Here is a 144,179-nt window from a genome sequence, read left to right as displayed (position 1 = left end):
CTCTCTCAGGCAAATTGTACACTTTATTTCTCTAAGCTGGAGAGTTTTTCCTAAAAGGCCAACACATTTAAAGCATAAGGTCCCTGGCATTATTTCTTAAACTTCTTTGCACTCTGGGGCGTCTTTGAGATTTTTTTATCTTATTCATTTATGTTCTTGTAACTTCTAGAAACCATCAAAATTGGAACTGTATTGAATTTGAAAGATTTTCCAACTGCATTTGCTGACTCTGGAGAAATAGGCTATCCTGGTGACTCTGTGTGCATTTCTGTCCTTTCAGGGAGCTGTATTAAGGATGTAATTAGTCCACACATCTGGTACAGCATGGATTGGCTAGTATTGTAGGTCTTACAGATTAATACAAACTTTTTTTTGAAAGGCTCTTAATTGGTTTAAAAATATCTCCCAACTTTTTAAAAATTATGATATGTTAGTCACCATACAGTACATCATTAGTTTTTGATGTAGTGTTCCATGATTCATTGTTTGCATATAACAACCAGTGCTCCATGCAATACGTGCCCTCCTTAATACCCATCACCGGGCTAACCCATCCCCCCACCCCTTCCCTCTCTAAAACCCTCAGTTTGTTTCCCAGAGTCCACAGTCTCTCATGGTTGATCTCCCCCTCTCTTTACCCTCCCTTCATTTTTCCCTTCCTTCTCCTAACGATCTCCCTGCTATTCCTTATGTTCCACAAATGAGTGAAACTATATGATAATTGTCTTTCTCTTCTTGACTTATTTCACTTAGCATAATCTCCTCCAGTCCCATCCATGTTGATGCAAATGTTGGGTAATCATGTTTTCTTATGGCTGAGTAATATTCCATTGTATATATGGACCACATCTTCTTTATCCATTTGTTTGTTGAAGGGCATCTCGGCGCCTTCTACAGTTTGACTATTGTGGACACTGCTGCTATGAACATTGGGGTGCATATGGCCTTTCTTTTCACTACATTGTAACTTTGGGGTAAAGACCCAGTAGTGCAATTGCTGGGTTATAGGGTAGCTCTATTTTTAATTTTTTAAGGAACCCCCACACTGTTTCCAAAGTGGCTGTACCAACTTGCATTCCCACCAACAGTGTAAGAGAGTTCCCCTTTCTCCACATCCTCGCCAACATTTATTGTTTCTTGCCTTGTCAATTTTTGCCATTCTAACTGATGTAAAGTGGTGTCTCAATATGGTTTTGATTTGAATTTCCCTGATGGCTAATGATGTTGAACATTTTTTCATGTGTCTGTTAGCCATTCATAAGTCTTCATTAGAAAAGTGTCTGTTCATATCTTCCACCCATTTTTTAATTTGATTATTTGTTTCTTGGGTATTGAGTTTGAGAAGTTCTTTAGAGATCTTGGATACCAGCCTTTTATCTGTAGTGTCATTTGCAAATATCTTTTCCCATTCCGTGGGTTGCCTCTTTGTTTTGTTGACTATTTCCTTTGCTGTGCAGAAGTTCTTTTTCTTGATGAAGTCCCAAAAGTTCATTTTTGCTTTTGTTTCCCTTGCCTTTGGAGACATGTCATGAAAGAAGTTGCTGTGGCCAATGTCTAAGAGGTTACAGCCTATGTTCTCCTCTATGATTTTGATGGATTCCTGTCTCACATTGAGGCAAATTTGCTCAGAACCAAGGCTTATGTCTTATAACTTGTTCTTTCACTAAAGGTGGGCTTCAGATGGGGAAGTGCTGATTGGGTGGGAAGAATTTCCTTCGGGTGGTATCTTAGTCCTTTGGGACTGCTATAACAAAATACCACAATGGGGTTTCTTATAAACAGATGTTTACTGCTCACAGTTCTGGAAGCTGGAAGTCCAAGATTAGGGTACCAGTCTGAGTGGGTGAGAGCCCTCTTCCTAGTTCACAACTGTTGCCTTTTCACTGTGTCCTAACATAGTGGAAGGAACTTGGGAGCTCTCAGGGATCTCCCTCTCTCTCTCTCTCTTTTTTTAAAAGAGTTTATTTATTTATTCATGAGAGAAACAGAGAGAGAGAGAGAGGCAGAAGCAGGCTCCCCGCGGAGCAGGGAGCCTGACATGGGACTTGATCCCAGGACCCTGGGATCACGACCTGAGCCAAAGGCAGACACTTAATGGACTGAGCCACCCAGGCGCCCCTGGGGTCTCTTTCATAAGAGCACTAATCAAATTCTTAATGGCTCCATCCTCATGACCTAACCACCTTCCAAAAGGCCCCACCTTCAAACACCATCACCATTGGGCATTAGGATGCAACATGTGAATTTTGGGGAGCACGTTCAGACCATAGCAGGTGACATGAAAAAAGGAGAAGGGGGGTAGCTATAGGTGAACAGAAGTTCCTAATGTGACTTAAGGTAACCACTGGACTTTTGAGCATTTTCACGACTTTAGATTTGAAAGCCTCTTGAAAATGAATTACTTTGGTTTTAATCAAGTGAGTCCTATGAAAACAAATGTGAGTTAACTAGTATATTAGTTCCATTTTTCTAGTTTGTTGCAATAATCTTTCCTCTAAGGCATGAACATATTAAATCAGGAGTTTCTTTGGTGAGAGATGTGTACCCTTAGAACAGAACACTCCATAATTCAAACACACACAGATTTAAAAATTCAGTTCCTTGGTCTCTCTGGACACATTTCAATTGCTCAGGAGCCACATGTGGCTAGTGGTTACCATATTGGGCAGCATGGAATATTGCCATCCTCACTGAAATTTCTACTAAGCAGTGCTGATTTAGAGCATGTTCTCTGAAACATGGCTTAATACAGTTTAAGCATTAACCCTACATTAATTTGTATGTCTGCCCTTATAATTTCCCCCCCTTCTCTCCCCTCTCCTTTTTAAAAAAGATTTATTTGTTTGTTTGAGAGAAAGAGTGGGGGGGGGAATGGTAGAGGGAGAGAATCTTCAAGCTGACTCCCCACTGAGTGTGTAGCCTAATACAGTGCTCAATCCCAAGACCCTGAGATCATGCCCTGAGCTGAAATCAAGAGTTGGATGCTCAACTGACTGAGCTACCCAGGGGCCCCTCCCCTCTCCTTATAACAGTTTTGTTGTGATATAATTCACATATCATACAGTTGGCCTATTGAAACTGTATAATTCAATGGTTTTTAGTATATTCATAGAGCTGTGCAACATTCACCACAGTAAAGTTTAGAACATTTTTATCACCACAAAAAGAAATTCCATTCCTTTAGCTATCATTCCTTTATCCCCCCATACCCTCCAGCTCTGAGCAACCACCAACCTATTTCCTGTCTCTATAGATTGATTTGCCTCTTCTAGACATTTCATATAAATGAATCATGTATGTGGTCTTTTGTGATTGGCTTCTCTCATTTAGCATAATCTGTTCAAGGTCCATCCATGCTGTAGCATGTATCAGCACTTCTTTTTATAGCTGAATACTACCCTATTGTATGGGTATACCACATTTTGTTTATCTATTCATCACTTGATGGACATTTGGGTTTCCACCTTTTGGTTATTATGAATAATGCTGCTATAAACATTCTTGTATAAGTTTTCGTGTAGATATATTTTCATTTCTTTAGGAGTGGATTTTTGGGTTAAATGGCAACTATGTTTAGCTTTTTGAGGAAAGACCAGAATGTTTTCCAAGGTGGTGCACCATTTTACATCCTATCCAGAAATGTATAAAGATCCTAATTTCTCCACATCTTCACATCTATTGCCTGACTTTTTTTTTCTTTTCAGAGAGGGAGAGAAAGACCATGAGCACAAGCAGGGGCGGGTGGGAGGCAGAGGGAGAAAGAGAATCTTTTTTTTTTAAGATTTTATTTATTTATTTGACAGAGAGATAGCCAGCGAGAGAGGGAACACAGCAGGGGAATGGGAGAGGAAGAAGCAGGCTCCCAGCGGAGGAGCCCGATGTGGGACTCGATCCCGGAACACGGGGATCACGCCCTGAGCCGAAGGCAGACGCTCAATGACTGAGCTACCCAGGCACCCCAGGAGAGAGAGAATCTTAAGTGGGCTCCACACCCAGCACAGAGCATGTCTTGGGGCTTGATCTCACAACTCTGAGATTATGACCTGAGCCAAAATCAAAAGTCGGCCACAACCCACGGGGCCATCCACGTGTCCTTTTTTTATTTTGGGTATCTTAAGTGGTACCTCCTTGTGGTTTTGATTTACATTTTTCTTTTCTTTTTTGGTTAAAGATTGTATGTATTTATTTGACAGAGAGACAGCCAGTGAGAGAGGGAACACAAGCAGGGGGAGTGGGAGAGGAAGAAGCAGGCTCCCAGTGGAGGTGCCCGATGTGGGACTCGATCCCAGAATGCTGGGATCACGCCCTGAGCCAAAGGCAGACACTTAACGACTGTGCTACTCAGGCGCCCCTGATTTACATTTTTCTGATTTCAAGCATCTTTTATGTGCTTATTGGCCATTTCTATATCTTCTCTGGAGATGTGTCTATTCAAACCTTGCTCATTTTTAAATTGGATTATTTGTCTTTTTATTTTTAATTATGAGAGTTTTTAAAAAATATATTCTAGATACAAATCCCTTATTAAATATATAATTTGCAAATATTTTCGTCCATTCTGCAGGTTGTTTTTTAAATTTCTTGATAATGTCCCCTTGAACCACAAAAGTTTTTAATTTTGATGAGGTCTAATTTATCCATTTTTTCTTTTTTGCTCATTCTTCGGTGAAATATCTAAGAATCTACTTGCAAATCCAGCATCATGAGGATTTGCCCCAATATTTTCTTCTAAGAATTTTATAGTTTTAATTAATACATTCAGGTCTGATTCATTTTGAGTTAATTTCTTGCAAATGGTGTGAGGTAGGTGTCCAACTTCATTCTTTAGCATTTGGCTATACAATCGTTGTGGCACCATTTGTTTAAAAGAATATTCTTCCCCATTGAATGGTCTTTGCACTCTTGTTGAAAATCAGTTCACTGTTGACACATGGGTTTATTTCTGGACACTCAACTCTATTCCATGATCTATGTATCTATTCTTATGCCAACATCACACTATCTAGATTACCACTGCATTAACTTGAATTCGGGAAGTGTGAGTCTTCTGACTTTTTCTTTTTCAAGATTGTTTTGGTTATTTTGTGTCTCTTGCATTTCCATATGAATTTTATAAGCAATTTATCAATTTCTAGAAAGAAGCTAGCTGGGATTTTAATAAAGATTTTGTTGAATCTGTAGATCACTTTGAGGAAGTATCACCTTTTTAAACAATGTTAAGGTTCTCAATCCATGAACATGGGATACTTCTCCAAAATTTCACTAAGCAATATTTTGCAGCTTTCTGAATATAAATTTTGTACTTCTTTTGTTCAATTTATTCCTAAGTATTTTATTCTTTTTGATGTTATTGTAAATGGAATTGCTTACCTTACCAGATTGGTCATTGCAAGCATCTAGAAATACAATAGATTTTTGTGTTGATCTTGCATCCTGCCACCCTGCTGAACTTGTTTATTTGTTCTAATAGTTTATTTTTAAGTGAATTCCCTAGGATTTCCTATATACAAGATTATGTTGACTGTGAATAGAGATAATTTTATTTCTTCCTTTCTAATGTGGATGCCTTTTATTTCATTTTATTGCCTAATTGCCTTACTGGAACCTTTAGTACAATATTGAATAGAAGTGGCAAGATCACTTTGTCTCATTCGTGATCTTAAGGCATGTTTAAGTATATCATTTATCATGGGTTTCTCATAGATGTCTTTTATCAGGTTGAGGAAGTTTGTATAGTTTTTGAGTGTTTTGTATAGTTTGTTGAGTGTTTTTAGTTTATTGAGTGTTTTTTTTTCGTCATGATAAGTGCCCTCTTTAATACCCATCACCCATCTAGCACATCCCCTACCCCCCTCCCTCCATCTACCCTCAGTTTGTTTTCTATCATTAAGAGTCACTTATGGTTTGTTTCCCTCTCTCCTTTTTTCTTTTCCCTGTTCCCCTGTATTCATCTATTTTCTTTCTTAAATTCCACGTATGAGTGAGATCATATGGTGTTTGTCTTTCTCTGACTGACTTATTTCACTTAGCACAATACACTCTAGCTCCATCCACATTGTTACAAATGACAAGATTTCTTTGGGTTTTTTTATCTTCTTTATCCATTTATCAGTTGATGGACATTTGGGCTCTCTCCACAGTTTGGCTACTGTTGATAATATTACTATAAACATCGGGGTGCATGTACCTCTTCAAATCTGTATTTTGTATCCTTTGGGTAAATACCTCTTAGTGCAATTGCTGGATCATAGGATAGTTCTATTTTTAACTTTTTGAGGGGCCTCCATACTGTTTTCAAGAGTGGCTGCACCAGTTTACATTCCCACCAACAGTGCAAGAGGAGTTCTCCTTTCTCCACATCCTCTCTAACACCTGTTGCTTCTTGTGTTGTTAATTTTAGCCATTCTAACAGCTGTGAGCTGATATCTCATTGTGGTTTTGATTTGTATTTCCCTGGTGATGAGTGATGTTGAGCACCTTTTTATGTTACCCATCTGGTTGTCTTCTTTGGAAAAGTGTCTATTCGTGTCTTCTGCCCATTTCTTAACTGGATGATTTGTTTTTTGGGTGTTGAATTTGGTAAGTTCTTTATAGACTTTTGGCTACTAACCTTTTATCAGACATGTAATTTGCAAATATCTTCTCCCATTCCATAGGCTGCCTTTTAGTTTTGTTGATTGTTTTCTTCACTGTGCAGAAGTTTTTGTCTTGATAAAGTCCCAATAGTTCATTTTTGCTTTTGTATCCCTTGCCTCCAGCAATATGTCTAGTAAGAAGGTGCTATGGCCCAGGTCATAGAGTTTTCTGCCTGTGTTCTCCTCTAGGATTTTGATGGGTTCCTGTCTCACATTTACGTCTTCCATCCATTTTGAATTTATTTTTTATATGGTGTGAGAAAGTGGTCCAGGTTCATTCTTCTGCATGTTACTGTCCAGTTTCCCCAACACCATTTGTTGATGAGGCTGTCTTTTTTTCCACTGGATATTCTTTCCTTCTTTGTCAAAGATTAATTGACCATACAGTTGTGGATCCATTTCTGGGTTCTCTGTTCCATTCCATTGATCTATGTGTCTGTTTTTGTGCCAGTATCATACTGTCTTGATGATTACAGTTTTGTAATATAGCCTGAAATCTGGAATCATGATGCCTCCAGTTTTGTTGTTCCTTTTCAGAATTGCTTTGGCTGTTTGGGTTTTTTTTTTTTTTTTTTTTTGTGGTTCCATACAAATTTTAGGATTGTTTGTTCTAGCTCTGTGAAAAATGCTGGTGGTATTTTGATTGGTATTACTAGTACATTGTTTCCTTTTTAATCAAGAAAGAGTGTTGGATTTTGTCAAATGCTTTTCCTGCATCTATTGAGATAATTATGTGCATTTTGTTTTTTATTCTATTGATACAGTGTATTACATTAATTGATTTTCAGGCATTAAACTAACCTGTATTCCTGGGATAATACCTACTTGGTCATGGTGAGTAATCTTTTTTATACACTACTAGATTTGGTTTGCTAGCATTTCGCTGAGGATTTTTGCATCCATATTCATAAGAGATATTGGTCTGTAGTTTTCTTGTGATGTCTTTGTCTGGACTGGGTATCAGGTAATACTGGCCTCATAGACTGAGTTGAGATGTATCTTCTCTATTTTCTGAAAGTTTGTAAAGAATTGGTGTTAATTCTTCCTTAAATGTTTGATAGAATTGACCATCTGGTCTTGAGCTTTTTTGTAAGTAGTTTTTTTATTTCAATTTAATGCCTTTATCTGATACAGGTCTAGTAAAATTTTCTATTTTGCTTTGAGTTGTTTTCAATAGTTTGTGTTTTCTAGGAACTTGTCCATTTCATATAAGTTATCTATAGATTGGCATACAATTGTACATAGTATTGCTTTATAATCTTTTTTATTTTTGTAAAGTTGGTAGTAATGTCCCCTCTTTCAGTCTCATTCTAGTAATTTGAGCCTTCTTTCCTTTATTCTTAGTCAATTTTTGTTGATTTTGTTGATCTTTTAAAATGATCTACTTTTGGTTTCATTGCTTTTCTCTATTTAGTATTCTCTATTTCATTAATTTCTGCTCTAATATCTATTCTTTTCTTCCTTCTGTTTGCTGTAGGTTTAGGTGCTCTTTCTCCAGTATCTTGGGATGGAAGATTAGGTTATTGATTTGAAATCTTTTCTTTTTTCATGTAGACATTTACAGCTATAAATTTTCCTCCAGGCACTGCCTTAGTTGCATAAGTTTTGGTGGATTGTATCTTCATTTTCATTCATCTTGAAATATTTTTTTATTTCCATTTTTATTTATACTTTGATCTATTGGTTATTTAGGATTGTGTTGTTTAGTTTTCACATATTTGTGAGTTTTCCAAAACACTTTCTGCTATTGATTTCTAATTGAATTCCATTGTGATCAGAGAACATACTTGTATTATTTCAATAATTTTAAATTTATTAATGCTTGTTTTATGGTCTAACATATATAGTCTATCCTAGACAATATTCCTTGTGCAGCACCTGGGTGGCTCAGCCGTTAAGCGTCTGCCTTCGGCTCGGGGTGTGATCCCAGCGTTCTGGGATCGAGCCCCACATCAGGCCCCTCTGCTGGAAGCCTGCTTCTTCCTCTCCCACTCCCTCTGCTTGTGTTCCCTCTCTCGCTGGCTGTCTCTATCTTTGTCATATAAATAAATAAAATCTTTTAAAAAATGTACATTTTGCTGTTATTGAGAGGAGTGTTCTACAGCAGATTCTATTTTTAAAGTCATTACGGAAAATTTCAAATGAATACAAAAGTAAAGACAGCATATGACGAACTCTTCATGTACTCACCACTCAGTTTCAACAACCTCATGGCAACTTTTAGTAGTTTTGACAGATAATACCTCAGTGGGTCTCAATCACTGCAACAACTTGGATTCTCTGACCAGTGATGGCTTTTCAAGGTGAGAAGGTCAAGAGGTATATGGACCTTTTGGCATATGGCCAAAATGTCCCCTGCTCAGAAGTTGAGGGGCAAGCTCTGAGTAGTAGGTGATCTCTGTTGGACTTCCAAAAACATTAAAGACAAAGGGACAATAGAATTGAGACTTGTCAAAATTTTATGGTATGTAAAGTAGATAGTCAAATAACAGATTCCCTGATGATCTTGGAGGAAAGATTTTTAATGCAGAACCAAGTTTTATATTAGGCTGTTTGCTAAACTAATTGCTTGTAAAGTGTTATCTTGTCTAAACAATAGTTAAGACTTTATGGCCATATCTTAGCATGTCTTTGTAGAGTGTTAAGCAGATACTCTGTAGTTTTTGTTTGCGTACTATCAGTTAAGTACGAATCTAGGCAGGTCTCAGTTACTGCTTATAAAGCTGGCAGAATGCTTTCTTATTTCCTCCAAGGTCATACTTCTAACGCCCCTTTTATTTCAATAAACATATTACAATATTTATTTTGCTTTATTTTCTAACATCTTCAGTCTTTTTTGAATGTTTCTATGGCTTCTTTTTTTCTCCTGACTCCTGCTCAAGTGACTTATTTCCTCATGTGTCTTATAATTTATCATTGTGAGATTGTGTTCCATGGACCCTATCTGTAATAGTTCTTTGACTTGGGTTTAAGGTATAATCCTCAAGTGAACATTTACATTTGCTTTTGCAGGCACCTAATATATTAGCAATGTAGGATGTCCTTACAGTAAATTATCAGTTTGGTGCTTCCAGGATTCTCAGACAGGATTCTGATCCTAAACCTGTGTGAGGGTAAAAATGCAAATTCTTTTTTTTATAATAATATTTTTTATTATATTATGTTAGTCACCATACAGTACATCCCTGGTTTTTGATGTAAAGTTCCATGATTCATTAGTTGCATATAACACCCAGTGCACCATGCAATACGTGCCCTCCTTAACACCCATCACCAGCCTATCCCATTCCCCCACCCCCTCCCCTCTGAAGCCCTCAGTTTGTTTCTCAGAGTCCATAGTTTCTCATGCTTCATTCCCCCTTCTGATTACCCCCCCTTTCTTTATCCCTTTCTTCTCCTACCGATCTTCCTACTTCTTATGTTCCATAGATGAGAGAAACCATATGATAATTGTCTTTCTCTGCTTGACTTATTTCACTTATCATTATCTCCTCCAGTGCCGTCCATGTTGCAGCAAATGTTGAGAAATCGTTCTTTCTGATAGCTGAGTAATATTCCATTGTATATATGGATCACAACTTCTTAATCCAGTCATCTGTTGAAGGGCATCTTGGTTCCTTCCACGATTGAGCTATTGTGGACAATGCTGCTATGAACATTGGGGTGCATATGGCCCTTCTCTTCACTACGTCTGTATCTTTGAGGTAAATAACCAGTAGTGCAATGGCTGGATCATAGGGTAGCTCAATTTTTAACTTTTTAAGGGACCTCCACACTGTTTTCCAGAGTGGCTGTACCAACTTGCATTCCCACCAACAGTGTAAGAGAGTTCCCCTTTCTCCACATCCTCTCCAACATTTGTTGTTTCCTGCCTTGTCAATTTTTGCCTTTCTCACTGGCGTAAGGTGGTATCTTAGTGTGGTTTTGTTTTGAATTTCCCTGATGGCTAATGATTTTGAACATTTTTTCATGTGTCTGTTAGCCATTTGTATGTCTTTATTGGAAAAGTGTCTGTTCATATCTTCTGCCCATTTTATGATTTGTTTATTTGTTTCTTGTGTATTGAGTTTGAGAAGTTCTTTGTAAATCTTGGATACTAGTCTTTTATCCTTAGTGTCATTTGCAAATATATTCTCCCATAAAAATGCAAATTCTTAAACGTATTTGTCTCGTCTTCACTCAGAGGAAAGGTCAAGAGAGACAAGTTTCCTTAACATCTCAGGAGAGAAAGGGTGTTTTTTCCCTGGATTACCCAATTAGGTGTGGCTTTCAGAGTCCCAGCCTTATATACAAAGGTCTCCAGGTAGACTTCTCACTTGTGTGGTCACTAGACTTTGCCTCCCTTTCCCCTCAACCAAACTACTTAAATGGAAACTCCAGGCCCCAGATAGGGGTTTATATTTTTGTTGTATTCCTAAGAATGGAAAACAATAGTCTTGGTTTTTTTACACTTAGAATTTTATTTCAGCTATGGGGTGCCTGGGTGTCTCAGTCCATTAAGTGTCTGCCTTTGGCTCAGGTCATGATCCCAGGACTCTGGGATCAAGTGCCGCATCACTCTCTCTGCTTAGTGGGGAGCCTGCTTCTTCCTCTGCCAGCCACTCCCACTGCTTGTTCTCTCTCTCTTTCTCTGACAAATAAATAAATAAAATCTTTTTTAAAAAATTTCATTTCAGCTAGAACTTATTTTTGTGATTAGTTCGAGTTAGGGCTAAATAGTACTTATGTAGACTCAAGCAGCATAAAAGGAAAAATACAATAGATAATTGGCACTGAATGAGTATACATTAGGAACTTTGATGAGTTCACCTTTAGGGACAAAAGCAAATATCAGGTAATACACAGATTGCCTTTATTCTTTGGTTCTGTCTGCTACCCACCCCAGTCCTCGTTCCTTTTGATGCAAAAGGTTGAAATGACAGTTGTTCTTTTTTTTTTTTATAGTGCTTTGCTCACTGCATTTCTTCTGTTCTCATACGCTAGCTTTTTCCTGATAAGCTGTCCTGTTAAGAAAAACTTCTACATGTTCTTCATTGTTTTACACCTGATTCCTCCAAGAAGGTGGGACCTGAATAAAAATGGGCAATTAGGATGGTGGATAGATCCAAAAATTTTAGACTGAGTTGGGTCCACATAAAAGTAATCTGAAGCTTCTGATAAGAGAGTAAATATTGAATATTCAACCCCATATAAATACAGAAACTTATTATAATTAAGTTATATCTCTGTGATAGAAGTTCTAATATTCTATTTTTATCTTTTCCTGCAGTGAAGCCTAGATATCCCCTTTCTTATTCTCTGCCTCTCTACTCAAAAGTTTCCTTGTTTACTTATCTCCACCTGGCTGGTTGTCAGAGAGCATTTGTCATTGTGTTTTCATAGTCCTAATTTACAGACATTCCAAGAACTACATACTCCTGATAGTTCTTACAGTTACTATTACAATAATTCTTAACTCTCTTTCCATGTCCTATATCTGTGCTTTGCTGGGCACCCCTGAATCATAGCAACTTCAGAGATGTTATCTAATAAGAAGATGACTTTCTCCCCTCCGGCTTTATGGAGTCATTAATGACATATAACATATGCAAGTTAAAGGTGTACAATACGATGACTTGATGCAAGTGTATATTGTAAAATGAGGACTGTAATAAGGTTGGTTAATCCCTCCCAGGTATGCCTTTTTAAGGCTGACTTTGAGATCTAGCCTAGATGTTTTTCCTACATAATCTTTTTTACTGAAATTGTGCAGAACTACAGTGAGGCCTCTAAATATAAGTTGCTGCTCTTATCTCAAGAATCGGCTTAGAGGGATGTTTGGCAATCACCTATGTCTTCTCAAGGTGTTCCAAGAATTTGGGAAGGACCTGACTTATCTCTGTCTATAGCCTGTCTTGTGATAACTCACTCAAATTCAGAAGCTGGACTTCTCACCTGTATCTGGGAAAGAAACTGAGAATGGCATCACGTTGGGACATTTTAATGGCCATCTCAGACATCTGAAAGACTGATAGGCTGTGACTAGTAGGATTCCTTTGGCAGGATTTATAGTTCAATCTGATGCAGAGCAAGGATCACAGGTCTTAAAACCAGATGGTCTTGGGTGCAAATCCTATTCCCTCTACCAGCAGTATGGTTTGCTACAAGTCCCCCAAAATATCCAGGTCCTAATCCCTGGAACCTGTGAATGTTACCTTATATAGCAAAAAAAGAGATTTAGCCGATGTGATTATTGGAGGGAATCCTTGAGAGGATGTGAGCCCATTAGCTGGACCCAGACAATCAGAGGGTCCTCACCCTCCCCCCACCCCGTGCTTGGAATATACATTCTGTCCCCATTTCCACAGTGGGAGCCATTTTCAAGGATGCAGCTTTGACAGAATAATGTGTTTTTGAGACCATCTGAATAATATATGTGATCAAACCCAGTTAAGGCCTCTGTATAAACTTTTTTTTTTTTAAGATTCTGGTAGGCAAGTATAGAGATCTATCCATCTTGCAGCTGCTTGAAACAAGTCTTGTAGGAAGTTCCCTTGTTTATTACACTGTCACCTACCAATCTGGAGCAGTCTGCCTTTTTCTTTGGTCTCTCCTTGCCCTCTACATATGGGGACAAATTTGCAAAGCAATGGTAATTAAGTCAAAGATCTTAAGATGGGGAGATTATCCTGGATTATGTGGGTGGGCCCTAAATTCAATTATTAGTATCCTTATGAGAGGGAGGCAGAGAGTCAACTACAGAGAAGGCAATGTGGTTACTGAAGCAAGATGCTTTGCAGATGGAGTCAGGAGCCACAAGCCAGGGAATGCAGCTCTAGAAGTATAAAAAAGGCAAGGAAACCATTCTCCCCAAGAACCTTTGGGAGAGTGTGGCTCTGCCCACAAATACTTTGATTTTAGCTTAATGAAAATGATTTCAGAGTTCTGACTTCCAGAACTCTTAGAGAATAAATGTGTGTTGTTTTAAGCCACTAAGTTTGTGGCAATATGTTACAGCATCCATAGGAAACATATGCATCATATTAGGTCCTGGAACATAGCAAATGTTTGATAACTATTGTTGCCTCCTCACCTTCCCTGTTACATACATATACTAGGCACCATTAGTTGAACACTCACTGTATCAAGGTAATAGCACCTGCAGCTTCAGAATCACCTAGGGAACTTGTGGAACAAGCTTAAGTTCCCAGAGGTTCTGATTCTGTAGGTTTGGGGAAGAGCCTGGGAATCTGCATGTTCCCCTATGAACCCCCACCCCCCGAAATTCTGATTAAATGTTTTGTACTCCACAGTTTAAGAAACACTGCCTATGGCCAAAAATGATCTGCAGTCACGGCCAAGGTAACCCCAAGGGGATGAAGACAAGCAGGAGGAGGCTCTCAAACAAAGGCAGGTTAAGAGCAAGCTGTAGAATCTGTCTTCTGTATGGGGATCCTCCTATATTCCAGACCTGCCTTTCTAGAGGACATATATGGGACACCTGGGAATGAAGTGGACCATCAAAATGCCCTTTCCTGGAATCTATAAAAATGGTCACAGGCAAGGCGTTGACAATCCTCCTAAGAACAGATGGAATCTACATTTCTTATAATCACAAACATAATTAAAATATATGAGAACAGTCCTAGGAGTCAGAGAAGGTGCCGAACTGAATTGCAAACACCAATGCCCTGTTTTCAACTTTATGACTTTATTCCTACTTGAGATTAGTTACATGGGGTGCCAAGAACATAACCTGTACTGGGCACTTTATGTACTTTAAATAATTATATAATTTCATTTAATCTTCTTGATAGCTGGGAGGTTGGTTATTTTTCATTTTATAGGTAGGAAAACTGAAGCTCAGAGAGGTTCAGTAAATTGCCTGAGGTTACACAGTTGATAAGTGCTGAGGCAGAGCTCCACATTTCTTCTATGAACTGACTGCCCATAGAAGAATTCTGGATCACCACAAGGTACAACCTGACCCACACAGTGGCATTTCTCTGCCGCTGGCACCTGGTGTCCCTGGGGAATGCCTTCTGGTAAAGTAGCATGGACCAAGGGTCCAACCTCTGCTAAGTCCGCAGTATTCCCCAGGTTCCTTTATAGATTTGCTTCTCCCCTAGGGGACAGACATGGAAGTTTGTGTCCAGGATAAGACTACTGCCAGGATGGGAAGCTGTGAGGACAAACTGATGAGCTATGGCCCAAACACAAGACAGATACGAGAATCATGTTGCATGGGGAACCATGATGGAGGAGTGAAGGACACCAGAGCCATCTGGGTTTGTCAATTATTTCTTAATCTTTGGTGTTATATAGTTTCTGTTTTCAAATAAAAAGATGACCATCTGTATTAGTTTGCTAGGGCTGCCACAATGAAATACCTGAGTGGTGGGCTTAAACAACAGAAGTTTGTTTTCTCATAGTTCTGGAGGCTGGAAGTCTGAGATCAAGGGGTCAGCAGGGTTGGTTTCTGCTAAGGCCGTTCTCCTTGGCTTGTAGATGGCCACCTTCTCCCTGTTTCAGCACATGGTCTTTCCTCTGAGTGTGTCTGTGCCCTAATGTCCTCTTCTTATAAAGACATTAGTTATATGGAATTAGAGCCCACCCAATGATCTCATTTAAATTGAATTATCTTTTAAAAGACCTATCTCCAAATACAGTCACATTCCTAGGCACTGGGGTTTGAACTTCAACATTTGAATTTAGGGAGGACACAATTCAGCTTGTACCTGCCTTTGGTCCTATTCAAGTTTCCTACCTCCCCCACCAGCCATTTCTCCTCCTTATCCCCCCATTGTCCCTCTGAAATGCCCAGTCACCTCTGAACAAACTGAACTTGAACTCCATTCATTCTGGACACTTCCCTACTGCAGTAGTGTATTACTGATAACAATCTGTCCTGACCACTTTAACTCATGTCTAGCTTTTTAAATCTTTGACACTGATGATGACAGAATGTCCTCTTAAGTCTTAGGATAGGGGATGTTCTCAAATTCAGTCATGAAAAATAGATTTTCATTGCTCCTTAGAAACAAAATCCTGAGGGATACACACACACACACACACACACACACACACACACACACACACTGAAACTTTGAAACAAGGGACCAGAGACTTTTCACTAGGGAGGAACTGATTAAAAATTCAGCAGAAAACCAGCAGAGGAGGGAATTACCCCATCTTTCCTGGTGTCTAGTCACACTTACCTCCATGCCCCTGGGGATGAGCAGGTGGAGGAAGTGGAGACCAGAAGCCAGACCAAGAGACATGCCCTGGGCCATTAGCCAGTATCTGTAGACAAACTGGCTTTTCATTCTTTCTCTGTTCCCCATCTATCCTACCTCAAAGATTAAAAACTAAACTAGGCTTAATAAATGATGGGGAAGGAAGCATTGGCAGTAGAAAGATCTCTTATCAGAAAGTGACAATGAAATGGATTTTCCTTCCCAGTCTGCCAGTCACCAACCATGTGATTTTAGGTAAGTTGTTTTGCATCTGAGCCTCAGTTTCCTCATCTGTAAAATGGGAGGGTTGGATTAGAAGATTCCGTTTCATTCAGATGTATTTATCAAATATTTATTATGCACCCATTACAGTGCTCAACTCTGGAGCTACAAAGATCAGTAGAACCCCTGCCTTCATGCAGGTGTGGGAGTGAGTGCTAGAGAGTCTCATGGAAGCTACTGGCCAGCGCATGGGGCCTGATCACAGAGGGAGGTGAGTTAAAGAAGGCAAGTAGGGACTCAGAGTCTACCCGAGCAGAGCAGAGTTAGCGTACATGAAGGTCAGGAAAAGGAAAATGTGATCAGAAGGGGGAATTTCAAGATTTGAAAATTTCAGGTGTAGAGAAATTCTGGCTGGTGACAAGATTACATTGCATGGACTTTAAATTTTGAATGTATGATTTAGCAACTCATATTTGAACTCCTACCAGTAACCCTTTATAATAAAACAAAGTTCACAGCAGTAGCCACTGGTGGCCAGTCTTTCGGTGGTGTTTGATGAACTTTCAGAATCTAAACTTTCTCGGAAGGGTCTGCAGTTATGCTTCTCTGTGTCAGAGCTGTATTAACATTGAATTGCCCATCCAGGCCACTCCAGACTGCATATGATGCTAAGCCACAATGGCTGATGTGTTTAGCTGCCAGAACTTGCATTGATGACCCTCATACTGCCGCAGGTCCTTTTTATTTTGATTCTTTCAATCCTAATTTTGAAAAAATATCCAAATATAGAAAAGTTGGAAGATTGGTGCACTACACATCCTAAACCCTTCACCCAAATTAACCAATTATCAATAATGTGCCACTTCCATGCTGTGTGTGTGTATTCTCTATGTATGTGTGTGTTCCATGTGTATACATATATATATACACACACACATATATATAATCAGTATATATTTTTCTGAAACATTTGAAAGCTGCAGACATTGTGACACTTCATCTTTAAATCTTTCAGCATGCGTCTCTTAAGAAAAAAGACGGTTTCCTTTTATACAACCACATTATTATTATCCCATCTGAAAAAATTAACTCAATAATATCATCTAGTATACAATCCATGTTCACACCTCCCCCAAAATGTCTTTCATAGTATTTTTCTTTCCTGATCAAGGAGTTAATCAAGTTTCTTGCCTTGTGTTTCGTTATTACATCCCTTTAGTTTCTTCGAATCTGGAATGGTCCTCTTGCCTTTTGCTTCTGTTTTGGTTTTCCATGGCACTGACATTGTAGGGGAGTCCAAGCCAATTGCCTTGTAGAATATCCCATTCTGTGGATGTGTCTGATGGTTTCCTCATGCTAAGCATGTCTGGCTAGTGCACACCCCAGGTGAGGTTGTGTATCTGTTATTGACTCACATCAGGAGGCACAGAATATCTGAATGTTGCATTGACAATCATTTGGTTATAGGGATGATCACCAGATCTCATCCATTGAAAAGATATGCTTTTCTTTCTGCAACTACTTAGTCATCTGGGGGGTGACACTTGTGGATCTGTCCTCTTCAGGTGGTCGTCTCTGAGAGAAACGGATGGGGGGTGAGAAGAGCAGAATAGGACCAGAAAGGAAAGGACAGTGGAGGAACGTCAAAGGAAGAAAAGTAAGGGAAGACGCAGGAGGGGAAATTGGAACAGTTGTCATAGTCTATTAAACAAATTAAAGGATTGAAAACAAAACTATTATGTCTCATTTAAAATTATATGTAAAGCTCCCTGTAAATAGTGTGGGGAAAGAAAATATGGAAGCTAGGGAGCTATGAATGAAAGAGCTGAGGGCAGACTGAGGTTGCTTCCCTACTTTATTGGACACTGACCCTGACTTAGGTTCAGTGATGATAAAATAACTCCAACAGCAATCACTGAATTAGCATTGTTGACATTCCCACCTAGTAAATTTTCCTACTTCTTAATCATGCCTTTATTTTAGATGTGACTCTTTATTTTAATTATATCCAATTATATGTAATTGCATATTCTTAGTTCATTTCATTATGGCTATGAGCAGAGAAGCACTTTGCCAAAAAGAATGTGTTGACTTTCTGAATATTCTCTTTATTCCTCCTTCCAGTTGCCAGTGTGTGCAGGGGTGGTTGCGTTCATACATATATGTTTCCCGCTATCAAATGCATCCCTGTGGAATACATTCTTTGACATTGCTCCTATTGAGAGGTGGGATCCATGTCCTCTCCCCTTGAAACTGAATGGGTTTTTGTGACTGTTTAAAATCAAGAGAGTACAGTGGAAGTGACATTATGTGACATCTGAGGTCAGAAAAGTTGATGCAGCTTCTGCTTTGCCCTTGGGAATATTCATTCTTGACATCTTCAGCTGCTTTGTATGCCGCCTGACTGCCCTGAGGCCACCGTACTAACAGGAATATCAAATAAACTCGTGAGGAGACCATGGGAGAGACCCTGAGATTGCAGAGAGGGGTGCCTAGGCAGCCCCCAAATGTTTCAGCCTCTCCCCCTCCTACTACTCCAGCGCTAGCTACCAACTGTTCGATGTTGTTTTAAGCAATTATGCTTGCGCTGATTTATTTTATGTGCAATAGCAACAGTCCCTTGCCTTCCAGTTTGTCACCTTCTGATTGGTTTCAAAAACTAAAGTGGCCCAGACATAGGCAATGTGGCTATTACAATATTTCTGAATACAGGTCCATTGATTAAATCATTGTCCCCAGAGCTCTCCTTCGTGTTGTGGCTGTGTCTTGAAACTTTACCTCCCCTTTGCTTACTTAGCAGTGGCTATCTTCTCCTAACACCCACGGGTCAGAATGTGAACAGACCGAAGTACTACAGACTAAGTCTAATTTAAATTAGTGTGATGGCAAGGGCCTGAATTTTGGGCTCAGAAGGTTTGCCTTTGGGTCTCTGCCTCTCTGCTTGGTTTTGCCATTGAAAGGACATCACCATCCCTTGAGCCTCAGCTCTTCCTCTCTGAACTGGGAACAATGCCTCTCCTATCTATTTCACCAGGTCATTGAGAAAGGCATATGTGATAATGTATTTGAAAATATTTTGCAAATTGTAACATAGTGACCAAACATAAGAGATGATCATCATTGCTGACAAGTTGTTCATCTGCTTTAATTTCCTCAGCTGCAAGGTGGGAGTAACATAGCATCACCTTCCTCCTCCTCTTATCATAACGCTGCTACAAACAGCTGCAATAATATCTAAAGTCAGTCAGATTGGGGTGGTGAGAGAGAGGCCTGGGTGAAATGTGTTCAGTAAAATACAGGGTGTCTTTCAACAAATGTACATTAAGTGGCTACTATGTTTAGGCACTAAGCTGGATGCTGGGCATACTACAATCAAGAAATGGTACTTTCTCTCAAGGAGGTCATTGTCTAGTGGAATGTTATGACCCATAAGGAGTCTATTTCAATATAGTTTATTAAGAGGTAAGATTAGAGAGAGCAACCAAGGAGGGCTCAGGTCTCATGGGTGGCAATGTAGCATGGCGGTGAAGAGCTCAGAGTCTGCACCCATCTGCTTGGGTCTGAATCCTGCTTCCACCACTTATTGCTCTCCAACCTTGGAAAAGCTATTAAGATCCTGTGCCTCCATGTCCTCATTGGTAAAAGGAGAATACTAGCTAATCTCAGAGAACTGTGCAAGGACTACATGGGCCAGTGCATGTAAAGCATTTAGCACAATGTCCAGAACACAGAGTAAACACTCAAAAGTGTGAACTATTATTATTTTTAAAAAAGATTTTATTTATTTATTTGAGGTGGGGGGAGGAGGAGCAGAGGGAGAGGGACAAGCAGACTCTGTGCTGAGTGCAGAGCTCAACACGGGGCTCGATCCCAGGACCCTGAGATCATGACCTGAGCCGAAATCAAGAGTTGGTCACTTAACAGACTGAGCACCCAGGCATCCCAGAACTATTATTGTTATTACATAGTGCTGTGGAGCCTATATAACGTGGAGCCCATGAGGTGTGGAATCAGGAGAGGCTTCCTAGAGGCAGTGACAGCTCAGAGAAGATCCGAAGGATGATAGAAATTAGGAGGTCAAGGGACAAGGTATTGGGAGTGAGATAGATGTATACCAGGCAGAAAGAACACCCAGATTCTTTAGAACAGTGCTTTCTCAAACTTTCATGTTCATAAAAATCATCTGGGAATCTTATTTAAGGGCAGATTCTGATTCAGTAGCTCTGGAGTGAAATATTTCAACAAAGTTCCCAGGGAATGCTAATGATGCTGGGCCCTGTTCTCCACTCAGTAGCAAGGTTCTAACTGGGTGCAAAATCTCAAAAGGAAACTGTGAGCTATTTAGGGAGAGCTGGTGTGCAAACTGCTGGAAATGGGAGTTGGGAGCTGTGGTGCCAGCTAGAGAGAGACAGCAGGAAAGATGAGATCTGTGATACTTATCACTGCCTAAGGGGCTAGATCACAAAGGGACTTACAAGAAAAGAAAAATGAAATTTAGAACAGTATAAAGGGCTTTAGCTGCCAGATGGAAAAAGTCTGGAGGGAAACCCTATTGGAAGAAATGAGACCAACTGAGAGGCTTTCCCCCTTAAGTACGGCGAGAGATGGTGGTGGCCTGAACTACGGCAATGGCCTTGGAGATGGAGAGAGGTGGGGGATTCAAGAACTATTAGAAGATGAGATCAACGACTTGGTGATTTATTTGCTTGGAGAATGAAGGGATGAAGAATACAAGGAAGACAGGCATGAGGTTATCAAGTTCGATGCGGCTGCTACAGTCAAGCACATGGAGAACACCTGCTCACCAATGGCACATACGGGCAATGTCTTCTCCATCTTAGATGCTCTTACTACTTTTGGCAATTGTTGACCTGCTTTCTTCAAACTACCTTCAAACTCAATTTCTACTAACTGCTCAAGACCTGGTAGAGAAACACAGAGCCAGGAAAGTAAAACTGCACTTCAAAATTTAGCACTTTCTAATTTTTTGTTCCTTAGTTGTGTAGGGTGTGTTGGCCTTCCCAAAGTAGCTATTACTTTTTAAGGGCAAGAGCTGTGTCAGATCTATTGTTTCTATTCCCCACGATGCTGATTTCCAAGTAGGCACTTAATACATGCTAGATGATTATTTGATAGAATAAGATGATTACACATTAATGCCATTTATTATCTCATAAAATAATGATGAAAATAATAATACCTGTAAGGTGTTGAGTGTTTTACATGCATTATAAATGCCATCATTGGGTTGCCTGGGTGGATCAGTCGGTTGGGTGGCCAACTCGTGATTTCAGCTCAGGTCATGATCTTGGGGGTCCTGGGATGGACCTCGAGCCTCACATTGGGCTCCATACTCGGTGGGAATCTACTTGAAGATTCTCTCTCTTCCCTTCCCTCCTTTTTGCACGCTCTCTCTCGCTCTAAAATAAATAAATAAATCTGTAAAAAGAAATAAATGCCATCATCTTCTTTTATTTACCTGAATCTTCTGAGACCCTTGCATCTAGGCAGTTTGGATAGTAAACTTGTTTGACTACGGTCTCATCGAATTAATTAATAGAATGGAAGCCTACCCTATTACTGTCAAGCTCTACTGCCATCTACTGTTCATGTACTTATTAAGTTCACATAATCTGCATCCCCTCTATTCTTTGCTATTGAATATTTGTTTTCTGCAGATCTCAGGGGCTTTCTTTGCTTTGAGCTTCAACTCAGAGTAGATATAATTTTCTGATAGTTCCCAGTGTTTCCTTATAGTAATCCAGCATGATATTGACAATTTTCTCTTGAGGGCAAAAAGTTTATGCCTTTATGGAATATTAAACGTTTTTAAATGTAATGACACAATGGTTTTTTCATAGGCTCTTTTGTTTGTTTGTTTTCAGTTAAACTAAAAGAAAAGGTCATGGAATTTTTGGAGAATTTATCCTTACCTCTATCAGACATCATTAAATTAAGACAAGACATCTTGGCTACATTCCATTCAGGGTATAAATCTTACTCATCCTTCAAGGTCATTGTTTCAAATGATACCTTCTCCATAAAACTTTCCCTGATTCTTTATTCTGGAAGTAAATTCTCAATTGGTAATTGTTATAATGAGCCACAAGATGGAAGGACAACAAAAATCCCAATTAAAAAAGTAGCTTTATAGACCAGTTCCCTCATCTCCCCTTTCTGTTGGTTCCTTTTTTCTTTTGCAGACAAATAAAGCTGGACTCTCCGCTGTAACAATTTTATAAAGTGTTTTTGTTTTGATAAGGGAACATTTTAGGAAGGGCAAGGGCAGAAGCAGGGACACTGTTGGTGGGTGATGTGGTGAGATTTTAGGCAATGAACTTTGTCTTTGATTGCTGTGAGACTTTAGCCTTCTAGCTGTCTTTAGATACTAGATGGTGGAGATTTCAAAGTTTAATGGACTGACAGCAGACCAGGACTCAAACCCTTGCATATTTCCCCTCTAATTCTCTATTTTATATTGAAAATAGTTTGGGGGAGGGCACTAAACGAAAAGAACTTATTTGAGTAAATTTCTGGCATAATTGGGGTATCTGGGAGTAGTTCAGTGCCAATGTATCTGATGGGCAGGCTGTGTGGTGGTGTCAATGCCCCAGTACCTTGATTTCATAGATCTAGATTGAAGTTCCATCTCTGCCACAGATTAACTGTTTTAGCAAGTCACTTGAGCTTCCTCACTGGATAGGATTAATCTTTCCCTCTTCTGTGCATTGTATGTAATTTGTACCCAGGTCCCTCTCATAGGTGTTTGCATGCTTTTCCTTTTTCTTGCTCAAGGTCACAGAACCTTGGAGTGCCGCTGTCTGGGAGTCTGCGGCGCTCGGCCCTGGGTTTCTCCCTTACACCTGGAGAATTCTCTACGGTCACAATCAGTCATTCGATCCAACACTTGCCATCTCACGGCGAATGGACGAAAATCATCACAATTTACGACAGTCCCACCCTATGAAGAGCTCTTGGAGGAGGGATTACGACTCAAGTGCGCGGAGGCGGACAAGACCTCTTCTCGTCGTCCCATCTTCCCCGGCCTTTTCTGATACGGATATTTGAAGCGGGTGGAAGGTACGGCAGTGAGCATGAAGGTAAAGAAGAGCCTTTTCCTAGTAGGAACACAAACCTTGGAGGTCTGTGTTTCCGGAAGCACCCTCTTCGGAGAGGGGACTGACTTCCGGCTCTGACTTCCCTGGCTTCCGAGTTTCGGGCTCCACCGCTTCCGCCCGGAGTTGCCCTAGGCTTCGGCTCCCAGCAGCTACTTCCGCCAGGAGTTCCTAGCAGCTGGGTGTTGGAAACTGGTCCTAAAGCGGCCTCCTCTTTCTCCCTTCAGCCTGTCCAGCCGAGGCCGGGTCCCCAGGTGGTGGTGGCTGCTGCTGGGCCTGCCGCGGAGCGTTCTCTCCACCCGAGACCCGGGCCTGGAAGGACCGGGAGTGCGAGAGAGACGCCCGGGCCTGGCCCAGCCCCAGCCCCAGCCCTTGTTTTCCCGCGGCCAGTGACGGTGACCGCAGGCCTCGCCGCGCCCACCGGAGCCTGGGGCGGGGCGCGGCCTCCCCGCCCCGTCCCCGCCCCTCCGGCCTGCCCGGAGCCGGGTCATTCTCCACCCCAGCCCTGCGGCGGTGTGACCGCCTCGGCCCTCCCGGACTCGGCAGTCCCGTGGCTGCGGCCGCGGGAGACCATGGAGTTTGCGGAGCTGATTAAGACCCCACGGGTGGACAATGTGGTGCTGCACCGGCCTTTCTATCCCGCCGTCGAAGGGACCTTGTGTCTGACTGGTCACCACCTGATCCTGTCCTCCCGGCAGGACAACACGGAGGAGCTGTGGCTCCTCCATTCAAACATCGACGCCATCGACAAGCGGTGAGTGCCCATTCTACCACCTTTCCGCAGGGAACCTGGGGGTCCTTAGGTGGACGTCTGAGGCCACGCGTCGCACTGTTTTCCTTGCGTCCCATCGCCTAACCCGCCAGCAAAATGAGCCTTCTCCGGCCTGGATTGAAGATGTGAATTTTAGAAAGTAGAAAACCATCCTGATGAGTTGCCTGATTTCCATTAAATCTGGATGGAATTCTCAGGGTTATCATATGGTGGTTATTATCAGCCTGATTATAACATCATTTCGGTGGATTTTTAACCTTTTTAAAAAAACATTTCTTCTTGCACCATCATATTCCTTGGATTATTAATTGCCCGCCACAGTTCCATGAAGTGGTTGAATGTGTTTAGGTACTTGCCTCTTTTGAGGAAAACTCAAAGAACTTAGTATGTAGTGTCTAAATGACACAAAATTTTTTTTTCTTTCCTTCAAAAATGTTTATCATGTTTCTCCTTTTTTCTTACCTTCTGAATCATCAATTGAATACTTCTACTATGGGAGATTATAATATCTTTTATTTTATTTTACTTTTTATTTATTTATTTATTTTGAGTACGTGTATTATTTTATTGCAGCACTTTTTTTAGGGACAAAAGATTGGAAACAAAATGTATGACCATCACTAAGGAAATAATTGACTAAGTGGTGCAATACTCACATCATAGAAGATTAAGCATATAATATCTTTTACTTATCCTTACTAAGGTCTGCTTTTGGGGAAAAAAAAATAAAAACAGAATTGCTCTTAAGCAAAGGTATTAAGTAGTTAGCCTCCTTTTTTTTTTTTCACCCCAGACTCTGTCTTTCCAAGGTGGTGTCTCAGAGTCAAAAATTTATACTTCTGGGGCGCCTGGGTGGCACAGCGGTTAAGCGCCTGCCTTCGGCTCAGGGCGTGATCCCGGCGTTATGGGATCGAGCCCCACATCAGGCTCCTCTGCTAGGAGCCTGCTTCTTCCTCTCCCACTCCCCCTGCTTGTGTTCCCTCTCTCGCTGGCTGTCTCTATCTCTGTCAAATAAATAAATAAAAATCTTTAAAAAAAAAAAATTTATACTTCTATCTGCAGTCAAAATTCTTATTGCCCCAATGGCTCTGTGTACTTAACTCTAGCCAGGAGAAGGTGAATTGATTATCCAGTTTACACTAAAGTATAAATGAATGACAACAGCTTTTTAAATTATCTCTCAGGAGAATTTGGATATTAAGATTCCTAGAGAGGTTATGCCTTAAAAGACGGTATTTACCAGTGGTAGAATTGGAAACAGTATTATGAATTGGTGACAGATTTATTTATTTTTTCAAGTAGAGGCCTCCTACTAGACTCCTCAGATCATCTTCTCCTGTGTAAAAGTTTTCAACGATCTCTCCTGGCCTGCGCAATAGAGTATAAACCTTCTACTCTGTCATTCATGGTACTCCATCTGGCCCTAACTTTTTTTTCCCACCTTAGTTCTTGCCATTCTCTTTCATGATCCCCCCCTTTTTTTAAAGATTTTATTTATTTATTTGAGAGAGAGAGCTTGTCCAATCAGGGGTGGGGAGCAGAGGGAGAGGTAGAGAGAGGCTCCCCGCTAATCGAGGAGCCAGATGCCAGGCTCTATCCCAGGACCCTGGGATCATGATCCGAACCGAAGGCAGCTGCTCAACTGACTGAGCCCCCCCAGGTGCCCCTCATGAACTCTTTCCATTACCAGTCCTCACTCTTTTATTTTTGCTCACTATGTCCTGCATTCCCATGTCTGTATCTTACCGATGCTCTTCCTTCTGCCTGGAATGCTTTGTTCCTCCCAAGTTTGTTAAAGATTTATTTAATGTCATTATGTTCTTGGCATTTTGTGCGGCATGAAGAACACCAAGATGAATAAAGTGTAGTTCTTATCTTTCAGAAGTTCATAGGCTATCATCCAATTGCTACTCATTTATCAATATGTAGTATAACCATTTTAACCTCCCCCTCTTTTGTAGGTTCTTCTGTTAATTTCCACAACTAGAAGTAATTCTCCTCACCTTGAAATGTTATAACTCTTTAATTATGCCTCTTTGATAAGGATATATTTAATTTATATATTAAAATTTGTATTTTGATATTTACCCATATGTTAGATCCTTGAAGCCAGGACTTACATTTGGTTAATTTCTATCTCTTTCAAAACTCCTAACTTGGGCAGATAGGCACATAGGAAGTATAAGAAGGATTGACCCCCAAATGATCAGTGATGCCACAGAATACAAAATAGAATTTCTCCTTACCACCAACTCCCTTTTCTTTTTTCTTATTTTATGGATGCTTTTCATACTTGCATTTCATATTTACCCAGCATTTACTACATGCTAGGCCTGGCAGGGCTTTAAAAAGTATGTAAGACATGACCTTTTAATCTGTTAGGTGAGAAGTGACAAACTGTGTATATATTTATCTTTTTCCCAGAAGCAGCATGATGTGATGGAAAGAGCATGAGCTAGGTGGTCAGATTAGAGTTTAGTTATTGCTCTCAAGAAATACTTCCATGTGTCTTCTGTGTGCTGAGCACCGTCTGGGCTCTGCATGACTAAGAGGGTCGAAGAGCTTGTGTACTAGTGGAGGAGATAGACATTCAAATAAATCAACAAATAAGTAAATAACAGTGTCAGGTAATATGTGCCAAGAGGGAATGGGATAGGCTGGTGATGGGTGTTAAGGAGGGCACGTATTGCATGGTGCACTGGGTGTTACACGCAAGTAATGAGTCATGGAACTTTACATCAAAAACTAGGGATGTACTGTATGGTGACTCACATAATATAAAAAATTATTATTAAAAATATATATATGTGCCAGGAGGGAAAATAGAGGAAGAGGGGAGGATAGAGAATGCTAGGAAGCAGTGTTCTTAGAAGGAATTTCAGAAAAGACAAGTATCATTTAAATGAATGACATCTGGGACGCCTGGGTGGCTCAGTTGGTTAAGTGTCTCTTTTAGGCTCAGTGCGATTGAGCCCCACATCGGGCTCCCCGCAGAGGAGCCTGCTTCTCCCTCTGCCTGCCGCTCCCTCTGCTTGTGCTCTCTCTCATTCACTCTCTCTCTTTCTCTGTCAAATAAATAAAATCTTTAAAAATAAATGAATGACATCTGAAGGAAGAGAGGAAGCTAGCAATGTGTATATTAGAAGAAAGAATATTCCAGCCAGAGGGAACAACCAATGCAGAGACAGGAATGGGCCTGCCATGTACTGGGAAGAACAAAGAGGCCAGTGTGTCTGGAGGGCAGTGAGTAGGGATAGAGGCTAGGGGTGTAGCAGAAATTGGTAGGAGGGATAAGCAGAGGGCAGATGGTCTAGGGCTTTCTTTGCCATTGTGATGGTTTTCAAAGGAAGCTCTTTGGAGAGTTGAAAGCAAGGAAGTAAGAGCCGATAAGACTTTTTTAGAAGCTGGTTCCAGCCATGGCAGAAGACGGATTGCAAAGGGGCACCAGTGGAAAGCAGCAGGCCTCGTTAGGAGACTGTTGAGTAGTTCAGGGAGAAGGTGACGGTGACTTAAGAGTGGAAGTGGTAGAAGTGAGCTCAGAAGCGGTTAGGTTTGGGAGGTATTTTGAAGGCTGAGCTGCCATGCCTTGTTAGTGAATTGTAAACGGTTGTGAGAGAAGTGCATTATTAAGGATGACTCCTTTCGTTCTGCCTCTTGTTACACAGGTGTCCTTGGGCAAGCCGCTTAACCTCTCTGAACCTCTCAGTTCTATGACGTAGAGGAAGACAGCCCTTCTCATATCTAGTAGTAACTTATATTTGAGTGATGCTTTACAAGCTCATCGCACTGCATATATAATTTTATAGATCCTTTCAGCACACAAGGTTTTACAAAAGTTTTACAATTACACATTTTTCTTTTCATGGACCCCAAGATGTAGAAAGCTGAGTTAATCCTACTCATTTGATAACTTGTCGTTTTCATGATTGATTCATTGCAAGGTTTTCTGGTTTTATTACATTTTATTCTTCTTCAAGTGCTAGCCTTCACCCCTATTTTCCACCTCATTCTCAATCCTTTCAGGCCAGTATGTTAAGTGTTGCTATTTGTCCTTAGATAAATGTATACTCTGTAAAATACATAGCACTATCATGTGCGAGTTTAATTTTCCCCAGTAGGATTATGTTGCAGATCTTGTTCTGTTTCCCAGCATTAACTCAGTCCTCTCCCTACTGCTGCGTGTATATCATTTCACTACTTCTGACTGCAGCATAGAATTCCAAATTGTCTACAACATTTTACTTTTCTGACCCTTTAGATAACTTCCAACTCCCTCCTATCACAACATACTGAAAAAATATACTTGTTTGGGTCCACTTATAGTTTTGTACAAAAATTTCTCTGAGATTATGTCTAGCATGGGATCGAGCCAGAAAGCAGATACATAAAATTAGTTCACTTCACCAAGTGATGCTAAGGACTCTCCAAAATGACTAGTCCCTTTGCCCCTCCCACTATGGTCCCTATTTCCGCCACATTCTTACCAACATTTGGAATTATTGTCTTTTTAAGTTTTGCTAGTCCGATGACTGTGAATAGTATCTCTTTGTTTTAGTTTGTATTTTTTTAATTACTGATGAGTCTCAGTATCTCTGTATAGACTTATTAGCAATTCAATAAATTTTTTTTCCTTTCTGTGAATTTTTTGACCCACTTTTAAAAATTGGGTTTGTTATCTTTCTAGCATTGATTTGTACCAGCTCCTTGTATACTTTCTAGGTTTTAATTCTTTACTTAGACATTGCAGATGTCTTCTCTTAGTCTCTCACCCATTTGTTGATTTTTCTGTGGTGGTCTTTGCTGAGCAGAAGGCCTTAATTTTAATTCAGAATTCATCGTTTTTTTACTTTATTGTTTGTGCTTTTTTTACTTTATTGTTTGTCCTTCCTCATCCCAAGATCACTAGGATATTGTCTACATTTTCTTTCGTATTAGCTTTATAGTTTTACCCTTCACTTTTAGGTCTTTAACTCATTTAGATTCTACCTTCGTTTCAAGTGTTTTTCTTCAGGTAACAAGCCAGTTTTCCTAATACCATTATCTAGCAACCCATTCTTGATTGATCCATCATTTATCAAGTGATTTCATATGTGTATAGCTTTCTCTGTGTCCCATAGGTTTTGTAATGTGTTTGTTTCCATTTGTCTGTGTTTTCTAATTTACTTGTGATTTCTTTGCTCCCTTGGTTGTTTAAAAGTGCATTGCTACTTTCCATAATTTTGTGAATTTTTCAGTTTTCCTTTTGTTGTAGATTTCTAACTTCATCCCATTCTGTTCAAATATCTATCTTTTTAAATCTACTGAGACTTTGATTTATGACCCAACATACGGTCTGTCCTGGAAAGTGTCCCATGTGCACTTGAGAAGAATGTGTATTCTGTTGTTGTTTGGTAGCTAGTGTGTATGTGTCTGTTACATCTGGTTGGTTTATTGTGTTAAGTGTCTATTTCCTTATTTATCTTCACTCTGATTGTTCTAGCTATTATCATGAATGCGGTATTAAAGTCTCCGAGTATTACTGTAGAACTATTTTTTCCTTCAGTTCTGTCAGTTTTTGCTTCATATATTTTGATTGCCTGTAGTTAAATGTGTAATTATTTATAATTGTTATATCTGCTTGCTGTGTTGAATATTTTATTAGTATATAATGTCCTTCCTTGTCTCTTTTAACCATTTTTGATTTAAAGTCTATTTTGTCTGGGGGCGCCTGGGTGGCGCAGTCGTTAAGCGTCTGCCTTTGGCTCAGGGCGTGATCCCAGAGCTCTGGGATCGAGCCCCACCTCAGGCTCCTCCGCTGAGAGCCTGCTTCTTCCTCTCCCACTCCCCCTGCTTGTGTTCCCTCTCTCCCTGGCTGTCTCTCTCTCTGTCAAATAAATAAATAACATCTTTTAAAAAGTCTGTTTTGTCTGATATTAGTATAACCTTACCTGCTGTCTTTTGGTTACTGTTTGCATGGAATATTTTTTTCCTATCTTTTCACTTTTAGGTTACATTTGTGTCTTTGGATCTGGAGTCTCTTGTAAGATAGCATATAGTGGGATCATATGTTTTTATTCATTCTGCCAATCTCTGTCTTTTGATTGGACAGTTTTTTTTTAAATCAATTTGCATTTAAAATAATTATTGATAAGGAGGGACTTCTGTTACTGTGCTGTTTGTTTTCTCTATGCCTTATACCTTTTCTGTCCCTTAGTATTCTGTTTGTATGTAGTTGATATTTTAGTAGTGAAATGTTTAAATTCCTTTCTCATTTACCTTTATGTATATCCTATAGCTATTTTCTTTGTGATTACCATGGGAATTACATTAAACATCCTAAGGTTATAACACTCTAATTTGAATTTATGCCATTTAACTTCAATAACATACAAAAAATGTGCTCCTTTATAGCTCTGTCCCTACTGTTTTTCATTATTCATGTCACAAAGTTACATCTTAATACATTGTATGCCCCCAAACATAAACTAATAATTCTTATTAATGCATTAGTCTCTTAAATTATGTAGTAAACAAAATTTGGAGTTATAATCCAAAGTTATAGTAATACAGTTATAATAGCTTTTATAGTAATAATTTTTTCTTTGAATGTATTAATCTGTTAAATCATGTAGAAAACAAAAAGTACGTTTACAAACCATTGTTACAATAATATTAGCTTTTATAACCACCCATGTATTTACCTTCATTGAGATCTTTATTTCTTCATATAGCTTCAGATTACTGCCTAGTGTCCTTTCATTTAACCTTGTGGGACTCCCTTGAGCATTTCTTGTAGGGCAGCTCTAGTGGTCATAAGTCCCTCAACTTTTGTTTATCTGGGACTGTCTTAATTTCTCCTTTACTTTTGAAGGACACTTTGCTGGATAAAGGATTCTTAGTTGACAGCTTTTGCTTTTAGCACTTCGAATATATCAACTCACTGTTTTGTGGCCTCCAAAGTTTCTGATGTGAAATCAGTTCATTATTTTATTGTGGCTTCCTTGTTGTATGTGACAATTCTCTTCCTTCTTGCTGCTTTCAAGATTTTCTCTTTGTCTTTTGAAAGTTTAATTAAAATGTGATTTGGTGTGGTTCTCTGAGTTTATCTTACCTGGAGTTTGTTGAGCTTCTTGGATGTTTATGTTCATGTCTTTCATCAAATTGGGGAATTTTTCCACCATTATTTCTTCAAATATTCTCTCTGTTCCTTTTTCTTCTCTTTCTGGGACTCCCGCAATGTGTATGTTGGTTCTCTTGTTGGTATCCCACAGGTCCTTAGGTTCTATTCACTTTTTTCCAGTCTTTTCTCTTTCTGCTTCTCAGACCCAATAATTTCCATTTTTTCTTCAGGTTCACTGATTTTTCTTCTGCCTTCTCACATCTGCCTTTGAATCCCTCTAGTGAATTTTTTCATTTCACTTATTGCACTTTTCAGCTCCAATTTTTTCTTTTTCTTTTTCTTTTTGGTTTCTTGAGGTTTTCTCTATCGATATTTCCATTTTGTTCACACATCGCATTCTTGACTTTCTCCACATCTTTCTTAAGTTCTTTGAGCATCTTTAAAATGATTGTTTTAAAATCATTGTTGGGTATATCTGCCATCAGGTCTTTTTCAGGGAAAGTTTCTGTTGATGTATTTTTTTTCCTTTGAATGGTTCATACTTTCCTGTTTATTTGTATGCCTTGTGATTTTTTGTTTTTGTTTTTGTTGGAACACTGAACATTTGATCTAATGATGTGGTGACCAACTCTGGGAATCAGATTCTTCCCTTTCCCCAGGGTTTGCTGTTTTTGTTTGTTTGTTTTTAATAATTGTCATTTGCTTATTATAATTATTGTTGCTGTTGTTGTAAGTTTTCTCTATGCCAGAGATCAGCCTGAAGTGCAAATTTAAGGTCATCTAATAGCTCTTTTCTGAGCTGTTCCTTGGGCATTGATATAATATTCCTCATATATGTAATTGTTTTTGAGTGTCCTAGTCTTTAATGTCTGTCTCCTGAAAGGAGAAAAGGGAAAAATGAAATGAGGATTGGGAGGGGAAAGGGAACTGGCCTTTAAATTCCCTGGAAGTCACTTGTGGAGGAGGGGCTTGCAACAATAGGAAGAGATGCAACAACAGTGGCTGCTGGCCTTTGCATTTCTGTGATCAGAAGCAGCAATCAGCGATCAGAGCATAGATCCCTGATAGTTGGAGGACAGGATCTTTTTTCTCTGATACTTGGAGGACGGTGTCTTTGTCCAACTTGGCTTCCTCAGGCTGTGCACAAGCTGCTCCAGGAACATGTGCATAGCTGCCCATCACATGGCTAGGATGTGTAGCTGCTGTTTTGCTAAGGTCTGAATTTATCCAAAATTGATCATTCAAGTCTTCCCCCTGGAAGTTGCAAGCCAATAGATTCTAGAGTTACAGAATAGTCACATCAAACAAATCGTGCCAGTGAAATTGTTGTCTAGGTGGGGAGACAGATTCCTGGTCCTTCCTACTCCACCGTCTTCCCAGAATCCTTTCCTTTATTGAGTTTTGAGAGTTGTTTTTTTTTTTAATATTCTATATACAAGACTTTTATCAAATAAGATTTGTAAATATTTTCTCTCAGTCTGTGGTTTGCCTTTTCATTCTCTTTAACAGTGTCTTTCAGAGAGCAAATGATTTCAGTTTTGAAGAAGCCCAGTTTATCAGTTCTTTTATAGATTGGAGTTGTGGTATCTTATCTTAGAAATCTTTGCCTAACCCAAGGTCACAAAGATTTTTGCTCATATTTTCTTCCAGCAGTTTTATAGTTCTGGGTTTTATCTTCAGGTATATGATCCATTTTGAGTCAGTTTTTATATATAGTTTATGGTATACATATATGTGTGTGTGTATGTTGCATATGGATATCTGATTGTTTTACCCCTTCTTCAGTGAATTGTCTTTGCACCTTTGTCCATATATAAGTAAAACTATTTCTAGACTGTCTTTCTGTCCCTTTGATCTGTTTATCTTGATGCTGTTACATTACCACAGTCTTAATTACGGTAACTTTTTAAAAAAGATTTATTTATTTATTTATTTATTTAAGAAAGAGAGTGAGCATGTGAAGGGGGGAGGGATAGAGGGGAGAGGGAGAGAAGCAGACTCCCTGCTGAGCATGGAGCCCGACTTGGGGTTCAGTTTTACAAACCTGAGATCATGAATTGAGCCAAAATTAAGAATCAGGTGCTTAACTAACTGAGCTACCCAGGTGCCCCTACAGTAGCTTCATATTAAGTTGAAATTATGTAGCATTAGCTCTCCAGGTTTGTTCTTATTAAAAGTTGTTCTGTCTATTTAAGGTCATTTGCATTTCCATATGAATTTTAAAATCAGCTCGTTAATTTCTTAAAAAAAAAAAACCCTATGTGATTTTCATTGGAATTGTGTTGAAGCTGTTGATTAATGAATTTGGTGAGAGTTGACGTCTGATATCTTAATATTAAGTCTTCTGTCCCATGAACAAAGTACATCTCTCCAGTCATTTTATTTAGGTCTTCTTTAATTTCTCTCAACAATGTGTTATAGTTTTCACTTATAGATCTCAGACATTTTTTGACCGATCACCCCCATTTATTACACATTTTTTGATGCTCTTTCAAATGGTATTTTTAAAATTTCAATTTCTAATTGCTTTTGTATTAGTCCCGTTGTTTACTTTCTATATTTTATGGTACATTGACATCTTCAGGAGATTGACATCTTCAGGTACATTGACACCTTCTGGAGAGGGACTCCCCCTCTCAGAGTTAGCTATTTACTAGAAATAGCAGGAAACTTGCCTGCATGCACACCAACAGCTCTTAAGTCCATACCCTCATTTACTTCCTCATATCAGGCTTCTGCATTCAGGACTACTATTCTTCTCTCCTAAATTATTCCAGGGCCAGGTATAGACAACCAGGGATCACCTGTATAACCCAGTGGCCCTGCATGACATAGTGTGTCCCCTCCTTTTGAGAACTGTGAGTCACAAACTGTCTTTTCAGTGACAGCCATCTCCTGATCTATCAGCCTTTCCGTCCTGAATAAAAACCAAGGCCTGAATATTTTTAACAATTGTTGCAATAGTATATAGAAATACTATTGATTTTTGTGTATTGAATTTGTATCCGGCAGCCTTACTAACCTCACTTTTTAATTCTAATAGTTTGTTGTATTTTTCATTAGTTTTTCTAAGTAGGCAATCATGTCATCTGCCACTAAAGACAGTTTTATTTCTTCTTTTCCAATCTGGATGCCATTTATTTCTTGCCTCATTGCACTGGCTATTGACTATCAGTACAGTATTGAATAGAAGTGGTGACATTGAACAATCTCTGTTATTCCTGATACTAGTGAAAAAGTATTTAGTCTTTCATCATTAAGTCTGCGATTAGTGGTAGATTTGTTTTGTTGTTTTTGTTTTTTTGTTTTGTTTTGTTTTGTTTTGTTTTTGGTAAATGCTGTTATCGGGTCGAATATGTTTCCTTCTGTTCCTGGTTTGCTGAGAGTGGGGTTTTTTTGTTTTTGTTTTTTAAGATCAGGAATAGATGTTGAATTTTGTTAAATGCTTTTTCTATATCTATTGTGAGGATCATATGGTTTTACTTTTTCAGTTTGGCAATATGATAAATGGCTTTGCTTTCAAATGATAAACCCCAGTTGTTCATTATGTATTATCCTTTCTATATATTGTTGAATTTAATTTGCTAATATTTTGTTTAGAAATTTTGCATCTGGGTTCATGAGGGATATTTGTGTACAGTTTTCTTGTCGTGTTTTTGTTTGGTTTTTGTATTAGGGTAATGCTCACCTCATGGAATGAGATGATAAATAATTGCCTCTTCTTCATCTTTCTGGAAGAGTTTGTCCTGAATTGATAGTATATTTTCCTTAAATGTTTTATAGAATTCATCAGTGAAGCCACCTAGACCCAGAGGGGTTTTTGGTGGGGAAGATTTTCATGAATATTTCTGTTTATTTAATAGCTATAGAACTAATTATGTTCTTGAGTTTGTGTCTTCTGAGGAATTGGTCCATGTCATTTAGCTTGTTGAATTTATTGGCATAAAGTTATTCCTGGTATTTCCTTATCTTTTTAATGTTATACAGTCTGTAGTGATTCTCATTTCTCTTATTTCTGATATTGGTAAATTGAGACTCACTTTCTTTTTGCCTGATTACTTTGGCTAGCGGTTTATTGATTTTATTATTTTCAAGCAATCATCGTTGCTTTTATTATTCCCTATAGTTTTCTTTTTTCTGTTTCATTGATTTTGGCTCTGATCTTTATTTAATTTCTTCTGCTTTGAATTTGACTTGCTCTTCTTTTTTTATCTAAATCTGAAGTCACTGATATGAAGTCACTAACATGAAACTTTCTTTTTTAATGTAGATGCTCTCCTCAGACTATCAGCCCCACCCAGCTTCCCTCTTCTATAGCCTGGCATCTCTCAAAACCGTAAACTCAGGCAATTGTAGGATTCACTTGTTTCCCATCTCCCAGAGATCTCTGTTCTTTGTTGCTGGATGTCCAGTGTCTTGAAAACAGTTCTTTCTTTTATATTTTGGCCAATTATTTTGGTTTGTTTCAGGTGGGAGGGTAAATACAGTCCCTGTTATTCTACCTTTGCCAGAAGTAGAAGTGCGAAGAGTGTGAGTTTTCCAAATAAATTTTATAAGAGGCATTCCAATGTGTTGATAGGTTGTGGATTTTTGGTAGAATTATCTTTAGTAGGATTTGACCCGTGTTCACCTGTCCAAATTAACAAGGCAGTGATGTGAGGCATAGGGAGGATTAGCAATTGAGATGGAGCTCAGGAAGAGTAGCTGTAGGAGTGGTCTTTCTAAACTGGACAAAATGTAAGTAAAATGAACAGCATTTGGTCAATCTAAGAATTCCTAGTTTAGGGAATACTCAGAAGTATTAATGGAAAAGAAAGGGGCCAACCAGTGGCAAAGCAAAAGAAAACTCAGAGCTGTCAGAAAGTATAGACAAAACAAAACAACAGTAGTATAAGGAAGACAAAAATTCCAATTAAGGTTAAATTACATTTGTACAAAATTTATCGATACAAAACTTATGAGTAGATATGCCATTGATTTAGAATAGAAATTGTAAATTAATAGTGTTTGAAGACTGAAAGAAAGATACTTACATTTAAAATCAACTACAACAAGCTTGGAAGTAAATAAAATCTGAAATGAAGTGTTTTCCTATGCTATATAAACACTTAACATGTTAATTACAGATCTTTTTTTCTCTATTCTTTGAAGTAAGACCCCAAATAATCTTCATTAAATGAGTTGGCCTAGTACGAATTACTTTATGAATTTGAAAAATTTTAAGTATATGTATTTAAAATAATTTATGGCTCACATTTTAATAACACAGTCTTAACTCTTCCTTAATTAGACCATAGGGGAGAAGAAAGTTGACTATAGATGGTAATTACAACTACATTCTCTTTTCACGGAAATAATCGTATGTTTAAAGATAGAACTATGTATGTTCCTAAGCATAATTTGTAATTTTTTACAGATTTGTGGGACCACTGGGTACCATCATCATAAAATGTAAAGATTTTCGAATAATTCAGTTGGATATTCCTGGAATGGAAGAATGTTTGAATATAGCCAGTTCCATTGAGGTAAATATTTCAGAAGCAAAATCTGATGAAAATAAATAGTAACAAAAAACAACCTTATGTTCCGACTCAGTAGAGCTCATATGTTTTTTTAGTAGATAGTTGGTTATGTTTTGTGACTCACATATTGAAAATTGACAGGAAAAGCCTCACCCTGATTCATTGTTATAGGAGTGTAATAGGATTTTATTGACTTATAACAGTTTTTAGTGTTCCTTTTTCCTCTAGGTTCACCCGCTGTAGCATTTGACAGGATTTCCTTCTCTTTTAAGACTCAGTAATAGTCCGTTGTATGTATTATAGGGTAAGGCTTTTCTAAAAAGTTATTTCTTTTATAAAGTAAGTGATTATCACAAATAATTATAGTCTTTTGTTTGTCTTTAGTAAGTCTGAATTTTCCGTACATTAGGTTTGTTTAAGACAGGGGGGTGTTTGCATGAAAAAATGTTCAAAATCATTAGCCATCAAGGAAATTCAAATCAAAACCACACTGAGATACCACCTTACGCCAGTTAGAATGGCAAAAATAGACAAGGCAAGAAACAACAATTGTTGGAGAGAATGTGGAGAAAGGGGATCCCTCCTACATTGTTGGTGGGAATGCAAGTTGGTACAGCCACTCTGGAAAACAGTGTGGAGGTCCCTTAAAAAGTTAAAAATTGAGCTACCCTATGATCCAGCCATTGCACTACTGGGTGTTTACCCCAAAGATACAGACGTAGTAAAGAGAAGGGCCATATGCACCCCAATGTTCATAGCAGCAATGTCCACAATAGCTAAATCGTGGAAGGAGCCGAGATGCCCTTCAACAGATGACTGGATTAAGAAGTTGTGGTCCATATATAGAATGGAATATTACTCAGCTATCAGAAAGAACGAGTTCTCAACATTTGCTACAACATGGACGGCACTGGAGGAGATAATGCTAAGTGAAATAAGTCAAGCAGAGAAAGACAACTATCATATGATTTCTCTCATCTATGGAACATAAGAACTAGAATGATCAGTAGGGGAAGAAAGGGATAAAGAAAGGAGGGGTAATCAGAAGGGGGAATGAAACATGAGAGACTATGGACTATGAGAAACAAACTGAGGGCTACAGAGGGGCGGGGGGTGGGGGAATGGGATAGGCCGGTGATGGGTAGTAAGGAGGGCACATATTGCATGGTGCACTGGGTGTTATACACAACTAATGAACCATCGAGCCTTACATCGGAAACCGGGGATGTACTGTATGGTGACTAACATAATATAATAAAAAATCATTATAAAAAAAATAAATAAAGTGGAGATAAGAACTAAAAAAAAAAAAAAAAAAAAGACAGGGGGGTGTTTTATATTTGTATCAACGATATTGAATATCTGTTCAGATTACAAATAATAGACATTTTACTTGGATAATTTAATATTTAAATCGAGGCGCTCACACCATTTTCTTCCTCACTCAACCAAACTATTTTGATTTACACTCAAATTTTAAATTGCTTTGTTTTAAATCATTGCCACTAAATTATAGTAATTAACTTTATGTTTATAGTATTATCTAGATAATTATAGACACATTGATTTTTTTTCGTTGGTCTTTGAGTGACTAATCTGGTCTTTGTATCCAAAACAAATGCTATTGGCTTAACCATTAAGAGGAGGCAGGAAGGTTTAAAAATCTGTAATTAGGATCTTGTTTGGTTTTTAAACAAGAAAGAGAAACAAAACAACTGTTGTGATGAGAAAAAAGGCATAGAACTGGTTTACTTTCTGCCTTTGCTAAATTTTACTTAGAGGAAATGAGAAGATGAGTTGAACTATTTGTCTTACATATCTTGTCATTTGGAAGTGATGTAGTAACGTTGATTTGGCCAAATTTGCTAGCATGGCTAAGAAATGCACTGTGGTTTCTAGGCTGTTCAATTGAAACAGTGTCCTGCTCTTTGGGCAGGGGAATGCTACTGACCCATTTCATTTGATCATGGGTTTGTTTTTGTTTTTCCAGTTGTGGGTTTGGATTTTCACTGAACAGTCTGCATTTTTTTTCTTAGCCCTTTTATAACTTACAAGATAGCTGGTTGGTGGGTGTTAGTGAAGTTGCATACGGTGAGGGATAACAGTAAAGGAAATATAGGGCAAAACCTGTTACCCACGTTCTGATTGCATTTGCTTTGTTTCGTTAGCATCTGACACCAATCAGTTGTTTATTTGGCCGTATATAGTACCTAAAGTACTTTAGAAACTGAATATATGGAAACCCTTGACCTTAGGAAGCAAATGCTCTACTGATTGTTTTACAACATAGTAAATATACATCGTGAACTTGGCCTCTTGCCTTTTCCTGGTGTCCAGTTCCTTCCCCACTTCAGCTATACATCTTGACATAACTTGGGAATAGTAAGTGAATATCTTATATAAAACAGTTGAGCTATTCTTTCTAATCAAGAATCCACATACCCTAATATATTCTGCTGCCACAAATAGAATCCCTTTGGAAGAATACCTGGCAAGTGCTCAGTTTTCTAAAATGTAGCAGGAAGTCTGATGAAGCTTTTTTCAATATAGTTTCCACTGTCTTTTGGAATTAAAATGTTTTCAGTTCTTTCAGCATCAGTGTGTTTAAAGGAAAAGTCCTGTCTCTAGTGACATAGTATGTGATCACAAGTCAGAATATGAGTGCTTATTACCTTCTAAAGTGGCTGCTAACTTGCATTTAAAATCGTGGTTGTACCAGGCACTATGGAAAACAGTATGGAGGTTCCTCAAGAAATTAAAAATGGAACTGCCGTATGACCCAGCAGTCCCATTTCTGGATATATATCCAAAGAAAACAAAATCATCTCAAAGAGCTATCTTTACTTCCATGATCATTGCAGCATTACTCATAATAGTCAAAATGTGGAAATAGCCTAAGTATCTGTCAACAGATGAATGGATAAAGAAAATGTGATGTTTATCTGTACATACAATGGAATATTATTCAGCCTTTAAAAACAGTAATCCTGATATTTGTGACAACAGGGTGAAACTGGAGGGCATTATGCTAAGTGAAATAAACCAGAGAAAGACAAATATGGCATGTTACTGCTTATATGTGGAATCCTAAAAACCAAAAACAAAACTTAGAGAAACAGAGAGTGGAAAAGTGGTTGCTGGGGGCTGAGGGAGATAGGGAGAGGTTGGCAGAAGTTACAAACTTGCAGTTATACGATGAATAAAGTCTTAGGATCTAATGTAAAACACGGTAAACCATAGTTGATAACACTGTAATATTGTATAATAGAAATTTTCTAAGAGAGTAGAGCTTAAATGTTTTCAACAAAAGGCAAACATGTGAGGTGATGGATGTGTTAATTAACTCCCTGGGGCGTCCTTTCACAATGTTTCAAATCATCACTTGAAATATCTTAGTTTTATTTGTCAATTTTACCTCAGTAAAGATGAAAAAAATTTTAAATACTGCGAAGAATATCTTAAAAATAAACCAATTAAAAAAAAGTGAACCAATTAAGTAAAATAATGTTTGTACTGAACAATGACAGCTCGGGCCTAGGTCAGATGTGGACATTGGCCATTCTGCTTCTGTTTAGTGTGATTGGCAGCCAAAGACTATATAGAAGTGGATAATGGATTATACGGCCATGCATCTCCATATTTTCTGCTTTATGAGCTCTGGGGGAAAGGTGTCATGATTTATGGACAGATGGAAGAATAGCTTTGGATGAAGATGTTTTTGTTAAACTGCTAAACTACATATCTAATCTGTTTTTTAAATAAGTCTTGGGCCCATTCTTTTGCGAGCCTGGTCCTTCTGTGATCTAGAAAGGGGTAGCTTTATTCTGAGAGTTTTGGGGAACTAGCATGATGTTGGGCTCCCGCCCTCCTCCAGGTGAGTGTCTCCATGATTACTGAAATTTGAATTATGCTAATTGATTTTGGTACCTTTTTTCCTAGCCATAGAAGTGGTTTTTATAATTCCCCTGTCAGAAGGTTGAAACTGCCCAGTGATGGAGGATGTTCATCTGTCTGTTCCTCCCTTTTAGTCAGGTTTTCCTGGTGTTGTTATCCAGAATTCAAGTGTTCCAGATGATTATAGGCTCATTTGGGGACCACAGAGTTATTGCCCCAACTTGAGAATGGGTCATTGTAGCATAAAGGTAATACGATACCTGGCTACCAAGCTGTAACACCCTTATTTATGGTTACTAACAGACACTGATTTTAAATAATGTACATACGTTGATATAGTCGATAACTGAAATTGAGCCAAGACCTTGCTTTCTAACCAGAACCTGTTTGTTTTCTGATCCCCAGAAATATTTGGACCTTTTTATTAGGCTTTGTTAAGTGGTGTCAAAAGGAGTTATTTAATTTTTCTTCAAGAATAGGTGTGCATACTTTTTTTGTTCTTTTGTTCATTCAGCAAATGTTAATTTAGTATAAGCTATGTGCCAGGTACCTTGTTAGATGCTGAAAGCATGGAAATAAGCTTCAAGAAGCTGTAATTGTATCTAGTGGTAAATACAACGTTAGAGAAACATATTGAATGTGCATCATTATTAGACCATATTTATTTAATACCAATTTGGCAGTTAGAAAGTATTTCAAATTGTGGTATGTTCCTTTTTCTTTCTTTTGTTTCTTTTTTATGCCCTAGGCATTGTCTACCCTGGACTCTATCACTCTGATGTACCCTTTCTTTTACCGGCCCATGTTTGAAGTGGTAGAAGATGGCTGGCATTCTTTCCTCCCTGAGCAAGAGTTTGAACTCTACTCTTCAGCTGTGAGTAACATTTGAGACACTGAGTGTATCGAGAAATAACCCCATACCTTACTTGTTAAATGATCACTTCCTTCTGATGACTAATAAGGTGTTGTTGGCTTATCCATGCCTGAAAGAAATTTCTGTTAGCTGTTAATACTGTAGCTTCTGCCATTCAGAGATTTGCACAATTCGTTTTCAATGCTGTGGCTCAAGGGATTTTTCTTCTAGTGGATTTCAGCTGTATTCCAGATGTTACTCTTTTAAATTTTGAAAAGATCTTGATAAAGATAGTCCTGACCTGTTTTGAGTTCATTGTTGATTGTTTTAAAAGCGTCTCCATAGAAACAACTTTATATGTAGTAATTAGGTTCTGAGCCATCCCAAAAAAGTCTGTTGAACCCACTGTGTGCCTAAGACAGCATTAGAGAAACATAGATCGTATTTGTTTCTGTAGGATAATTTTTGTGTTTTTATAATTTGGGTTATTAAGACCAGGTTACTAGAACCAGGTTTTCTTTCTCATTCTTCACAATTTTACTTCATTCTTCTTCCATCACACCTATATAAATGGGCCCCAGTGAGGGGGGGGGTCAAGAAGTAGAGACCAGGGTACTATGTAATTTAAAGAATAAAGATGTCCATGTCAGCAAGGTGATAAAGGAACAGGAAGTTCACATTTTTATGTATGGGACATTGCTATGTAGTTTGTGAATAACTACCTGTATTTACACTTACATTTAGTGTTTTTATTGCATTAAAAACTGCATAGTAAACATTCTTAAATGCATGATACTTTTTTGTTGTCATCAACTACCACCAAGGGTACCTTAGAGGAATCCTTAATCATTTCCTAGGTGGAAAATGGCAGTCACATGGTGATCAGGAAGGACTGTCACGTGGACATCAGGACATCTCTGGTGATTTGTTTGGGTACCCAAAACTGTCTGTACAAATGACCTGCCTGTGACTTATCTTGGAGTTAGGTGCCATAAGTGAACCAGTCTAAGTCTACATTCTATAGGTTAATATTCAAATCAGTCTCCTATTCTGTGCAGAGATCCCCTGTGCTAAAAACATCCATGATGTGGTCATTTAGCCTCTGCTTGAAATCTTAGTGTGGGAGAATTTGCGAAAACACAGTGGTGTCCCATTTGGGGACAGCTCTAATTCTGAGCTGACCTCTGTTTCCCTGTACATAGAGCCAATGTTTCTGATGTTACCTTGTTATTCAGTTTATCTTATTCCTCTACCATGAACTGTTCTTCAAATTAGGAACTCTTATGTCCCCGTTAAGTTTTCTTTTCTGCAGATTAAATGTCAGTATTTACTTCAGCTTTTTCTAGTAGTGGTGACCTCAGGGCCGCACACTGTCCTGGTTGCTCTTCCCAGCAGGACGTTTGTTTTGTCATTTATTCTTTTAAAATATGGTACCCATAATACCACTTGGCATTGATTGGAACTATTACTGATACTTTAAGGCAGCTTAAAGTTGCATTAGCTTTTTTGAGAATTAAGTTACTAATGAAATAAACTAAAATTTATACATCTTCTCATATGTGTTACTAAGGGATCTGCCCTGTGTTTTTGTTATTGTATTTACGTACTAATTTTTATTTAGATTCAATACTTTTCCTAGTAGGCATTTTCTTTTTGGTTTAGCTAATTATTTAAGCAATTCGTATATTTGAAGTTCTGGTATTTTCCTGCAAATTCTGTAATCCGCAGATTTAATGAGAACATCTTTAATGCCTCGTTTGAGGTATTCAGGTACAATTACTAGATGATGGAAATTTAAGATGGGCAAAGCATGGTTCCTTCCTTCTACTTGTTCAAATTCTAACAGTTATTTAAGTAATCAAGCACAATGAAATAAATGCTGACAAAAGTATCCACAAGTCACAGGGAAAATGACATTATTAGATTTGTGTTATAGAAAATCAATTCTGATGCAAAATGCTAAGAAACTGCTTGAAGAAGCCACTGTCATAATATAAAGAAGATGGTTGGATATAATGCAGAAAGATTCAGAAAGTAGAATTAAGAGGCATTGGTGACCCACTCCCTGGATGTGAAAGGTAAAACAGACAGTGACATCTGGGATGATACCACTGAGATGGGAAGAACAGAAAGAGAAATGTGTTTAAAGGGAATGAGTTAAGTTCAGTTTGGGGGATGGCAATTCAAAGGGCCTGTACAGTACCTGTCATTGAATATCTACAAGAGGTAGTCTAGAGCTTATTTGAGAGGTCTGTGTTAAAAATGAAAAACTGAGGGTAATCAGCAAATACACTGTGGAAACCATGAGGAGAAACCGAGATTGCCTAAGGAAAGCATTTAAAGTAAAAAGGATGCCAAGGATTGAAGGTGAATTGAAGAAAAATCCAAGGGAAGAGTCAGTTTCAAGTAGGAGGGAGTCAACAGTGTGGAAGACTTCTTATTCATTATTCGTTGTCTCTTTCCTGGGCTAGAATATAAGCTGGAGGGCGGGAACCGTGTCGTTCTTGTTTCCTACTGTATTGCTAGCACATGATAGGCAAACGGTAAATATTTGTCGAGTGAATGAATGTAGGCGTGTATTTATTCAGGATAGGGCAAAAGGGTGGTAAAGCCTTCTATATACCATTAGAAATCCTCTGCCAGGCTACACCTCTGTCACTTAATATTCTTTGAGTAAGGTTTTGTTTTTTCTTTTTTTTTTTTTAACCATCTGAAAAGCTTTTTCATTATAATATTAGCCAGTCCCCACTTCATTATTATGTCCAAAAGAGATATGTGGTATTGAGAGGACAGTACTAAAACTAGCTATCAAGATATCTTGTGTTCCCAGATATGTTATTGGCTGCTTCACTTTTTGGGACTCCCGTTTCCATGTCTACAAAATGAAAGTGTTGAACAAAACTGGTCTCTATAGAGTTTCTCCTACTTTAAGCATTCTTTTTTTTTTTTTTTTTTTAAGATTTTATTTATTTATTTGACAGAGATAGAGACAGCCAACGAGAGAGGGAACACAAGCAGGGGGAGTGGGAGAGGAAGAAGCAGGCTCATAGCAGAGGAGCCTGATGTGGGGCTCGATCCCATAACGCCGGGATCACGCCCTGAGCCGAAGGCAGACGCTTAACCACTGTGCCACCCAGGCGCCCCTTTAAGCATTCTTTTATTCTAGGATATCATGAAAGATTATTTCAGGTACTTTGATTAAATATTCATACACAATATATCTGTACTTCCTCAATCTACCACTTTCGAAATTATATATAAAGAAGGTGATAAGGTTCTGCTTATGATTGAGTAGCTCCTATCTAAGACTTCTGCAGAGATCAGTGACGAACTATAAATAAAACAAAAAAAAAACTACCACCTGAAAGCTCTGGTAATTGAACAGAACGCATATTTTGGAGGGGATCAAAATGTAGAGAAAGTGAATGGCAGAATGAAATTCCTATTTGGAGGGCTTTGTCCTGAGGTCAGCATAGTTGTGGCATTGAGGAACGGCTAACATTGCAATTGAAAGCCCACTTTCTGTCTGGTGGGAGGAACCAGGTGAATGGGTTGGGGTAACCAGAGAGCTAGAGAAGGGGAACTTTGTGGTATACAACCTTGAACCTCTGGCTGATCCTGAATGTGCTTGCATGGAGCCAACTGAGATCAGTCAGAACCAAGAACTGAGCTGCCTTGCACCACAGGTGTTAACAGAGTTCGAAATTTAAAGCTAACAAAGTTAATTGCCTACTAAAACAAAAAACATTAGCTCTCTTCAAAAGAGTATAATGGAATGCAGAGTTTCCACAACACAACATTTGCAATGTCCAGGATACATCTAAAACTGAGCCAAGATATTGTGACCCATTCTGAAGGAAAAAGTTGGCAAGTATCAATCCCAAGATGACGCAAATGTTTATATAAAATTTTTTTTAAAAAGATGACAGTTATCTCCAAATTGATATATAGGTTCAATGCAAATCCCATCAAAATTCCAATAGCTGTTTTTTATAGAAATTGACAAAACTATCGTAAAATCTATGTGGATATGCAAAGTTACTATAATAGCCAAAACAACTTTAAAAAAAATAAACGATTTACTTTCCTTGATTTTAAAACTTAATATAAAGCTACAATAATCAAGAGAATGTGGTATGGTATAAGGAAGACCTATACATGGATGAAATAAGAGCTAATACCCTATTGGATGAACTAAGAGCTATACCTATTGGTATAAGGGTAGACATATACATGAATGAAATAAGAGCTAAAACTATAAAACTTCTTGAAGACAACATAGGAGAAAACTTTTATGACCTTGGATTAGGCAAAGATTTTTTTAGATAAACACCAAAAGTGACTGAAAGCAGATTAATGACTTCCTAGTTTGGGATGTGGAGGGGAAGATAAAGATTGCAAAAATACACGTGGCATTTTGTGGGAAACGATTGAAATGTTTATTATCTTGATTGTGGTGGTGGTTTCATGGGTGTATACAACTGTCAAGATATGTAATCATGCACTCTAAATGGATCTAGTTTATTTTTCATACAAATAATAAAATCTGAAAGTTGATTAAAAAAGAAGAGAAAAAACTTAAGGTTTAAGTAGCCGATTAGAAACAGAGAGAATTAATGATCTGAAATATAGATCTGAAGTAATTGCTCAGAGTGCAGAGCAGAGAAACAAGGAAGGTGGGAAAAATGATAGAGAAGTTAGATACATGCATGGATGATAAAGGAAGAAGATCCAACATTTATTAAATGGGAATTCAGGAAGAAGATAATAGAGAAAAAAGAGAGGCACGATTCAAAGCGGTAATGGTCGAGAGTTCTCCAGAATGAACGGAAGTCACAGGCTCTTAGAGTGTCTCGGCAAACACCATGCAAGACAATAAAAAAGAAATCTTTATTTAGTTGTGTTGTAATACAGCTATTAAATAGTAAGGCAAAGAGAATATCACAAAACTAGTCAGAAAAGACAAATTACATAAATGGTGTAATAAAAGTAAAATAGAAAAAACCCAATCGGTTAGAACTAAACATCTATTCTTGATAAGAGCTCTTAGCAGAATTGCATTTGAAGGGAATTTACATGATCTGATAAGTGCTACCTGATACATCTGATAAAGCTACCCAAAGTAAAAACAAACAGCAAATCTTTTATCATTCCCTTTGAGTTCAAGAGTGAGACAAGATGCCCACCACCACTGTTGCTTCCTTGTTCAGTAAGACAAGAAGGAAGAATAAAAGGTATAGGGATTGAAATGAAAGAAGCAAGATTGTCATTGTTGCTTATGTGCTTGAGATTGTAAGCATTTCTGTACACCAATCACAATTTTGAAAACATAACGAAAATGCAGCAAAAACATAAGGTTTCTAGGAATATATCAAAGAAAAGATATGCACGGCTGTTATTGAGAGAATTATACAGCTTTATTGAAAAAATTAAGAAGCTTTAAAAAGGTGAGAGACTATGCTCATGGACAGGGAGATTGAATATTTTAAAGATTTAACTGTCGGGGCACCTGGGTGGCTCAGATGTAACTGTCGGGGCACCTGGGTGGCTCAGCTGTTAAGTGTCTGCCTTCAGCTCAGGTCATGATCCCAGGTCCTAGGATCGAGCCCCACATCAGGCTCCCTGCTGGGCAGGAAGCCTGCTTCTCCCTCTCACACTCCCCTTGCTTGCGTTCTTTCCCTCTCTTGCTGTCTCTCTCTGTCAAAATACATAAATAAAATCTTAAAAAATAAATAAATAAAAATGTAATTGTCTTTAAATGAATCTATAGAGCAATCTTATTAAACTGCAGTGGGTTTTAGTGTGAAATTTGATAAAAGTTGCACAGAGGAGCAGAGGATTGAGAGGAGCCCAGGTACTCTTGAAGAGCAAAAAAAGGGAGAAGGAGACTTAGCCTACTAAGTATGAGGTCTATTCTAAAAGCTGTGAGACTTATTACAAATAAACCAGTGGGACAGAATAGAGAGCCCTCTATGTATGGAAACTTAATATATGCCAGAAAGTGGCATTGCAGGTCAGTGGACGATCAAACTATTTTCCAGAGTAGGAAATCAATAAGTGATGCCTAATAGTGAAATTCAAGAAATAACAGTATAATCATATTATTTAGAAATTTGGAGGTAAATGCCAGAGTTAAAGCCAAAAGAGTTGAAAATGGTTGCCTCTGGGGAAAAGGAATTACGAGATGGAGGTGCGCAGGAAACAGGTGAATTCCTTTTATTAAATAATAAATCTTTTGGAAACTGTCTTTAAAATTGGTAAAGAGAATAACTGAAAAGTGAAAATGGTTTAATTTAAAAATATATCATGTAAAAGGTTTTTTTTTTAAAAAAATTCTCTTTTTCTACAGTATGTTGAACATACTTTGATTTTATCTTCTTGGTACTGCAACCCATGACCAGCATGTTAGGCCAACTCTGATTTATTAGAACATACCAAAATTTGCGTATATGTAATTTTATTTTTTTGACTGTACAAAGCTTTTATAGTCTTCAAGTGGTTTTTATTTTTGATGTTTGAAATAAGTTGTCATTGGGTAATTTTATGTTGTATACTTTTAGTCCTTAGTGTAGTAGTGAGTTAGAAATTATGTCATTGGTTCCTAAGTATAACTTTTTTTTTAGAATTATGTCATTATTATTTTAAGAAATATATTACCAGTCTTTCTCCATTTTCCTTTTTTAATTTTAATTTAATTTAATTTTATTTTTTAAGATTTTATTTATTTATTCAACAGAGAGAGACAGCCAGTGAGAGAGGGAACACAAGCAGGGGGAGTGGGAGAGGGAGAAGCAGGCTGCCAGCGGAGGATCCTGATGTGGGGCTTGATCCCAGAACGCTGGGATCATGCCCTGAGCCGAAGGTAGACGCTTCACGACTGTGCCACCCAGGCGCTCCGATTTTCCTTATTTTTAAATAACAGAAAAGAACAACGGGTTTGATGTATGTAGTAGCTATATTCTCATCTGTTCTGGTTAAGCATTATCTAGAGTATTAATAGTCTTCCTGTTGCTATACTGAAGAGTACCAAAAAAAAAAAAGTAAATGGTACCCAAAAAGGATGAATGGGATGATGTCAGCTAATAGGATGCCATATGAAATAGGAACTTGTGCTGAAATCACAGTAAAAACAATAGAGGAAGTTACAAAGCCACATTTTGCTCAATAGAAGGAAGCACTTTCTAGGAACAGAGGGTCCCTAGCAGAGCAGAAAGCTGATTCTGAAGAATAGAACTCCTTCTAGTATAGGTTAGGTATCCGTATATTAAATTCCTGAGATGGCTTCTTCATTGTATGAAAGTTGATCTCTAAGTCCTTTAAAATTTTCCGATTATTTTGTGACATTGAGATACTTGCTTAGCTTTGAAGTATTTTGTGTTTTTCAGACCAGTGAATGGCGGTTAAGCTATGTCAATAAGGAATTTGCTGTCTGCCCTTCTTACCCGCCAATTGTCATAGTTCCCAAACCCATTGATGATGAAGCTCTTCGAAAGGTAGCTACATTTCGACACGGAGGGCGCTTCCCGGTACTCAGCTATTATCACAAAAAAAATGGAATGGTAAGTGTATGGTACTGCTGCTTGATCCACGGAAAGCCTTAGTTTATGGATCTTTTCTTAGAAATATTCCCTTGTCTGTGTACTTGTTCATAGATGTGACTAGTCTCTCGTGCTAAGACTTCCTTCTTTTAAACTTTAGGGAATCAGGAGTAGTATGTTTTGTGATTAGGATATGATTTTGAATTCTTTTCATAATGTTGCTCAAAATTAGAAAGGCCAGATAGGCTTATCTTCAGGACTCAGTACAAAGGGAGCTAATGTTCATTTGACACTTAAAATAATAGTGTTCAGTAGAAAAATAAATTTCTCCAACCGGAATAATGGTAGGATACTTTATTTTAATTATCTTTATGAAATTTCCCCATAAAAGGTTAATTGAGCAGACATTTTTATTTTCAAAAGGGAGAAGAGTGACACATGTTATTGTTACAACTTTAGTAAACCCAGGAGTCAGTAATTGAATAGGCAAGCATTTGCTGTATGTATGTTTCCTAAAAAAAAATTTTTTTTTTGAGAGAGTACACAAGTTGAGGGTGGGGGTGGAGTAGAGCAGAGGGAGAGGGAATCCTAAGCAAGAGCAAGGAGCCCAACTTGGGGCTCCATCCCATGACCCTAAGATCATGACCTGAGCTGAAATCAAGAGTTGGACGCCCAACCGTCTCAGCCACCTAACTGCCCCCTAAATATTTTCTAAATCTGTTTCTGTTCTCTTATTTTCTCAGTCAATAACTCTGCTTCTCATTTTGAAACCAATAGTAAATTAGTGGATAATTTATAGTCATATTACATTTCTCTTTTTTCCCTGCATAATAAGTCAAGTATGGATATTTAGGATAAAAAGATTTCTAAAGATTTGCTGCTTTGACATCAGGTCATCCTGTTTGCTCAGTAGTATTTCTGTTAATCAGGGTTCATTACAAAGAATTTTAAAAACTGATATTAAATATATTATGTGACCATTTACATGGTTAGCGCGGTCTGGCAGTAAGCTGTTGTCATCTTCTGGATGACTTTTCTTCATCATGTTAAATTTCAAGGTAGTTAAGATAACAGCATATATTATGGGGTGAAATGGAAATAACTAAAGTTCACCAAGGAAGAGACCAGTATAATACCAATTTCTTGAGAAAAGTTTCAAAATCAAACGTTTCTTTTTTTTTTTTTAATTTTATTTATTTATTTGACAGACAGCAGCCAGTGAGAGAGGGAACACAAGCAGGGGGAGTGGGAGAGGAAGAAGCAGGGTCCCAGCGGAGTAGGGAGCCCAATGCGGGGCTCAATCCCAGGTTTCCAGGATCACACCCTGAGCTGAAGGCAGACGCTTAATGACTGAGCCACCTAGGCGCCCCCAAAATCAAACCTTTCAAAATATATAGTTGATGGTCTTTGGAAACAAGTTTCTAAGTCTTGAAATACTGAAAAGGATGAAAGAGGTCCATAGGAGAATAAGTAACAGAAAAACAGCTTTCAAGATATTAAAAATGATTCCCACAAGAAGAAGAATAGTGCATAAACTTTCTTATCTTACCATTGGTCCCTTTTCTCTTTATAATTCTTTTTTTTTTTTTTAAGATTTTATTTATTTATTTGACAGAGACAGCCAGCGAGAGAGGGAACACAAGCAGGGGGAGTGGGAGAGGAAGAAGCAGGCTCCTAGCGGAGGAGCCTGATGTGGGGCTCGATCCCAGAACGCTGGGATCATGCCCTGAGCCGAAGGCAGATGCTTAACGACTGCGCCACCCAGGCGCCCCTATAATTCCTTTTTTTTAAAAAAGATTTATTTATTTGAGGGGAGGGAGAGAATCTCAGGCGTACTCCCCACGGAGCGTGGAGCCTGACGTGAGGCTCCCTCTCAAGACACTGAGATCACCACCTGAGCCGAAACCAAGAGTCAGACACTTAACTGACTGAGCTACCCAGCCTCCTTCATCATTGTATTTTCTATTTTCTTTTTTACTTTTTCTTGTTTTTTAAAGGTATCTTTCTATTTGTCAGAGAAAGAGAGAGCACAAGCAGGGGAAGTGGCAGGCAGAGGGACAAGCAGGCTCCCTGCTGAGCAAGGAGCCCGAAGCAGGACTCGATTCCAGGACCCCGGGATCATGACCTGAGCCAAAAGCAGACACTTAACCAACTGAGCCACCCAGACGCCCCTGTAATTCTTGATAACACCTGCCAGCCCTGTTTATGTAGTTGAAGTAGAAGTTTACCAGCACATAGGCCCTTATTCTTCTATTACAAGACCCTGTCCAGTAAACAATGTACTGACTAAATGAATTGTAATATTTGGTCTCTTCAGCAAATACAATGTATTACGTGGAAGTATTTTGAGATAGTAGGAAAAATAAAACTGTTAAAGTGCAGGGCTTATTTTTGTTTTACAGTTATGAACTATTTTTCTTTTTTTCAGGATCAAATTCATCTTCAAAGTGTCACACGATTATTTTTGAGATACTCTTAATCTAGCTAATTCATTGCTGTTTTCAGAAACTTTCAAAGCAGCTGCTCTTCAATTTTTATCTGCATTGTGCTTCTAGGTGATCATGCGAAGTGGTCAGCCCCTCACGGGCACAAATGGGAGAAGGTGCAAAGAAGATGAAAAGCTCATCAATGCTACCCTCAGGGCAGGCAAACGAGGCTACATCATTGACACCCGATCTCTAAATGTCGCTCAGCAAGCTAGAGCCAAAGGCGGTGGCTTTGAACAAGAAGCTCATTATCCCCAGTGGAGGCGGCTTCACAAGTCCATTGAGAGGTAAAAGACTCTGGAGACAGGAATGGACTCTTATTTGAAGTGAATTAGTGAGTGAGCCCTTAGATGTTCAAAGATCACAAGTTCTCAAATGAACCTACCCATTAACTTAAAGCCAGAAATTGGCTGGGTATCCTCTCATGTTTTATAAGATAAGCAGGAAACTTCATCCTGGATACCCAAAAGTGACTTTTAATTTCATCACCACAAGGTCTGGTCCTCTGCTTGTAGGTCACTGGTCACCACATTTAGTGAACAGATAGATACGCTACAGATAAGTATATTTTCCTAAGTCACAAGACTAGAGACTTCCTTTCCCCCGCCCCCCCCCTGTTCTCACAGCCTATTTCCTCCACCTAGATCTTTTGTTTATGCCTGCAGTGAGAGGTTTATAAGAGCTTCTGGATGGGTGGGTGGGTGGGGGTTGGAGCTAATAAAACAATGGGGTCTGAGCCGGCCTTGGCCACCCCTGCTGAAGGTACCCGGTGTCTACTGTTCGATCTATGGGAACAGGATTGCAGATATCCCAGTGGTGTGACCTCGTGACTTGTCACAAAATGCAGTGTTCTGGCCCACTCCCTAGTCAGATAATTCAGTTATGTGAACTGGTTTAATCTGTTCATCTGAGGAATGATTTACCGTGACAGGCATTTTAAGCTGCTTTGCAGCCATGTTTAAATATTAGATTTTCAGTGTTTAATTATCAAGTCACTGTATAGCAAGGTAAATATTTTTATACTATTTTGAACTACGTTGCCTCTTAGATATAGTGGAGGTTGGGGTTTTGGTTTGGTTTCTCCTTCATCATTGTATTTTCTATTTTCTTTTTTACTTTTTCTTGTTTTTAAAGGTATCCCATTCTTCAGGAGAGCTTAATCAAACTCGTGGAAGCTTGTAATGACCAAACACATAACATGGACCGGTGGCTCGGTAGATTGGAGGCTTCGAACTGGCTGACTCACATCAAAGAGATTCTTACAACTGCTTGTCTAGCAGCTCAGTGTATTGACAGGTAAAGTGTGTTTCAGTGTTCCAGATTGGGACACGTACTGCTAACTAGACTTTGCTTTTATCCAGACTATGCTTATATACTGTGGTAAAGTTTGCACCTAGTTTGTACCTTCTGTTCAGATCATTGTAGAAATTACTACGTAAGGGAGTCATTGCCATTCAGTTATTGATGAATTATGAGCATAGAGTCTGGTATTTAATTGATGATTAATGAGCCACATACGTACACACATCTTCAAAGACACAAATATTTTTTAAGTACTAAAGGAACTGTTTTTTTTTTTCTATAAAATCCTTGAATTGTGAATCTACCAATTTTCCTTTTCTTAAACCATGAAAAAGAATGAAAAAAAGATTTCTTATTTGCTCTCAGAAGGCCAAACCTGCCTTCTTTCCTTTGAAATATCAGTGAAAAGAAACATGTAATTCTGTTACACAGTAAAATGATTCTAATTTCTCAGGTATCTTATTACAAGCTACTTGATATGTATAGTTATATCATGATCTCAAATTGAGCAAACCTGAGGGCAGTGATGTGAAGTATGTGAAGTGATTTTAGTTTACTCACTCAGTTGAAGGTTGCTAATCCTTGAGACCTGAGACAGAAGACTTGGACACAGAGGCAGAAGCATTGGTATAAGTTGTTGCAGAAGCTTAGAATGCCCTTTGTAAGAAGGGAATGCCTCTGAAACAATAGGTATAAGTATCACCACCACATATTTGGATGGCACTTTTCCTTGAGACTATAATTTGTTTTATTGATGCTTCCAAACTAAGGAAATATGTGTGTAATGTTTTTATGGTTATTGAGAAATTGATCATAGAGAACAGGTTGCTTAAGATTATGTGGTGCGTTAATGACAAAACCAGTAAGGGGTGGAGATTCTTGGCATTGGGATTCACAGGCTGTCACTGTTCTTTGTTTTAGGCGTTACGGGATATGTAAGTTAAAGAAGAGGTTCTGTGACAGAGAAATCAATATTATGGAATGAGATGTTCATATGAAAGGTTTTGTTTCTTTTTAACCTAAGTTAAGATTTCCCCTTGCATGGTGAATACAGCGGCTGCTGTTTTCTTATGCACTGTAAATGATAATGAACACTTACCACCATGTTGTCTGAGTTTGCAGCCATAATAATGGGGTGCTGCAGGTCAAGGCAACCCGAGGTGCAGAGTGGTATTTAGCTCCACCTTTGTCTAGACTCAGCCGGCCACCGGAAACAAACAGGGACTTCCACATTCTTATAAGAGTTGAAGGTTTTGGTTTATTTTGTCATGTTTGGGTTCCCTCTCCTGAGATATACTGACTTATGATTTATACCTACATAAAAATCTGCCTGTGTAATTAATTGCTCAAAATGTAAAAATGGACCTTAAATGAATTGAATTAAATGTAAAATATACCACAGATTAACCAAGATATATCAATTCAGTGTATACATCAGAAGCCTTAAAATATTTGCTCATACCCTTCTATCTAGCCATGAGATTTCATCCTAAGAATGAGGTTGTTAACCTAACCATAGGTGAATGACAGGGAGTCTTATTTTCAAATTAAGAACTCTCAAATCCACAAAAGACAAAGAGCTAAGTACTGTGTAACAGAAATTGGCAATGACCTAAATAACTCAGACACTCGAGTAAATGTTGACCATCTAATAGAATCTAATAGCATATCATATAACCATTAATACAGTACTCCTAGAGGTGAGATGGAAACACGGGAAAATGTTTGTAATAAAAGCAGAAATAATAAGGAATTACCTTTTGTTAAAGCTGCATAAAGGATATAAGTACATGGGAAAAGAATTAATAGTAGTCACTAAACTTGAATTTCTTATGGGAAAGTGGTGAGGTTATTTTCCTTTTTCTTAAAAAATTCTTCGTTGTCATTTCAATATGAGAGTTGGAAGAAGGGGAGGGGAGATGTACTTAATTTAGTTTTTGGTGTTTCTTTCCACGGTCTTTAGAATAATGGGGTCCTAGATTCCTCCTAAGTATCATGGTATAGTAGTATCATTGCCACTGACTTTCTAGATTGACAGTTTGATGCTTGTTTTTTGTTTTTGGGGTTTTTTTTTAATGTTTCTTCTTGTTTTCATGTTTCTGAAAGAGGGGTTCATGTCTTGTTTCCTAGTTCTATTACATTACAGTTAAAAAGGCGTCCTTATAGTCTGCTAATGGTGAAAAGGTAGACTCAAGGTCAGAGAGATACAGAAAAATAACTTAAAGTGTATGTTTCTAGGTTTGATGAGAAAGGCTTTAATCAACTATTAAGGCAGGAAAACTAAGTGATAAGGACTGCTTTGGGATTTTGTTAAAGGAGAAAAAATTGAACTAAAATGTTTTGCGAAGGTTGTTGTAACTTAAAGAGGTTCTTGCCATGTGAAATTTGGAACTCATAGTTTTGTTTTGTTTTGTTTTGTTTTGTTTCCTAAGAGAAGCTCTCTTCGTGTGCCTTATTTCAACTCTAAACCCTACTGGACGGAGCAGAATGCATGAGTTTGAAATACTGTACTCAATAAATGTTTGTTGTAACAGAGTTGGTTGACCGTGTTGGGGGTATCCCATTTGTACTCTGGATTTTCCTATCAGGGAAGGGGCATCCATATTGATTCATGGAACAGAGGGAACTGATTCCACACTTCAGGTTACCTCCCTGGCCCAGATCATCTTGGAACCCAGAAGCAGGACCATCCGTGGTTTTGAGGCCCTGATAGAAAGAGAGTGGCTGCAGGTGAGAAAAGCTGCTTGGTGTGCACAGGAACTGCTAATAATTGATGTGATGCCAGTTTGCAGGAGTGGAGAGAATGTATGAAATTTTGATTGATTAAAATGCTTAAATTGTATGTTTAATTTTCTGGGAGCAGTTAATCTGTCCTCCTCACAGGAAACGTTTATGATCTTCACTGGCTCTCAATTTTTGTGCCTCTCCTTACTTATTTTGCTCATTTGGCATTTCATTCCCTTAACAAACTCATTAATTGTACTTTGTTACGCACAGGGGAAATAACAAAGAATGTAAAACAGTCTAGAGATAAAAAACACAAGGCAGGAAGGGGGCGTGAGGACTTGTTATTGTAAGGCACAGCCTCTAGCACTTTCTGCCTTTTGCTCATCAGGCTCCACCCTCTCCTCTTGCCCCGCCAGGTGAAATCCTTCTCATGCTTTAAGATATAGCTAAATGTCGCTGTTCTCTGGGACCTTAACCTTCTTCACAGCTAAAAATCCATCCATTGTCTTCAGGCCTTGTTCCCTAAACCAGACCCAAATAAAGTGACTCCTTTGAGGTCAGGGAACCATGCCCAATTTCTCTTTTATCCCTAGGACATAATGCAGTGCTATTACATAATGCTGAATGACAACTGAAAGGAAGGCCTCATAAAATAGATTGAAATCCTCCAAGTCAGAAGTTAACTTATAAATGTGTATATACTGTGTAACTTAGTAAATAATTGTGATTAAGAACAAATGTTTAGATATATCTTGAAAGTAGAATTATCTCTGGAGAAAAATCATTTCTGGCCCTTCTAGTTAAAATTCAGATTTATTATGTGTTAATGCTGTTACATTACCATGTCTGTCTACCCTGCCTGACGACTAACCTGTATCCCTGTTCAAGTCAGACCGTCCCAGATATTTGGTAAAAATCTCTTCAGCGACATTCCTCATGATGCATAGCAAACAAATAAATGAATGTGATTTATTTACTTATATATTACCATTTTAATGAGTATCAAAATACCATTAGCCAGTGGAAAATGTTCATGACATTTTCTTGGTCAGGTAAGGTAGTATAAGGACCCAAAGCTAAAGCAAGTGTGTGAAATCCCTAGAAGGGTGTGAATTGGGGTAAGTTCAGTAATCGGGTTCTGGGTGCGCCAGAGACCCAAGTGATTCTTAAATATCCTTTAGTCAGTAGAGGTCAGACTCTTCCAGTTCTTTTCGAGAGAAGAGGGGAACTAGGGACAGTTTTATCTGCAATATAAAAGTATGCATAAAGATTTCTTCATGACAATAACTTTTTTCCATATGTAATTACAAATTTAATATCAGGAGTGACCTTATAAAGTTTGTGTATGAGAGCCCCATATTTATTTCCATTAGTGATGAGGCTTGTGCAACTTATAATAATCTGCAACGCTTTGGATAGATAAAAGGTGGTAGCTGTGGTTTTTTGGTACCTAAAGACCTCATATTCTTTGACTTTGCTACAAATTACAGAGACCTAGAAAATTGTATTTTATAGAGTTCACCAAGGATAATTGCAGTTCTTATTGTTATGCCTTAACTGCATAGCCTTGTTAAATATTTGGAAGTCATGTTTTTTTCCTTAGTTGCTGAAAATTGTTTTAAATCAAGAAATCATTGAACAGCAGCCATCCAAATTATATGATGTTCCATTTAATAAGAGTTTTGTTGCAACTGTGTGAAATAATGTTAATAGAATGTGCTATAATGTGCTCTTACTAGGCTATAACTGTCACATTTCTATCTTCTGTCTTAGGCTGGCCACCCGTTCCAACAGCGCTGCGCACAGTCAGCCTATTGTAATAGTAAGCAGAAGTGGGAGTCGCCTGTATTTCTTCTCTTCTTGGACTGTGTGTGGCAGATACTTCGTCAGTTTCCTTGTTCTTTTGAATTTAATGAGAATTTCCTCATCATGCTCTTTGAGCACGCATATGCCTCACAGTTTGGAACATTTCTGGGCAACAATGAAAGTGAAAGGTGGGTATACATGGGATGGGGGCCACTTTGTCTGTAATTTTGGTCACTTCCTAAAAGAGACTGGGATTTGGTTCTACATTAATGTTATTTATAAGATGGTAGAGGTTAACAGTTAGTATAAATTAAATTACATGAAGTGTGTTCTTATTATGAGCCTACCGCATGCTACGTGAGAGCATGTCCTAGACTTTGTTCTGTTAGATTAAAATTAGTCCATACACTGATTTAAAAGCTTTGAGTAAATTGGGCAACCATTTTAAATGTTAATTTTCTTATATAAGATCATGGTAATCTTACATCTAGAAGAAGCCTTAACATATAATCCAACTCCACCCTCCATCCAGTTTTATAGATTGGGAAGGGAATATTCAGAAAGTTAAATGACTTCACCAGCGACACACAGCCAGTTGGTTACCAGCAGTAGGGCTGTAATACAGGTCTTCCTACTCCTGCTCCAGACTTTATCTGTTACCCCTGGTAACTGTCCTCAGGCCCAGAGTGATGCCATCAAGTTTATAGGTTTATTTAGAAGATTCCTATCAGAATGATCTTTAAAAGTGCTTAACTGGTAATCTCAGTTGGGTACAGTCAGAAGGCTTCCTCTGCTGTTTTTTCCTTTGTCATTCCAGCTAAAGAACAGTTTTGTTGGTCTTTTCAGAGAACCAACTTTTGGTTTCACTGGTGCTCTCTGTTGTCTATTTTCTATTTCATATACTCTCTCCTTTTATTTTTTCCTTCTTTCTGCTAGCACTGGTTTAGTTTACCCTTCTTTTTCCAGTTCCTTAAGGTATAAAGTTACTGATTTAAAAGTTACTAATGTGAGATCTTTTTTTTTTTTAAGATTTTATTTATTTATTTATTTATTTATTTATTAGAGAGAGACAGTGAGAGAGAGCACAAGTGGGGGTGGGGCAGGGGAGAAGAGAGAGAAGCAGACCCCCAGCTGAGCAGGGAGCCCGATGCAGGGCTTGATCCTAGGACCCCCAGATCATGACCTGAGCCAAAGGCAGACATTTACTCGACTGAGCCACCCAGGCGTCCTGATCTTTGTTCTTTTTTAATGTAGGTTTTTACTGCTATAAATTTCCATCTGAGCACTGTTTTCACTGAATCTCCATGTGTTGTATTAGCATGTCGTGTATTTGTTTTCATTCATCTGTGTTTTTTCTTCTGTTATTGATTTCTAACTGCATACTGTTGTAGTTGGAGAAGATACTTGTATGACTTCAGTCTTTTAAAGTTTATTGAGATTTGTTTTGTGGTGTAACCTGTGATCTATCCTGAAGAATGTTTCATGTACACTTAAGAAGAATGTGTACTCTGATGTCGTTGAGCGGAATATTCTATATTTGTTTTACATTTTGCTCAAGTCCTGTATTTCTTTATTGGTCTTTTGTCTAGTTTGATACATTATCAAAAGTGGGACATTGAAGTCCTCAACTACATTGAAGAATTGTCTATTTCTCTATTTCGTTATGTTGGTTTTTGCTTCCTATATGTTGTGGCTCTGGTGCAAAGTATATATATGTTTATAATTATTATATCTTCGTGATGGATTGACTCTTTTTCCAGTTTATAATAGCCTTCTTTGTCTCTTGTAAGAGTTTTTGTCCTAAAGTGTATTTCATCTGACATAATATGTCCATTCCAGCTCTCTCTTGGTTACTACCTGTATGGAAAATCATTTTTCATCCTTTTATTTTCAGTCTGTTTGCATCTTTGAATCAGAAGTGAATCTTTTGTAGGGGCGCCTGGGTTGCACAGCAGTTAAGTGTCTGCCTTCGGCTCAGGGCGTGATCCCGGCGTTATGGGATCGAGCCCCACATCAGGCTCCTCCGCTATGAGCCTGCTTCTTCCTCTCCCACTCCCCCTGCTTGTGTTCCCTCTCTCGCTGGCTGTCTCTATCTCTGTCAAATAAATAAATAAAATCTTAAAAAAAAAAAAGAAGTGAATCTTTTGTAGACAGTATATAGTTGGATCCTGTTTTTTAGTCCATTCTGTCAGTCTCTGCATTTTGATTGGAGAGTTTACTTCATTTATATTTAAAGTGATTGCTGGAAAGGAATAGCTTATTTCTGCCAGTTTGAGATTTATGTTGTTTGTCTTATACCTCTTTTGTTCTTCATTTCATCCATTATTTGTCTTCCTTTGTGTTTGGTACCTCATAGTGTACTATCATGATTCTCTTCTTACTTCGTTTTGTGTTATGTTAAAATTTTTTTACTGGTACCAGGTGGATTCCAACTAACATCCCAAATTTATAACAATCTACTTTGAATACAAACTCAGCTTCAGTGTCATACAAACTTTGCTCTTCCATAGCTCCACTCCCCTATATGTTGTTATCACAGATTACATTCTTATATACAATTATATTCTTATATGCCCATTGACACGGACTTATTATTATTTTTATCCATTTGTCTCTTAAATTATGTAGGAAATAAAAAGAGGAGTTGCAAAAATACAATAATAACTTACATTCATACCTTCGTATATAGTTAATCTTTTCTGAGTTATTCCTTCATATGGCTTTGAGTTACCATCTAGTGCCCCTCAGTTTAGATTGAAGGATTCCTTTTTGCATTTCTCTTGTAAAGCAAGTCTTCTAACAAAACTCCCTCGGTTTTTATTTATCAGGAATGTCTTAATTTCTCCTTCATTTTTAAAGAATAGTGTTCCCAGATGTAGAGTTCTTTGTAGGTAGTTTTTGGGTTTGTTTTTTGCTTTTGTTTTTTTCCTTTTAGCACTGCAGAAATATCATTGCTGTCCCTTCTGGCCTCCATGGTTTCTGATGAGAAATCTGTTGTAGAGGGATGATGTAGGATCCCTCTACAGGATGAGTTGCTTTTCTCTTGCTGCTTTCAAGATTCTCTCTCTCTGCCTTTTGTCAGTTCGATTATAGTGTGGCTCAGTATGGATCTCTTTGCTTTTATCTTTCTTGGAGCCTGTTGAACTTTTAAATGTGTAGACTCATGTCTTTAATCAAGTTTGGGGAGTTGTTAGCCCTTAATATTTGTGCGTGTGTGGTTCTTTTTGTGATCACTTTTTTCTATTTGTATTGAGGTATAATTGACCAATTGGCCATTAATTCTTTATATATTCTTTTGTTCCCTTGCTTTCTGTCTTCTCTATCTGGGAGTCCCATTATGCATATGTTGGTACCCACAGGTTGCTTAGGCTCTGTTCATTTTTCTTTATTCTTTTTTTGTTCTTCTCAGAATGGGGAATTTAAGTTGACCTGTCTTCAAATTTGCTTATTCTTGCGCCTGCTCAGATCTGTTATTAAAACCATCTATTCGGTTGTTTTTGTTTTTGTTTTTGTTTATTTCAGATATTGTACTTTTCAGTTCCAGAATTTCTATTTGGCACTATTTTATAATTTTGTCTCTTTATTGATATAGTTTAGGTTTTGAGACTTGTTCTCCTGGTTTCCTTTAGTTCTTTGTCCTTAGTTTTTTGTCTTGTTTTTGTTTTTGTTTTAGCTCTTTGAACATATTTAAGACTGTTGATTTAAAGTCTTCATCTAGTAAAAGCAAAGTCAGTACTTTCGTAGGGACAATTTCTGTTAATTTTTTTCTATGAATGGGCCATACTTTCTAAGGGTTTTTTGCATCATTTGTAATTTTGAATCTGGACATTTAAAATATTATAACGTGGCTCTCTGGAAATCAGATTCTTCCCACTCTTCTTGTATTTATTGCTTGCCATAAGCTGTAACTGTTAATGTATTTAGACCTTTTTAAAACTATTTTGTAAAGTGTATTTTTTTCTCATGTATAGTTTCTGAAGTATCTGTTCTTTTAGTTTGTGTTCAGCTAGTGTTTGACAGTGATTTCCTTGAATGCCTGGAGCCGAAAGAGAGAGAGGAAAAGGGGGAGGGAAAAGTGAAAGGGAAAACCACTCAAGACAAAGGAAAAAAATCCTTTTGCAGTCTTTGCAGATGGGCTTTATGCTGGAATATCCCCTCAGTGCTTAATCAGGCCTCAGCCTTCACTTCTGGCCTTCACTGAGCCTAGAGATCAGCCAAAACCAAAATCTTGGGATCTTCTCAGGCCTTTTCTGAGCCTGTTTCCTGCCTTAGGCGTGCACATAGCCTTTCTCAATTTCTCAGTATACATGGGTAACTTTGAGTACACTGATTTTCCACAGAATCTTTTTCCTTGGGCTTTTAGTGCTCTGTTGTACCCCTCAGTCATAATCTTTTCCCCCAGATGGCTACAGGTTGTCCATTCACCTTATGTTTTCTAGGAATGCCCACTACTTTTCTGCCCATGGTGATTTCCAAGTTAGGCATAACAAAGACAAATGCTTCAGGTAGCCCTTGGACAAGTTAGAACAGAGAGACAATTCTTTGTGAATAAGGACTGCTCTGTTCCCTCTGGAACCAGGGACCAGGGTCCCATACGAAGAACATGGGCTGCCATCTTCATGAGCTAGGGAAAGGGTGGGGCAAGAGTAAATAAAAATATCATTAAGCTTTTTTATTGTTTTTCAGATTCCCTTTTCCTTGATTCTTCATTTGCTTGTGTGCTCTAAACTCCTATTTCCCAGAAGTCTGACAAGAATAGGTTCTAACAGTTTCTATTTGTGTTTTCAATGTTTCTCTGGAGGGATGGGCATTTGGAGCTGCCTACTCTGACATTTTTGGTGGCATCAGTCTTCTTCATTTTTAAAGCATAGTTTTGCTGGTATACACGTCTTTGTCAATAGTCTTTTTTTTTTTTTTAAGATTATTCATTTAGAGGAAGAGAGTGTGGAGCGGAGGGGCAGAGGCAGAGGGAAAGAGAGAATCTTAAGCAGACTCACACTGAGCACAGAGCCCAGTGCAGGGCCTGTTCTCATGACCCAGAGATCACCACCTGAGCTGATCCAAGAGTTGGACACTTAACCAACTGTGTCACGCAGGTGCCCCAAATATGTCATTACCACTGCTCTTTGGCCTCATGGTTTCTGATAAGTCAGTCATTACTTTCATTGAGGGTCCCCTGTACGTAATGGGTCATTTTTCTCTTGCTGCTTTTACAATCCTCTTTTTCTTTGGCTTTTTTACTCTTTGACACTGATGTGTCTTAGTGTGGACCACTTTGAATTTATCCTACTTAGAGTTCCTTATCTCCTAGGGTGTGTAGAATCACATTTGAGAAGTTTTCAGACATTATTTTCCAAACATTTGTTCTGCCTTTTTCTCTTCTCCTTCTAGAACTCCCATTGTGCATGTTGGTATATTTGGTGGTATTCCATAAGTTTGGAGATTCTTTTCAATTTTCTTCAATTTTTCTTTCTTTTTCTCAGAAGTTAATAATCTCAACTGATGTATTTTCAAATTCACTGATTCTTCTGCCAGCTTAAATCTACTGTTGAGCTCCTGTGGTCATTTTTTCATTTCAGTTATACTTGCAAATGAGGATTTCTATTTGGTTCTTTTTTATAATTTTTACCTCTTTACTGACATTGTCCATTTGGTATAACATTGTTATCATACTTTCCTTTAATTTTTCGGGCATTTTTCTTTAGCTTCAAACCCATTTATGACAGCTAATTTAAAGTCTTTGTCTAGTGGGGCACCTGGGTGGCTCAGTTGGTTAAGCGGCTGCCCTCAGCTCAGGTCATGATCCCAGAGTCCTGGGATCGAGCCCCCTTGTGGGACTCCCTGCTCAGCAGGGAGTCTGCTTCTCCCTCTCCTTCTGCCCCTCCCCCTACTTATGCTTGCTCTCTTCTTTCTTCTCTCTCTCAAATAAATAAATAAAATCTTAAATAAAGTCTGTCTAGTAAGTTCAATATGTCCTCCCTCTCCAAGGGGCAATTTCTTTTGACTGTTTTTTTCTTCCTGAGTATGGGCCACACATTCCTGTTTCTTTGTCTGTTTTGTAATTTGCTTTTTTTGAAAACTCATGTTTTAGATAATATAATACAGCAAATTTGGAAATTAGATCCTCTACCTTCTGAATGAATAACCCTTTCCTCCTTTGCTGAGGGGCCCTATGTATGTATTAGGCACGACTGCAACGCTCAGTTTACAGCTCTGTTTTAGCCTTCAGCTTACACAGGGTATCAGGTTCAGCCAGAGGAGAATGAATGGGGGCTATCTCAAGCATTTCCTAGGCATTTGCACACCCTTTTGAATCCTCAGGAATATGTCAGATCTTTACAAAGCCCCTATCTTACCCCCTGCTGCCCATGGACATCTCATTCCCCAAATCTTTTATTTTTCCTAGGCTCTTGTTTGCCCCAGCTGGCATGGCAGCCTCAGGCAACTGTGATGTTAAATAGTTTCCGCTCATTGTTTTTGACAAATAACCTGGGGAGTAGGGCTTTTCCCTCTGAGAAAACTGTGAGTCAAGTCAAATAACACTCAACAAAGGAGGCTTTACTGGGGAGCTGCAAGACACATCAAATAGTGACAGTGCTCTGGGGGTGGTGTATTTTGAGGACCTCCAAAGCTGGTCTGCCCCTCCAGTGTTGACAAGTCTGCTGGTTTGCAGTGATTCTGCAGAGCTGGGGAAAGGGTGTTGGCACTGGCCAAGTTAAAATGCTCCGAATCCTATTCTTTCAGAGGGTCATTAGTTTTTCTTAAATGAATGTTCGTCAGATTGTCACAGCCTTTTGTTAATTTCCAGAGTTGTGAAAGTATTTATTTTGACTGTTTTGCCACTCTTTTCACTACTTTTTGGAGAAGATATACAGAGGTCCTCACCCTACCATTCCAGAAGTCCCACACCTACATGCAACATTTTAAACTATGCTCTGAGAAACTTTAGGTATCTTCTTTTTTACTGTCATCAGCTCCTTCTTCATTCTCTCCAATGTACTTTAATGGAAAATATTCAGGACTTGAAATTAGAAGATTTGAGTTTGAATCTCCACTATGCCACTTACTAGCCATTTGACTTCTCTGAATCTATTTCTGCTCGTGTTAAAGGCAAAAATTCATCTCTATGACACTGAGTTATAGTGAGGATCAAATGATGCATATGTGAAAAACCAGCATAATACCTGTCACATAATAGGCATTTGAAAAAATATCAGTTCATTCATTCATTCTTCCTTGAATCTTCTATCACCTGCTTAGCCACAAGCCTAGAACTTAACCACTGATGGCATTTTGACACAGAGCCACAGTATTACTCTGGCTGGCACACTGATTCTACTGAATGTGACAGCAAGTACTTCATGCTCTATGTCATCTGATGCTTAAAAAAAGGAAAGATAATCGGTAACCTTTAAGCAGTTGGAAGTCAGCATGTGAAATGAAGTGTATTTACAATTTCTTTGATAGACATTAATACCAAGCAGTGTTAAAAGGTATTACACCAAAAAGGATTCATGGTCAGATATGCTTTTAAAATGCTGAACAAAATAAAGTTGTACATGTCAACAAGGCTTTGCTGTTTTATTTTGGTTTTGGTTTGTTTGTTTTTTAGGTGATTAAAGATTACATACAGTGATGTGATGAGCACTGGGGGTTATACGCAACTGATAAATTATTGAACACTATATCTGAAACTAATGATGTACTGTATGTTAGCTAATTGAATCTAAATTAAAAAAAGATTACATTCAAATGATCATCACAAAGGCAATGCTTCATGGCACTTAAATGTGTTAGAAATTTAATATCTTATCCTGCCATTTCTTTTTTTTCCTTCTTTTTTTTTTTTAGAGAGAGAGAATGTGTGTGTGGGGGTGCATACATGGGAGCTGGGGGGAGAGGCAGAGGGAGAGGAAGAGAGAGAATCTTAAGCAGGCTCCTCGCTTAGTGTGGGGCCTAATGTGGATTTTGATCTCATGACCCTGAGATCATGACCTGAGCTGAAATCAGAAGTCGGATGCTTAACCAACTGAGCCACCCAGGCGCCCCTAATCCCGCCATTTCTTAAAGCATGTTCGACTTAACCCCTGGACTATACTCTTATGGGGGAGGGGAGAATTGGTGATTTACCTTGGTTAAGTTTGGGGAATGTGGTATAATGCAGTCCCCTCTCAAAAAGTCACAAAATAATTGTTAAAGGCCTTAAGACATTCTTCAGTAAAGCAAAATATATAACTTTAATTCAGCATTTAAATAATACATTTGACTATGGACTTCTTTTTGGTGTTATACTTATTAATATCCCCCAGAACTAGCCTTTAATAAAGGGATCACAAATGCATTTTATCTACCATTCTGATTGCCATTTGGTAGAGCCTACCAGTAGGCCTGGTTGAGAAGGATTCTGAAGCTCTATGGGGTGGGCTCAGGTGGAGAACAGTTCAATGATTGGCTAGTCATAGGTTTGGGGGGGGGGGGCAGGGCCAAACCACTGACTGCAGGAGCAGTGGATACAGTGGTTTCCCATCCTCGCCATGCCTGGTTCCTGTGGACATAGTATAGGACTTGCTATCCTAGCAACTAAATTGCAGTACTACATGGGGGTTCTGTGATTATGTGGATTCTTTTTATTGCTAGCATAAAAAGGATGCATATAATTAATATTCAAGTAGTTTCAGAGACAAAAGCAATTTTATTGCAAAACTTCAACTTGAGTAGAATCCTGTGAAAATTGAATATATTATCTTTTTGGTTAATGTAAGGTTTACCACAAATTGTCTTTCAGTTCTTGTTAAAAATTATTTTTTTGAAAATGTACCAGTTTACTTTCCATCCCTGTGAGTTTATTCTATGATAAAAGAGTGTTACAGAATTTCACGGTTATTGCTTGTGTAGCTTTTAACTAAGCTGCTAGATCAACTAGGGGAGAATTTATAACTTTGAAATAGACCTTTAATAATTTAAAAACATAACCGTTTTAAACCTGTATGTTTTGCATTTTGGTACTAATGTACTTATCTATTCACTTATGCATCCTAAAAACACTTGGTACTTGTTTAAATAAAAAAAGAATTTCAGGGTTATTATGAAGGCTTTTCATTGTATATAAATAAATGTAGATTGAATCCGTATTTACATCAAGATACATATTCATTTTTAATCTTCAACAGTCCGTCTGCATTTTACGTACATGTAATTTATTTGTCCTAAAAGCTAAGTCTCCAAAAAATTTTAGGCTTTAAGATTTGACTCAACCTCCATTTTTAATATGTCTATAATCTTTGTTCTTTGCATTCTAGACTTTTCCAAAACAAAAAAGAAAGTTATTTTTATATTTGGCTATTTTAAATTAAAATACAGTGCCAAGAGTACCTGGGTGGCTTAGTCAGTTAAGTGTCTGCCTTCGGCTCAGGTCCTGATCTCAGGGTCCGGGGGTTGAGCCCCACGTTAGGCTCCCTACTCAGCGGGGAGTCTGCTTCTCCCTCTCCCTCCTCTGCTCCCCATGCTGGTGTTCACGTGTGCTCGCTCTCTATCAAATAAATAAAATCTTTAAAAAATGAAATACAGCGCCAGATACAATAAAGGATTTTGCATATAGTAATGTTCTGTTCTCTGGATTAATATTTAACACTATACCTAACATGACCAGATTCTGGTTTTATCCTATTGGCTGGCTTTGAAAGCCTGTGAAATAGTTTTGTTGTTATTGAGAGTTATAATGCTGGTTGAATTTTCTGACAAATATTTTTATTTTACAACATTTTATTCATCTTTTAAAAGTTTTGTGTTCTGCCTTCTAACATACAGACAGAAGAAACTGTCCTCTTGGGAGGAGCATTTAATAGTGGTTGTTACCATTTCATTGCTTTAATGGCAATTTTCTTCCTTAATCAGATGTAAGTTGAAGCTGCAGCAGAAAACGATGTCTCTGTGGTCCTGGGTCAATCGGCCCAGTGAACTGAGTAAGTTCACCAATCCTCTCTTCGAAGCCAACAACCTTGTCATCTGGCCTTCAGTTGCCCCACAGAGTCTTCAGCTATGGGAAGGTAAGCTGTGCGTCCTTTGCACACTTTCTGTCGCTAGTCAAGGATCCTCTCTGAACTGCCTCTGAGTACCTGCTGTTGTTGGTATTTGAAGATGGTGAGTGGACCTGACCCTCAAACCTGTGTGTGACTGCTATTTTTTCTCAGTGTGGGCATGGTTCTCTCTTTCACATCCATTATCTAGTCACATTCTTTTGTTCAGTCCCCATTTCAGAAATTGGCAGTAATTATTCGATGGATACTGCTGTTTATATTGGATATTTCCCCTAGGTAGGAAGCTACATGACTATTTTTAATTGTGATTACAAATTTACCAACTTACGTATGTTTAGGCATACAGTTCATTCTTGTCAAGTATATTCCTATTGTCATGAAACAGGTGTCCAGAACTTTTCTTCTTGAAAATCTGAAACTCTATACTCACTAAACAACAACTTCCCATTGCCCCTGGTAACTACCATTCTGCTTTCTGTGTCTATGAGCTTGATAACTCTAGATATCATCATACAGTATTTGTCTTTTTGTGACTGACTTCTTTCACTTAACATAATGTCTTCAAGAGTCATCCATATTGTAACCTGTTTCAGAATCTCTAAGTTTGAATAGTTTTCCATCAGATGTGTTTACTGCATTTTGTTTACCCATTCATACACTGATGGGTGCTTGGGTTGCTTCCACCTGTTGGCACACAGATGCACAAATATCTCTTTAGGAAGCTGCTTTTGATTCTTTTGGGTATGTACCCAGAAGTGGAATTGCTGGATCATATGATAATTTTGTTTAATTTTTGAGGAACCACTGTACCGTTTTCCGTAACAGTTGCACCATTTGACCGTTCCCCCAACAGTGCACAAGGGTTCCAGTTTCTCCACATCCTTGCCAACACTTGTTATTTTCGGATTTTCTGCCCCTTTGGTAGTGGTCATTCTAATGGGTATGAAGGAAAGTACATTATTTTTTGTGTAAGAAAGTTGGTAGGTAGTTGGGACAGGAATAAATTGTAAATTCCAAGGAGATGGTTTCTGTTTCCTTTATTAAGCAGCCATTAGGAAAGGTTCCTCTGTTAAACACTGTTGAAGGGTTAGTGAACTAGTCATTCTAGTAAGGTGCTGTAAGCATACATAATGCTATCAATGCAGTGATGCACTTATCTCATTGTTCATGTGGAACAATATATACTTAATTTTCAAATCCATTATAAAGAAGGTATTTAACCTACATTAATTTTTCAGACTCCTGAAATTTATCTCCATAAATACCAAAGCTTGTTTTTAAAAATCTAAACAAAATCTAAAATATATTAGCCATCCATTACACAAAGACTACAAAATGCCATTTTTTAATCATTTTGAAGGTGATAAGTATGTCTTTATTCATCTTTGTATTTTTTAAAAGATTTATTTATTATTTGAGAGAGAGAGAGAGAGAGAGAGCATGGGCAGGGGGAGGGGCAGAGGGAGAGGGAGAGAGAGAATCTCAAGCAGACTCTTGTGCTGAGCCCAGTGCAGCGCTTGATCCCATGACTCCGAGATCATGATCTGAGCCGGACGTTTAACCAACTGAGCCACCCAGGTGCCCCTCATCTTTGTATTAAATGGCACAAAGCCTACACATAAGGAATGCTAACTGTTTAGTAATTGAACTGAATTACCATAAATGTCAGTTATTATACCACGTTTTAATATGTTATGCCCACAGGGCAGTTGATGTGTGGGAAACTGTTTGCCCTTTATCTGTAAAAGGGCCTCGGATTGCTTTGCTCTCTGAGACTGAAGTCTGTTCTGTCACTTCTCTGAATGTCAGCTCTCACGTCTCATTCCTCTTGGCATATCTGTCATTAGCTTCTTCCTTCCTCCTCAGTGTATGCTTCTAATCTTATCTGTTGAGGTGTCCCCAAGTTAGAATTGGGGGACAATGGCCTCAGATAGTCTCCAGATTCTCAGGAGTCTGAGCTTTAGTGCTCTGGGAATTTCTGGCTGCTCAGAACTTCTCTTTGCTTACTTTCTCGATTGTTGTAGACAGTAACCGGTACAGGGTAAGTGATCTCTTAAGTGAGAGATTACAGCCAAACTTTTTGTTAAAGATTTCTGGGACAGTTGACCTAGAAGCCACTGTCATGTTTAATAACTGAAGTAAGAGACTAGCTATTTGGGAGAAGAGCCAGATTGGGAGTTGGATGGCCTGGAGGACAATTTAACTAGTTTTTACAGAGAGTTTAGAGATGAAATGATTGGAGGAAATCTTGTTGTTACACGAATGAATTCCTACCATTCCATTAACAACAGAGTTTCCATATGTGTTTAGTGCCCCGACTTAGAACTGGAAGAAATTCTGTGTGATGTAAAATCTTCTCATAGTAGGTGTACGGGTTGTATAATGACACTACTCTTTGACCTTATAATGGAAAAATCAACAAAGTCCAGTTTTTTAAGCTATGTTTCTATTTTCCCTCTCTTGATAGAGAGTAGCTTTAGGGTTCTGGCAATTTGGTTTATAGAAAGTGTTTTAAAGAGTCATTAAAACCTGGGGCGCCTGGGTGGCTCAGTCGTTAAGCGTCTGCCTTCGGCTCAGGGCGTGATCCCAGAGTGCTGGGATCGAGCCCCGCATTGGGCTCCTTGCTCCGCTAGGAGCCTGCTTCTTCCTCTCCTACTCCCCCTGCTTGTGTTCCCTCTCTCACTGGCTGTCTCTCTCTCTGTCAAATAAATAAATAAAATCTTTAAAAAAAAAAAAAAAAAGAATCGTAAAACCTTTGTGAACTTACCAGCTACTGACATAATTGCTGCCTGGAAAGTTTTTGTACTTCCTTATTTGAATGTCTTTAAGCCATGATGCTGGGATGATATAGTTGATGTAGATCTATGCAGACAAGGAATGTCTCCTTTTAGTCTGTAATAAAAGGATAATTATTATTGGGGGAAAGAAGGACTTGTCTGTAGAATTGGAAGACCATCTCTTAAGTAAAGAGATAGGGAGAGAGCACACTGAAGTTTAGGCTTTTACTATTTTCCTTATTGAGGTGTAGTTGACATATGTTAGTTTCAGGTGTACAACGTAGAGATTCAACATTTACATACATTGCAAAGTGATCACCATGGTAAGTCTAGCTACAGCCTGTCACCGTACAAAGTTGTTACACTGTTGACTATGTTCCCTAAGCTATACATTGCATCCCCATGTCTTATTTATAACTAGAAGTTTGTACCTTTTGATCCGTTTCCCCTATTTGTCCATCACCCCATCTCCCTCCCCTGTGGCAACTATTAAATTGTTCTCTGTATCTGTGAGTGTGTTTCTATTTCATTTGTTTGTTTGTTCTGGTTTTGTTTTTAGATTCCACATCTAAGTGAAATTATGTGGTATTTATCATTCTCCACCTGACTTATTGCACTTGGCATAATACCCTCTGGGCCCATCTATATTGTTGCAAATAGGAAGATGTCATTCTTTTTTATGGCTGGGTAGTATTCCAGAGTGGTGTATGTATACCACATCTTCTTTATCCATTCATCTATTGATGGACACTCAGGTTGTTTCCAAACCTTGGCTATCATAAATAGTGCTGCAGTTAACATAAGGGTGCATATATCTTTTTGAATTTCTGTGAAAAATGCCTTTTGATAGGGATTGCATTGAATCTGAAGATGCTTTGGGTAGTATGGGCATTTTAACAATATTCTTCTAATCCATGAGCATGGTATATCTTTCCAAATATTTGTGCTGTCTTCAGTTTCTTTTTTCAATACCTTATAGTTTTCAGAGTACCTCCTTAATGAAAGGTCTTTCTCCTGTCCTTAGGTATTTTTTTATGCAACTACAATTTTTCTAATTTCTCTGGTAGTTCATTATTAGTAAATAAAAGTGTGGATTTATGTGTATTAATTTTGTAACCTTCAACTTTACCAAATTTATTAGTTTCAGTAGTTTTTTGGTGGAGTCTTCAGGATTTTTTATATATAGTATTTTGTCATCTGCAGATAGTAGCAGTTTTACTTGTTTTCCTGTTTGGGAGCCTTTCATTTCTTTTTCTTGTCTGACTTCTGGGCTAGGATCTCCAATATTGTGTTGAATAAAAGTATTAGTAAGAATAGGCCTTCTTGTCTTGTTTGTGATCTAGAGGAAGATCTTTCTGCTTTTCGCTGTTGTGTATGTTAACTGTTGGTTTGTCATGCATGGCCTCTAAATCCAGTTTGTTGTGAGTTTTTAATCATAAATGAATGAATTTTATTTTTTTATTTTTTTAATAATTTTTTATTATGTTATGTTAGTCACCATACAGTACATCCTTAGTTTTTGATGTAGTGTTCCATGATTTATTATTTGCATATAACACCCAGTGCTCCATGCAATATGTGCTCTCCTTAATACCCATCACTGGCCTATCCCAACCCCCGCCCCCTCCCCTCTGAAGCCCTCAGTTTGATGAAATGCTTTGTCTGCATCTGTTGAGATGATCACGTGATTTTATCCTTCTTTTTTTTAATCTGACATATTGTGTTGATTGATTTGTGGGTATTGAACCATCCTGGCATCCCTAGAATAAAGCCTGCTTGATCATGGTATATGATGCTTTTAATGTATTGTTGAATTCAGTTTGCTGATATTTTGTTCAGGATTTTTGCATCTATGTTCATCAGAGTTATTGGCCTATAATTTTCTTTTTTTGTGCTGTGTTTGTTTGGTTTTAGTATCAGGGTAATGCTGGCCTCATGGAATGAGTTTGGAAACATTCCTTCCTCTTCAACTTTTTGGAATAGTTTGAGAAGAATAAGTATTAACTCTTCTCTGAATGTTTGGTAGACTTCACCTGTGAAGCCATCTGGTCCTAAGCTTTTGTTTGTTGGGAAGTTTAGGTTTTTAAATAACAATGTGTATGGTTCAGCTGTTGCTGTAACTGTCACTTTTCTAGTGAAAGTGATTTTACATATGTATGAGGTCCTAGGGGTCTGAGTAAAGTTCTATAATTGAAAAAAAAAAAAGGATTTGTATTGTGAAACTGGAAAATTTATGGCATTGTAAGTTATCAACTTATTTATAATCCTGGATATATCAGAGAATAGTGTTCTAATCCATTTCATAATTTTGTGGGGGGGGTTTGAAGAATGAATGATTATGTACAGAGAAATAGTGATGTTTTAAATAGTGTAGTTACACTTTCAGTACCTCAAGATTCCTGCATATTTCAGAGTATAATAAAACATAGATGTGAATTGTAAAAAAGAAAAGAAAAAAGAAGGTATAATGTATGGAATAATGTTAACCCATTGTATGTATCTTTTTGCCTTCTGTCTTCCTTTCCTGGATTCCAATAGGTATTTTCCTGCGTTGGAACAGATCCTCCAAGTATTTGGATGAAGCTTATGAAGAAATGGTTAACATCATTGAATATAACAAGGAATTACAAGCAAAAGTAAATGTACTTAGGAGGCAGTTGGCAGAACTGGAAACTGAGGATGGGATGCAGGAGAGTCCCTGAAAAATCTCCCCACAACCTACGTAAATAAGGACCTTCTTGGACCTGAATCCCACCTCTCTCTCCTTAGGCCCTTCAGTTCACTTTTACACAGTAGCCTTGAACCTAAGGCTTTAGATGTGAGAACCCTCTAATGTAGTGGATTTCTCAATACTTTATGAATGAAACTTACTGTAATTACTCTTGTTTCATGTGGCCTGTTTGGCCTCTTTACTTTGGGAGCAGAAAGGAGGTGCTAGGCATTTAATTTTATGTGAAACAGGTGATCTATTTAATGCCATTTGTGTTATATGCCATTTAATCCTAAAATTTTTTCTGTGTCTACTTTCCAAACAGTGCTCCAGACCAGTCAAGGATATGATTAATCTCTTTAGGGAATATTTGTTAGTTTTAAAAAAGATCAGACTTTTAAACACTCCAAATACAGAAATATTTTTCAAAACTGAAACGGTTGATAAACTAAAAATTTTGTGATTAACATGCTATTTCCAGTACCTTTGCCCTTCTCTTTAAAATAGCTTTGGATTAACAAAGCTGAATTCATTCTCATTCTGCTTTGTCAAGAAAGGAAAATCTGAATATTTATTCAAGGTAAATATTTTTACAAGGGTTATAGGTATAATCCTCTGATATTTACATTAAGAAGTAAATTTTAACAGTAGACAGTAAAAGTATGTGCAATATAGAAGTAAAATAGGAATTTGTTACTGATAGTGTCATTACTGTTGAATTGGTTTTTTAGGTTTTTGACCACACATATTAAGTGTGTATCAAATGCTGGATATCCCATTAAACCATCATTTAGGATAGATGTTAGTTTGTTATAATTAAGCTACAAATGCGGTTTCCTTAAACCAGAAATGCACTGCCCTTGTCTGAAGTTCTTACTGCACTGTTTCATGTATGTATGTGTGTTAAGTTTTATTGTGTTTTATTTTAAGTATTCTAAAAGTTTATTAATGCTAAACTTAAACCTTTCACATTGGCTTGAGCCTTTTGAAAATTTATCTTGACTTTGCTGATTTGTTCATTATATGTTAGGCAAGTCTAATTGAAGTGGAGGTGAAAGTTTATGAACATGACACAGCGATGTTTTAAACTGTAGAAACAGCCTGAATTGTTTCAATGTTATGACTATATTTATGCTATGCTAGTTTATGCCTGCTACTCTAAAAGTTTGTGGTTCAGTGCTTTCTATATACATTTCTGTTTTGTGGCACTGTTCATTTTAATAAATACTATCAATTCTAGTTTTCTATTAAAAGGATAGTTGAAGAGTAAATGTTTAATACCATTTCCACCCCGTCTGTATATAACATTTCAGTGTAGAGCGCACCAAAACTGAACCCTGCTTTAGAGCTATGTATTGAGCTAAAAATACAATTTTAAAAATATCTAGTCTAGCATTATCTATGGCCACATTCAGACGCCTTAGAAAATAGCAAATACTTTCTCCAGTTGCCCAAACTTCATCTTTTTTCTGTTTTCTCAGACTGGTAGCAAAAAGGTTGGACAACAGCACATATCAGAACTCTCCTTTGGTATATTTGCCTGCCTTTTCCTTTAAGCTCAGATTTATTCTCGACTTATTTTCTTGGCTATAGTTATGAGCCTTCAGGCTTTAAAGCCCTCACAAAAAGGGTACAGCAAGGAGCAAAGGATCTCTTGCTGTAGATATCTCCGTGTTGTGTGAAATGTTTATATTGATAATTGAAAAGAGGAAATACTCTAGCTTTTTTATCATCCCTTAAAATTGCTTGCTACATTTGTTCATGTAGCTGATCTTTTTGTTTGCTCCTATTTTGGTCTCAAGAGTAGATATGAAGGAGCCCTTTTCTTCTCAGTTAACCCATAAGGAAAACGATTTAGTTTAGTTTTGTTGTTGTTGTTTTTAGTGATTCTTTAGAAGTGGCTCCCACTGGTGACATTGAATGGCCACAGGGCTTCCGTGGGTGGGAGTTTTTATTAGGCTTGGTCATGGAGAAATTGTATGCCTTCAATTTATACCTGTCTTCCTGATGAACGTTTTATGTGTGAGCCAGAGTCCAATAATAGCATAGTGTTTCTTTTTCTTTCTTTTATTGAGACAGCAATCTTAAGCTATTTGGACAAGTTTGCATTTCAGTATTAATGTATAATTAGGGATTGTGCAAACCTCAGTTCTGTTTATAGGTCATAAAAACAAACTTGGATATTAGTGCATTTTCAAAGGGGACATCTAATAATGCAAATATTAGGGTTTTCCCAAACTCAAGAACTGTATCAAAGGTGCATTATCAATATAATTTAAAGAGGGATTTTTAGTAATACTATGAAGTTACCCATTCCTTGGATGAGAAGAATACATACAATGGATATACTCATGAGAAGATGCTTGTTAAACATTAAGTTTGGAGAATTATCTTTGATAAATGTGGCCTTAAAAACTGGAATGAAGAGAGTGGTGGCAGAATTAGCAAATGAATTACACCATAGGAGCCAATAATAATCAAATGAGATATAATCAAGTTAAATATATTAAGCATCTTATGTATTCATTTATAGTAAAGTCTCATTTACATTTTGGGGATGCAAAAAGTAGGTCCTACAGAGAATATTCTAAAAATACAAAAGATTGCTACAGTCTTCTATCGGCAGTACAAGGATCCTTAGATTTTAAATTAACAATTTTTTTTTAGAAACCACACGAACATAGGTGATTATATTAAGATTTTGAAACTTTTTGGGTGGTAAGACTTTTCTGTAATTGTCGAAATTTTTCTTTCTGGTTTTATTAAATGGGAAGAAAACAAGCAGAAACTACAAAATCTAGTAGGATTAAAACAACCTATAAATATATTTTATTTCTAAGAAAAATCAGGTCTTTGAAGCAAGATTTTAAAGTGACTTTTGGGAAAACTTTGGAAGACAACAGTCATTTCAGATCCCATGTGGGTAATTTAAAAGCTTTTCTTTGAACTCTGAGGCCTGTTTTATAGAGGTCAAATGTCACTGCTTTTCATTTTAAAGGATGAAATTTAGTGATATTTTAGTCTTTGATTCACTCAGTGTTTTTATTAAATTAAAAAATCAGTATCATGGAAAAGATCTGATCAATAGTTTCTCTCTTGAAGTAAAAAATAGAAGGAACATTTTGCTGTATTAAAAAAAAAATTGCGGGGTGCGTGGGTGGCTCAGGTCATGATCCCAGGGTCCTGGGATCGAGCCCATGTTGGGTTCCCTGCTCAGTGGGGAGCCTGCTTCTCCCTTTCCGCTGCTCCTCATGCTATCTCTCTGTCTCTCTCCCTTAAATAAATAAATAAATATTTATTTATTTAAGTTTTTTTTTTTTTAATCTGCCTAGAGATGTAACTCTTACAGTTAGTCTGGTTTCAGAATTAACTGAGTTAATTGTCAGTTTTAACCAGGTCATCAGGTTCACTTATTATCAGACCCCAACCTGAGGCAAAATTTTGGTATTCACCCATATCCAGATTTAATGAGTGAAAACTACAAGAGGGTATCATGAGCACCCTTTATCAGAAAGTTATTTCCTGGACCAAAAAAAGGGCAAATTTTAGAATAGTTGATCCGCTGTTCTGGCAGCTTTGAAATTTACCAGAGCATGAAATCATTCAGTACATCTGATACAGGTTCATTATACCTCAAGACAACATGGATTAGTTATTTATTATTCTTTAATGTGGGTTAGATTGTCTCCCCTCCAGAGCTGATATCCGAAGTTGTTACCAGATAGTATTTTTATGTAATTCACCATCTTAACAAAAAACATTTAAAGACTGATTTCTCAGATGATATGAAATGCTGATTTTCTTATAGTATCAGTTTTCTGATTTTTTTCTTGAGTAAACTATTTCTACTGTTGCTCAGTCTTTCTATCGTGTCCACAGCATCTTCTTCCTTTAAATCAATAGCTCAGATGAGACGCTATGAAACTGTAGGATGAGGTTTTAGAAAGTTTGAACTTCTTATCTAAATTCCCCTTAAGAAAGTCCTATTTTTGAACTCCATTGTGGAACTGTAGTTTGTGCTTAATTTAGTGAAAGATAGTGGGGCTCATGTAGACACTACATTGTCCTGAAAAATAATTCCCAATGAGAGCTTCCTGATGTTTAGAACCATTCTGTTTTAACCATCTGTGAGTATACAGATTAACTGTATTGGTAATTTGTAATAAAAACAAGTTGTGCAACACTGCCTGTGTCTCTGCCCAAGACATTTTCCATTTGCTTCACTTTTAAAATGCACATATCTTTGGAGACATGAATTATTCTACACAAATACATCAAGTTGTGTTGCTTAGAATCCTTATAGATCTATTACCATCTACACTAAAAAGGTACTTGCACAATTTAGTTATATAAAAAAAAGAATATGTATTTCTTCAATAGCCGGGTATTTGGATTGTATTCTTGATATATTTGAATGTGACTCTTGGATTTAAGTGCACTATTATTCATGTCTTACACAATAAAATTGCACTGTATGGCAAATATGTCTATAACGTATCCTTTGCTAAAACCTTAGAGTGCTGTAATGGACAGGTTTCTATTTTGTGAACCTGTCTATATATAGTCTTAGGGGAAAATTCTAAACTTTTTAAAGTCTCTGTAACATTTTAATATTATTTGTTAAGTTCCCTATGTGATCAGTTCACTTATGTCCTAAAACTGGAATCATTCATCGTGAGTGGGCTGCTTTGTCAAGCTTGGTTTACTTAATCATGAAACAGTCTTGTCGAACATGGTACTGTTCTCTTAGTATGTAAGATTTGTGTGGTGTGCTCTCTGCCTCAGAGGACTGTTGCACAGATGCTAGTGTTAAATGTTTCCAGACAATGGTAATAAAATTTGAATATATTCAAATGCTGGTGAATTAAATCTGTAGGCTGACTTTAATTTTTTTTTTCAAATATCTGTGAAGGTTTTGGCAGTGTATCTCAAAACTCCTATATATAGACCTTATATTTTGAAAAAATTCAGATCCACAAAAAAGTTGCAAAATAGAACAGTGATCTACCATATACCATTCAACTAAGATTGAATAATTAACATTTGTCACATTTGACTTGACACTCCTGATCATGTGTGTGTATTATTGCTATTACTTTGGTGAAACATTCAAGGGTAAGCCACAGACATCATGACATTTCTACATAAATATTTCAAAGGTATCTCTCAAGATTTAGGAGTATGTATCATACATTCTCTTTACTCAGTTTGTATTGCCATGAATAAATTAATGAAGGAAAAGGGAAAGCTCTCTGTTAGAATAGATAGCCAACTATGAAACATAGGAATGACAAAATTAGAAAGTCACTATTTCGCAGCCACCGCAGTAATAATTGATCTCAGCAGTCATCATCTGTGGGTGCTAAAACTGGCAGGTGAGTTTGTAAGGGAATGCATATAGTCTCAAAGTATCTTTCCATAAAATACTAGTTAGAAAGGGGGAAAACAGTAACTACAGTGAAGGAACCAGGTAGATATCACCTTATCCAAGCACAATTAACATTATAGTAATGGGACATACCAACGTCATGGATCATAACTACTAAGAGCAATGCATCACTTTTGTGGCATTTTTGGATTTTTTCGTTTTGTTTTTTTTTAAGATTTTATTCATTTATTAGAGCAAGTGAGCCAGAGGGGCAAGGGGGAGGAGAGGGATAAGCAGACTCCACGCTGAGCACAGAGCCTGATGTGGGCGTGATCCCAGGACCCTGAGACCATAACCTGAGCCGAAATCAAGAGTCAGATGCTTAACCGAGTGAGCCACCCAGGCACCCCTTTCGTGGCATTTTTTAAAAAAAAACAAACCAGTATGGTGACTAACATAATATAATAAAAAATCATTATTAATAAAAAAAAAAAAAAAAAAAAAAAACAAACCAAAAAGCATAACCTGGATCTAATTATAAGGAAGCATCAGGCCAACTTAAATTGAGGGAACTTCTACAACATAACTGGTCTGTATGAAGTTTATAGAAGAAAAGGAAAGATAAGAACTTTTTGTAAGTTTGAACTTATTTCAAAAAGTTTAAGAACTCAAGGTGAACAGAAAACAGCAGTTGATATTCATACAAAGCTATAAAATTAAAATATTTCAGCTGATGAAAATTACCCCCAAAATGAAACACTGAGCAGAAGAAAACTGACACACATTCCAAAAGGAATAAATACCTTTAAGGAAAACTTCCAGATATGATATGAGAAAACACCTCAAGTGATAAACTACAAAACTTCGAACAGAAGTAGACCAAAAACAAAGCAAGAGTGGAGAAAACAAGAGTTGAATGAACTCAGGAAAGAATCTGAGGAATAAAGACAAAGTCATCTTGGAGATTACAAGGTCCTTGAGGGAGAAGAGGTTCAATTCAAAGTGTATGAAAGATAATTAAAGAAAAGTATGAAAGGCCAGAGTGAAAATTTTTAAAATAAGCGGAAAGGGTCAAAACATAGAGGCCACACAAAGAAGAGCCAATGTATGAATAATTGGAAGTCCCTGAAGAAGAAGAAGAAGAAGAAGAAGAAGAAGAAGAAGAAGAAGAAGAAGAAGAATGGAACAGAACTAATATTTAAACCTGTAATTCAAGAAGAATTTCCAGAAACGAAGAATGTCTGGGTGGAAGTGGATCCAGATTGGTCAATTCCAAGACATATACAAGTAAAAGCATTAGACTTTAGATATAAAGAGGAAAACAAAATCCTCAGGTGTCTAGAATTCTCAACAACAACATAGTAAGATAAATAAGAACATTTTCAAGATATGCAAAAGTATGAGCCAAGGATTTTATATTCAGCCAACCTACACTTTAGGAGTCAAAGCAAAGTTTTTAAGTACGCAAGAACCCCAGGTAATGCTATAATCAAGAATGCTTCCTGGGAAATCTGTGAAAGAATTAATTTCGTCCAATTAAGAGATGACTGGGAAAACGGTAAATTAGGGTGCTAAATGTACTGTAACTGTAGATGCAAGAATAATATAAGGGGTAGAAGAATAACTGGGTAGAGGTGATATATTTTGACAGAAATAATGAAATTTTTAAAATAAGAAAAAAGGGACAAAGTAAAAGAAGCTCCTTGACTGTCGTTTAAGTAATAGGTAGGAGTCAAGGGTATCGTTTAAACCCAGCAAATCAAACTGTAGAATGTAAAGTTAGGACAAAGGTGTCTATGGCCACCTTTATAAATAATATTATATATGTATCTGTAGAAAAACTTCCATTTTTTTCTACCCAAAGAAATAAAAACTACAAAGGAACAACAAAGAAATACAGTAAACATATCATGATATATACAGTAAATATAAGAAAACAAATGACAATTGGAACCAAACATCAGACTTAACCAATGAATGTGAATGGCCTTGATTCATCTATTTAAAGAAAAAAAATCTCCAAATTGGCTTATAAAGTAAAATGCAACCCTATGCTGTATACACCAGACAGAATTAAAGTGACTCAAAAACTTAAAAATAATGTACTAGTAATGGCTCAATGTATTACAGAGCTACAATAATCAAAACTGTGTTGTACTTGCATAAAGATCAGTGTACAGACATAAAGATCAATGGAACAGAATGGAGAGACAAGAAATAAACCCTCATGTATGTGGTCATGTGATCTTCAATAAGGGTGCCCAGACTACATGATAGGGAAAGGACAGTCTCTTCAAAAAACATTGCCAGGAAAAAATACCCATATGCAAAAGAATTTTTTTTAGTTACTTTATGCCATATACAAAAATTAACCCAATGGATTAAAGATGTAAACATAATACTTAAAACTAGAAGAAAACATAGGGGGATAGCTTCATGACTTTGGATTTGCCAATGACTTCAAAAATAACAATCACAACAAAAGCAGAAATAGACTAATTAAACTTAAAAACTTTTGCACATCAAAGAAAACAACAGAATGAGATGGGAATGTACACAATGGGAAAAAATACTTGCCAGTCCTGTCTAATGAAGGGTTAATATCCAGAATATACAGAGAATTCCTGCAACAACAATATAGCCGGATTTAAAAATGGACAAAGGACTTAAATAGATATTTCTCCAAAGAAGATGTACAAATGGCTAACAAGCCTATGAAAAGACATTCGACATCACTAATCATTGGAGAAATGCAAATCAAAACCACAATGAGGTATCTCACACCCATTAGGATGACCACTATCAGAAAAACGGTACATAACAAGTGTTGAGTATGTGGAGAACCTGAAATCCTTGTGTACTGTTTGGTGGGAATGTCAAATGGTGCAGCCACTATAGAAAACAGTATAGTAGTTCCTCAAAAAATTAAAAATAGAATTATCATATGATACAGCAATCCCACTTCTGGTTATATATCCAAAAGAATCTAAAGAAGTATTTGGACACCCATGATCATTGTAGCAACATTCACAATAGCCAAATAACACAAATATCCATCAATGGATAAACAGGTAAACAAAATATGGTATATACAAAAGTGGAATATTATTCAGTGTTTATTTTTTTTAAAGATTTATTTATTTGAGAGAGAGAGAGCATGAGCAGAGGGCAGGGGAAGAGGCAGAAGAAGAGGCAGAAGCAGGCTCCCCACTGAGTAGGAGCCCGATGCAGGGCTCCATCCCAGGACTCCGGGATCATGACCTCAGCCAAAGGCAGATGCTTAACTGACTAAGCCACCCAAGCACCCCTTATTCAGTGTTTAAAGGAATTCCTGTCACATGCTATGTCATGTAAGGAACCTAAAGACATGATAAAAGATATAAGTCAGTTACAAAAAGACAAATGCTGTATGATTTCACTTATATAATAAGTTGTCTAAAGCAGTCACATTTGTAGAAACAGGACAAGGGTTGCAACAGGTTCGATGGAAGGGGAAAAGGGGAGTAAATGTTTGATGGGTATAAAAGAGTTTCCGTTTTGCAAGATGAAAATACTCAGTACCATTCAGTATATTCACATTGTCATAGAAATTCACAATGTGAATATACTTAATACTGAACTGTACACTTAAAATGGTTAAGATGGTAAATTATGTTTTTATTGTTATTTTTAAAGTTTATAATGAAATAAGGTAAGTTTACTTTCCAATTTACAAATATTTAAGTAGTACAATGTTCCGAATAAAGTATGTCCTTGCATATACAGTGATATTAAGAAATTGATGGAGTAGGCAGATCTAAGCTTGTATTCCCACACAGAAATGTCAAAAAACAAATTTCAGATCCAAGTTTGTCAGAACTCTGGAAAAGAGTCAAAGGTTTGCAGTAACAAAGCAAATGCTGAATGAATTCAAAGGTGACTTGAAAACTGTAGGAAAAATTTGTGGCATTTTTTTTACCTGCCATTGTCCCATCCCTCTCCAGCACAGTGGCAGTCTTGAAACAGTGCCAGCCTGTGTTACCACTGTGGGCCCCTGGTGTCTCATTCTGAAGAGAGCAGAGCAGACTTTGGTTAAATATATTGCTTAAATCTGTTGTAACCTGTCTAGAGGATACCTGGGGGACTGACAGAATGTGTTCATCTCTCTTTTACCTCACTCAGAACTCAGACTGGAAGGCAGTAGGGCTTTGACCCAAAATACTGCAAGGAGAACTAACAACCTGCAAACACCTGGGGCAAAATATAGTCAAGATATATAACAGTCAAGATACGTAAGGCCTGGGAGGAAAACCTGGGGAGGATTCTTTGGGAAATCAAGACATTCAAAGGAACTCGTATGTATGGAGCAATGTAGAAGTCCACATACATGCCTGAATTAAGATGCATGTTGAGAAAATTGTTAAGAAGATCCTAAATTTCACTCACAAGTGATCCCTAGGCTCAGTGCAAGACTAGTGTTGAAGGGGGGCCACAACACAGAACTGATCTGCAAAGATTGGAAGAAGTATTTTTTGTTTGCTTGTTTTCAGGGTTTGTGGGTTTTTTAAAGATTTTATTTATTTACTTGAGAGAAAGAGTGAGAGAGCATGTGAGTGATGGGGAGGGGCAGAAGGAGAGGGAGAAACAGACCCAGTGAGCAGGGATCCCGAGGTGGGGGGCTCCATCCAAGGACCCCGAGAACATGACCTGAGCCAAAAGGCAGACACTTAACTGACTGAGCCACCTAGGTGCCCATTTTTTCAGTTATTTTTTTAAGCTCCTGGCATTCCAAGAAAGCATTAATAGGAAACATTAATAGGAGCTGAAGGAACAGAGGTCTCAGTGACTACAAATGAGAAGAAATATAGTCTTTGCAAAACTAGTTTGCAAAACAAACTAAACAAGTAGACTATTACAATCTTGAATTATAATAAAACAAAAGTCCCCAGCAAACCCTGTGAAAGGGTAAGAATTTAATTTCCAGTGTTACCACATTATAATATTCAAATGTCTCATTTTCAACAACAGAAAAAAATCACAAACATGCAAAACAAAAACAAAAAGCCCAAAAAACCAGGAAAGTAGGACCCATTCAAAATAACAAATTTTACAAAATTTAGCAAAATAAATAGAAAGTCTCCCTGAGAAATTTTAGACATTGGAGTAACTAGGAAAAGACTTTAAAATAAGTGCCTTAAATAGGCTTAAAGAGGTAATGGAAAGCATGGACAAAGAACTAAAGGAAATCAGGAAAGCGTATGGACATAATGCAAATATCAATAAAAAGACAGAAATTGTAAAAAGGAACCAAATTCTTTAGCTGAAAAGTACAAGTGAAATGAAAACTCCACTAGAAGTGTTCAACAAATTATTTGATCAGGCAGAAGAAAGAATCCACAGACTTGAAAATCAGTAAATTGAAATGACAAGTCTGAGGAGCAGGAAGAAAACAAATGAAGAAAGGGGATAGGCCTAAGAGACCAATGGAACACCATCAAGTGGACCAACATATGAGAGTCAGAGAAAGAGAAAAGAGATAAAAGAACAGAAAGATTATTTGAAGAATTAAGGGATGAAAACTTTCAAATTTGAAAAATGACGTGAATTTACAAATCCAAGAAACTCAATGACTTCTAAGTAGTATAAATTCAAAGAGACCCACAGTGAAACACCTAATCAAATTTCTAAGTCACAGACGAAATCTTGAAAGCAATGAGAGAATCAAAACATATAAGGGATCTTCAATGATATTATCAATTGATTTCCTTCAGAATCCGTGGAGGCCAGAAGACAGATGATACATTTAAAATATTAAAAGAAAAAAATATTGTCAACTGAGAATTCTATATCCAGAAAAATGTCCTCCAAAAACAATGGAGAAACTGAGATATTCCCAGATTAATAAAAGTTCAGGGAGTTTGTTACCACTAGACCTAGTCTACTAGAACTACTAACAGAAGTCTTTCAAGGTGAAATGAAAGAACCCTAGTCAAAAGCAGAAACCCATATGAAGAAATAAATATCTCCAGCAAACGTAAAATACAGGCAAATATAAAAACCAATATTATTGTAATTTTGGTTTGTCTCTCCACTTTAATTTTCTACAGGATTTAAAAGACAAAGACAGAAAATAATTATAAACCTATGTTATTTGGCACACAATATATAATGATATAATTTGTGATATCAATAACAGAATGGGAGACAGAGCTATATAAGTGCAGAGGTTTTGTAAGCTATTAATGTTAAGCTGATAGGGACCCCTGGATGGTTCAGTCAGTTAAGCATCTGACTCTTGATTTTGACTCAGGTCATGATCTCAAGGTCATATGATCAAGCCCCATGTAGTCTCTGTGTTGATCATGGAGCCTACTTAAGATTCTCTCCTTCTATCCCCCTACCCCTGCTCACTCTCTCTCTCTCTAAAAAAAAAATAATAATAAAATAAAAAGGCCTATTTCCCTTTAAACAAACAAAGAAATAAAGTTGATATCAGTTCAAATTAGATTGTTATAACTTTATGTTGGTATATGTGATGCTCATTGTAACCATAAATACAATATCTATAGAGGAGGAAATGAGGAAAAAATAAGAAAATCTAAAGTCACCACAAATAATAAAACAAACACAAAAGATATCAGTAATAGAGGAAATGAGGGACAAGAAAGCTATAAGACATACAGAAAACAAATAGCAAAATGGCAGAAGTAAATTCTTCCTTATCAGTAATTATTCTAAGTGTAAATAGATTACAAATTACAATAAAAGACAGAAAAGGGAAAAATAAATTTGAAAAACACCATGATCTCCTGGGTGTGCAAGTTTGATTAAACATTCAAAAATAATTGATGTAATCCACCACATCACAGGCAAAACAAGAAAAAAAATCACATGATCCAATTAATGGATTTAGGAAAAGCATTTGACCAATAGCAACTCCAATTCATTATAAAAACTCAAAGCAGACTAAGAATAGAGAAGAACTTCCTCAACCTGATAAAGAACATCTACAAAAAGCCTACAGTTAACATCATACTTATTGGTAAAAACAAAAACCAAAACCAAAAAAAAAAAAAAAAAAACAACCTTTCCCACTAAGATCAGGAACACTTCTCACCACTACTTTTCAACATTGTACTGGAAATCCTAGCTAATGCAATAAGACAGAAAATGAAATTAAAGGTATTCATATTGAAAAGGAAGCTATAAAACTGGGTTTGCAGCTGAGATAATAATCTATGTAGAAAATCAGGAAGAATTGACAAAAAAAAATTGGAACTTATAAGTGATTATAGCCAGGTTGCAAGATACAAGGTTAATATATAAAAGTCAATAATTTTGCTATATACCAGCAATGAACAAGTGGAATATGAAATTTAAAACAATACCATTTACATTAGCACCTCCAAAAATGAAATAGATAGGTATTAATCTAACAAAATATGTACAAGATCTCTAGGAAAACTATGAGATCTGACTAAAGAAATTAAAGAAGAACTAGATTGATTCCATGTTAATGATAAGAAGATTCAACATTGTCAGGATGTCAGTTCTTCCCAAAATGATCTATAGATTCAATGCAATCCCAAGGAAAATCCCAGCAAATCATCTTGTGGTTATCGACAAAAGGATTCTAAAGTTTACATAGAGAGGCCAAAGAAGCAGAATACCCAACATAATATTGAAGGAGAAGACCAAAATCAGAAGACTGATGCTACCTACCTTCAAGACTTACCGTAAAGCTGCAGTAATCAGGACAGTGTGGTACTGGTAAAAAACAAAACAAAACAAAAAAAAACCCACACACACACACTACAGACAAGTGCATCAATGGAGCAGAATAGAGACCCCAGAAATAGACTTCTGTAAATACAGGCAACTAATCTTTGATAAAGGAGCACATGGACATTTACTGTTTTATTCATAATTGAGAAAGCTTGGAAGTAATCCAGATGTCCTTCAGTAGGTGAATGGTTAAATAAATTGTGGCATATCCAGATAATGGAATATTTTTCAGTGCTAAAAAGCAATGGAATATTATTTAGAGTTATGAAAAGACATGGAGGAACTTTAAATGCATATTACTATGCAAAAGACACCAATGTGAAAAAGGCTACACTGTATGATTTCAGCTTGATGGCATTTTGGAAAAGGCAAAACTATAAAGACTATGATGGTTCATGTTCTATGTCAGCTTGGCAGGGCCATAGGGTACCATGATTAAATATGATTTTGGGGTGTCTTCGAGGATGTTTCTGGATGAGATTAGCATTTGAATCAGTGGATTTAGTAGACTGCCTTACTAAGGCTACTACTAAGTTGGTATCATCTAATACATTGAGGGACTGAATTGAACAAAGTGCAGAGGGGGCACCTGAGTGGCTCAGTCCGTTAAACCACCCGCCTTCCACTTGGGTCATGATCTCAGGGTTCTGGGATCAAGCCTTGCATGGGGCTCCCTGCTCAGTGGGGAGTCTACTTCTCACTCTCCCTCTGCCCCCCCCCCCACCCTGCTCCTGCTCCCTCCCTCTCTCTTTCTCAAATAAATAAAATATTTAAAAACAAATAAATAAAAAGAACAAAATGCAGAGGAAAAGAGAATTTGTTTCCTGCAGCAATTATTGCTGTGGTGTTCTTATGGGGAATATCTATGCCCCTCATTTCTTCCACATTTACTAGTTGAAATTCTTCTGTAAGAAAGAGTTCTCCTTTCTACCTCATTTATTTATTCATTATTTATATCAATACAGACTAAAGGATATTTATATTATTTTTTATTATTTGGTTTTGCGATCTGAGAGCCAAAATCTCAACCCTGGAAATGGAGGGAAAGTCTGACTATTATCAGAATCTAAGTTAGGGTAACAGAAACCTACTTTGATGCCTTAATCCAAAGGATAGGAGGAAGACATAGACCTGGCAAAGCCGGAGAACTAGCCTGGAAAGGTGCAGGAACCGAAAGCAATCCCGGAGTCAGGAAACCCGCAGGCAGTGGCCCCCAGGCGGGATTGACCTTCTCAGAGGAGTCCCCAGCTGGTGGGGACCAGTCCTGCTGTTCAGCCTCTCACTCTGACCAGGATTCAAATCCGGTGGAAGTGCCTGTCCCTTGGCTGGAAGAGGAAGGGGGATGATGATGTTAATACCAGACTGTTTCCCTGAGAAAGAGAGGAAGTGAATAGTGAAAGCCAGGCACAGTAGGCTCTCAATCCCTTGTAAATCAACCCTTCGTCAGCCGGGTCCTCAGAAACAAAGGTTAAGCCACGCCTCTTCCCCCAATCCCCTCCCCCATCCAGCCCAGCCCCAATGCCAGTGCGTTGCTCCACTCAGCAACATCCCGGCCTGCAACCCCACTCAAAGTAAGCTCAGGATCTCTGGCGTCATCACAAGGTCTGAGGAAAACAACAACAACAACAAAAATAACTCTTCATGACATGATGTGGTGTGTTAGAAAGGGCAGTGACCCAGTGCCTGGGTCAGCATTCTGGTCCCCTGGCCTTGAGCAAATGTCTTCACTTCTCTGGAAGAGGCTTCGCCTCTTCCACTGTGAAGTGGGTATAGTGCCCTTCATAATCTCTAAGGTCTCCTGAGGCTAAAAAGCCTGTAAGTAAGATTTTAGAGTTCAAGTGCACCACGGAACACCCATAATGAGGATCTTGTCATATGAGAAAATGTTGAAGAAATGGAGCCTTCTAAGAAAGAGCCTGTAAAACAGAAAATTAGACATATTGTATAACATCATAGATTCTTAATGCTGGAGGAGACCTTTCTTAAAGCCATTTTCCAAAATCGTGATGTGCTTGAGAATCGCTTGGGAATCTTTTAAAATGCATCTGCGATTCAGTAGATGGGGTGGGGACTGCTTTGTACCAAGCCTTTCCGTAGAGTAATCGGTGATTCTCAGCTTTGACAGCACATTAGGATCACCTGAGGGGCTTTAAACAAATACTTAAGCCTGGGCTTCTCCCCCTCCAGGCCCCCCAAACGAGATTCTGATTCATTCGGTTCTGAAGCTCCCAGGTGATTGGAATAGGCAGCGAAGTCTGAGAGCCCCGGCCTTCGACCCTCGCTTCTCCAACTTTAGCGTGCACGAGCATTACCTGGAGGGCTTGTTAGGACGCAGCTCGCGGGGCCCCGCCCCCAGAGATCCTGACTCTGCAGGTCCGGGATGGGGCCCCAGATTTTCACGTCTAACAGGTTCTCAGGTGATGCTGACTCTGCTGGTCCGTAGCCTTGGGGGGTCATCTCATTTGACACTGATGTTTCCCATGTGGGAAACCAAGAAGAAATGACTATACCAGGTCTCCCGATTCGGGGTCCTGGGCTTTACCCTCAGCCAATCCGTCCAACTTCCTCTCCTGCGTCCCGCCCTCATCCCCGGGTCCCTGCGGAGACGCTCAAAGTCAGCCCGGGCCGGTTCCCGGGGGCTACAGAGGGGCCGATTTACGAGTAGTGGAAGGCTCTAGCAGAGCGGCGCGCACCTGGACGGGGCCCACGCGAAGACGGGGAGGCTGGCACAGCTGCTGCGGGAGACGCTGCGCATGCGGGACTTTCACGCGCCCCTAGCCGTTCCTTAATTCTCCACTTTGTTGGTCAGACGAGGAAGCCTAGACCTGCGGGGAAAGGGTTGCTGAGGCAACCGGGGCCCTCCCTCCGGCACCCCGGCCCCCTCGTGACCCGGGGCCTCCGCAGGGGCCCCGGCCGAAGAAAGGGATTGGTGCGCGGAGGGGCGGGTTCAGGTGCAGAGAGGATAAAGGCGCCGCGCACTTGGCGCGGGCTCCGGTTTCCGCTAGCGGCGCTGGGATCCCGGGCAGCGTGCTGCTCCAGCTCCTGTTCCCGCCCGCAGCGCAGCATCTCTGGGCGCCTCCGTTGGAAGGTCAGTGCGGAGCTGGCCGGACGTTACCCCGGCTCCTGACCCCGGGAACAGATCCCGCTTTAGGAGCGGAGGCCGATGTCGCGGGCCACCCTGATCCCCCTGGCCCCGGCTGGCCCGATCGGTGTGGCCCCGGCGTGAGCGCAGTCTCCAGGCGTCTCCGCGGAGCTGGGAGACGGGGGGCGCTGCTGGGGTGGACAGGACGCGGCACCGGCCCCTTTCACTTCGCGGGGACACCCTCTGTCTAGGAATAAGGATAGGCGCGGCCGTTCTCATAAAACCGGTTTATCCAGTTATCTCCCGGGGAGGATGGGATCCCACACCCTTTCCACCGAGAGCCGGGCTGAGGCCCCGAATCTTCTTGGGTTCCCTCTCCTGGGCGTCCTCCACCCGCTCTGCAGAGCCAGACCTCTGAGACCCTCTGTATCTCCAGCTTAGAGCTCTGGGTTTTTTTCTAGACTTTTCATCACCACGGTAAGTCCGGACTTTACCAGGTCGTTGATGGAGTCTTTACATTGAGCGGTTTGCTAAGTGCTCTTCCTAGATTGCTCTATTAAATGTTCTCAACAATCTAGTGTGGCGGACCTATCATTGTCCCCTAAGACTGAGAATACTTGAGGTTTGGCAAAGGAGTGTACGCAGACTCACGCAGCGAGAGCTTGGCCGGGCCCCGAACCCCCTCGGCTGGTCGGGTGCCCGGGAGGGGAGGGGAGAGGAGGGAAGGGGAGGAACTGCGCGGGAGGGGTGTTGGGGGTGCGGGGAAGGCGCCCTTAGCGCGATGCTTCCTGTTTGTCTTCTTGGGTACCTGATCCCATCTCTTTAGGGAGAGGTGGGGGGGGGAGGTGGAAGGAGGGTTTGAGACTCAACGAATCTGGTTTCCTACCCCCTCTGGGTGATTAGTATTTGCCTGACCTTGGGCAGGTCAGTTCATCCCGCAAAATGGAGAAAAGATCCCAGCTTCAGGGGTACGGTGAGAGTTAAAGAGTTCAGGAAAGCAGGCATTTCATCCCTGCTCAGTAGTTAGGAGGTGCCTGATTTTTCCTGGGTCATTTCTATTAAGAGTACACACTTATTATTATTTAATGAACCGGAAGATTTAAAGGAGAGACTGCCTTGCAAATGTGTTTTATAAGCGTTATTGGTCCTTAAAAGCCGACTAAGAAGTGGGAGAACCCGCGGGCTTGTGGGGGGGCGGCGGGAATGAAGGTGGGCGTGGTCAGCAGCTTAGTGCCGAGGAGTCTGGTGCCCAGAAATGGTCAACTAGGCAAATGGCACCTTCTTCCTGAAAGCAGTTTCACGGAGTGCAGGGTAGGAAGCCCCACTTTGAGGGTTGGGAATGAAGGTTGGGGCAACCGACCACTCCTGGAGGAGACCCCTGAGACTGGCAGAAAAGATGAAGCCAGTGGGAGAACAAGAATAGGTTTCAGCAGGTTTATAAGCAGAGGGGGAAGAACAGATTGGGAAGTTAAGTGGGGCCGGGCTTGGGAGTTTGAGTGAGACTGGGGTTTGGTAGGCACCAACTGAACTGTTAGGTCTCTGGAGGCAGCACTGATCTCTAGGGGGTGAATTTTCTAGCTCCTCAGCATCATATGTATGTGCAGACCATTCGCTGGGGCTGGAGACTTTTTAAAAAAATGAACTGAAACTCTATGCCAATGAATGAAACAATATTCCTTCCCCCTTATCCCCCACCTCTTGGCAACTTCCTTTCTACTTCCTTTTTCTATGATTTTCATTACTTCAGACACCTTGTATAACTCATGAGTGGAGTCATATGGAATTTGGCCTTTTGGAACTGGCTCATTTGCCATAATGTTCTGGAGGCTAATCCGTGTTGTAGTCTGTGGCGGGATCTCCTTCTTCAAGGCTGAATAATATACTGTTGGGTGTCTATACCACACTTTTTTATCCATTCATCTGTCAGTGGCTGGATACTTCTACTTTCATGCTTTAGTGCCAGAGATATTACTTAATCCGTTCTTATTTATTGTCTCCATGGCTAAGAATGATTAGAGTTAGAACCTGGGGAGATCACAGACAGTGAGAACCTTAAGGGAAATCAATGGTGCACCCTCAAAGAAAAGGCCTATTTTATTGGTCTTAAATATTTCAAATAGGAGTTTCTTTTACTATTCCTGAAACAGAATTACCTATCTTCAGAGCAATTACAGTCTAAATAAGTTTTTCCCCTGAGAAACTGAAGTAATTTTTTCTGCGAACAGGGGCATTCTGTTGTTTTTTGTGGTGTAGACAAACCCTTGATATTTCCTGTTTTCTCCTGGTCTTTCCGTCCCACACTGTGTTTGGTGAGTACTGACAGGGGTCAGGTACTGCTAGGAATTGCTCATAAGAACTCAAAGCTTCATGATAGAGACAGCCATATTGTCTCCTGGCACCTAAGACCAATGTGTCCAAAACCAAACTCTGTCTTCTCACCTGACCTGCTTCCCCAGGGAGCCCATTCTTACAGCAGCACACATAAGAGACCTCAGTATTGCCCTCCTTGATTCCTTATCTAGCCCCACCATATCCATACAATGAATGACCAAAGCCCCTTGAGCTCTGAGTCCTTATCTCCATCAGTCCCACCCTCTTCATGATGTCACTGCTGTCTTAGAGTTCTGTGGTTCGCCCAGACAGGGTCCGTGCCAGGAGATGGGAGAAGTGGTATAATAACCACCCCGGAGAGGCCTGGGTCAGGGAGGCACTCCATTATTTCTGGAGAAAAGTCTGTTGACCTGTTTCTTTTCATCCCTTTGCAGTTAAAGTAAACAAGGTGCTTGGGAGAGAAAGTCTGCGGGCTAATCTTTAAAGAGGGACTGAGAATCTTTGATGATTTCCCTATATATAAATTTAATAACTAGGTTGGCAAAGCAAATTTTACTTTAGAACAGCTCTTCTCAAAGTATGTTCTGGGGAATCCTGCACTTCCCTGAGACATTTTGTAGGGTTTGTGTAGTCAAACTATTTTAAAAATAAGACTAAGTTGTCATTTGCCTTTTTAATTCTTTCTCTTATAAGCGTTCAGTGGCGTTTTCCAGGGTCTCCATGACTTGGGATGAACTTTTCTTCTGATGGTTAATGAAATGTGTGCTTGCATATTCTAGAATCTTGTGTTTCTAGAACCTTCTAAGGGTAAGTAGGCTTGGAGTATAAATATGTGTTTTTTTGGGGGGGTTGTTTTTGTTTTTTTTAAGATTTTATTAATTTATTTGATGGAGAGAGAGAGAGCCAGCAAGAGAGGGAACACAGGCAGGGGGAGTGGGAGAGGAAGAGGCAGGCTCCCAGCGGAGGAGCCTGATGTGGGGTTCAATCCCAGAACGCCGTGATCACACCCTGAGCCGAAGGCATACACTTAATGACTGAGCCACCCAGGTGCTGCTAAATATGTGTTTTCAGAGATGAACTCAATTCTTAGTACTTCTGCACGCTTAGTAGCTATCTTCAGTTACACCTGTTATCACTTCTGTGACCTCATTTCCTTCTAATAAGTCATCACTTTGAAATCCCTAAGTTTTCCTTGTGCCCAATGGGGAAAAAAAAAAAACAAAAACAACCAAAATTAAGTATACTTCATAGTCGTGATTTGAAAACTTTTCTAGGGGTGCCTGGGTGGCTCGGTCGTTAGGCGTCTGCCTTTGGCTCAGGGTGTGATCCCAGAGTCCTGGGATCGAGCCCCGCATCAGGCTTCCTGCTCCGCTGAGAGCCTGCTTCTTCCTCTCCCACTCCCCCTGCTTGCGTTTCCTCTCTCGCTGGCTGTCTCTCTCTCTGTCAAATAAATAAATAAAATGTTTAAAAAAAATGAAAACTTGGGGCGCCTGGGTGGCGCAGTTGTTAAGCATCTGCCTTCAGCTCAGGGCGTGATCCCGGTGATCTGGGATCGAGCCTCACATCAGGCTCCTCTGCTGGGAGCTGCTTCTTCCTCTCCCACTCCCCCTGCTTGTGTTCCTCTCTCGCTGGCTGTCTCTCTGTCAAATAAATAAATAAAATCTTTAAAATAAAATAAAATAAAATAAAAAAATAAAAAAAAATAAAAAAAATGAAAACTTTTCTAAATCTTTAAATGATACAAAATTATTCTAAAATGAAAGGATATTTATGTATTTTTATATTTAAGGATAGATTGTTGGCTGAACAGGGGGATACTAGAAAACTTGATTTTTCTACTCAGTTATACCATCCATGTCTATAAATCTGAAAAAAAAAATGAAATGATCTATCAGAGTTCCTCGAATAATGAAAGGGAGGAATTTGCTCCAGAAAAGTGGACAGAACTAAATAAGACCTAAAAATGTGACAGATTTCATCAGTTTTATAGTTGCTAGAGATTTACATTATGTGTCTTACACTGTAGAACCTTTTTGAATCATATTATGGTTCCAGTAGCGTTCTGAGATCAACCATTCAGAGTCCTCTAAAGAAAAATGAATTGAATGACTTAAATGTACATATGATGAGCTCTTGAAAAGCCAAAAATGATTTGTTACAGCTTTTCAAACTAGCAATGAAAAAGCTATTGAAGCATCTAGCAGGATAGGTTATCAAATTGCAGTGGCTGGAGAAACACAATAAAGCCTTGTTTGGATGAAAAAGCATTGAAAGAAATCCTAGCCCTGTCACTTTCTAATAATATAGAAACTTGTCAAGTTAAAAATTTACCTGTAAACATGAAGACTGAGTTAGTATCTTTTTTTTTTAAGATTTTTAATTATTTATTTGAGAGAGAGAGAGCACAAGCAGGGTGAGAGGAAGAGGGAGAAGGAGAAGCAGACTCCCAATGAGCCAGGAGCCCGACGTTGGGCTCTATCCCAGGACCTGGAGATCACTACCTGAGCCGAAGGCAGATGCTTAACCATCTAAGCCACCCAGGTGCCCCCTGAATTAGTATCTTAACACAAGTGTATTCTACCTTATAAATGGAAGAACTCGCAGTCATGGCTGGATTTGTCATTTTGTCTATATTCATCTGGTATCAGCACCAAACCAGCTGTCAGTATCTTTTTGGTGAATGCTTGGCAGCGAAAGCAAGTAGTGCCAAAGTAGTCTGTGTAGGATAGCTTTTTGGAAAAATTTCCTGAGGAATGCCTTTTATATGACAGTAAAAATGTGAAGTTTTATTCGATCTTGACCCTTGAGGACCTGCCTTTTTAGTATGCCATGTGTTAAAGGGATGCACTCGTTCCGGGTTGAGGTGTGACGGCTGCCCTGAGGTAAAGCATTTGTGCGATGCAATGGCAAGCTGAACTGGCCACTTCTTTTTCATAGAAAAGCATTTTTTGCTTCAAGGGATGACTGAAAAACTAGGGTTATTCATACTTGGATGACTGGAATACATTTTCTAAAAAATGAACCAAGGGAGCTTGCATTTCAAGGAAACAACTAATGATATTTGTTGCCAATTAACTTGTCTCCACCCCTGTGAGCTTGATAGCTTCTCAGTATTTAGAAACTTTCTGAAGAGATCAGTATGACCTTTTGATCTTCTCTAACACACTTCTCTAGTGAAGTGTGTTAACATTCAGAAGCCCTGCGTAAGTCGCTGAACCAACATTTTCCAAAAGACCAGTGCATGAAATTACAAAACAATCGGGGCTAAAAGATCCATTCAAAGCACTAGATAGGCCAGTGGGTTTGAAGGTACAGAATCCAAAAGGTTCATTGATAATGGCTTCAGATTCTACCTTGCAGCTGACCTTAAAGAAACTACCATGTGGGGACGCCTGGGTGGCTCAGTCGGTTAAGCGTCTACATTCGGCTCGGGTCATGATCCCAGGGTCCTGGGATTGAGTCCTGCATCCGGCTCCTTGCTCAGGGGGGTGTCTGCTTCTTCTTCTAGCCTCCCCTGCCCCGCTCATGATCTAGCTCTCTCTCTTTCTCAAATAAATAAATAAAATGTAAAAAAAAAAATAATGTGTTGAGTTTTAGATAGCAAAGATGAGTATCCAGAATTATCTGAAAAGGCTTTTAAAATACTGCTCCCTTTCCCCACTATTTCACTGTGTGAGTCTGGATTTTTTCTACATACTTCAATTTAAGTAGCAAATTGGGTGCAACAGCAGATGTGAGAATCCAGCTGTTTTCTATTGAGGCAGACAACAAAGATGTACAAAGAGTAGCTCTCTTCTCATTTTTTAAAATACTTATTTTCATAAAATATGTTTATTGGCTTTAAATGAACTAATATATTAAACATTTCTCCATTTTGCTTTCTAACACAACAAACGTCGTTCAATGTAACCCACATATACAAAAGTTCTACGTAGTCCTCAATATTTAAGAATGGAAAGGAATCCTGGGACCAGAAAACTTGACAACTGCTGCCTTAAGACTATTCCATTGAGGGCCGCCTGGGTGGCACAGCGGTTAAGCGCCTGCCTACGGCTCAGGGTGTGATCCCGGCGTTCTGGGATCGAGCCCCACATCAGGCTCCTCCGCTATGAGCCTGATTCTTCCTCTCCCACTCCCCCTGCTTGTGTTCCCTCTCTCGCTGGCTGTCTCTATCTCTGTCAAATAAATAAATAAAATCTTTAAAAAAAAAATAAAGTCTTTAAAAAAAAAGACTATTCCATTGAACTTGGCAGTAGAAAGGTTATAATCTTGACTTGGAAAAGCTATTTGCTGTAGGTGGTTGACAGTTTTTTGTCATTGTTTTTAATGTCCACACCTTGTTAATCAGAGCAATCCTCTGATGGGGACAGTAGTGCTGCTTGGTGGTGAAGAGCTGCTTTATTCACTGACCTGAGCATATAGTGAGATGGTGAATGTCAAATGTTAGTTATTAATAGTGGTGAAAGAAGAAGAACTGAACTCAATTATGGATTGTCCACATTGTTAACCTAAAATGCTTTATATTCGGTTAAGAATGTGAGCCACAGGGTGCCTGGGTGTCTCAGTTGAGTGTTAGACTCTTGATTTCGGCTCAGGTCATGATCTCAGGTCATGGGATCCAGGCCCCCATCAGGCTCAGCGTGGACTGTGGAGCCTGCTTGGGATTCTCTCTCTCCCTCTTCTCTCTCCCTGACCAATCTCTCTCTAAAACAAAACCAAAACAAGCAAAGGGATCTGTAACGAGGTCTCTCTGGGCAGAACCTCACAAAAGCAGAGTTATGGGACCGATCAATGAAGTGAATGCTGATGGTCGTGGCGCAGTTGACAGCCTGGAATTTCTGACAACGATGGCAAGAAAAATGAAAGACACAATGAGGAAGAAACGAGAGCAGTCCGTGTGTTTGATAAAGATGTCAGTGGCTGTATGAGTGCAGAGCTTTGCTGTGTGATGACAAACCTGGGAGAGAAGCAGGCAGATGCTGAGGTTGACAAGATGGACAGGGAAGCAGATGTTCATGGCGCCGACCATGTGAACTATGAAGAGTTTGTACTCATGACAGCAATGTGCAGACGTTGTACAGAATGGGTTCAAATGTACCAAATTGTTTATCTGCCTCTTCCTTGTAACTTATCTGTAAAAGGTTTTCCTCCTGCTGTCCAAAAATAGGCAGGTACAGTGATTAGGACCTCATTCCTCCATATTTTCTTCCCTTATTTTTCTGTCCTTGTCCTGAAACCTTGCTTGAGAAAATCGATCCAGTCACATGGTGCACGTGGCTTCCTCTGGATAAATCTAAGTCCTTCTGCACACCTCAACGTAGATGGAGTTGGTCAAATGGGGGAAGATCTGGGTTGTGCCTTTTTTTAAAAGTAGTTTTGGTTGGGAAGCGTCAGCATGTTGTAGACGCGAGGAGACATAACTCTTATGTGGAGTGTGGACAGTCAGCATTATGTACTTCACAGTTGCTCTGTTGCAAAAAGGGTGTATGACGCACATACTCATTATGTTTTTGTACTGCCGGTCCTGTACTAGAAACATTTTCTTTTATCGTTACTTGCTTTTTAAACTTTGTTTAGCCCCTTAAAGAAAATTTGCTTATGGGACAATTGGCCTCAAATCCATTCCAAGTTAGGCATTTGTTTTCCAATAAAAAATTACAATTTACTCTATCCCCCCTCTCCCCTCCCAAAAAAGAATCAGAGTTTTTACCTGGTCCTGGATGGCAATGATGGCTGAAGGATGTTTTCACCAAAGGTCTTCTGAGGGACGCTTGGGCCTTTCCTATAATGCGGCCTAGAGTGGGAGCCCCTGGTCCTGTCCTGACCCCCCACAGCAAGCCAGAGATCCTGCAGCAGAAGGCTCTCTCCTGCTTGTTTGACCAAGTTAGCTGGGGCAAAGGGCCCCAGGGGATTTGAAGGGCTTTCTGTTAGTGTTCTCTCCTCAAGGCACTGAGTTGAGTGTCGGAGCAGGCTAAGTTCAGATCTTGAAGGGTCTTCTACTGTAGTTTACAAATATAGGATGGTTAGATCTGGTGAGCTCTTTGGAAGGGGAGTCGGCTCTGAAGGCTCAACTACCAGCTCTGTTGGAAATCCTACGGTGGAAGCAGGGCCCTGTGCAGAGCGCAAGAGGCCAGACTTTAGAGGATGGGGACCAGCAGAGCTGGCTGTGTGGCTCTGATTTACTCTTGTGACACACTTGCCTGGGTGTGGGGGATGAAGCCCTGCCTGCGCCTCCAGTCACAAGCCTTCTGTGATTGGATCGTCTTGACCGCTTAAGGCCAGAACTGATTTCATGTTCAGTAAGCAGTAAGACTGGTGAGGAAAAGGAGGAAGACTAAACTATTCGTGATCTGGAAGGAAAGGAAAAACCGGCTTTCAAATGATCCTTTCGAAAGGAGAGGGCAGTAAAACGATGTGGTCACAGCCTACAGAATATCACTGAGGGCCTTATTACCTTAACCCATCTGCTTTTCTAGTCTGGTTCATTCTAAGGATAACATCTGAGTTATCCTTTGCACAAGACTTACAGGCCGCTAGGCTATTTAATCTGGGACCAGTTTGTGCCTTCCGTTGGTGCACGGCGGACCGCTACCAGCTGTAAAGATTTGAAGGCTTCGCTAGGATGCCCTGACTTGGTGTTTCCTGCTCTCTGTATGGTCCCTTCCACCGTGACCATTAGATGCAGTTGATGTCAGCATTGTGCTGTGTCAATTCTAAATCTCTGCCCCGCTTTTGTCTGCCTGCTGTGTTTGATCCCCTTTTCACAGAGCCCAGCTCACAGCAGGCTCTTGACGGGCTTCCTGTCGGTCCACTCAGCAGTCTCTTTAGTTCAGTTTCAGAGTCCAATCTGCTTTTTGCCTGTGAGCTGACAATCTTCGGGAGCTTGTGTTTGGTGGGGTCGGGAGCACAAATGTTGCATAACGAGCTCCGCTGCTTTTTTATTGCAGGGTATTTGTAGAGAAATGCCGGTCACTAGGATGCTGCAGCAGGTCGCGGGCCAGATGCTGGGGAGACCGGCCTGTGGCTGCTGGACAGCTGGCCCTCCGCTCCGGTTTCTGGGCACTTCTCCTCGGCAGATTCCAGCAGATGCCAACTTCCACTCTGCCTCTTTCTCTGGAACAGACCAGCCACGCGTCCTAATTACAGGTTGGGGGGGGGGTTGTTTTGTTTTGTGTTCTTTTCTTTTTTCCACATTTGCAACTTGATTTTTTCTTCTTTCTTTCCTTCCTTCCTTCCTTCCTTCCTTCCTTCCTTCCTTCCTTCCTTCCTTCCTTCCTTCTTTTCTTTCTCTCTCTCTTTCTCTCTTTCTCTCTCTTGTTTTTCTTTCTGTGCTGTTTCTGGATGGTTCTGTGTTTAGAACGGCTATCATGCTACATGTTAGCATACTAGCTAACATGTATTCATCAGAAATGACCTTTTCCACGATTGGCTTCCTCCAGAACATGGCAAGCCCACAACCCTTATAGTGTCCTGTTGCCAGTGCTTTGTTTGCATGTTGTAATTTTTTATTGTCTGAAGGTTGGATATAGGAAAGGACGGGGCCAAGAAGCTGCTGGGGAGCTGCGATCGCTGGGGGGGCCAGGGCTCGCGGGCAGCGCGGGTGCAGGGACTAGGGCATGGGCGGGGCATCGGGTGCACCTTTCCTTGGCCAAACTCCTCAACCCAAACGCCCCATCATCCATCCCCAGCACCTGTGGCACATTTGTGTGTGGGAGACAGAGGAGACACGTTAGGGCCTGCCTGAGGAACCCATTCCCACCATCTTAGAATGTCGTTGATCTCTTCGTCCCCAGACTCGCCTCCTGTGTTCCTTACCTCCTGTCCACCCGGCCCTGCTCGCTCCGGACTTCTTCGGGCATTCCAAGTCCTTCTAGCCAACCCAGCCCGCCTCCGATGTAATGGACACACTTTATTTCCTTCTTCCCACCAGATTGTCTCCCCTTGGCTTCTCACGTTCCTCAGTGTCTGTGTGTGTGTGTGTGTGTGTGTGTGTGTGTGTGTGTGCGCGCGTTTCTTTCACTGCCTCCTTCTCCCCTCCTACTGGAAATGGACTTCAGGTGTAGTCACGTCCCCTCTGCAGCATCCTCCCTGGTTCACCCCACTTGTCTCATGGTGGTTTACTCCCTCCTGCCTCCACCAACAGAGCATCTTCTAGAACCCGATGGCAGTGTCAGTGGGCCTGGTTCCAGTCCTGTGGTAACAAGCGCTTATAGGAAATCCTACTTTCTGTATCTCCCTGCCTCGTTTATTTCTCCCAAATGAAATTTACAGTTGCATTCCCCCAGATGTACTCACAGCCCCAGCTCACCATTTCTCTCAGTGGCATTTTTAAGCCTCCAAATTAGGAAGCTCTAATCCTCATTTTTAATTTCCTTCATGGCTCCTTGTCGATTCAGTTGTCTGCCCTATTTTCAGATGACTTCCTGGTTTGTCCCCTCTTTCCCCTCTCGCGCCCCAGCCAGTTCTAATGGGGGATGGGCTTCTGGATAATCCTTCTGGAGGCTGATCTCAACCTATTCTGTTTGGCTTTGAGTGTTTTGGCACCTGTTGCACTCAAGCTTCAGAGCCCATCAAATAATGAGGGCAGGTCTCGGAGGGAATTCCTGGACCAAGGAGCTAGGAGGTTGTCCAACGTTCTTGTGATTTTCCTCTTCCTGCACCCTTGCTTCCCATCAGCCACTGCATGCTGGAAAGAGTTTTGTCTCTGCAACTAACATTACCTGCATTGATCTCTGCCCTAGCTTGGAGGACATGACTTAGTTCTATCAGGTCAGACTGGGGCTTTCCCTAATTAGCTGAGATTGCCAGATAGTCTTATTCAGTTACTACATTCTGGGGATAATTTAATTGGTTAGATTTGGATTAAAGTTCCACTTTTTTCTTCTTCATCTAGGGGGTCTTGGCCAGCTTGGAGTGGGGCTTGCTAACTTTTTGAGGTAAGAGCCCAAAAAGCTGAAATTGAAAATCTGAGTTCATCAGTATATATAGCTTGTCTTTGGCAACATTTAATCATATTATTTTGCTCTTAATATCATAGACTTGTAGCAGGTCCATGGCTCATCATCTCCCACACTGGTCCTTTGCCCTGTTTGAAAGAGCGTTTTCATTGGACCAGTTATATCCTAGATGTACCAACTCATGTGTTTTGATTTTCCCTTCAGGAAACGATTTGGGAAGGACAACGTAATTTTGTCTGACATAAGGAAACCCCCCGATCACATCTTCCACAGTGGTAAGAGATCAAGATGCCTGATTTTTGTTTTATCTTTGATTTTCAAAATGCAGTTCGAGAGGCAGCTCATGGGATCAGTGTGTACAACAGCTCATAACCAGACTTGTGATGAAAAGAAAGGTGTTATTGAGGCCCAGTTGTGTGACTTTTAAAAAATTTCCAATTTGGGGGCACATGGGTGGTTCAGTCTGGTAAGTGCCCAGCTCCTGATTTTGCCTCAGTTCACGATCTCAGGGGTGTGAAATCAAACCCCGGGTCCGGCTCCCTGCTGGGCACGGAGCCCACTTGGTATTTTCTCTGTCCCACTCCTTCTGCCCCCCCCCCCACTCACTCTTCCTTAAAAGGAAAAAAATCTGCTATTTTGGTCCCTCATAGTTCTGTGAAATGTCTACAGTAATGCTGCTGCTTGTTCAAGAGTTACAAGAACAGGAGAACTCTTCTGAACTTGAAGTAAAGTTTGGGAATGATATCTTTGGATGTTATTTGGGATAGTATTTTTGGAATAAAAACTTTGATTCCTGCCTATATGAGTTTTTAGTTAACTTCACTCAGAAGGAAAACAAACATTAAGTTCTGTAATGAAGAAAAGGAACTTGAAAAAATTTTGGGAAATTAATCCTCCTATTTCAACACAGACTTGCTCTTAAAAAAAAAAAAGATGTATTTATTTATTTTAGAGAGAGAACAGCAAGAGGGAGAGAGAGAGAATCCCAACAGATTCTGCATGCTAAGCTCAGAACCTGACATGGGGCTCGATCTCATGACTCTGAGATCATGACCTGAGGCAAAATCTAGAGTCAGACACTTTTTTTTTTTTAAGATTTTATTTATTTGTCAGAGGAAGGAAGAGAGAGAGCACACAAGCAGGGGGAGCAGCAGTCTCCCGGCTGAGCAAGGAGCCTGATGTGGGACTCGATCCCAGAATCCTGGGACCATGACCTGAGCAGAGGACAGACACTTAACTGACGGAGCCACCCAGGTGTCCCCAACATAGACTTGCTCTTAAACTGCTGTGCACACGCACAAACACTTCAACCTGCTCAAGTTTTCTCCTACCTTAGAAACATGTTGATAACGTCTCCTGGTCCTTCCTGGTTCCGTGTCAGCCTTTGGCTTTACCAGTACTTTGCTGTGAGTGGGGGAAGTTGCCACTGAACCAAACTGGCTCTGCCTAGCTCAGGCTTGTGGCTCTTCTATACCAAGCTGTATGTTCTTTTAAAAATCCACTTCTATTTCCTTTTGAAAATACATAACTTTTCAGCAGAGCGAAATCACCCTGTGCATGGACGGGTGGTATTAACAGCACCAACTCTGGAACCAGCGGCCCCCACTGGTTCCCCCGTTTCCCCACTCACTCTGTCTTGGCTGGTTCTTTCTTCTCTGTGCCTCAGTTTCCTTCCTGGTCAACTATAGCTCCCTTAAAGGCTGTATGAGAGCTAAATACACAGAAAGCCCTCAGAACAGCTCCTGGCAAGTGTAAGTCCTTTCTAAGTGCTAGCTATTATTACGTGGGGGTGGTTGGGCTTTGTTCTTCCATAAGCGAAATGCTGCATTGCGTCCAAGTGCTTTAGTCACCAAGTTGATCCTAATGGAATTCTCGAGTCAGCAGGGGTGGGGGAGAAGGTCTACTTCGCATTTAAACCCCAAACTTGAGCTTCTGTGGTTTTGCTGTGTTCCTGGTAGGTCCGTTTATTTATTCGGACATTCTGGATTACAAGAATCTTCGGGAGATCGTGGTAAACAACCGCGTCACCTGGTTGTTTCATTATAGTGCTTTGCTCAGTGCGGTTGGGGAGGCAAACGTGTCCTTGGCCAGAGCCGTAAATATCACCGGTAAGTTTCTGGGTCTTGCTCAAAATGGGCGATGTGCCAGTTTTTCCAGGTCTTTGGTAGGAGATTTTTCTGACGGTGCTCATGTCTGTTCATTTCAGGATTGCATAACGTCTTGGATGTTGCAGCAGAACACAGTTTGCGATTGTTTGTGCCTAGCACGATCGGAGCTTTTGGACCTACTTCTCCCCGGAATCCAACTCCTGATCTCTGTGTTCAGAGGCCCAGGACGATCTATGGGGTGTCCAAGGTCCACGCGGAGCTCATGGGAGAAGTAAGCCTTGCTTGTCAAGATGACTCAACGTTGCCTTTTCTGTTCTTTCTGCCTCGTGCACTTGCTGATTCATCCTTGGAGAGGACATTTCCCTCCACCCCCACTCCCACCCCCAGCCCAGCCCCCAGAAGTGCTTGCAAACTGATCGTGTTGGCCAAGTGGCAGGTAGTGATAGCTCCAGAAGAACTCCTTAGCCCTTGGCCATGTGATAGCACTCAGCTGCCCTTCTCAGAGGCCCCTCGATGGCACCCTCTTCTTCATTTGCTGCCTGTCTTACGGGTCCTGCTCCATTCTGTCAGGCTCCCAGTATTGGCAGTAATGCGAGGGGATTTTCAAACCTTGTGTTAATGGAGAACATCAAATGACTTTTGGTTCTGTTTTTTAAAATACTCTTTGTCTTAAAAACTCTATGCTAAGGGATGCCTGGGTGGCTCAGTCCGTTAAGCATTTGCCTTCGGCTCAGGTCATGATGGAGACCTACATCAGGCTCCCTGCTCACTGGGGAGCCTGCCTCTCCCTCTGCCTGCTGCTCCCCCTGCTCGTGCTCTCTCTCATGTTCTCTCTCATTTTCTCTCTCTCTCAAATGAATAAAATAAAAAATCTTAAAAACAAAACAAAAAACAACCAACTCTACAGCAAATGTGAGTTGGTGTCTGCTCCCTCAGCTGACCTATCAGGCATTGCCCTCCTCCCTCGAGGTGCTCCCCCGGGCTCTGTGAAATGCCGCACTGCAGGAACATGCTCTTGGAGGACTGTTCGGGGCGGCCAGCAGTGACTCTCTTCCAAAGAAAGTTTGGAAATCAGTGCAGGCTGATTTATTATTGACCATATTATGTCACCAGAGTGATTTTCTGAAGATAAAAAACTTAAGGGTTATTTATTAAAGAAAAGTGAGTGACTCTTAGAAATTCTACAGTCTAATTTCTTTTAGGAATATTTTAATAGAACTGCCTGGAAAGATAGTCCACCACCCCCCACCACCATCCAAAAAAATAGCTGTTTTAGGGTTTGTTTTAAAGTCGTTTTTCTCTTTTTCTTAGTATTATCATTACCGGTACGGGTTGGATTTCCGATGCTTGAGATATCCTGGAATCATTTCAGCGGACTCCCAGCCTGGAGGAGGAACAACTGGTAAGTGCTGTTTTCTGTTTCTGCCCTACGTAGGATGGGCTTTCTTAATGCTATGAACAGGGGTGAGGGACCGGCTGTGTTTTTAGCGGTGTGCTGACCCAAGTTTCTGCCTGCCCTCTGGCAAGCGCATCTGAGAAGCTCATGGAATCCCACTGACTTGAACTTGTTAAGTAAGGGCAGCTCATGCTGGTGTTGCAAATCCAGCTCGGGATTGGCCATCCCCAGGGCTGGAATCAAACAGATAATATTCGAGAATAAATTTGTCATCCACAATGTAGGAAGACGCCAAATAGGAAATAGCCTCTTTCTTTAAATCCAGCCTTTGTTTCTTAATGCAGAGAGCTCTGCGAAAATGGACTGTATATATACATGCATATTTTTAAAGGAGCATAAGTGTTATGATTATGATTATGATTAATTTGGACTCAAGCATGCATTATATTCAGTAACTCCCATATTAGAAATCCTTCCCATATGAGGGGTTCTGAGATACAATAGAAAAGCTAAACCTTGACAAAATCTGAGTGATTTTAATTTTTTTAAATTTTATTTATTTATTATTTATTAGAGAGAGAGAGCACAAGCAGGGGAGCGGCAGGCAGAGGGAGAAGCAGACTCCCCGCTGAGCAAGGAACCCGGTGTGGGACTCGATCCCAGGACCCTGAGATCATGACCCTGAGCCTAGGTGTCCCAAAATCTGAGGGATTTTGAAGGAGATTTTCGTTTGGGTTACTTTTTAAAAAGCTTTTTGCCTTAATACAATGCCTCTCCAAGTATGCACTGGGAATCCCTCAGGATCTTTGGTTTCTTTCTTTTTTTTTTTTTTAATAATGATTTTTTATTATATTATGTTAGTCACCATACAGTACATCCCCGGTTTTCGATGTAAGGCTTGATGATTCATTAGTTGTGTATAACACCCAGTGCACCATGCAATATGTGCCCTCCTTACTACCCATCACCGGTCTATCCCATTCCCCCACCCCCCTCCCCTCTGTAGCCCTCAGTTTGTTTCTCATAGTCCATAGTTTCTCATGTTTCATTCTTTGGTTTCTTTCAAAGGGTCCAAGAGGCCAAAACTCTTTCCATATCAATATTAAGATGTTATTTGCCTTCTTTTCACTTTCTTTACGAGTGCACTGTGAAGTTTTCCAGAGGCCGTGTGATGTGTGGCAGCACAGTGGGCTGAACGCACAAGCACGCAGGAGACTCCAGCTGTCTGCTACTAAGACAGAGAGATTGTCAAAATGGAAAACACACCGTTCTTTTCACTAAATGTTCTTTTGTTTCGAAAATATGTTCTTCATATACAATATCATGCATATGACTATGTGATGGGTTTATTATTATCATTTTAAGATGTAGTAGTATTTCCTTAAATGCTCGATTAATTTCTGGTATAGTAGATGTTGATGGAACCCACACTCCTAAGACCTCCTTAGGGGTCCTCAGTGGTGTTGAGGAGCATGAAGAGGTTCTGAGACTAAGGCATTTAAGAACCAGTACCCTGACACAAGAGGCTCATTCATCGTTTTGTTATAAGACAACCCACAGACAGGGTTCTCTTTCAGACTATGCGGTCCAGATCTTCCACGATGCCCTAAAGAATGGCAAATTTGAGTGCAACCTGAAACCCAGCACGAGGCTCCCAATGATGTATATCGATGACTGCCTCAGGGCCACTCTGGAAGTCATGGAGGCCCCAGCAGATTCCCTCTCCATGAGGACCTATAACGTCAATGCCATGAGCTTCACCCCTGAGGACCTGGCCCAGGAGGTTCTCAAGCACGTACCAGAATTCCAGATCGTGTACAACGTGGATTCTGTTCGACAGGCCATAGGTGGGTACATCATTGCAAAACCCCTCAAAACCCAAGTGAAGCTTCAGTCTGCACTGTGAGTCCCTTGAGGACACAAAGCATGGAGGATAAGGAGGGTTCTGACACATTCTGGAGAAGGAGCTGTTGTTGAGCCCACAGATGCTACAGTTTGGGGCACTGATATCTAAAGGGGGTAGAATCGTTCAATTCCAAATAAATAGCTTGTCAGCATTTCGCCATTTTATCATTGAAACATAAAACCAGCCTACAGCATAAGAAAACGTCCCTGGGTTTTCCGATGCTGTGACTGCCACTATTTCCCTGAGCACTGTCGGAGTATAAGATTCCTGCCTTACGACTTCATGGGAGATTTTAATAGTGTGTCACAATTCCCAGTGCCTGACAGTCGACGTGTCAATAGAATCTTCTAATCTAAGAGGGTGGCTACGTATGCACATAATGGCCACTCTGGTCTGCTCAGAGGAGGAATTTCAGAGAGTGAATTTCTTTTGTGGTATCTTGGGTGATAGACCTTTATATAGAATGTGCTAGACGTTTTTGCAAATGTAGAGCTGGAATAACTGAAGCTTCTCTTCCATGTCTTTTCCTAGCGGATAGTTGGCCGATGAACTTTGATGACAGCAATGCTCGGAAGGACTGGGGGTGGAAACACGATTTTGATCTTCCAGAGTTGGTGACAACCATGTTGAACTTCCACGGTTCTGATACTAGAGTTGCCCAAGCTAACTGAGGGAGTCGGAAGGGAGAGCTCATGTATCCTGGACCACTGTCAAGGGAAAACCGTAATGACCCCAAGGTTATAGACCCCAAGGAACCTAGATTATCTGGAATGGAAGGACGAATTGGATGAGATTTTGGCAGCTTATATTGAACTGCCAGATTGGGGAATCAAGTTGGCTTTTGCATTTCCAAAATGCTGTAGGTTTGGTGGTAGGACTTCTAAACCTTTGCTGTTTGCCTAAACTTGCCCAAACACACATACCACAGAATGAAGACTTCCAGTCAGAATAGTTGCCATTTCCTTAATTCAGATGAATTGACCATTTTGGGGAAGGTGGATGTATGTGATGTTTGTCTTCAATTAAATTTAATTTAAATATCACTCCTAAGACTCCATTTTTCCCTTGACTAGAGACCAAAGATTACATTTTTAAAAAGATGATCTTCTAATTTAAAAGTACACTATCCCATCAGGACATAAATGTTTGCTGTAAAATCCCATGTTCATAATGTTCAAGAGATCGTAACACTTCTTCAAAAATTATCACTTCTAATTTACTTTTCTGTAAAAAGATGTATCTGTAGGAAATGAAGAATATCAAAGATGATCCAACTAGTAATGGGGAGAACCTCTTATTCTGATTACCTTCTTAGTGAGTGAGCTGAGTATTGATTATCAGGACTGTAATTCTCTTCCCTGGTCATGTCAGTCTCCTGGAGGAGTTTGTGTAAATATGCAGATGTCTGGGCTCCACCCCTTCAGGCTGACTCAACAAATGGGAATTCGAATCTCAAAGCGCCACCTGTTATTCTGTTCCAGCTATGGCCCACTGGACCAGGTCCACACACTGTTTTCTAAAGAGAGCTTTTCTTATGACAGCTTTTTTTTTTTTTTAGAATTTATTCATCTATTTGACAGAGAGATCATGAGAGAGAGAGCACAAGCAGGGGGAGTGGCAGAGGGAGAGGGAGAAGAAGACTCCCGCTGAGCAGGGAGCCGGACACGGCACTTGATCCCAGAACTCCAGGACCATGACCTGAGCCGAAGGCAGCCCCTTAACCAACTGAGCCACCCAAGCACCCCAGCCTTTTTCCATATACTTTTAGATTGAGCTTTCAGGAGAGCCGCTCTAAACCCTTCTGAAGCATTCCTGTATAAATATATATGGATTTACTTTCTTCCAGCCACTTCAGGATGCCTGTGAAATCACTAGAGATAGAACTGCTCACAGGCATGCTGGACAAAGCTGTCATGGACTAAAAGGCATTTCTATTATGTGCTTAATGACAGGGTTCTGTATTTGGAATTTTTAACTGCAGGGGTAGGACCGTGAACTTTTTTGGAGGCATAACTGGATTTAAAATCTAGTTTTTTGGGGCGCCTGGGTGGCTCAGTCAGTTAAGAGTCCAAGTCTTGATTTCAGGGTCATCGTGAATTCAAGCCCCATGTTGGGCTCCATGCTGGAAAAAAAAAAATATTTAACTTTTAACTGGAGGACTTCTAAATAATTGAATGATTTAATAGTTTATTGTTTTTTTTCCCTACTTAATATAATGAAGCTTATACTTGTGTATATTATTTTCTAAAACCAGATAGCAATGAGGTTTTCTTTTAACAACTTTACTAGATTTATTTCACATACTGTTAAATTTACTCAAAGTTTTGTTTAAGTTTTTTTTCCCAGTTTTATTGAGAAGTCGTTGATGTACATCACTGCAAAAGTTCAAGGTATATTGCATGATGGTTTGATTGTGAAATGATTGCCATACTAGGCTTAGCTAATATCCATCATCTCCTAGAGATACAATAAAAAGAAAGGCAAAAAGAATAAAGGGAAAAAAATGTTCTCTTAGTGATGAGAGCTCTTAAGATTGACTCTCTTAACAGCCGTCCTGTATATTATCCAGCAGTGATAACTAGAGTCATCATGCTGGTTATCACATCCCTAGTACTTACGTATCTTATCACTGGAAGTTTGTACCTTTTGACCACTTTCCTCCAATTCCCCCTTCCCCCATCCTCCACCTCTGGTAACCACAGTTCTGACTGATTTCTTTTCTATGAGGTTGGGCTCTGTCATCTTTTTTTCCCCCACATGTAAGTGAGATCATACAGTTTTTGTCTTTCTCGGTGTGACTTATTTCACTTAGCATAATGCCTTCAAGGTCCATGCATGTTGTTGCAAGTGGTAGGATTCCTCCTCTTTTCATCTTTCATGGTCTCATCTTACAATGGTTTCCATTGTGAATATATACCATAACTTTATTCATTTGTCCGTCAATGGACACTTTGATTGTTTCCATGTCTTGCCTCTTATAAATAATGCTACTATGAATATGAGGGTGCAAATATCTTCTCAAGTTAGTGTTTTAGTTTTCTTGGGTATATTCCCAGAAGTGGAATTGCTGGATCAGAGGGTAGTTGTATTTTTAATTTCGTGAGGATCCTCCATACTGTTTTCCACAGCAGCTGCACCAGTTTACTGTCTTGCCAACAGTGCACGGGGGTTCCCTTTTCTCCACAACCTTGCCAGCATGTGTTCTCTCTTATCTTTTTTTTTTTTTTAAAGATGCATCTATTTATTTTAGAGACATAGAGTGCATGAGCCAGGGGGTGGGGGAGCAGCAGAGGGGAAGCAGATTCCCCACTGAGGACGGAGCCCGATGTGGGGCTCCATTTCACTACCCTGAGATCATGACCTGAGCTGAAACAAGAGTTAGTCGCTTAACCAACTGAGCCACCCAGGCATCCCCTCTCTTGTCTTTTTGATGATGGCCATTCTAACAGGTGCGAGGTAATACTTCATTGTGGTTTTAATTTGCATTTCCCTGATGATGAGTGATTGAGCATCTCTTCATGTACGTGTTGGCCATCTACAGGTCTTTGGAGAGCCATCTACTTAGGTCTTTTACCCATTTTTGATTTGGGTTATTTGGTTTTTTGCTGTTGAGTTGCATGAGTTCCTTATATATTTTAGACACTAACCCCTCATCAGATGTGTGGTTTGCAAATATTTTTTCCCATCCAGTTGGTTGTCTTTTCACTTTGTCGATGGTTTCTTTTGCTGGGCAAAAGTTTGGTGTTTTTTATCTAGTTGCTTGAGCTTGAGGTGTCCTATCCAAAAAAAAAAAAATCATAATCAAGATGTAAGTCAAGGCTCTTCAGTTGGGAGGGGCCCAGGATCGATCCTCAGACTTGACTCTGAACTAATCCCCCTGCCTGTGTATAGCATAGAAACGCTCCCTGACTGGCACTGACTTTGCTCTGAGGGCAATGAGCTCTGCCCACCTGCCTTTCCCTTCAAGTGCTGCTGGGCCACACAGCTTCCAGGAGTTGTGGTCAACCCTTCTGGCCAGACGGGACTGGAAGACACTCTCCACAGTGGGTGGGGCTGTGATTCAACTCCTTGCCTTGGTGTAGGCAAGTCAGGCTCTAAAGCTGGCAAAATTTCTTGTTTGAGGATCTAGATCAGGCAGATCTCCACCCTGCCAAGGTCCTTAGAGTGCATCCCCAACTTGGGTCTGCAGGTGAATGGTGCCGCTGGTTGGGATTACTACGTGGGTACTGCAGGTATGCGCTTGGTCTCCTATGATCTGTGTGACATGCCCGTGTGTTGCAAGCCCCTCCAACATTCTGTCACAATCTGATTCCCAGTGGCTGAGCCCTGCAGTTTCCCCTGCAATCCTTGTGGTGCAAGATCAGAGTAGAGGCTCCTGCCAAGTGACCCACAGTGGTTGTTACCCTTGGGTTCTCTTCCCGCTGGAAGATCTGGAAGCTCAGGAGAGGCGTCTTCATGTGGTCTGGCCTGGCAGAGCAAGAGTGCGTTCAACGTGTAGCTGCTCTTCTTACCTTCTAGCTCAGTGCGTCCTGGTCTCTGTGGCATGGGATAGAGGGGAGGTGTGCTTCAGCCCCACCCCTGTGTTCTAGGATTCTCTCCATGGCGTCTTGTTCTTGAATCCTTGTTAGTTGTTCCAATGAGGGGGAGCGAAGTCAGGAACAACCTGTGTTGGAATCTTGGGGACATCATCCATTTAAGTTTCTAGTTCAGTGATTTTTTTTTCCTGTATATTCGCAGAGTTGTGCAACCGTCACTGTAATTGGAAGCCGTTTCAATATCCCGCAGAGAGATGGTCTATTAGCCCTCTCCACCTTAGGCAAACACTAATTTACTCTCTGTGTCTATGGATTTGACTGTCCTGGACAGTCCACATAAGTGGGATCACAAGATGCAGCCTTTTTTTGAGTGGCTTCCTTAATTCAGCATAAAATTTTTAAAGTTCATGTGGTAGCATGTATCACTATTTCCTTCCTTTCATCGCTAATATACCACATCTTGTTTCCATCAGTTGGGAGACATTTAGCTTGTTACAAATCATGCTGTTATGAATATTTGTATAGATAATTGTGTTTTTGGAGCTCATTTATTGTTCTCAGTTTGAAAAACAATTCTTAAGCTCTCTTAATTTATTCTCCATTATCTTAAAGGAACAGAAATTAATCATTTCCATGAGAAGAGAAGAAGCAACTGACCTGAGTGGCCCTCTGTCCCTTAGACTTTAGTCTTCAGTATTTCAGCCAGATTTCTTGGATGACCTAAATTGGGGCCCTTTGGAGGGATTTGTTCGAGAAAACAGCTTCCTTAATAAATCTTTCTAAATCTACACACACACCTCCAGGAGAATCTGAAAGAAGTGTAAAAGAACAATGAATACTTCAAAATACGTAAATTCTTACTCAGTGGCATTTTTGCACTCCAATTAAGACTAAAATTAGAGTTGCCCTTTCTATTTACACACTCAATATCTGGGGCACATCTTGGGGTCCCAGGAGATGATTCAGTGTCGTGCTATAAAAAGCTCTCCTTTGTGTTGGGAGAAGAGGTTTTTTTGTTTTTTTTTTATGGTTAATTTGGAAATGATCTGAATAGCTGCTTAGAAGACAAAAGTGGGGGTTTAACTATAAAAATAGGGTTTTTTTAAGTGAGAAAAGGAAGAATATAAAGGTTGACTTTGCTCAGATGTCTTACATCCTACAGATTTCCACAGACTCCTGATGTGGCTGCCATCGGGAATACTGTTCAAAATCAAGAAACAGGCTCTGGGCAATGAATATTATTGCACTGTTTTGGACATTTCCTGTAGAAGGGGGTGGATGCTAATAGTATTCTTTAACTCACATAGGCCAGGTTTGCTGATTTGTTACTGTATTTTATAGCGAGGGCATGAGTCTTCAAAAAACCTTTTAAATCTTTTCACTTAAAAATATTAAGAATTCAGGGGTGCCTGGGTGGCTCAGTTGTTTAAGGGTCTGCTTTTGGCTCAGGTCATGATCTCAGGGCCCTGGGATTGAGGCCTGCATCTGGCTCCCTATTCAGTAAGGGAGTCTGCTTCTCCCTCTCACTCTGCCTGTCCCTGCTGCTTGTGCTCTCTTTCTCTTCTCTCAAATCAATGAATAAAATCTTTTTAAAATAAAAGTTAAGAATTCAGGGGCACCTGGGTGACTCAGTCAGTTAAGCGTCGGCCTTCAGCTCAGGTCAAGATTTCAGGGTCCTGGGATGGAGCCCCACGTTGGGCTCCCTGCTCAGGGGGAATCAGCCTCTCCCTCTGCTGCTCCCCCCCCCCCCACACTCATGCTCTCTCTCGCTCTGTCTCCCTCTCTCAAATAAATAAAATTTTTAAAAATAAATAAAATTAAGAATTCAAACAAGATATGTAATGAAAAAAGTTGTCTTCTCTAAACCCAGTCAATAAGTGATGTTAGCAGTATAATGTGTATCTGTATTTTCCCCCATACTTATATATGGTGCAGTATCAAATGGCCAAACATTTTTTTCCCTTTTCAATTGTAAAAGTAGTGCTAAGACAACATTGCCAAAAGTTTTGGAATAGAATCACTTGCAGTTTTTGCCACCTAATATACTAACTGTTTTTTAATATTTCCATCCACTCTTTTCATATATGTTATAAGTAACTTAAATATAGTTTTAATATTTACCATTTAAGAATAGCTGCATAATAATCCATTGACTAGAATATCATAATTATGTAACGATTCCACATTTTAACTGCTTTTCTTAGAAACCTCAAAATACCAAACAACAACAACAACAACAAAAAACCAAAAACCTGGAAATACAATTACTAGGCCAGTATATAAACACTTTATTTGCCTCTTAATTTTATGTAATCAAATTGCTATTGAGAAAGTTGAATTAATTTATGAAATTAATTAGAAATTCTGCTCTACTATCAACATCCCTTCTCTTCGTACATATTTATTTACTAAGATATGGTTTACATTTCTTTAAACGTTTTATTTTTTAAAAGGTTTTGGGAATACAAACAATTTTTTGCTGGAGAATCTTATCCTAACTGAACGAGATTTGAACTAATGTGATAAAGACACTAGATCTTGACTAATCTAATGGTTACTGCTTCTAAATCAGAGCTGTGGTTCCATAAGCCACCCACGAGATAGTAATCCTGTCTTTAAATCACATTTTTATTAAGATAATTTAGGGTACTTTTTTGAAAATAGAATTATGTCATTTTTCATGTTCTCATATCATGTATGGTCACAAGGGGACTAAATTGAACAGGCAAGGCCTCATCTTCCAGTGTGAAGGTCCCCCAAAGCCTTTCTGCTCAACTTAACTTTTAGGGTTGCAGATGAGATGATAAAATATACACCTTTAATATTGTGTGTTTCAAATTTGTTCATCTATTAACCAAAAAATAAGCTTTCCCCTCATTTAATTCACATTTTGTGAATGTTATTCAAACTTCAAATTCACTTTTTTTTTAAGATTTTATTTATTTGAGAGAGAGAGATCACTAGCAGGGAGGGGGGCAGGGAGAGGGAGAAGCAGACTCCCCGCTGAGCAGGAAGCCTGATGTGGGGCTCTATCTCAGGACCCTGGGATCATGGCCCGAGTCAAAGGCAGATGCTTAACCAACTGAGCCACCCAGGTGCCCCTCAAATTCACTTTTGACATTAACTTTTGTATTCTAACAAACCAAGAGCAAATGATCTTTTGTTCCAATTTGTTTGACATGCAACATATTTAAAGTTAACTCTACGCCCAACATGGGGCTTGAACTCATGACCCCGACATCAAGAGTCACATGCTCTCCCGAACTAAGCCAACCAGGCACTCCTAGACACAGTGTTGTTTAATCCATGTGTGATGCTATTGATGGAAATTTTATCCCAAACTACAAGCACCCCTCTGCTTAATACCAGGGCATTCAAAATCCATCCTGTGATTGCCACACCATCACTTACAGTATTGCTTTCAGTGATTTTTAAGCAGCACCCAACACTTGAAATTGTAGCTTCAGGATCTCAGGGAACATTAGCAAATACGTGAATTTACCACCTTCTCTACAGTCTGTCCTATCAGCGCCTGATATTAGCATTGCTGAAGGTTGTCTGAGGCTAATTATATATTTCCACCAACAGCATTTTGTTCAGGTTATTAACAGTGCTTAGGGTATCGTCTCATAAGACGAGACTCTCTAAGGGATACTTTTAGAAGAAAAATTTACGCTATGTTGAGGCACATGTAATATATTCTCTATTGATATATTTTCTTGAAGTCCTTAAGGAAAAAAGATTTAAGGAATTTATTAACAAGAGACAGTTAAAATTTTTTACTTTGACGAGTTCTTTATTTTAATGTAATTCTCATGTGACTTCAGGAATCTAAAATATATAGATTATTGAGAAAAGTTTAAAGATAATTTCTGGTGTGCAAGGATTAACCAGAGTAAGTCCCCCTCCCCCAAGGATTGTGCTTTTCCAATTTTTTCACACTTGAGGCACTGAGAAAATACATCATTAAAAGCATAATTTTAAAATGTCGTTAGAATATGCCATTTTTTGTAACACACCATTTTTATGTTCCATTAAGAAAGAAAAACTTTTCCAATTAAATAGGTAATGCTTTTACATTACTTGGAATTAATATTTTTTATCTTACTGGAGAACTCCTTTAGACTTCACTAAACATAGATTTTTATCACTCGTGCATACATAAAAAGAGAAATAGTCAAAGCATATTTTGTATACCTAAGACTTCAGGACTGACTTTTCTAAATCACTGTTGACTCCAATGTCCGCTTTGTTCTCCCCAGGGTTATTCTCTGTGCCAATAAGAGTGTTGATAAGCGGGCATTTCTTAAAAGAATTCATAAAAACCAAAAATCACTGGTGCTGTAAATCAGCTTTACAATTACATCAAGTTAGTATCCTTGTGAACCTGCTTCAGGGATGTAGCCAAGTGTATCTGATTCACCTACACCTGGCTCCCAAGAGCTTGAAAGCTGACACCCATCCTGCAGGTTTCTCTCCTGTGCTTTTCAAGGTGCCTGTGTAGACAATGCCAACACTATGAAAATTGCCACCTGCTCAACAGCAGCTAGAAGATACAGCCTGGGGCACCTGGGTGGCTCAGTTGGTTAAGCGTCTGCTTTCAGCTCAGGTCATGATTCCAGAGTCCTAGGATCCAGTCCTGCATCAGGCTCCTTGCTCAGCAGGGAGCCTACTTCTCCCTCTCCCTCTGCCTTCCGCTCCCCCTACTTGTGCGCCCTCTCTCTCTGTGTCAAATAAATAAATAAAATCTTTAAAAAAAAATAAGATACAGCCTGATTTCAAAGACTTTATTTTTTTTATTTTTTACGTCTTTTTTTATTATGCTATGTTAGTCACCATACAGTACATCCTTAGTTTTTGATGTAGTGTTCCATGATTCATTATTTATGTATAACACACAGTGCTTCATGCAATATGTGCCTTCCTTAATACCCATCACTGGCCTATCCCAATCTCCCACCCCTCTCCCCTCTAAAACCCTCAGATTGTTTCCCAGAGTCCATAGTCTCTCATGGTTCATTCCCCCTTCTGTTTACCCAGCCTTCGTTCTTACCTTCCTTCTCCTACCGATCTTCCTGCTATTTCTTATGTTCCATAAATGAGTGAAACCATATGATAATTGTCTTTCTCTGCTTGACTTATTTCACTTAGCATAATCTCCTCCAGTCCCATCCATGTTGCTGCAAATGTTGGGTAATCGTTCTTTCTGATGGCTGAGTAATATTCCATTGTATATATGGACCGCATCTTCTTAATCCATTCGTCCGTTGACGGGCGTCTCGGCTCCTTCCACAATTTAGCTATTGTGGACACTGCTGCTATGAACATTGGGGTGCATATGGCCCTTCTCTTCACTACGTCTGTATCTTTGGGGTAAATACCCAGTGGTGCAATTGCTGGATCATAGGGTAGCTCTGTTTTTAACTTTTTAAGGGACTTCCACACTGTTTTCCAAAGTGGCTGTACCAACTTGCATTCCCAACAGTGTAAGAGGGATCCCCTTTCTCCACATCCTCTCTAACATTTGTTGTTTCCTGCCTTGTCAATTTTTGCCATTCTAACTGGTCTAAGGAGGTATCTCAATGTGGTTTTGATTGAATTTCCTTGATGGCTAATGATTTTGAACATTTTTTCATGTGTCTGTTAGCCATTTGTATGTCTTCATTGGAAAAGTGTCTGTTCATATCTTCTGTCCATTTTTTGATTTGATTATTTGTTTCTTGTATTGAGTTTGAGAAGTTCTTTGTAGATCTTGGATACCAGTCTTTTTCTGTAGTGTCATTTGCAAATATCTTCTCCCATTCCGTGGGCTGCCTCTTAGTTTTTTTTGACTGTTTCCTTGGCTGTGCAGAAGCTTTTTATCTTGATGAAGTCCCAAAAGTTCACTTTCTCTTTTGTTTCTCTTGCCTTTGGAGATGTGTCATGAAAAAAGTTGCTGTGGCCGATGTCAAAGAGGTTGCAGCCTATGTTCTCCTCTATGATTTTGATGGATTCCTGTCTCACATCGAGGTCTTTCATCCATTTGGAGTTTATCTTTGTGTATGGTGTGAGAGAACTGTCAAGTTTCATTCTTTTGCATGTAGCTGTCCAATTTTCCCAGCACCATTTATTGAAGAGACCGTCTTTTTTCCATTGGATGTTTTTTCCTGCTTTGTCAAAGATTAGTTGCCCATATAGTCGAGGGTCCATTTCTGGAGTCTCTGTTCTATTCCATTGGTCTATGTGTCTGTTTTTGTGCCAGTACCATGCTGTCTTTGTGATCACAGCTTTGTAGTATAGCTTGAATCAGGCAACGTGATACCCCCAGCTTTGTTTTTCCTTTTCAACAATTCCTTGGTGATTTGTGGCCTTATTTATTTTTTTATAAGATTTTATTTATTTATTTGACAGAGAGAGACACAGTGAGAGAGGGAACACCAGCAGGGGGAGTGGGAGAGGGAGAAGCAAGCTTCCTGCTGAGCAGGGAGCCTGATGCGGGGCTCGATCCCAGGACCCTGGGATCATGACCTGAGCCGAAGGCAGACACTTAACTGAGACTGAGCCACCCAGGTGCCCCGATTTCAAAGACTTTAAAGCATGGAAGAAAATGTGAGCCTCAGCCATGAAAGAAAGAAAGAAAGACTGAAAGGAAGGAAGGAAGGAAGGAAGGAAGGAAGGAAGGAAGGAAGGAAGGAGAAAAAGAAAGAAAGAAAGAAAGAAAGAAAGAAAGAAAGAAAGAAAGAAAGAAAGAAAAGAAAAGAAAAGAAAAGAAAAGAAAAGAAAAGAAAAGAAAAGAAAAGAAAAGAAAAGAAAAGAAAAGAAAAGATCTTGCCATTTTCAATGACCTGGATGGAACTAGAGGGCATTATGCTAAGGAATATAAGTCAGTCAGAGAAAGACAAACACCAAATGCTTTCACTCATATGTGGAATTTAAGAAACAAAACAGAGGAACATAGGGGAAGGGAGGGAAAAACAAAACAAGATGAAATCAGAGAGGGAGACAAACCATAAGAGACTCTTTATCATAGGAAACAGGGTTGCTGGAGGGGACGGGGTGGGGGGAATGGGGTAACTGGGTGATGGGCATTAAAGAGGGCATGTGATGTAATGAGCACTGAGTGTTACATACAACTGATGAATCACTGAACTCTACCTCTGAAACTAATAATACACTATATATTAATTAATTGAATTTAAATAAAATTAAATGATTTTAAAAATGTGATTTTTAGCACAGATAGCTATGATGGATAGATACGGTTGCATTTGTACCCATGGAGTCCGAGGGCAGTCCCCACCTGCTCTGGCTGCCACGGGGGCTGAAGAGATGGAGGGAAGCTCTGCAGAGGTTGGCCACTCTTGGGCCAACTACCTGCCTTTTACATCTCTGGGGGGTTAACAAGTAAGGTGGGCATCAGACTGGTTGCTGAGGATGACACTTCACTGGGGAGACAGTAAGGTTCTAGTGAAGATGAGTCAGTATTTCCATTCCTGTTTTTCCTTTGAATAAACTAGTGTCAAAACAGCTTATTTTTCAAAATAAGAGAGAGAAAGACAGTTATCATATGATCTCGCTGATATGTGGAATTTGAGAAAGAAGACAGAGGATCATGGGGGAAGAGAGGAAAAAATGAACTGGGATGAAACCAGAGAGGGAGACAAAGCATAAGAGACTCTTAACCTCAGGAAACAAACTGAGGGTTGCTGGAGTGGAGGGGGGTTCAGGGGATAGGGAGGCTGCGTGATGGACATTGGGGAGGGTATGTGCTATGGTGAGCGCTGTGAATTGTGTAAGACTGATGAATCACAGACCTGTACCCCTGAAACAAATAATACATTATGGTTTTTTTTTAAACTAGCTTAGTTTAAAAAATAATTTTCTTAAAATTATTTAGCACATTCATATTAAAGCAAGATTATTTGGTTGGGGAATATATAATTGCGAAATAACACTTTCCACTCAGTGAAATAGGTGAATGTCTATAAGGCAACAGTTTGAAAATTTCTAGTTTTCTCCTGAAGTCCTGGAGTTGTTTGGGGAAAGAAGATTCACTAAATATCTGCCATATGCCTTGAAACTAATTTTGAAATGTTTACCAAATTCTGGAATTGAGCTGCTGTGCTGACATATTTCGTCAGTGTAGAAACAGATGGGATTCTGTCTGAAGGAGAGAAATGAATAATTTTTAAGAATCTGTTTTATTAATAAAAGACTTAAAAACTGTCCCTGCTAATGTTGAATTCTGGTCACAAGGTAGTTTATATAATTGTACGAAAACTGTTTTCAATACGTCCCTTCAGTAAAGACAATTTACAATTCCCTGGAAAGACTCCTTTGCACAAAAAAACCAATACTCTTTATTTTATGTTTTAATACTCACTTTAGTAAATGCTTCTGTTTTGCTATCATTTTCACAGCAAGTATCAGGAAACCCAGAATGACTTCATAATTTAAAAAACTCTATTGCAGGACGCCTGGGTGGCTCTGTTGGTTAAGAGGCTGCCTTTGGCTCACGTCATGATCCTGGGGTCCTGGGATCCAGTCCCACATGGGGCTCTCTGCTCAGTGGGGAGACTGCTTCTCCTTCTGCCTGCTGCTCCCCTTACTTGTGCTCGCTCTCTGTGTCAAACGAATAAATAAAATCTAAAAAAAAAAAACCAAAAAACTATCACTTTTACCTCTCCTATTCCCATAGAAATTTAACAATATCGTTTGGTATTTCCCCCTTTCTACTTAAAAGATGCATGCATATTTACAATCTTGTTTCCCTTTATTTTATTCACTTGTGTGCCATGTGTTGCCATTGACTCTAGTGAGAGTAAATGCATGTGTAATCTTATTAGATCCCAAACGTCTTAAACACTTCTTGCCGAAGTATAACATAACGTGGTGCACAGGTCTTACATATACCAATGGATGCATTTTTAGAGATATGTAAATCTATGCAACCTCTTCCTAGAATCAGGATATGAAATACGTGAGTTCCCAGGACCCCTCTCATACCCCTTCATTGTCACTACCAATCTTGTCCCAAAGGTAACAACAGTCCTGATTCTAACACTATAGATAAGTTTCATTGTCTTGGAATTACATAAATAAAATCAGAGAGTCCTTTTTTGGCATCTGGCTTCCTCTGTTCAACATGATATTCATGAGATCCATCCATGTCATTGTGTGTAGACATAGTTTGTTTCAGTGTTGTTTAGTGTTCCAGCATATGACAAAACCAACATTTAAAAAAAACCAATTTTCCCCAAAGATAATAGGCTTTTGAGGAATATAGTGATTTGCAGTCCCCCCCCAACTTTGGGTTTGGTCTTTGGGAACTAATAGAGTGGGCCCTCCATTCCTCCTTTCTGGGCCCAACACAAATTATCCTTCTGCTGCATACCCGTGAGTGGGTCTGGAGGTGGGAGAAAGGATTTCCTAGGCCGGGTAGACCTCAACCCCGGGGGACCTGTCCCTGCCCCTGCGCCACCTCTCAGTCTCCCTGGCCCTGGAGCTCCACCCTGTTTGGTGCCTTGCACTTGTTTTTTTTTTTTCCTCCAGAAATCCAGGGGCTGGGGTTGATGGGGATGAGTCCTCTCTAGGCGGGGCCCAAGAGAGAGGAGAGGACGGGCTCTCAGGAATCCTTTATTTTTACAGCAATAATAATAACAGTGGGGGACAAAGGAGGGAGAAAACCAGACCATTAAAACTGCTGGTGGATGGGGTCCCTGGGTGACTCAGTCGTTAAGAATCTGCCTTTGGTTCAGGTCATGATCCTGGGCTCCTGGGATAGAGTCCCACATCGGGCTGCACGCTCAGCGGGAAGCCTGCTTCTCCCTCTGCCCCTCCCCGTGCTGTGCTCTCTCTCTTGCTGTCTGTCAAATAAATAAATAAAATCTTAAAACAACAACAACAACAAACTATTGGTGGTTTAATCTACCACCATCCCCCCTGAAAAAAATCAATTTTAATTCTGATGGATATTTGGGTTATTTCCAGTTTGGGGCTGTTATGAATAGGGGTGCCGTGAGCTTTCTTTTACATGTCTGCTGGTGAGTGTAAGTTTGCATTTCTGTTGAGTGTAGGTCTAGGGTCTGTAGCATATGCTGGGTCACAGAGTAGGTTCACCTTTGGTGTACCCCACCTAAAAGCGCCCCAAACAGCATGCAGGATCTGCTTATCCTTGCTAACGTTTAGTGTTGGCAGGATCTTCAATTTCAGTTATTCTGGTGAATGACTAGTAAGATCTCATATGGTTTCTGTTTCTTTGTCTAACTTCTATTGAGATATACGCACAAGAATGCACAAATTCTACAGGCGGAAGAGCATGGTTAATTTTTTTTTCGTAGAGCTTAATAGCATTGTTTTAATCACTTTAATAGAATTTATTGTTGAGAACAGTTTTAGATTCACAGCCAAGTGGAGTGGGAAGTATAGAGTTCCCATAGACCCCCTGACCCCCAACGTGCACAACCTCCACCACTATCAACTTCCTCCACCAGAGTGGGACATTTGGTACAGTCAATGAACCTACTATGCTGACACATCTTAAAGACCCGAAATCCAGAGTTTACATTCGGGTTCACTCTTGGCGTTGTGCATTCTATGGGTTTGTACAAATATATAATGACAAGCATACAGCATTATGGTACCATACAGAATAATTTTGCTGTCCTAAAAACCCTGTGTTCCACCGAATCATTCCACCCTCCTAGCAACCACTGAATTTTTTTATTTATTTTATTTTATTTTTTATTTTTTTTTGCATCCCTGGGTGGGCCCAAACACCACTGATTTTCTACTGTCTCCATAGTTTGGCCTTTCCTAGAATGTCATATAGTTAGAATCATATAGTGTGTAACCTTTGCTGACTGCCTTCTTTCACTCAGGAAAACGTGCTTATACGTTTCTTTCATGTCTTTTCACAGCTTGATAGTTCATTTGTTTTTCGTGGTAGATAATATTCCGTTGTCTAGATGTACCACAGTTTATCCAATCACCTATTGAAGGACATCTTGGTTGCTTCCAGGCTTGGCAATTATGAATACAGGTGCTATAAACATCCTTGGGGAGCTTTTTGTGTGGAAGTTAAGTTTTCAACACCTTTGGTTAAATCCCAAGGCATGAGATTGCCGGATCACACGGTGAGAATATGTTTAGTTTTGTAAGACACTGCCAGACTGTCTTCCCAAATGGCTGTACTCTTCTGAGTTCCCACCCCATGAATGAGGGTCACTCCACATCCTTGGCAGCATTTGGTGTTGCTGGTGTTTAGACATTCAGCCGTTCTAATAGGTGTGTAGTGGTACTGTCATTTTGCTTTTCAATTCCCTAATGACATATGATGCTAAATATCTTTTGTATATGCTTATTTGCCATCTGTAGATCTTAGGTAAAGATCTTTTAGCTCAGGTCTTTGTCCATTTTTTTTTAAGATTTTATTTATTTGACAGAGACAGCCAGAGAGAGAGGGAACATAAGCAGGCGGAGTGGGAGAGGAAGAAGCAGGCTCATAGCGGAGGAGCCTGATGCGGGGCTCGATCCCACAACGCTGGGATCACGCCCTGAACTGAAGGCAGGCGCTTAACAACTGAGCCACCCAGGTGCCCCAGGTCTTTGTGCATTTTTAAATTGGGTTTTTCATTTTCTTATTGTTGAGTTTTAAGTGTCCTTTGTATATTTTAGATAACAATCTTCTTCCAGATATGTCTTTTACAAATACTTTCTTGTATTTTTCTTTTTTTAGAGAGAGAGAACACATGCGTGCGTGGAGTGGGGAGGAGCAGAGGGAGAGGGAGAGAGAGAATCTCAGGCAGACTCCACACCCAGTGCAGAGTCTAACATGGGGCCTAGGCTCATGGCCCTGAGATCATGACCTGAGCTGAAATCAAGAGTTAGAGGCTTTATCAACTGAGCCACCCAGATGCCCAGCAAATATTTTCTTTAGTCTGTGGTGTGTTACCTCATTCTCTTGACGTTGTCTTTTACAGAGCAGAAGATTTTGATTTTAAAGAACTCTTGCTAAGTTTCTTAGAGCTTAATACGTTTTTATACACACATATCCTATGGAGCCACCACCTAAATCAAGATACAGAATATTTCTAGCACTCCAGAAGATTTCCTTCTGTCCCCACCCCAAAGGTAAACCACTGCTCTAAGATTTATCATAGGTTAGTTTTGCCTGTTTTTTAGCTTCACGTAAATAAAATCATGCAATATGTTCAAGTTTGTGTCCAGCTGCTTTTGCTCTACATAATGTTCTTTTTAAAATTATTATTACTGCATTATACGAATATACCATAATCTGTTTGCCTTTAGGTGGACATTTGGGTTTTTCCAATTTGGGACCATTATGAGTAATGGTATGAACATGTTTGCACATGTTTTTTAATACACACATGCAGGCATTTATATGGTTCTATGCCTATGTGAGAAATTGCTGGGACATCAGGAGTGCATATAAAAAACCAATTCCAATGTTGGGGGGGGGTGCATATTCCCCACACAAAAAGCATTCATGTGAACTTACATTCCTGTCAGCAGAGTTTGAGAATTCCAAGTACTCTATATTTTTGCCAGTACTTGGTGTTTTTCTTTCCTTTCATTTTAATCATGCTGGTGGTTACATACTGTTTAAACTTCTTCTTTTTTTTAAAGATTTTATTTATTTATTGGAGAGAGAGCACAAGCAGGGGGAGTGGCAGAGGGAGAGGGAGAAAGAGAAGCAGGCTTCCCACTGAGCAGGGAGCCCGATGCGGGGATCTGGGACCCTGGGATCATGACCCGAGCTGAAGGCAGATGCTTAACTGACTAAGCCACCCAGGCATGCCTGATTTTAGCTTCTATATCCCTGATGCAGTAGAATACTTTTTCATATGCTTACTGGCCTTTTGGGTTATCCTCTTTTGTGAAATGTCTGTTCAAGGGATTTGCCCACTTTTTTCTTATTGAGTTGTCTTTATCTTTCTTATAATCTTCAGGAGATATTTAGATATCACATATTCTGAATGTAAGACCTTTGTTAGACATATGTATTAAAAATGTCTCCCCCTACTTTGTGAGTTGACTTTTTACTCTTGATGAAATCTTTTGATTAGCAGAGGTTCTTAGTTTGATGAAGTACCATTCATCAAACATGCCCTTTGTGATTAGGGTTTTTGTGTCCTCTTCGAAAAATCCGTTACCTACCGTAGAGTCAGGAAGATAATCTCTGTTGTCTATTACAAGCTTGAGTGTCTCACCTTTCACATTTAGACTTACAGTCTACCTGGAATTAATGAGGGTACAATGTGAGGTAGAACTCAAGATATGCCGTTCTGTGTGGATATCCACTTGATTGAACACCATGTTCCAGAAAGTCCTCTCTTTCCCCACTATGCAGGAGTGCCTCTACACACTCCAATCACGTGGCTGTCCATGTGTGAATCTGCTCCTGGACTCTGCATTTTGTTTCATTAGTCTGTTTGCCTATTCTTACACTAATGCCACACTATCTGAATTACTTTAGCTCTATAAAAAGTCTTGAGAAAGAATATCTGATAGACAAAGCCTCTCTCACCCTACGTTTCTTCTTCAGAAGTGCCTTGGCCAGGGGCACCTGATTGGCTCCATCCAAAGAGCATGTGACCTTGATCTCAGGGCCATGAATGCGTGTAGAGATTACTAAATATATATATAAAATAAATATATAATATATTTAATAATTTAATAAATATTATATATACATATATAGTTATATATGTATATATAATAATAAACAAACCAAAAGTGCCTGGACTATTCTTGGCTCTTTGCATTTATACAGGATTTTTTAAAAAATCATCTGGTTAGTTTCCTCTGCTGGGATTTTTAGATCCATGAACAAGGCCCATCTCCCAACTTCTTTACATTTTTACAATTTTTCTCGATATCTGCTTTTCTTATGCACAGAGAGGACTTACACATCTCTTGTTAGATTTATGACTAGGTACTTCATTCTTTTCAGTGCTATTTAAATAGAAAATCTAAAATATTTTGGTATTTTCTTCTTTTGTACATTGGTCTGCCTAAATTCCTTATTAATTTTTATGGTTTATAGATTCTTCTGAATTTTCTATTTAAAAACATCACGTCATCTACGAATCTTGACAATTTTGTTTCCTCCTTTCCAATCTCTATGCATTTCTTTATCTTGCATTTTAGCACTGGGTACGACTTTGAGCATGAGGTTGAATGGAAGTGATACCCATAAGCACATTTGCGTGTTCCCATCTCAGCGGGAAGGCTTTCAAGATATCACCATTCAGTATAATATTTGCTATAGGCTTTTTATAGATATCCTGTATTAGATTAAAGAAAATCCCTTTCATTTCTGGTTTGCTCTAAGTGTTCTTACTCTGAATTTTATCAAATGCTTTTTCTGCATCTATTAAAACAATCATGATTTTTCTCCTGTATTCTGTTAATGTGGCAGATTACATAGATTAATTTTTGAAAGTTAAATCAACTTGAATTCCTAGAGATACTGGTTTTTTCTACATCACTGGGTTTGATTTGCTTATATTTTGTTTAGGATATTTGCATCTATGTTGATGAGAGACATTAGTCTATAATTTTCCTTCTTTGTACGTCCTCATTAGGGTTTGTTATCAAAATTATGTTGGTCTCATAAGATGAATTGAGGACTGTTTGATATTCTTCTATTCTCTGAAATAGTTTGCATATTATTGTTGTTATTTTTTCCCTTAAATATGAGATGAATTTACCAATGAAGCCATCTGGGCCTGCCTTTTTTTGGGGGGGGCAAAATTCTTCTGATAAGTTATCAGCTAAAATAAGCCAAAATTTATTTCTGTTGCTTAGAACTGAGTAGTCTTATACAATATTATAGATCATAATGAAAGAAGGGAATCACAAATGGGACTAGATTTGAGGAAGGTGAAGTCAAATACTTTGGTTTGAAATTTATTAAAATTAATGCGATGTCAAAAAGGAAATTTTTAAAGAGCAAGTTCAATATTCTTCTAATTATTGAACCAAAGAATGTTCTATTTTCTTTCTCCTTTAAACATGTGTCATGTTGTTTTCTGTGAGAAAGTTGATTTTTCTCCTGTTAAAGCTCAAAAGGCTAAACTTATTAGAGAAGTTCAGATAATGGAATTAAAGGAGAACTCTGAACCTTATAGATTCTGTGGTTGTACGAAAAGAGTGAATTTGATTTATCAAATGATGTGGCAAACAAAGGCAGAAGAAACATTACAAAATTTCCTTATACTTACAGCCCATTGAGAAGTCCTTGAAACAAGCAGAGTGACATTCCTCTAGGGACTCAACTGCCTGGATGTTGCTACTATGCTAAAGGCAAAAGGTAATCTTAGCCTGACCCCCAGGATCCTGTAAGTCTACTTCAACATATAGAAATTCCTTTGGAAACTTCCTTTATCTCTAAACCCCCCAAGATACCTGTTGGCAATCACCCCCAAGCATATGACCCACTGATATATATCTGAAGGGTCTTGTGACTGAGGTTACTAGACCGTAATAAATGACCTTTCCCAACAATAGCTAGCCCCCTCATGGTCCTGGTAACCTTGCTTCTAAAATTCTTCAGAGACTTCTGCTACCCCTTCCCCTCCAATTTGAAAGTATAGGGGCAGCTGGGTGGCTTAAGTCAGTTAAGCTTCTGACTTTCTGGCTCAGGTCATGATCTCAGGGTTCTGGTATTAAGTTCTGCGTAGGGCTCCACACTCAGTGAGGTGTCTGATTCTCCCTCTCCCTCTGCCCCTCCTCCCACTCATGTTCTCTCTCTCTTTCTCAAATAAATAAATAAAATCCTAAAAAAAAAAAGTATATAACGGGCCATTCCTCATGACGCTGGTGCAGCTCTTTATGCTCACGGGTCCTATCCCCGTGCTTTAATAAAACCACCTTTTTGCATCAAAGATGTTTCAAGAATTGTTTCTTGGCCTTCAACTTTGAACCCTAATGTCTTTCCTGTATCAATACTAGTTTAACACAGTGGGTAGAAATGACTGTTGAAACATTCCAATGCCATGTGTAAAGTACCATCATATGACTTTCTGTTTTGTTTGCCAAGCTGTTTTCATAAAAGAATTCTCTTGACTTAACTGCTAGATTGAGAGCTTTCAGTCACCTCCATTAATATCGATCCAAAAGATCAGTTGTCTAATATTATAATAGGTACGTTTTCTTTATGACAATTCACATCTACTACTAGAAATACTATCTGTGGAAGACGTCTCCACTGGATGGCCAATCCCATGAAATCAGGGACTACTTTTCTGCCAACACATACTTGATCATTTTCTTTCCGTAGAAGGCACAAAATAAATATTTGATTATGTAGGAAAGATGCTTGAGGGATGATTGCCAACAGGTATCTTGGGGGGTAGAGATAAAGGAAGTTTCCAAAGGAATTTCTGTATGTTGAAGTAGACTTACAGGATCCTGGGGGTCAGGCTAAGATTGCCTTTTGCCCTTAGCATAGTAGCAACATCCAGGCAGTTGAGTCCCTAGAGGAATGTCACTCTGCCTGTTTCAAGGAGTTGTCAGTGGGCTGTAAGTAGTAAAGAAATTTAGAAATTTTTCTTCTGCCTTTGTTTCTCACATCAGTATTAAAATATATAAAGACTTCTGGGGCACCTGGGTGCTCAGTCGTTAAGCATCTGCCTTCGGCTCAGGGCGTGATCCCAGAGTTCTGGGATCGAGCCCCACATCAGGCTCCTCCACTGGGAGCCTGCTTCTTCCTCTCCCACTCCCCCTGCCTGTGTTTCCTCTCTCGCTGGCTGTCTCTATCTCTGTCAAATAAATAAAATTTTTTAAAAAATAAATAAATAAATAATAAAATATATAAAGACTTCCGTTTTCCAGGAGTTTCCCTATTCCTTTTGCTAGTACAACTGAAATCCCTGAACGTTGTATCTAAAACAAACATAAGATGGCTCAGAAAGATGTAAAGAAGAAGGCAGACTGACTTGGGAACTTGAGATCTGAGCAATGACATAGTGGTGATTTCCCTGGGTTTGCTTTTTGCCTTGTATTTTTTAGACTGGGTGCTAGAGAAGCTGGCAACCTGGAAATGCCAATGGGTGCAGACAAAATAGGCCCAAGAAAAGGCTGTTCTCTCTAGCCAAAGAACCAGGAAAGATGCAACTTAGCAAGACAGAAAAAATTTGGAAAATAATCACTTTATTGAAGGCAAAGTCTACAGAAAAAACTATTGCTCAGCCCCCACCCACACCAGCAAATGTCAAATGGAAAGCCTAGACTTCCACCCTTGTAGGGCTACAAGAGGATCAAAAACAGCATCAACTGAGGTGCCTGGGTGGCTCAATCAGTTAAGCAACTGACTCTTGTTTTCAGCCCAGGTCATGATCTCAAGGGTCATGAGACTGAGTCCCACATTGGGCTCCATACTTAGCACAGAGTCTGTTTGGGTCTCTCTTTCCCTCTCCCTCTGCCCCTCCCTCCTGCTTTCTCTCTCTCTCTCTCTCAAACAAATAAATCTTAAAATAAAAAACAAAAAGCAACCAGCATCAATCAACAGGACACAATGAAATTTCCCTGAACACTTCACCCAACAACAGTGGAATACACATTCTTTTCAAGTGCCCATGGAACTTCTAGCAAGATAGACCATATCCTGCTTGTAGAGAGCAAAATGGAGTCTCTCATGTCAAGTAGGAGCCTGTGTCAGGCAATGGCGCAGGCAGGGAAGGTACTGTAGCTAGGAGATATCTTGGGGACCCGCATCAGCTGACACCCCAGAACTGATAAGGAGCAGAACTAGAGATCCAAAACCGATTAAATCCCTTTAAAAAGGGAAGGATTTTGGCAGCAAACTGTCAGACTCTTCAGACCTGACTCCTCTACATCTGACCACTTAAAAAAGGCAACTGCTGCCCAAGGCTGTGCCCAATTGATCTCCAAACAGAACTGAGATCCTTCCCTGCTGGAACATCAGAAGCAGTAAGTGCCGAGAGCTGACAGGACCAGCCTAAGACCTTATCTCCACGGCTCGCCCACAACTGACTTCAGTTTTAGTTCGTTCACTTCCTGCACCCTTCTGTTACCTTGTGTGTTGTGTGGTTTGTCTTCTGTCCTGCTCTGTGTGCCGTGTAAGAAGCCAAGTTTAATCACGTGGTGAACTGTCATCGAGTTTGGATTCTTGAACCTGCTTTAGAATTGCGATTTAACTTTGCTTTATGAGTGAATAAAGCTGACATTGTGGAAAGACACAACTCGTGCCTGCGTCTTCATAGCGTGCTGATGACACTGGACCATAAAGCAAACCTCAACATATTCAAATGGTCTGAAATCATATAGAACGTGTTCTCCAACCACAATGCAGGCAACATAGATATCTGTAACAGAGAGATCACAGGAAACTATCTGAACACTTTGAAACTAAACAACATACTTACAAATAATCCGTGGATCAAAGGGAGGGATTAAAGAAATAGGTGATGGGGATTAATGAGGGCACTTGTTTTGATGAGCACCAGGTGTTGTAGGGAAGTGTGGGATCACTATATGGCACACCTGAAACTAATATTCTATTAACTAACTGAAAAACTTTAAAAATTTTTAAATTAAAAAAAGATAAATGTTTCTATAAACAAGTTTAAAGAAATTTTAAAAATACATTTAACTGATTTTTTTTTTCGAGAGAGCTGGAAGTGATCACTCTGTCTTAACAAAAACTAAAAAGCTGGTTAAACCGGGGTGCCCGGGTGGCTCAGTCGGTTAAGCGTCTGACTCTTGATCTCAGCTCAGGCCTCCATCTCAGGGTCATGAGTTCGAGCCCTGCGTTGGACCCCACACTGGATGTGGAGCCTACTTAAAAGAAAAAAATGCTGAGCAAACTGAAAAATCAACAACTCTCAGGTCTGTCAGAGAAGTGAGGTGTCAGGGCAAACTGCTGCCTCCAAAACTGGAGAAACTCACAGGTGAACATGGAGAACCACAACTCCCCAGAGAAGAAACCCAGGAGCACAAACGTCCAAGGTAGGAAACCTTCAGGGGACCGGATGAGCTGCTGGAGGCTCAGCAGGGATGAGCCTGAGATGGGAAACCCCAGGGATACTTACTTTGTCATCAGGGGCCTCCACAATTTGGTGAATTTTACTCTGGAGCTTGATTGGGGTTCTCACATGCACACTAGAAAAAAATCCCCTGGTGGTCTGGCAGGAAGAGGGGAAAAGGAACCAATTTGAAATATATCAGAGGATTCTGTTCTTCTTAGCAAGGAGAATATGCTGGGGATTTAACTGTGCTGGCTCTAGGCTTCCACAGAGGAGAAGGGAAATACCCAGATCCAGCCCACTCCGGCCCTCCTGGCCCAACCAAGGGGCCTGGGGCATGGTGATGAGGGAGCAGAAGGCAAGCTGAGGAGAAGGCACAAGCTCACATCCCACAGTGCCCCCCCCCCCCTGCCGTGGGAGATGTGTGACATTCTTCAGGCACTCCTCACTGCCCTAAAGCTAAGGGAAGGAAAAACAAATGGTTAACTTACAGAGATCACGGTCCTGAAAGACATGAGTCTCCCTCAGTTTACAAATGTCTTAGTGATTTACCAGAAAAAAATTATTCTTAGCAATAACCTAACTTCCAGAAGGAAATGTAGGTAAAATTAAATGTCCTTATAATCTGCAACCCATTGAGGCAGGCAGAGTATAATGTTCCTCCAGGAAGCTCCCAACTGTCCTAATGTTAATGCCCTGCTAGAGGGAAAAACAACCTTAGCTCAGCAATGGCAAGCCTTCTGGTATCTTGTAGGTCCTCTTTAGTATTTGAAAGTTCTTTTGAACACCTCCCTTTTCCCTTACCTCCCCCAAATCCAAATATATAAGCAGTCACCCCTTACAACCCTGGTGCAGCAGCTTTTTCTACCCATGGGTCCTGTCCTCGTGCCTTTTTTTTTTTAACGATTTTATTTATTTATTTATCAGAGAGAGAGACAGAGAGAGAGGGCACAAGCAGGGGGAGAGGCATGCAGGGCGAGAAGCAGGCTCCCCACTGAATAAGGAGCCGGATGCGGGACTCGATCCCAAAATCCTGGGATCACGACCTGAGCAGAAGGCAGCTGCTTAACTGACTGAGCCACCCAGGCATCCCTGTCCTTGTGCTTTTATAAAACTACCTATTTGCACCAAAGACATCTCAAGAATTTTTTCTCAGCTATCAGCTCCAGACCTCACCCCCACCAAGCCTCACCTATATTCCAAAACTACATCAGTAGGACTAAGAAGCTTCTGTGAACTTCACAGTCCAGAGGTATGGACTCATGATAAACCTGAGACCTACTCATGAGACTACAGAACACTACCCCTCCCCCATACCTTTCTAGCACATTCCTGAAGGACTATTTACAGCAGTTCCTTTTACCCAGTACTTCATGTTCAGTTATTAAAAAATTAGGAGACATACTAAAAGGTATAAAGCACAGTTAAAAGAGATAGAGAGAGCATCAGAACCAGATTGTTATGACAAGGATGTTGGAATTATCAGACTGGGGATTTAAAAGAACTATGATTAATATGCTAAAGGCTCAAATGGATAAGAGACAGTACACATGAACAGGTAGGCAATGTAAGTAGAGAGGGAGAAATTCTAAGAAACCATGAAAGAAATGCTACAAATCAAAAGCATTGGAACAGAAACGAAAAGGGCCTTTAATGGGCTTATTAGTGGACAGGACATGGTTGAGGAAAAGCAACAATCTAAACTTGAGGCCATCTGGATGGAAACCTCCAAAATTGTAAATCAAAGAGACTGAAAAAACCCCTCAGACCAGAATATCTAGGAATTGTGGAGCAACCATGAAAGGTCTAGTGTACACATAATGGGAATTCCAGAAGGAGAAGAGAGAAAGAAACAAAAGAAATATTTTAAACAATAATGACTGAAAATTTCCCCAAATTAATGTCAGACACCAAACCACAGGGAGCTCAGAGAAAAAGAAGCAGAATAAAACTCCCAGAAAGGAACTCTTCCGGCCCAGATGGATTCACTGGAGAATTGAACCAAATGTAGAAAGAAGAATGAACACTAATTCTACACAATCTCTTCTGGAGAATAGAAGAGGAGGGACTACTTTCCAATTAATTTGACAAAGTTAGTATTATACAGACACCAAAACCAGACAAAGCCGGTGCAGAGAAAGAAAACTGCAGACCAATATTTCTCATGAATATAGATGCAAAAGTCCCTAACAAAATAATAACAAATAGAATTGAGCAATATTTAAAAAGAATCATACACCATTACAAGTGTTTACTCCAAGGGGATACGGTTGTTTCAATATTCAAGTCAATGTAATCCATACTATTTAACAGCCTAAAAATAAAAATTACATGATCATATCAATCCATGCAAAAATGAAAACAAAAAAAAAACTTTTAACAAAATTCAACAGCCATTCATGATAACATCTCTCCAAAAGAGAAAAAAGGAATGGAGAGTGATGTAATTTGGGGAGTAGCATCGTTGGATCATTGGGCTCTGATACTGACAGCCAAGAAAGAAGTCTTCGGTGCAAAAAGGTGGTTTTATTAAAGCCCAGAGACAAGACCCTTGGGCAGAAAGAGCTGCTACCTCAGGATTGTGAGGAGCAACTGATTATATACTTTGGGGTTGGGGGAAGTAAAGAAAAGGGAAGTTCCAAAAGGACTTTCATATGCTAAAGAAGACTTGGGGCATCCTGGAGGCCTTGCTAAACTCAAGCTGTTGTTTATCCCTCTAGCAAGGGATTAATATTAAGACAGTTGGGGGAGCTTCCTGGAGGAATGTTCTACTCTGCCTGTCTCATGTATTTGTCAATATGGGGTGCTGCTTATAAGGACATTTAATTTTATCTACATTTCCTTCTGCTTTTGTTTCCCACAACAGAGAGGAACTTCCTCAATGTTACAAAAAATATTTATAAAAATCCTACAGCTGGGGCAGCTGGGTGGCTCACTTGGTTAAGTGTCTGCCTTCTGTTCAGGTCATGATGTCGGGGTCCTAGAATCAAGCTAATATTATACTTAATGGTGGAAAACTGGCTGCTTTCCCCCTAAAATCAGGACTAAGACAAGGAGTACTGCCCTCACCACTACTATTCCACACCGTACTGGAGATTCTAGCCAGTGCCAAATACGTCAGAAAAAAAGATGTAACATTGTCTTTATTGGCAGACCACGTGATAGGCTACGTAAAAAATTGTGCAGAATGCAGAAAACAGCTACTAGAACTAAGAAGTGACTTTGGCAAGGAGGCAGGGTCTGAGACTCATCAAGCTACTTTGGTTTCTCTTCTCTGAGTCTCACCTTCCTCTCCTCAAAGCTCTGCACTGATGAGCAGAAGTCTGTGTGCCACACCCCTGACCAGAATTCTTCTGCTTACTGCCTACAGTGTAAAATCTAACATCTCAAGCGGGGCTTACGGGCCCCCTTCCAGGCTCCACTCCTGCCTACTACCCAGCTTGATTTCGTCCCACTAGCTCCCTGGTCTTCAGCTCAAGTAACACTGACCAATCTGCAGTTCCCCCAACATTTCAGAACCTCTATACTCACTTTCTTTTTCCTGAGGCATCTTTTCCTGCATTGCCCATTCCTACTTCTTCTGTGAGCTTAGTCTTCTAGGTCAATACTTCACTGATTTTCCAAGTAACTAATTATAGTTAATTAGTTAGTTAATTTATTCATGACTGGATGGATCCAGTTCATTACATTCTTGGATCACTCTGATGTTGTTTTGGTGGGGTTTGGTGGGACGGGGTCCGGAGCTGATGGCCGAGAAAGAATTCTTGAGACGTCTTTGGTGCAAAATGGTGGTTTTGTTAAAGCACAGGGACAGGCCCCGTGGGCAGAAAGAGCTGCTGCACCGGGGTTGTGAGGGGTGGATGATTATACACTTGGGAGTGGGATGGGAGAAAAGGGAGGTTTCAAAAGGATTTTCATACGTTAAAGACTCACAGGATACTGGAGGCCTTGCCATTGTTGAGTTAAGGTTGTTTTTCCCTCTAGCAAGGCATTAACATTAAGACAGTTGGGAGCTTCCTGGTTGAATGTCACACACATGTCCCACACGGGAGGCGGGGGGAGGGGAGGGTTTGCAGGGTATCAGCTTGTGCTTTCTCCTCAGCTAGCCTTCTGCTCCCTCACCAGCTCCAACCTGTTTCTTTGACTTCCACCATATCACACACAGGACCATGACGTCAGTAAGGGATTATCAAATTCTTTATCAAACACTTGGGTAGATCTCAGAATGGTAGAACAGTGTGGTTGCAACCCTATCTGTTCCTTGGCAAAGGTTTCTGCTGGGTGCTGGGGGTCCTATACTAAAAAAAGAAACAAGCTGTCTTCTAAGTGGCTGAGAGTCTACAGGGGAGAACCAAGAACAAGTTGAAAGGCAGTTATAATTAATTGAGGTAGATGCTAAATAATAGTTTTTTTAAAAGTTAGCATATGATTTATAGAAAAGAGCACATAGTCTTGTGGTGAGGTGGGAGCCAAGGGGATGTTGGTCAGAAGCATTTCCCTCCAGAGGAAATACTTAGCCTCTGTACTGTGGCCAGACTTATCCATCCAGAGGAACTTTTAACATCTCCAATTGAACATCCACATGGCATCTCCAACTTGGCTTGTCCACAATAGATCTCTTGTTACTGTCAGGACAATTTGTGAAAGAATTTGAAATGGACAAAAGATTATCAGCACACTCTTTTGAGTTTATCTGTGCCTTTCATGATTGTTGAGCTATTGCGTACCCTGTATGTTAACTGAGAGTCACGCAGATGATTCTTGTCTGTAGAAAGGCAAGTGGATTTTATTTGGTGGAGTTACAATTGATTCCCTTCATGGAGAAGCCAGTTGTGCATCTATTAAATTCATTTTGGCCTTCTTCATTGTGCGTGCACAGGTGTGTGTGTGTGTGTGTGTGTGTGTGTGTAATTCTTTGAGTCAACTGTAACACCTTATTGGTTCCCTCATTCATTAATGAGTTAAACACAACCTTTATTTTATATTTGTAGAAGAATCAAAATTTAATCTTTTTCCCAAAAAAATCTTTTAGTAGTATTGGAGGTCATCCACCTAGACATCGGATGGATCCCCATGACAGAGCAAGGTATACTGTGTCGCCAGGGAGGGTACCTCTTTTCTGACAGAAGCCTAGGCACCTCTTTTCCAGATTTCCAGAGGAAATCCAAGCAGCAATAGCTGTTTAACTTTGCTGATTCTTTGTTTCTTTAGTTTTATTCTTCCTTCTCTATTGATTTTGTGTTTTACTTCTGGTTCCCACATGGCCTGTAAGCAATGCCCCCAGGTAGCAGCGGTGAGGAAGTTTGGTTTTGTGAGTTTTTTGAATCCATTCTCTAGTGAGTAAAAGACAACAGAGACTCTGGTTCGTTTGTCTCTTTTAGTTTCTCTGTTTGTCTCTTTTTAGCTCAAATTGATGAAGACTTCTGTGGCCATTGGGACAAAAAGCTATTTAACACTTTGTACAGGGTAACTCAGACTCCAGTACTTCCACAATTTGTTCTTTTTTTTTTTTTAAAGATTTTATTAATCAATCAATTAATTAATTAATCAGGTAGAGAGACAGACACAGACAGAGCATAAGCAGGGGGAGCAACAGAGGGAGAAGGAGAAGCAGACTCCCCGCTGAGCAGGGAGCCTGACGTGGGGCTAGATCCCAGGACCCCAGATCATGACCTGAGCCGAAGGCAGACGCTTAACCAACTGAGCCACCCAGGCGTCCCTGCAATTTGTTCTTGACCTGTAGCTGAAATTGTGGGAGCGAACAAAAACATATATAAGCTCTCTCTCTATCTGTTGTTACAAATAAGGAAATTGAATATCTAATACCAATTCAGAAACATTTTAGAATCCATGTTTGTCCATGTTAAAAATCCACATTAAAACTCATGTTTGGCAAGTGAGAATAGTTCAATCATTTTTATTTATAAAATAGTAACGTAACTTCTCTTATTTATCAGTATGTCACGCAAACATACATTTTATTTTACTTGGTTTATCTTTCCCAAATGTAGACAGGCTTACCTATTAAATAAACTGACACTTAATGTTACCTAACACTTAAGATTATTAACTATGTAAATTGGTGTTCAACTAAACTCAGTCATTATTCTGAAACACTTTTTCTTCCCAAATGTAAACAGACTTACTTATTTATTTCTTAGATTTTATTTTATTTATTTATTTGTCAGAGAGAGAGAGAGCGTACAAGCAGGGGTTGCTGCAGAGGGAGAAAGAGAAGCAGACTCTCACTGAGCAAGGAGCCCGATGTGGGATTCGATCCCAGGACCCTACGATTATGACCTGAGCCGAAGACAGATGCTTAACCGACTGAGCAACCTGGGATCCCAACAGGCTTATTTATTAAATAAACCACCACGTAATGTTACCTAATACTTAGGATTATTAACTATGTAATTTGGTGTTTGACTAAATTCAGTCATTATTCTGAAAAACTTTTTCTTCCAACTGTAATTCAGTTTGTGTAGCTGATAGATCACTTCTGAGATTTTAAGGCAACCTGAAATCTTGGGCTAAGGTTGTTGAGTTAGCTTAGTGATAATCATTGGGTATCTAAATAATGTCTAAACACTACGAAAAAACAAAACATTGATTACTGATATAATCTTAGCTTTACATGCTGTTGCTTCTTATTTTTATGCCATAGGGAGGTGGATCTTGGGGTCATACTAATGATTGAGTTCACTTTTGCTACTTTAAGATGTAAAAGGGACACGTGTAGCTCTAGAATATTGCATTATGTGTGGTTGTGAGCTTTCCCATTCTGCTCAAATGCTTGTGTAAGACGAACAGTTCTTACTTCGAAGATGAACACCCTTCTTCCCCATCCCCCCCTCCCCGGGCAGTTTCTCTGTGAAATAGAAGGCACTTCAGTTAAAGTTATAAAAATTAATATGACGGTTGGGCCTATACATGGAGAAATAGTCATGGAGAAATACTACTGTGCTTGGCTTTTGTTTTTTCAAGGAAAGAGCATTTTCTCCCCTGAAGCAATGATTCACAAAGCTCTTGGACATTTCTTTAGACCACCAAGCAGGAGCCCCTGTGTTCCTCACATGCACTTCCCCCAAAGACATCTCTCACACATCTAATGGCATCTCAAAGTCAGATGCTTAGAGGACCCAGACTACCACCGGCCCTTCTTCCCAAGAACACTTTGTTGTCATTATTCACACTCTTGAACTGTGAGCTCTCTGACAGCTGAGTGTTCTCACTGTGCGCAAAACACATTTACGCATTACTGAACTAGATGCCAGGAAAACAAGCATGCTACACGAAAATTGTGCAAAATCGTATTTGTTTGAGAGGATCGCTGTGAGAAAGAAGTAAAATAGCATTGCAAAAGCATGATGTCTACAACAGAACAGATGCAGGTAAGTGTTAGTTCTTCTGAAGACTGGACATTCACCAGCCTCCGAGTGAATCCAGTAAAATTCTCAGGGCAAGATCCAGAAGTGGTGTTTGAAAACGCTTGCCTCTCAAGGAAGCTGCTATAGCCAGGATGAAAAGGATGCATTCAGAGCCGAGGAGGGCCAGTCCGTCCCAGCCAGATGTGGCAGAGTCTGGATATAGGTCTTCCCGCACCGCCTCGGAGACAGGCTGCCAGCCTCTCATCCGTGCAGCCCTCCGCCCCCTGGGAACCAGTCCATCCGGTTGGTTACTACCTCCCCAAGGGCTTTCGTCCTTGGCCATGTGCTGATACCCTATCTCTCTCCACTGCTTGGGAGTGGCTGGCTTGTATTTCATGCTGCCGGAGTCAAGATACCAGGATCCCTTAAGAGAGGTGGAGAAACCTGCTCTCACCTCCCATAGCAGCCAGCATGGCACAGAGCCTGGACTGCAGATGCGACTGAGGAAGTCCATACGAAGGTGAATGTGGATCTTAGGAATACCTATGCCTCAGGCTGGCTAGAGTGTCTGCACAGGAGACAGCCCTGGGGCAGGCGGTGGAGCAGAGGATGAAGGGCTGGGATCAGGTTATAGAGGCAGGAGGATGTTCAGGAAAAGGAGAGGGAGTCCCCAGGTGAAGTCCTACAGATCTATCCTCAGAATTTGGGACCTGTGCAAAGGCGCTCTAGGAGCCATCCAGAAGGGAACATGGCTCAGGCAATAGCCTGATGAACGGCTTAAGGAGAGCAGCTCCAAAAATGATGTCATCCTTGCCTGCACTGTGCTCAGCGAGGAAAGAGAAGAGAGAGTGCTTCCGAGTGGGGATCAGTATCAGGAGGTGCAGGGGATGGACACAGAGGTGCTGGGGGCCAGGCAGGCTGAGCAGCCTGAGCAGATGGAGAAAAGGAGACTCAGGAGGGTTTGTGGGAGCTCAGGGAGCAGGGAAAGGAGAAGTAGTCCTGAGGGGTTCAACCCCAAACCACCTTCCAGGGTCCCCTGACACTGTTGTGGATGGATTTCCCCAGGGACTGAGCTCTAGGAGAGCAAGCTGAGCTTGGCTGGGGTAGCGATGATGGAGGAATGTCTGCCTCAAAGAAAAAACTTCCAACAAGGGAAAAACATTGTTTCCTCTACTCTCAACACTTCTGACACCAAACACTTCTGCAGTTCTCTGTGGACACCAACTGGGCATCCTATGATCTAATGCAATTCTGACACTACCCAGAGTTAGGGCAGACCCTACAGGTTAAGGGCCCACTCCCACAGTGCTGCCCTCACTTTGGAAGTCAAGTGCAAGTCCAGACCTCAAGGGTTTCCCCCAACCTCATCTTTGGATTTGAGAATTTGCTAGAATAGCTCACAAAACTCAGGAAAGTGCTTTACTGACTATCACTGGTTTATTACAAACAGCCAAATGGAAGAGCTGCATGGGGCAAAGTATGGGGAAGGGGCACAGAGCTTCCGTGCCCTTTCCGGCCACACCACCCTCCCGGAACCTCCATATGCTCACCAACCAGGAAGCTCTCTCTGAACTCCTCCAGGTAGAGTTTTTTTAATGGAAGCTTCATTAGGCAGGCATGATAGATTAAATCATTGACTACCAGTGATTAATTCAAGCTCCAGCCCCTGTCCCCTTCTCCGAAGTTAGGGTGGGGCTGAAGGTTCCAACCCCCTAAACACAGGTTGGTTCCCTTGGCCACCAGGCCCATCTTGAGGGACTTTCCAAAAGTCAACTCATGCACATAAAGTCTGATGGTGTTGAAAGGGGTGTGTTACAAACAACAAAAGTTGTGCCTTTCATCTTTATCAGTCTAGAGCTGTCTCAGGAGCTGGGGACAAAAATCAAATATTATAACCAAAAAGATGCTCCTATCCCCCTTATCACTTGGGAAATTATAAGGGTTTTAGGAGCTCTGGCCAGCTGCTGGGGATGAAGGCTGAAATATAGATTTGTCATATCACAACTGTCAATTTGTCATATCACATACTGTCCTCCCCCGATGCCCAGCACAGAGTCCTAGTTCTCCTTGGCTGGCTCTTGTATAAACCAGGTCAACTACAGGGCGTTTCCTCAGGTACTTGTCATGGAAGATTTGATCCTGATCAACAGAGCTTGAGGGCATCCAAGGATGGGGTCTTCCATCCCTACATGTAGCCCTGAAAGCCAGCAGGAGATGTGTAGGGACACAAGCCCCCATTTACCATCCTCAGAGCCTCTCGAAAGCCTTGATCTTCAGACTTGAGAGTTTCCTTAGGTGGTCCTTTCGACCCAGGATTTGTCTCTGAGACTGTGATGGTAGGTGTTCAATGATTGTCTACTGGATAGAATTGAATAGGAGCAAGAAGGGATGTTCTTTGAAAGATTAAGGGCAGCCTTGAAAGAAAGGGGTTGGGGATATTCTTGCAATATCACCTTATGACCCAAACATTCAGCCAGAAGACTGGATTCCAGCCTCAGCCCCATCACTTGTGACCTATGTGAGCGAGCAAGTCACATAAGCAACCTGGGCCGCTTTTCATCGTCTATCAACGCTCATGGTCCTTGGCATCATAGCTGGCACCCGACAAATGCTAGCTGAGTAGAAGAGAAAAAAATATATCACTGGCTATTACACAAATGTTAGCATTATGTCACAATTAATGACATGACTCAAAAGTTAAGTGGAAACTGGCCAAATCAGAGAAAGATTTGGTAACCAGAATTCAGGTTGACACAAGTAATCCAAAGTTATATAAACACTCTCTAGGTGAGTAGGGTTACTCAATTTTAGACAGCTCAGATGTCACTGAAGTCTGGACGGGTTTTGCCTGCTGTGCTTTTGAAACCATCAGTAACAACTGCACATCTCTTATCTCTATCTTGGGTTCTTTTGTGGATGAAGCAAATTCAGGTCCTTTTTTTTTTTTAAAAGATTTTATTTATTTGTCAGATAGAGTGAGAGAGAGCACAAACGGGAGAGCGGCAGAGGGAGAGGGAGAGGGAGATGTGGGGCTTGATCCCAGGACCCTGGGATCATGACCTGAGCCAAAGGCAGATGCTAAACTAACTGAGCCACCCGGGCACCCCTGCAAATCCGGGTCCTTGAAGTCTAGATGGTGGCTCACAGTGACAGTGCTCAGGGATAACGTTTAGGTATAGAATGGATTCATAGAATAAAAGGAATTCTCTTCCAGCATAATGTCCAGGACTTGATAAATGTTAAACTCAAAGTGAACACGGGGACGCATGAGACACAATGAGAGACCATTTATCCATGTCCAGGAACCTCTCTGCTTTTGTCCACCAGTATGGACACTTCTAGCCACCACCACCCTAGGACAGGAAGCCATTTAGCTACTTTCTCGGTCCATGTCCATACTAGTTATCTATAGCTGTGTAACAAACCTAGTGGCTTAAAACAATGCATAGTTATTATCCCATAGTTTCTGTGGATCAGGAGTCCAGGTAGAAGTCCTTAGAGGTGCTAAGCAGTTCTCTGCTTTGGGTCACACAAGGCTGCAAACAAAGTGTTGTCCAGGGCTGGGTTCTCATCTGGAAGCCTGATTGAGAAAGAATCTGCTTCTAAGCTCACTCGGGTCACTGGCAGATTTCCTTGAGATTAAATCACCAAGGGCCCTCCCTGGCTTTTTGTGCACTATTGCCAGAGGTCACCCTCAGCTCCCAGAAGCTACTCCCAGCTCCTAGAGGCTTCTGGAAGTTTCTTGCCATTATAGGCTTTCCCAACATAGATGAAATAATCCAGCCAGCAAGGACAGCCTCTAGAGTTAGTTGGCTAGCAAGCTGGAGTAGTATATAATGTGACCTAATTAAGGAAGTGACATTCTATCACCTTTGCTGGCTTTCTATTAGTTAGAGGTAAGGTCTTGCTTATGTCCAAGGGGAGAGGGTTTCCCCCAGGAGGCATGGACTGTGGGGGCCACCTTATAGTTTGTCCATTACAATGGCCGAGTTTGAAAGTTGTCTGGCAACCTGAAAGCCACACAAAGAATTCAACATGACTGTGTTAAATTATTTACTAAGACCCAAAGAGAAAAGGCAGGAAGGACCATGTTACTCCCAAAGCCTTCCATGAATTATGTTCTTCTTGGTCTCCTGCTGGATTCTTCCCTGGCCGGGTGATGAGGTCAGGACCATCTGAAAATGCTTCGCAACACCTAACCCCACCAGGTTAGGATATGGCATCCTTTCTTTATTCCCTGAGAGAGAGAGTGCTTCCTATTGTTAAAAAGAAAGACTTCATTTCTTACCTAACTGCAGTTTTCGCCTCTTCCGGGAGTGGAATTTTAAACCCAGTAGTCCAGAATTTCCAGATCAGCACGAGTGAGGTCATCTGCTTGATATGACCCTCTGTCCTTCCCCCTAAAGGAAGGCGACCTCCTTGAAGCGATGCTTTCTTTCTGCTTCTTAACTTGCTTATCTTCCTCCTTTCTGCGTATATGAGGCTTCCATTTTGAACTCCTCAGAGCACACTGCTGTTTGTTGGGTGGGATGCTGCCCGCTCGAGGAATGGTTGAATAAAGCCAACCAGATCTTTAAATTCACTCCGATCTTTAACGTCATCTTTCCTCTTACCTCAGGGTTTAACCTTAGTTAACACTGCTCCTAGTTCTGCTCCCCCCTCTCCAGGCTCTCAGAGACCCTCGCCCGCTTCTCACCCCACCCTCCAAGTAGCCTTCCCATCCTCTGACCCTGTCTGTGTATCAACCAGGTCTCAGAGGGGCCGAAAACCAAACTCAGCCACCCATCAGATGCAACCCTTTTCAGGCAGAAGGTGTTGGCTTTGATCAGCTTCTCAAAGGTCCCCTTCTACCCCAGAAGGTGAGGAACCATGGCATTAGGGGATCCTCACTGGCACATTTGGAAGAAAATTCAGACAGCTCATGTTTGGGGGCAGGGCTGGCTGTCTTTGCCCACCCTCTGTGCAGGGGCTCAGGCCTGAGCTGGGCAATCCCCCATAGCCCCAGCTGCCAGCTGGAGAGAAGGCAGGTGGTGGGGCGTGTGCCTCTGCCTGGAGCAGTTCCCAAACCCCACTTAGCTTATCGGCCACTCTGCCCTTGCCTGCAGCCTCAGACCCTGTGCACTGATAACACCCTCCCCTATTGCCAGAGTCAACACCGAGGGGGCCCGGGAAGCTGCTGGCAGCTCTAGGGAGGGGGTTGAAGGCCGCTGTGTGGCTAAGGCGGCAGGTGTGCTTGGCCTTCGTCTTGACAGGTTCTTTGGCTTCTCTCCTCGTTTTTTCTCTGCCCAGGCCCTATAGCAGACCCAAGGGCAGCAACTCTTCCCTCCCTAGGGCTCTCCTGGATCTGTTGTCAAGTAAGATCCACTGTTCTTTGCTTCTTGGCCCCAGGGACGCTTCTCCTTACCGGTGGGAACACTGGTAGGCCCTGTGCTTGCGACACCCAAGCCACGTGCACGGGTGCAGCCTGGACACCCAGGCAGGCACTTTTAACCTGCAGTTGAGTGCAGGCCGCAGGTGCAGGAGAGATGGCAATGAGCTGAGCATTTGTGGGCTGCGGGCTCAGGGATGCTCGGTGGGGCCAGCGTTGCAGAGGCCTTCAGCTGGGTGCAGGTTCCTGGGGCGCTCCGGAGAGTCACAAGGATTCCCTGCCAGAGCTCCTGCCCCATGCCGCCAGAAGAAAGAAGCAAGTTGTGACTAGAAAGGCATCTGGAAGCAATGTAGACTACGCATCCTGGAAAGCACATTAAGCTGGATGGGCAAGTTATCGCGGGAGTGACTTGCGGCAAAATCATAGCTCCAGAACTTAGCTGAGAGGGCCCTGACTTCTCCTTCGTTGTGAAACTAAGTTCATAAGAGGGCGAGAGGGAGGCTACACTGGTTCTTGTTGGGAAATGAGGCCAAACAACCAGGTTGGTGGGGTTGGGGGGGGTACTGGCTTAGACTGGATGGGGGAAGGTGCAAGGGATGGCACTCAGCTTGCCGGGGTCAGGTGGAGGGAGTGGGGACCGGGAGATCCCTACCTCTGGTCTAAAGGCAACCCGAGCCCTGAGCCAGTCTGCTGCTTTTGTGGACGATTGTGCCCACAACAATGCCTGTGAGCAGATTCACCCTGTGGCCGTGGGCAGACCCTGGACCGTGTGGGGCGGGGCTGGAAACAGGGACTGACATGATTCAGAGGAAGACACTCCCGCTTATTGCTGTGTGACATCTCAGAGCAGGGGCAGAGAACATTCTCCAGGGCATCAGGTCAGGGGCCAGGGGAGGGGACAGAGTGATGAAGAATTCTGGTTGGGAAAGGTGCAGAGAGGGATGGAGAGAGAGGGAAAGAGAGCGAGAACTTACCATTCCCTGTCGGAGGCCATGACCCTGGAGGGGGTGTAAGAGCAGGCAGGGCACCCTCTCAGTGACACAGGGCAGGATTGAGCTCTGAGGAGAGAGCTTGGAACTCAGATCCACCTCCAGGTCACCTTAAAGCCCTCACAGTGTGAGCTGTAGCCATCTACAAGGACAGATGGTATCAGTAGAATGTGTGGGAGACAATTGTCCTCAAAGGCAGGGTAAGAATCTCCATCCAGGGCTTTTCAACTGAGGTCCTGTGAATGCAGCACAAATGTGCAGAGATACGGATACCCTTGGCCCCTGGGGACATTGGGGGACTCCCAGGGACCCTTGGGGACACTCGGGGACCCTCGGGGCCAGCATGCTGTCTCGGCTGCCGCACTGCCTCCTGGGCTCCAGCACGGCGTGTGTATTCTGGACTTCCTGGTGTGCCACAAGGTGGAAAGAGTGGGGAGACACTGATCAGGCTGAGCTGGGAAGCCACACCCCAAAAAGTGCTTCAAAGAAGAGCCCCACCCGAATCCTTAGGAGTAGGACAATAGTTGGAGAAAGCCTGGGAGTGACAAGTAAATACTGCGTTTGGTCCCTGGCAAGTAGGGAGAGAATTTACATGACAAACAAGGATAAGAACAAGCATTTGCAAAGGGCCAAAGGGCGGTCAATATTTTTCTTTGAGGAAGAGATAATATGATGAAGAGCATTTATTCCCCGGGACACCAGAGACCTCGTGGGGGCAGGTGCTCCCTGAGAGAGAAACTTCTGGAGCAGGGACTTGACCACACCTCCCAGGGGACCATGTGTCTCAAGCGTGGCCTTCTGGGACGACAGCAGAGCTAAGGAGATGTTGGCATGTGGCCTGAGATGAGCTTGCTCCCTGTCACCCCTCACATCTGTAGTGAAGTTTCCAAGGCCTCAAGTCCTCGTGTAGAGTGGGCAGAGGGCTGGGCTTTGTGTGGGACTGATGCTGGAAGAACGGTGGCAGCGTGGCGAGGGCACCCCCAGGCTGAGGGGGATCATCTAGTTAGAATGGCTGGCTTAAATTTATTTCTCATGGTTCTAGGGGCTGGACGTCCAAGATCAAGGCGCTGGCAAATTCCGTATCTGGTGAGAGCCCTCTTTCTGGTTCACGGATGGCCATCTTGCTGTGCTCTCATGTAGCAGTTGGGGAGAGGGAGCTCCCTGGGGTCTCTTTATAAGGGCACTAATCCCATTCATGAGGCTCTACCCTCCTGACCTAATTGCCTCCCAGAGGCCCCATCTCCTCATACTGTCACATTGTGGGTTAGGTTTTCAACAGATGCATTTTGGGGGGACATATTCAGTC

At 40.1% G+C, this 144,179-nt stretch overlaps 2 protein-coding genes across 2 annotated transcripts; both read left to right on the top strand.

Annotated features, from left to right (window-relative positions):
• Nucleotides 1-23,323: 23,323 nt before the first annotated feature.
• MTMR9 (myotubularin related protein 9) lies at nt 23,324-77,564 on the top strand. Its single transcript, XM_026518902.4, has 10 exons — nt 23,324-23,941; nt 36,475-36,583; nt 41,223-41,348; nt 48,713-48,886; nt 51,421-51,638; nt 52,486-52,647; nt 55,242-55,383; nt 57,154-57,374; nt 67,081-67,232; nt 72,539-77,564. Exons 1-10 carry the CDS (start codon nt 23,760-23,762, stop codon nt 72,700-72,702), a joined length of 1,650 nt encoding a protein of 549 aa, XP_026374687.1. The 5' UTR covers nt 23,324-23,759; the 3' UTR covers nt 72,703-77,564.
• A 21,459-nt stretch (nt 77,565-99,023) lies between these two features.
• Nucleotides 99,024-106,665, top strand: LOC113270031 (L-threonine 3-dehydrogenase, mitochondrial). Its single transcript, XM_057309981.1, has 8 exons — nt 99,024-99,150; nt 100,149-100,191; nt 100,417-100,487; nt 102,171-102,320; nt 102,419-102,591; nt 103,632-103,722; nt 105,294-105,563; nt 106,154-106,665. The coding sequence occupies exons 1-8, from the start codon at nt 99,024-99,026 to the stop codon at nt 106,291-106,293; spliced, it is 1,065 nt and encodes a 354-aa protein (XP_057165964.1). The 3' UTR covers nt 106,294-106,665.
• Nucleotides 106,666-144,179: the final 37,514 nt, after the last annotated feature.

The sequence above is a fragment of the Ursus arctos genome, unplaced genomic scaffold (genome assembly GCF_023065955.2).
Source record: "Ursus arctos isolate Adak ecotype North America unplaced genomic scaffold, UrsArc2.0 scaffold_11, whole genome shotgun sequence".
In the NCBI taxonomy this organism is placed as follows: domain Eukaryota; kingdom Metazoa; phylum Chordata; class Mammalia; order Carnivora; family Ursidae; genus Ursus; species Ursus arctos.
Note: the sequence above shows the minus strand (reverse complement) of the source record. Positions and strands in the feature narration are given on the sequence as shown.

Bases quoted from the DNA above. Each gene is read 5' to 3' on its own strand.
- LOC113270031 (XM_057309981.1), top strand. From the start codon at position 99,024: ATGTCGTTGATCTCTTCGTCCCCAGACTCGCCTCCTGTGTTCCTTACC. The intron at 103,723-105,293 runs GTAAGTGCTGTT...GTTCTCTTTCAG, and splicing joins GCCTGGAGGAGGAACAACTG to ACTATGCGGTCCAGATCTTC. The intron at 105,564-106,153 runs GTGGGTACATCA...GTCTTTTCCTAG, and splicing joins TTCTGTTCGACAGGCCATAG to CGGATAGTTGGCCGATGAAC.
- MTMR9 (XM_026518902.4), top strand. From the start codon at position 23,760: ATGGAGTTTGCGGAGCTGATTAAGACCCCACGGGTGGACAATGTGGTG. The intron at 52,648-55,241 runs GTAAAGTGTGTT...TTTTCCTATCAG, and splicing joins GCAGCTCAGTGTATTGACAG to GGAAGGGGCATCCATATTGA. The intron at 57,375-67,080 runs GTGGGTATACAT...TTCCTTAATCAG, and splicing joins GGCAACAATGAAAGTGAAAG to ATGTAAGTTGAAGCTGCAGC.